The following is a 121,896-nucleotide window of genomic DNA, read 5'->3' on the forward strand; positions in this document are numbered from 1 at the left end:
TACCCACATACCCAATCCAGAAGCATCATTCACTGTGGTAGACACCTGAGCTCCTACGTTTCAAGTCCCAGAGCCCACAACTACTGATCTGAATTGCTGGGTCCACATCAGTTTCCCTGATCTCAGGGGTTTGGGCCTTTATGTTGAGGTGTCTCTAGTAGTCTAATAACTTTGATTAGGCTTATGACTTGTTACTGATGTAACTGCTTGTATACACACTGAGCAGATGATCTTCCCCTTCACTGCCTATTTTCCTTCCTAACAAGAATAAGCTACATAAGGATGACCACTGTTAAACAAGTACTACTTCTCCTACTAGTAGTGTTTCAGCAGCGTCAAGAAGAGCAGAAGAATTAAAGCTAGACACTTTCACATGTCGACCATCATTACTGGTGTTAATGAATCCAAGGGCCCTTTATGTTGGCAAAGGTACTTATGAGCAAATCCCACTCCCACTTGAATATAGCTCTACTTTTTCCTAAGTTGATTCTATGATTTTATCTGCAGGGCTGATGAAAAGCAGCCTGGCTTCTGCACAATACAGACCATGAAAAATCAGAGTAATTCCCACATCAAACCTTCAAGTTAGAGCTAAATTACCAATACTTTCAAATGACATGGGATCAAACATACTCCTTGGCGATTTGTTCCAAAGGCAAATTCCTTTGCTGAGAGTTATAATTTGAATGTTATTGCTAATAACTGGCATCATGTTCCAGCTACCTGACCTCCATTATATTTTCTGTCTGCTAGATTAAGCAATCCTGTAGCAGCTGATCTGTGCATTTTCTCCGTCTATGGCCCAAGATCAAGATGCGTTGGTTTTGTTTTTTTTTTTACTTGGGGGTAAAGAAAGGCAGGTATGTCCATTTATCAGAAGCATTGACAGAGCTTCTTTTTGGCTGCTTTTCCTTCCCTCTGGGTGTTCTTTTGCTTATATCTGGTCAAGTCGCTCATGTATGACTCAGTTTACATTAAACAGTCAGCACGTGGTTTGTTCACATCAGTGGGGTCAACTACAGTGATAAACAATGTTCATTGGTTGTGGCTTCTAGGACTCCTCAGCAAGGAGCCACATAAAGATTTGCTTTTCTATACATATAACAAAAAATTAAGAACATTATCAAATGGTTGTTCACAACAATAAATTCAACAGAAAACAGAAACAGAGGGATTTTGAAGTAGTGTTTACCTGGTGGCCAAAGGAAAGGAGAATGAATCCACTCTTAGAAAGACTTCAGGTCCAGTCTGTTGTGAAGCAATGTAATCAACCAGGGGTTGAACTCCCAAGGTTTGTCAATACAGTCTTCAAACACACACACACACAACCTCAGAGACAAGAGAAGCTGCTGGGTGCCCTACCCTTCAACTGACAGCACTCCAGAACTGCATAACTTTCTGACTCTGCAAAACCAGCCAAATCTGAACTGAACTGTCTGAGCAGGTAGTTCTCTCATCCCTCTGCCATGACTGGGTGGATAAAATTCATCTTCTCAATAGTCTTGCCAGCTAAATCAGCCTTGTACATTCAGCTCAATTAACAGCGCCCAAAAGAGAACGTAAGTCCTCTCCCTTTACAGCCTAGCAGTTACTGTGCTTACTGAAGCATGGAGACTCGCTGCCTCTTGTTGGAGAAGAAGGCACCAGCCACCAGGAGAACAGATATTCAGAGCCATCTCTTTCAGACACTATGCAAAGTGCCACTTGTTGAATAGGAAACATTTCGGTTTAATTTTAAACAGTCTGTGAGCAACACCCAAACTTCACGCTAACCTGTCAATGGTGGGAAGCCTGTAAGGCAACTGAAACCCTTGTCAAATCAAGTTCATGTCACTCTACTCCTCAGCTGGACTTGAACACCATGCAGAACTCAGCAGTTCAGTTGCTAAAAAGTCTGAAGTAAATTTGGAAAAAGTCTGTCAAAAAAACCCTTAACCAACCAAAAATAGAGTTATGACAGCAGAGTAATCTGTTTCAGTGAAATGTTGGCTAAATACTCTTGGAAAGCAAGTGAGTTTCAGCTCCAGGTTAAACTAGCTCACAGAGTGCAACACATCTCCTTAATGCAACCCAAACATCAACTTTCTGCATCTGTCCATCTGAGGGGAATACATCTGCATGCCTGTTGGCATCCACTGCAGCCCAGCCCTTGTCTCCACTCTTTCTCAAGGAGGCAATAACTGAGGTCATCATCTGTCACGTTTCTTTGATCCAACAGCCTTTAAACACTGCCAGGTAGGATAACTGCTTCTAGCCCAGTGGGAGAGAGGCCTCCTCTTCTGGTGACTGCAGTGAGCGGTGCCTCACCAGGGATGGGGAAGGACAGTGTGGCCTCTGAGGCACTGGGTAAGCTGGCAATGGTGCCACAGTGCCAGCAGCAGCTCTGTAGTGTGTGTGTGTGTGTGTGTGTCTGTCTGTCTGTCTGTCTGTCCACCAGCAGAAAGGATGGCAGCTCACTTCACGTAAACTGAAACGAACGCTTCCAGGTAAGTGCTCCGGGTAAATTTTTAGTGTCTTCACTTCTTGTTATTCTGATATATGAAATGCCTCAGGTTTCTGAAACTGAATATAAAACAATCCACTTAATGACCATGGAGAAACAAAATGCTACGGCTACTTAATTTTAGGATGACTCAGTTCTTAATGTCTTCAGCTCTTTATGGCTTTATGACTTCAGAACCTGATTCGTCTGCCTTGGTTTCAAAAGAGGACAAGGTATGCAGTACAAGAAGATGTATTGTGTCTGTTCCCAAAATAAAAGCACAGAGATTTCAAATAAATCTTCATTTAAGAAAGCCATGAGAGAGAATTCCATGATTCTTCAGCCAATGAAAGCAACACAGATAATACAATTAACTGTATGGTCTTGAAAATTACAATCCTGACATGGTCTAAGGAAATGAAACAGAGGCAGTGTTTGCTCTTCAAGCTGAGTGGGCTGACTCCTGCTCCAGCTCGGTTTCTGGGGCCAGCTCCATCCTTGGGAAGCTGTGCTATTCAATCACTTGCATACCAATGGCCAGATGTTTTTCTGGTTCTGCTCCGTCTTCTAGAAAATCTGGAATCAGAATCCTGGCAAATAAATAAACCATCTAACGTGCAAATGCTTTTACAGAGTATTTTGAAAAGAAGAGGGATGAACCTTTACCAACTCTAGGTATTCACATCCCAGATGAGCTAAAGCTTGGAAATAAGGTTGCATTTTTAAGAACATTATTAGCAATACAAAAAATTACTCTCCAACTGACTGTGAGAGCAGCTGCATGTATTTTATCCCTGTTCAGTCCCAGCATCACCTGTTTTTTCAATTATGTGGAATTTATCTTCCCCTTTTTTGGTGGCACATAATTTTACCCTTTCGAATGTATCTTCCTGACACAGCTTTTTTATACATAACCTGTACCAAACAGAATTGAAGACAAGAGGAATAAGTTATGTTTGGCATAGGAACAAAGGATAAATTTGATAACTTTTCCTTGAAATGCAAACAAGAGTAAAATATGGGTAATCTAGTGATGGAAGTTCCTAACTGTTGCACCAGTTCAGGCCCATGGTAGCTGAGCACATACATGTGTCCTGATAAACCAAATTAAATGGAAATTCAGCCATGCCACATGCTGATCGTATTAAGAGCCCTTAAACCTACTACGAGGCAGAAAGCAAGTTTTGAAATCCAAAGCAGCTCAGAGTAAATGAGAGGTAAGTGTTAAAATCTATCAATATGGGTTTATTCACAGAAATCACAGAATTATCAAGGTTGGAAAAGACCTAAAAGATCATCCAGTCCAACCATTCACCTATTACTACTAGCTCCCACTAAACCATGTCCCTCAATACAACGTCCAGTCTTTCCTTGAACACCCCCAGGGTCGGTGACTCCACCACCTCCCTGGGCAGTGCATTCCAGTGCCTGACTACCCTTTCAGAGAAGTAGTGCTTCCTAATGTTCAGCCTGAACCTCCCCTGCCGCAGCTTGATACCATTCCCTCTAGTTCTGTCGCTGTCTACACGGGAGAAGAGGCCGACCCCCAGCTCACTACAACCCCCCTTAAGGAAGCTATAGAGAGCCATAAGGTCTCCTCTGAGCCTCCTCTTCTCCAGGCTGAACAATCCCAGCTCCCTCAGCCGCTCCTCGTAAGGCCTGTGTTCCAGACCCCTCACCAGCTTAGTAGCCCTCCTCTGAACGCGTTCCAGGGCCTCAATGTCTTTCCTGTAGTGAGGGGCCCAAAACTGAACACAGTACTCGAGATGCGGCCTCACAAGTGCTGAGTACAGGGGGACAACCACCTCCCTGTTCCTACTAGTAACACTATTTTTGATGCAAGCCAGGATGCCGTTGGCCCTCTTGGCCACCTGCGCACACTGTCGGCTCATGTTCAGCCGTGCATCAATCAGTACCCCCAGGTCCATTTCCTCCACACAGTCCTCCAGCCACTCCGCCCCAAGCCTATAGCGCTGCCTGGGGTTGTTGTGGCCAAAGTGCAGGACTCGGCATTTGCTCTTGTTGAACCTCATGCCCAGCTCTCCAGCCTGTCCAGATCCCTCTGTAGGGCCTCGCTACCCCCAGGCAGATCCACACTCCCAGCCAATTTAGTGTCATCTGCAAACTTACTGAGGGTGCACTCAATGCCCTCATCTAGGTCATCAATAAAGGTATCAAGTTAATAAAGAAGCTGGGTCCACTGTATTAAAAGGTAAGAAACAACCATAGGAAACAAAACGAAGCATAACATTTCCGGGAGAAAATAAAGTGATGTCTTCACTTCTGCCATTTCAGACCTCCCTAGGAGCAGAAATACTTTTCTGTTAACGGAAAAGTCCTGTAATTAATCTACAGCTAATATTTTCATGTGTTAGATAAAAATGCACATACCCCTCTATTTTCACCCTATTTTCTATGGTCCCTAGCAATTTAGCACTAAAGTCATTGCATGTGGTTATTTCCAACTGTATGACTTCCAGTTCCTGTTATGCTTATGAATAAATGGTGGCTTGAACCTCTACAGTGTAAGATGCAGCTATTCATATATCCCAGCTGTTATGGTATGGTGGTAATAATGCCACCTGCAGCATCTCTGTATACTCTCTAATCTTCCCATCACCCCAGGTGAAGCTTAAGCTTTGCCATCCTTGCCGTCTCTGAGAACAAACTCAGTCAGAGAAAAGAGGCTCAGCAACAGAAAATCTGCTGTGTTTAATTAAATCACAATGAAGTCTCTAATTGTAGCCCAGGGAAGAGTCTTTTAGATAAAGTCATATGTGTGATAGCAAACACTTGAGATCCTAAGGTGGAAATCAGTCACTATTTTTTCAAATTAGCACATCTTCAAATGGGTTTCTACAAATAAGGCAGCAAACATCATTAAAAGCCATTGACCTGCCTTGAGCAAAGTAAAAAAATAAAATCAGAGGTTCTTTTTTCTGCCTGCTCTGATGCAGCTAGGACCATCTCCTGAGGCTTTCTGTAATCCCCTAGTCAAGCTGCAGTAAATTTTCAAGATTTTTTCAGAGCACCTGTTTTTTGCAAGAAGTTTTTTCCTAAATATACTAGCTCAAGTCTACCTCAGTCAGAGATGGCAGGAGCAATCTTGCTATATGCAAGCACTTCCATTCAAGCAAATCTCTGCTAAGACACATACAGGACAGCTCTGCAGCAAGAAAATGTTGCCCTGTTCTCTCTTTATGGTACACCATCCTGATCCTTCCTGTCTCACTTGAGAAAATACCTTGTTCAAAGGTATTTCATGGCTTTTGCCTTCTCTGTCTTATAAAAATAATCGATACCATAAATATTAGTATACTTCAGGTATAGAAAAACCAAAGGGCCTGGTAGTTCTGAGAAAACAGGACCAGGATAAAGAGTTCAGCTACCAGCTTGAAATATCAGGTGCAACTGGGGTATTTTCAGCACAGATTTACCTCATCTTGCTAACAGATCCCATTGTTATGAAGTATCTTTTCTGTGTAAGTGGAACTTATCACTACCAAGAATGATGCAACTTCTGTAAAAACACCAAATAGGAACAGATACTGTACCACAACTAACAACCAAGGTCACTGGTGTGCCACACTTACTCTACATTTGCTGCCCAAATACTGCTTTTCTCGTGTTCGTACATTCTGATTCGAATGCCACAGTAATGACATAGCAGCCTTAGAAATGCTCAACAGGCCAAGTCTGATTTAATTACAATTACAGATTAGGTATCTAATTTCTTGTCTTTCCTTTCACATCCTTTTATTTCAATGTCAAAGAAAATACGTTCCGAGGCATTTATGTTTGTGTATACTATCCTCCTGACGCCACGTCCAGCCTAATAAACTCATTAGCGAGACAAGTTGTACAAATGCTGTCTCTGTGTCTCTTTCATTAAAGCTCATTATTTCCCTTTCTCTCTCACTTGCATTCGGCATTTTCGCTGCTTTGAGCTACTGAAGAAACAGTGAGCTAGACCTGTACACCAGTGCTGATGGCCAGGAGCACCAGCACCCTGCCCACGCATCATTCCAGAATGGAAAAATCAGGTTAACTGATAGTCCAGATGCTCCCTGCAGCCAGCACAGGCCAGGGTGGGGGGAAAAAAATCTGGCACAGGGCTTCTTCAGCAGAACAAAGGCAGAGGGAATAATCTAATAAGTGCAAATGTACGTGCATTTCAAATTTGTAAAATAACTTAAAGAGGAATCTTTTTCATGAGTAGTGAGGGAGTGGAAGAGAAGAAGAGGCAAGGGATGTCTGAGCTTTAATAAGGAAAAAGAAATAAAATCCTGTGAGAGCAGAATGGCGGATGACTGCCTATAATCTCAGTTCCATCCCAAATAAACTTTCATATTTGCTTTGCCATAGACTAGGTTCAGCTTCTGTTCTCACAGAGGGAGAGGTGTTTGTGGATCATGCCTCAGGTCCATTTTTAGCAAAGACAGACCTACCTGTGTAAAAAGCAAAGGTGATGAAGATAAATAATGAAGTTATTTGCCATCCCTGTAGACTAATCACTTAACTGTGATAAAAGGCATTGGTAGGGCATCTACATTGATGAATGCAAAGTCAAAAAACAGACAAAATTATTAAAAGATTAAGAAACTCTCATTTTGGCTGTTCTTTTTCCTGGAAACATTGGAAAATATTGCCCAGAAGGCTGCAGAATCTTCCTTAGAGATCTGCAAGACTCCCTGGGACAAAACCCAAGAAATCCAAGCCAAAATTACTGTTGATCCTGTCATGACCGGGAGGCCCAGCTAAATGATCTTCCAGCCTGAGGGATCCTGTAATGTTTGTGAACTTCCTTTCTACAAGCCTGAATAGCCTTCCAAACCAGAAACACCTACAACTCAGTAGAAAATCAACACTTCATGAGGTGGCGACTATGCCTGTACAATTTGTACTTCCCTCTGACGTACTGGGTGATGCTGTGCCATCTCTGCATCCACTTCTTCACTACCTAGGAAGCACGAGATGCCTTGGTTCAAACTAGCCAAATTACAGGCATCATTCAACACAGTTTAGTTAAAGTGGAATGAAGTTGCATGTTGATTGAAGTTATTTACTTCAGTTAAGTTCAATGTGCTGGTGGGTTATTTTTATAAATTTGCAGTAGGGTGAACCACTCAAACACAAATGGGAATGTATGTATTTGCATACATAAAACCAGTTTAAATAAATAAAAACTTTTCAATAGATCAATAGATAATATATGTGTACAGAAGGTAGTAGCCTGGTTATCTGGGATCGCAACATCCTCTTTTATTTACCTTCTACCAGGCAGGAACTCTATATACAAAAGTACTGATGTCTGAAACTGCAATTACTGTCAATATTTCATTTTCTACAGAGTGTCTATAAATCACAGCAATGACAACCCAGGGTAGACATAGCAAGTCACTGAAGGAATCAACACACTTTAAAAATAATCCCCATTTATTTCAGAAACAGTACATCAAAGAAATACTTCTTCTGTGTATCCACAGACTTCATAAAGAGTTTGATAAGTAATTAGTACTCTGCAACAAACCCACACCACTCATAGGTTTTTAAGTGCTTAGCAAGATAATAGAACATCATTGTTCCTGTATTACAGCTGGAACAGAAAACTCAGATGATTTGTCTTAAGTCTTATAGGAAACCAGCATCAGGGCTGGGAAAAAGGCCTGCAATGTCTGATTCTCAAATGCACTCTTAAGCCACATATGACTTGACCATGACATAAACAAGAACTGAGACAAAAAATGACTTGGTTCTTTCAACTTACATTTTTTCATGGGGACGAGACATGGTCATTATTGCATCAACGCGTGGATTAGTAATACCAGATACCCCAAAGCCACTTGTCAGAAGATGCTCCTTAGTAAGAGCCATATGGGTAGAAAGAGGACAGTAGCATGGAACAAGCTAGACCACAGAGTCCACTAGAAGTACCGAAACTGAACACTTGGCAAAGCAATGTTCCAGAGAAATCCCCAAAATGGTAACAGGCATCTATTTCTAAGATGCAAGAGTTTCTATAGAGATCCCTGCACTAACAAACACTACCCTCTCGCTGTAGCATGGAGATCCCAGCTTCAAGCAGAGTCCAAGGCTGCTTTGCTGCCAGAGAGCCTGGCAGGACCATGGGAAGCAGAGGCTTTTCGAGAGCTGCTGCTCGGGCACCCGTCAGCCCAGGATAGTGGCAGTGCAAGGCCATGAGATCTGCACAGGAACATGTGTCTACACAGGGTCTTCATTTCTGCAATATGGCAGTTCTTAAGATTAGCACCCGACTTCACGTTTTGCATTTCAGCATAACACCACATTGCTGAACACTAGTTAGAAACAACACTTGTTATCCACTCTGTGTGTAGATATACTGTCTCAAGAGGACTGGGATTTCACAGCAGGGTATTTCTATGGGCAGAGATAAACATTAATATTGACCTTTTTTTGACACAGATATCTACTCTAAGGGGCTGCAGAGACTGCCATTTGGGCATGCTCGTACATTGCCTCTGAAGAATAACAGCGGATAATTCTGTCTGAGTCAACCACCACTGATTTCATAGGCATGGCACAGCACCTGAGCACATGCTCCACGGGAGGAAAAGCAACACAAAGATGAGCTGGGAGAAGAGAATGAGGCTACAGACAGTGCAGTATCTAAAGATTTTCTTTCCCTTATATCATCCCATCATATTCTCATTGCAAAGATATTTATTAGTTCCCACAGTCAGGATGTTTGGGACTTCAGGTGAGGCCACACGGCTCATTTGGTGTCACGCTGATCTCTTGTGTTTTCTCCATGAGCTGGGCACTCCCAGTATGCCTGAGGTAGCAGATACAGAGATCTTTGTTTCATACCTTTAAGAAAAAACAAAAACGAAGGAAAAAGGGACAGGCAGACAGATGCATTGGAATGTCTTATGAAAGACACAAACACACTTGATGTAAAACACATTTCTGAAACACTCCATTGGGACAGATGGCGTCAAAGCCTCCAAATGCATGCTTCACTGTCTCAAAGTCACCCTGAAGAACAATTACAGGATTATTGTGGCAAGTTACAAAACAGTTGATCAGAGAGGCATGACTTTTCTTAAATAAAAGGCCAGGAACCTGGCTCTCCAGGGCTCTGAACTTTGTGCAGAACAGACATTTCACCCACTAACATCCTGCAGCAGGTCAAGGCAGAGGAATTGCAGGCACAGTGCTACAACAGCATACAGTACTGACAGCAGGGAAGATGGTGCTGCTACAGTGAGGCATTCGTAATGTGCAGAAAGTATTCATCGGACGAGCGATACACCCACTCCTTCTGTTGTTCTGCCAGGTTTTCTGCCAAGCATTTTAGCAGGATAGGGTCTACTTTGGAGTCAAACTTGTTGGCGAACCAGTGCCCGGAGTTCAGAAGCCATCTTAATTCTGCAGCCCCGTAGATGCAGACACTGCGAAGGTGGGTACCAGTGCAGGGAGGATACAAATGGTCTTCAAGGTAATTCCATTTCACCAGGCGAGTTTTGCTTTGTAGGTCTGTTATGTCCTGGGCTGACCTTGGAACTTCCCCAGGCACTCCAGGAACACGTACAAGAGTGGCCCAGAAATGCTCATCCGGAGAGTACGTATCCCTTGACCACTCAAAAAAGTCTTTTGCAAGAGAGCTTTCCAGAGTATACTGAATAAACGCTCGGCTTAAAATAAAATAGGCACTGCCTACAAATACCTCAATATTATGAGGTGGCGGATTCTTGGAGATGTTGGTTTTGACAGGCATCTGCATGTATTCATAAGGCACTTTCATCAGTTCATAGTGATAGGTAAAACGTTCTCTTTTGCTGCTGCTTGGCTTTATAGTTTCCAGCATGTTTCCTCCACCGAGTTTCTTCAGTTCAGCGACCAACTCAAAATTTGACCTCAGAGGGAAATCTTGGCCACACAAATTAATAACATAAGTCCAGGGAACTGAAGAGTCCATCAAATCAGACAAACAGTTGAAATCTGCTTGCAGCCGTGAAATATGTGCATAGTCCACTGTCTCCAGTTTTGATGCAATGAAAACATTGGGGAAACATTTAGCTAGATTGTTCATAGCAGACTTGAAATTTTTCGCTGCTTTTTGGTCATAATGGATGCAGTAAATATTTTGATGGCTGTATAACGAAAATATGAGCCTTTCTACCATCACTGCGTCTTTGTGAACAACCAAAGAATAGGCAATTGGAAAGCTCTCCTCCTCTGGAGAAACAGGTTTTAGGTGGTATTTCCTAAGTGAACGATACACGTGGCAATCACTTGTCATTGCTATGACATCTTCATCAGCTAAATCAATTATCTCTTTCCTTCTTATCTCTAAACTTTTGCCGATTTCATGGGGATCTTGTTCATATATAGATGAACAATTAACTTCATCCTGGAACTCATTTCTAAGGTACGAATACCTGTTTCTAACATAAGAAGAAGTGCTCAAGAAGTGCTCAACCAAATAAATACCCTTAGAGGGGAAAAAGTGTCTTTCAACATGGAGGAGCTTCAGCAGTGCAATCAGCCACGCGGTAACACATAGGATCAGGATCTTCCTTCGTGAGGGGCATTTGTAGGGACACTTGCGTCTCTTCATTCTGCAGGAAAACAGACATGATTGTGTATCAAATCAGGAACAAAGCATCAGAGGCAATTCCAGCTTCTAACAACGACATGTGCATACCAGTCTGTCTACAGCATAAACACCTCCTTAGCTGGACAGAGCACTGGAAATCTGCAGTTTCTTCTTAATCACCATGTTAATTCAGAGACAGATTTTACCACAATAACAGGCAAGGATTTCATTGCCCTGAATTAGCTGACTGAAGGCAATAAACCAACTCGCATTGCAGATTATTTCCAGCTAAATAAGTATGTTGGAACAAGACTCCTACTGTTCATTTTCCAAACCTTTTTTTTTTTTTTAATTTCTTATGAGTCACAAACTGAAGGATAGCAACATTGGCAGAAACCTGACCATCCTCTAAGGGACTAGGAAGGATTGTTTATTTCCTTGAGTAACTCCAAAGGATTCAATGGGGGCAGCAAGGGGAGACTATTGTGAGTCTGGAAAGAATGTGTGTTTAATGGTAAATATTAGTATTTTTAAAAAATAAAGCACGTTAGAATTCAGTCAGGGCAGCATCACTGTCTCTAACATTGGAGCTGGCACATGAAGATGTCAACGGGAAATTAATTTCTTTCCCATCCTCTCCGAACAGGGTCTGACAAGCCCAAATCCTTTCTGTGTCCAGATTTCTTCTGGAAAATACTGCTAACCTGCCCTGAAGAAAGAAATGGATGAAGACATAGAACTTGCATCCACTGAAAAGAGTATATAATGTAACTTTCCGAAGGCAGGAGGGGTACTGGTGAGCGACAGCACACCTATTCTACTCTCTGCTGTGCAAAACAACCTTGTATGAAGCTGTAAAAACACACGTCTTCTTTCTATGCAGCAGAGTATTTAATAACATTCCGAAGTTACAGCTCAACAGCTTGAGCTATTGCCACAGTAAAAGCTAAATACAATGATCCTCTTTCCATACAGCTTTGCTTCACCAGCTGACTGCAACCAGCATTGTTACTATCCCCAAATTAAAATTAGACTGGAGTCCACATCCAGGTGTAGCACTAAACTTAGCTCTACTTAGCTCAAACTATGCCCTGCTTTGTCTCTAAACTGAACAGCTTCCAATATTTGCTTTTGAAGTAGCTGTTCCAGAATGCTTCGGAGTGAATAAAACCACCAGAAGCAGCTGAGGTGCCTGCAGATTCCACGTATGCATGTAAAATCAAGTACAGAGGTGTGCATGCAGCATTTACAGCAAGACAAAGGGGCATCTTTAGCGTTCTCACCAGTACCAGGTGATGCAAGATGTAGCTTTGGTTAAAATTCAGCCTGTCGAGGCACAGCTGCTTCATTAGTCTGTCCTCCCTGATGCCGTTTCCCTGTGCATCCTTCTCCTTGATATTTCTCTTCCGGGGGCAACAGAAAGGAAAGGAAAATGCCTACTCCTTGTTTCACCTGTTGGTGCCAGGTACAGACTGGGGAATGGGGCAGGGTAAGAGAATACGTACCTACTTTGTAGAAGTCAGAGCTATGCAGCTCTCTGCAGGTTTCACAAACAGCCTCTAGGTACACTAATAAGCAGTGAAAAACAGATCTATGTCCCATGAAGCCAAAAGTCCCACCTTGCCCGTTAGTCAGCAAGGGCGTTCCTTCACTTCTCCAAACTGATCCCAGCTCCGTGTCTAATCCAGGTTCCCTGTCAACTACTTCCTTCCTCTACCTATGTTCCTGGAGAAAAGTTGCTCTCAACAGCCTGAAGCAGACCTGTGTGGTACAGTATCTCTCTGAAGCCCACCCCATGCCTCTGCCCACTGATCTCCCTGGCTACCAAGGAAAACGTTTACCACTCCTGGCTGAACAGGAATTACCTCATCCAGACAGCGAATCTTCCTTTCCTCTCTACCTCCTTGAAAAACGCAAGACAGAGCTTGAACAAAGAAAAAGGGGCAGGGGGTGGAAAGCATGTCCTCCACTGCCCCAAACCCCCTCTATCTATGGTATCCCTGGCCACCAGAATGGTGCCAAACATTCTGTTTCTAGGCAAACAAAAAGAAGCCATCATGCCATGCTTCCTTGCCTGAAACTGTTAATCTACACGTGAAGTAACACTGTAACCTGGTGGGAAGCCCATGCTGGAGCAAGCTCCAGACACAACCTGCAGCCTGTGGAGAGAGGAGCCCATGCTAGAGCTGGTTTGCTGGGCAGACTTGTGACCTGTGGGGGACCAGGCTGGAGCAGTCTGTTCCTGAAGGTCTGCACTCCATGGAAGTCATGCTGGGGCAGTTTGTGAAGAACTGAAGCCCCCATGTGAAGGACTCAGGTTGGAGAAGTTGGTGGAGGACTGTCTCCTGTGGGAGGGATCCCACACTGGAGCATGAGAAAATTGTGAGGACTCCTCCCCTTGAGAAGGAAGGAGTGGCAGAGACAACTCATGATGAACTGACTGAAAACCCCATTCCCTGTCCCCCTGGGCTGCTTGGGGCAAGCAAGGCAAGAAATCAGGAATAAAGGTGAGCCCAAGAAGAACAGAGGGGTGGGGGGAGGTGTTTTAAGATTTAGGTATCATTATCCTACTCTGTTGTGATTGAGTTATAAATTGGATGCATTTTATTCCATGCTGAGTCTGTTTCACCAGTGACATTTATTACTCTATGATCTCTTCCCTGTCCTTATCTTGACCAATAATCCTTTTACCATATATTTTGTCCCCTGTGCTGCTGAGAATGGGAGTGATAGAACAGCTTTGGTGGGTATCTGGCCTCCAGCCAGGATCAGCCTGGTCAGGGCACTTACTGGCTGGGATGCAAAGTACTGAATGCTTCAGAGAAGGTAAATGGGTGTTTTTCTTTATCCTTGGCATCTATAGAGCAAGGGATGTTCCAAGAAAACAGATAATGCAACAAACACAGGGGAAACCCATTCATGCTGTATAAGAAAACACATGTCCTTACACAACATGTAATTATAGCCTGTCATTAAGTATCTTAAAGACCATGACCTTAGCGAGATTCAAGAAGGAATTAAGCAATCAGCTGGCTATTGAGTGTTTCCAGTGTTACCTTCACCAATACATAAATACAGACAGAAAGCTAAATTCCCTGGAACCAACATTGGGCAGTTGCCAGCTGCCAAGACTTCTGACAGGAAGCTTTTAACCAATAAAAATGTTTTGTGTGACCACTGCTCTGTTCTCTGAATCTGCTCTTGTCTACTGCTGGATCAGAAGAGGGATTGCTAGTTGGATCTTTGATGCCAATATTTGTCTCCCACCCAGAAAACGGTCAGTGAAATATACCAGTGTGTTTCACGCCCTTTTTTTGTCATTTATTCCCTGCAAGAAGCTGTTTTAGGCAGCTTTACACATTCAGACACTTAAAATAATTTTCTCTGTAGCTGTGCAATCTGTGCAATGACATAAAAGGAGGAACAAGGTGGTGGGGGGACTTCACATCATCCCAGAAAAGTTCAGACACACATCACAGCCTTCCAGTTGCTGAATGCTGTATTGGCCTTAGTCAGCAAAGCAAACCCACCTGAGAGGATGGGACAAAGGCTGAGACATGCTGCTCTCAAATGAACCTCCTGGTCCTCATCTCCAAAGCACTCTCCAGCCAGACTCAGCTCTCTGTGCCACCTAAGGCAATGATACTGGGGCTGCAGAAAGACCAGAAAATAAATGACACTTCAAATGGACAGTGGAGCTCCACTCCTTCCTCCATGCTTCGGTCCAGTGCACACGCCTCATCTTTCGGGAGGCTGCAGAAAAATTCAGCAGCTCTCCTGGGGCTCTTGCAACACTCCTGAAATCCTACAAAACCCGTGAAACCAGAGGATGAGCTTTCTCCTCTGTGTGCTGGAAGTGCTGAAAGCTATCAACAGAGTTGTGGCCAACTAAAAGGAGTGATGGGAAGGAAGGCCAAGCTGAAGGCAAAAGCATGCTAGACTGTGATGTAAGGATATATGCTGGAGTTAGATCTTGGTTTCTATTGACTTGCAGCAACTGGGGAAGAGAGAGATGACATGGCAGTAAGAACAGAGAGTAACACATATTTGTCTATAGCCACTCACATAGGCACTATAGGTGACACAGCAAAGGTTTGGGGAAGTGAAATACAGTCTAATCACAGGGGAGTATCGATAAAGATCTGTCACCTCAGCAGTCAGTTCCAGCTGCTATCACCCAGATGTGCAGAAGTTTGCCTTTCTGAGAAAAATCGTTGCTCCTGCTTGCAAACTACCTGGTCTTATTCCAGGAGTCTGTAAACACAGATTGGCAGCCAGTGAAGCTCTGGGGTACCCAAAAGGGCGTAATCCCCTGCAGGGGGCACAGCACAAACATGAAATGCAGCGTTTTCACCCCAACACCACCCACAGCCAACCTGCCCAGGTAAGTCACTGAAGCTTGTACTGGAGGCATATGTGAAGTGCATCTGTGAGAGCCAAGGAAGCAAATCGAGCTGTTTCTCTTGGCTTTTACAATACAGATTACTATAACAACATGGAAATGTTGAACAGCTACTGAGATGCTGTGATTTCTTGAAATGTTGAATGCTTGCAAGGTGAAACCAAAGGAAAAGCTAATTAAAGGTAAATAAAAGCCTGATTTTAGGATTCTTTTTGGGGGGGGGGGAGGTAAAACAATTCTAATTCTAGCTCCTCTGACTCATAACACTTCTAAACACCACCAAACACTTAACCCGTGGGCTTCCCTAAACATGTCTTTGGGGCATGTCTGGTCCTTATCTGTTACAAGCAAAGATTGCAGCATGCCACACGTCTGACCAGGTGACTACCAGAAGGAAGGAACACCTGCAGCATCCCACCCACTCCCCTCCCTCTCCTTGGCATCACACTTGTGCTAAACATCCCAGATTTTACCCTCTACATGCTATCCAAGAACAAACACCCACATTTGCATCAGTCTGATTAAAAGACCTGTTATGAATTTGCTACATCAAAGTTTAATCCACAGCAATTCATCAAAAGATTTCCATTGGAGAAATCTGCATTTCCCTTGTCACTAGCACAAATAATGCAAGACTAACATTAATTACACCTCTTCTGATGGACAGCGAAGCTCTAGTGTGCCCTTCTGCAATACTGCAATTTAAATAGCAGTCCCTGAGAAGGGTGTGCTGGTTTTGGCTGGGATAGAGTTAATATTGTTTATAGTAGCTGGTATGGGATTGTTTTCAATTTGTGCTACAACACAAATGATAATAGTGGAACATTTTCCTCACTGCTTTCCTTACACAGAGCCGAGGCCTTTTCTGCTTCTCACACCACCCCACCAGCAAGGAGGCTGAGGGTGCACAAAAAGCTGGGAGGGGACACAGCCAGAATGGCTGACCCAAACTGACCCCAGGGACATTCCATATGATATTATGGTCAGCATATAAAGCTGGGGAAAGAAGAAGGGGGGGGGGGGGGGGGGGGGAGGGGTGATCAGCGTGATGGCATTTGTCTTCCCTAGTGACATTTATGTGTGATGGATCCCTGATGTCCTGGAGATGGCTGAACACCTGCCTGCCCATGGGATGTGGGGAATGAATTACCTGTTTTGCTTTGCTTGTGCACACGACTTTTGCTTTACCTACTGAACTGTCTTTATGTCACCCACAAGTTTTCTCACTTTTACCCTTCTAATTCTCTCCCCCATCCAGCCAGGGAGGTAGTGAGCCAGCATCTGCATGGTGCTTGGCTGCCAGCTGGAGTTAAACCATGACAATCCTTTTTGGTGCCTAGTGTGGTGCAGATAAGGATAGGTTTGATTGGAATGTGCTAGATTGAAATTATGGCTATTACTGCTGTTGAGCTATTAATTGCCAGGCTCCTGTGTCTGCCAAAGGGCTTGCTTGCCTTCCTGTAGAGTCTTGTACTTGTTAGTGTCTGCTTTTTGCTTTTGCTGCTTGTTGTACCTCTGTGCTGCTGATGGTCTTACTGTGCTGTGCCTGGGAACATTTTGATAACCGTGATGGTGAAGCGCCTGGGCTGGCTGATGGCCAGGGCATCACTGCTGTTTCTGTGCTGCTGTCCTGGGCAGGCTGGAACTCCAGTGTGAACTCAAGTGGAAGGAACTCTAACCTGTGGATGAACCCTCATGGGTGCAGGACATTCCAAAGTGTCTGGAGCAGTGGATAAGTCCAAACCAGAGCAGTGACATCTCAAAGTGTCTGTGACCACGGTAATGTCTGTGCCACAACAGGCATGCCTCTGAAGCGACTGTAGTCCAAGGACAAGTCCATGCTGAAGAAAATACACCTCAAAGCATCTGTGGCTGAAAGCAGTTTGGCCCCATCCCCTTGATACACACCCTTTAGATATTTGTAGGTATTGATGAGATCACCTGTCGGACTTCAGACTAAACAGAGGCAGGTCTCAGCCTTTCATCATAAAAGAGATGCTCCAGTCCCCTCATCATCTCCCTAGCCCTTCACTGGACTGTCTCCAATAGTTCCCTGTCTTTTCTGAATGGGATGCAGCCTCTAGGTGTGATCTCACCAGGGCAGGGTAGAGGGGGAGGAGAACCTCCTTTGACCTGCTGGCCATGTTCTTAATGCATCCCAGGACACCATTTGCCTTCTTGGCCATGAAGACTCACTGCTGGTTCATGGAGAACTTCTTGTCTACCAGGACTCCCAAGTCCTCTTCAGTGCTGCTTCCCAGCAGGTCAACCCTTAACCTGTAGCTGTGCCTGGGGTTATTCCTCTTCAGGTGCAGGACCCTACACTTGCCCTTGTTGAATTTCATTAGGTCCCTCTTCACCCAACTCTCCAGCCTGCCCAGGTCTCACTGAATGGCAGCACAGCCTTCTGGTGTCTTGGCCACTCCTCCTAGTCTTGGATCATCAGCAGACTTGCTGACAGTACACTCTGTCCCCTCATCCAGGTCACTGATGAGTATATGGAACAAGACTGGACCCAGCACTGACCCCTGGGGCACACCTCCAGCTGGACTCTGTGCTGCTCCTCACAGCCCTCTGAGCCCTGCCATTCAGCCAGTTCTCAACCCGCTTTGCAGTGGTCTGGCCCAAAGGGACAAGAGGTGAAGATTGTAATTGAAATACCTTAAATTGTTGTAACCTGGAATTTGAGTTGGATGTTAAAGGCATTACTGTAGCAGGAACCACCTGAACTAGTGGAGGACAAGCCTTACAAGAAGCAGTGCAAGTGCAGCAGTGACCTGACCTGAGATGCTTCTCATGCCCAGTAAATCCACAGAACGGACCACCACCTCTTCTCTCCTGAGTGACCACCAGAACAGTTGAAGCCCAAAGTCATGGGCTAAATGAACTCAGTGGACATTTATGGATGCTTTACAGACACTTCACAGGGGTGGTCCATAGACTAATGGAATGACATCTGTCTATCATATCAAAGGATGGGAAAGGGTGTGGTCATTAATGAGGTGGTATTGGATAGTGTGAGACTGGAGTATGACATAAATGGTATGGAATTAGGGGTGGAGAATGTGCTTGCTTTGGCTGGGATAGGGTTTGGTTTTCTTCATGTTAAGATGGTATAAAGAAAAAAGAGTAGGATGTTCAGAGTTATGACATTTGACTTCTCAAGTAACCTAACCATTACACACGATGGAGCCCTGCTTTCCTGGGGATGGCTGAACACCTGCTTGCCCATGGGAAGTGCCAAATGAATTCCTTGTTTTGGTTTGCCCACCTGTGCTTTTGCTTTACCTATTGACCTGCCTTCATCTCACTCACCATCTGGGTAGGGGTGGGGTGAGTAGAGCAGCGTGGGCAAGCGTCTGTGTGCTGCTTGGTTGCTGGATGTGGCTAAACCACAAAAAGGGTTACGGAAGGGTGAGGTGAAACCAGCTAGAAATAGTCCTGCTCTGTAAGTCACGTGAACAACCAAGTGCTTTCATATTTCACCAGCGCGCCTGAAGAACACACGCTCTGCCTCAAGTCAATACACTTCTTTCAAACTCAGAAGAACCATTTCCTATTTTAGGATATTTTATTTAAACTTAACTGAAAAAAGTTCCACAAGAAATAAAATTTTGAACAGGAACAACGTATCAGAGAAGGCAACAACCTGCATTCTGTCTCATTTTGCAGTGTAGCTTTATTATTTCACCAAAGTTAAGCCGGATTAGGGCACCATTTAGCTTCCTCATTTGCATTTCTTACAATAATAATTTAAAAAAGATGTTATCTTCTGTAAAAATCTGTAAAAAGTAGCAGCTTCAGTACTGGCCTCCAAGGCACAGCCTAAGAGGGAGTGATGACCCGCCTGCCTAAAATGTTCTTCTGCAGTTTCACCTGAATACTGTGCAATTTTTGTTGTATTCTGGTGTAAGCACGCTGGCCAAGGCCACTGTGCACTATCGCAGAGGTAGCAAGGTCACTGCAAGTGAAGATTGTGACTTCTGTATATTAAGTAATTTGTGTTATTTGTGGTTCCATAACACTGAACATGTTGTGGAAACAACACAGTGTAAGTTAGATTTAAATTAGCTTTCTGTATGCCTACCCGAATTAAAACAGGACCTGCTGCTGATGTGCTGTCGGAGGTGGAACTAAACAGTCAGATGCTAACTGGCTGAGTCTGCACGTTATGAGATTTCATGGTCCAAACTTCTACTCCAAAGAGCCTTCTGCAAGCACACAAATTGGTTTATTGACAATGATGCTTTTTACGAGGTGTGCATCCACTCCTTCAGAGTAAAAGCAAGTTTAAAGCACTACTCCTATTGAGAAACCATATAACCACGCCACCACACCTTATTTCATAGAATCTTAGATTGGTTTGTGTTGGAAGGGTCACCTAGTCCAGCTCCACTGCCACAGACAGGGACATTCCCACTGGACTGCTTGAGGTTGTCCCACAATATCTAGGAATATTTTATGCCAGGGAGCAGAATTCAAAGTCATTAAATTACGCAGAGTGCTTCTGGATTTGGCCTTGAAGAAAACCATCAAAGAACCTGTTCTGTGTTGTGGTTGCTATTCCATGCCTGTGAGACCCACCTTGCCCAGAGTTTGTCAAGCTAAGCATCTGAGGTCCCTCCACAGGTCCTGAAAACATCTAATAAGGATCTCAAAGGATCATCAGTTTGTCCTAGAGCACGGGCTGTGAGACAGGTGGGATAAGGCATCCCTAGGAAAGTCACTGCCCCAACAAACAGGAGCCAGGACAAGAGCCCAGCTTCTGCACCAGCACCATGAGCTCTGCCAGCTCTGCCTGCAACAGTGCAGCCTTGGTGCACTTCCAATGTGAGGCATTGTGGGGGTAGCAGCACTGCACCCAACCTGGATCCTCTGCCAGTACCGCCCAAGTAACTCCTCTGCCCCAGCCTGAGCTGTCCCAGGGAACCAAGCTCCCTCTCTGTCTGATCCTCCATGGCTTGTACCCACCAGCATACGCTCCCTTTATGTATGTAGAGCGCTGGCTCCCTAAGAGAGCCCAGGTCTTCACTGCTCCTCCTCAAACTATTATTTCAGCTGTTCCCATAAACCCCACATACCCAGAGTGACAGCAGCTTCAGACCGCGCAATTCAGCCATGCTGACGTCACTCTCACGCAGGAGGAGTCTGCCACTCCCTTCACCCTGAGCAGGAACAACTTACCTCTCACTTTTCTCCTGCAAGTGAGAAGTTTCACTTCTCAGACGGCCCTGTGGCAAGGTCTCACCTGCTGTCCACACAGCCAGCTGCCTCTCGCACCACCGGAGTACAAATCAGAAAACACTAAAAATGACTGCCCAGTGGCAAAGGGGAGAGCAGACTGCTCTGGTGCTGAAGCAGCAGCCCCAGCCCCTCCAGAAGCTTCTCTCCCTGTTTGGCAAATGACTCATCTACGGCGGTTGGAAACAGCCTTCTTGGAAATAAAGGGGTTTCCAAAGAGCTGTTCCTTTAAAGTATCGACTCCATTAGTCAAGGTAATTTTTCTTTAACTCAAAAGGCAAAGACCTGCAGGTATTTACATTTTAACACCTATTTTTTTCCTCTTCTCCCCATCTAGCAAAAAGTCCCACGGGGCAAGCTTAGCCATGAAAAACAGTGAAGGTTCAGACAAGCTGCTTTTGGTGGAGACCATTTATAACTAAAAACAACCCAATTAAGAGTTTGCTTTAACCAATCCCAGGAGGGCAAATTTGTCATTGGCCTCATCATAACCTGTGGTCTTCTTCCAACCTTCCCTATGCGCTGCAGAAGTGCTCCTAGTTTGTATGTATGCAGATCATGACAATTTATTAACAGCTTGTCAACCACTTTGAGACTACAAGGAATTTTCCAACTCCCCAGTACTTCCATCCCTTTCCTCATTGTGTCTTTTCTGATATCACTTCTGCTTTGCTGAACACAAGCACTTCAGTGATTAAAGGCAGAAGCTGCTAGGTAAATATACAGAGCTCCCAAGCTCCCTCAAGTATGGAGCTGTCATGAACCACACGGGTCTATCACAAGAAGCCCAGAGCACAGTGGGGCCAAGATGTACCAGAAGCCTCTCCACAGGCAAAAAGATCAAAATCCTGCTCTGATGGTTGGGTTTTGTCTGGGGAGACTGCAGGGCTCTACTCAGAGCAAGCTGGCCCCACGGAGAGGGAAAGGCTATTCAGACCATGCTGAAAGCAATTGGTTCAGCAGCAGGACATCAGACAGGGTTATCTGAGGAAGTTTGTAGCTTGTCTGCCTGTAACAACCAATGCACCACAACTTTCCTGAGGAACACAGAATCACAAGGTTGGAAGAGACCTTTGAAGATCATCAAGTCCAACCATTCCCATCCTACGCTAAACCATATCCCTAAGTTCCTCATCTACCCGTTTTTTGAACACATCCAGGGATGGTGACTCAACCCCCTTCCTGGGCAGCCTGTTCCAGGCCCTGACAACTCTTTCAGTCAAAAATTTTTTCTAATATCCAATCTAAACCTGCCCTGGCACAGCTTCATGCCATTTCCCCTTGTCCTAACTCCTGTCACCTGGCTGAAGAGACCATCGCCCACCTCTCTACAACCTCCCTTCAGGTAGTTGTAGGTGTTGATAAGGTCTCCCCTCAGCCTCCTCTTCTCCAGGCTAAACATCCCCAACTTCCTCAGCCGTTCCTCATATGATTTGACCTCCAGCCCCTTCACCAGCCTGGTTGCCTTTCTCTGCACTTGCTCAAGGACCCCAATGTCTTTTTTATGGTGGGGAGCCCAGAACTGCACACAGTACTCGAGGTGTGGCCTCACCAATGCCGAGTACAGGGGCACAATTACCTCCCTAGACCTACTGGCCACACTGTTTTTGATACAAGCCAGGATGCCATTGGCCTTCTTGGCTGCCCGGGCACACTGCTGGCTCATATTCAGCCTGCAGTCAACCAACACCCCCAGGTCCTTCTCTTCCTGACAGCTCTCCAGCCTGTCTCCCCCGAGCCTGTAGCGCTGCCTGGGGTTGTTATGTCCCATGTGCAGCACTCTACACTTGGCCATGTTAAACTTCATCCTATTGGTCTCAGCCCATCAGTCCAGTCTGTTCAGATCCCTCTGAAGAGCCTCCCTACCCTCAGGCAGATCAACACTTCCTCCCAGTTTGGTGTCATCTGCAAACTTACCGAGGGAGCATTCAATCCCTTCATCGAGGTCATTGATAAAGATGTTGAACAAGACCGGACCCAGGACTGAGCCCTGGGGGATGCCACTTTGTGACCGGCCTCCAGCTGGATTTGTTTCCATTCACCACCACCCTTTGGGCCCGTCCATCCAGCCAGTTTTTAACCCAGTTGAGAGTCCAGCTGTCAAGGCCAGTGGAATACAGGTTTATGTATCAGCCAATGTCCACTGGCTCTCCTGCTCTGCCCTCTCCCTGTCCTTCTTGAAGGACCTGTTCAGTAGGTAAGCCAAAGTCCAAGCTCAACCCCCAACTATGTTGAGCTACAGAAAAACAAAAGCTAAGAGCTCCCTTGACTTGTGGCTCAATTGAATTTATTCTACTTCTACCCATCAGAGAGGGTAGTGGGCTACAGATGCCATAAATGATTTTTGGTGTCACACTGAAATTGGTCAGCTGGTGGGAACCTTCTCTTCGTTGTCCCCCCAGATGGGGAGTGGTTAACCCAGAGTGTGTAACGGCAAGACATGTTGGCTGTGCTCTGTCCCAGGTGGATCTGAAACACATAGCGCTTGCTACTGATGTTGTCACGGGGCAACCAAGTTTTGTGCTTGCCACAGACAAAGAATTAAATTAAAAGATCAAGTCTGAATGCAGGTCTGCAGAAGGAGAAGAAACAGAGAGCGAGGATGGAGGGGGGCAGGAGTGCTCCTACTCCACCATCCTGTTCTCTCTCCCATGCAGAAGCTCTTCTGCACAACCAAGCTCCTTGCTTTTCATTTAGGTTAAAAAAATTAAATAAATAAAAAGGGAATGTGTGTTGAGAAGTCTAGGAGCAGCAGAACGGGTTGTGAAACGATGAAAGAGGGGAGCAGAAAGAGAGACCAGTAAGTGCTTTTATGCAGGCAGCACTAACAACAACAGCAACAAACAGCAGCAAAACAGGTGCTTTCTCTGATGTGCTACCCCCCCATCCCTCAAAGGCATGTGAGGCAAAACCACTGCCTACACCTCTCCTTGGAAACCAGGTCACAGTGTATTTCAGCAACCAGCACCATTACCATATAATAACAGGAACCATGGGAACAATTCCCTCTCCTCCAGGCAAAACCACTTTGGGAAAAGTTCTCCCTGATAAAATATCTCTATTTGCTTAATACACACCTGCTCATGCAGCAATGCAAACTCAGTCGAGTTGTTTGCATGACCAGCTCCACAGAAGGACACAGTTAGTTCCCTCTGATTTTCTCTCTACCCTATACAAATCACTTGATGGGTCCGGGGGAGGGTGGGGGTGGGGGGGGTGCGGAGGCAGAGTGGTCAGTGGCCCTGGGAACATGGGGAAGGAGAAAAATAATCATGTATTTTGCTAAGTGATTTATTATTTTATTTATTTATATTTTTAAAGTAAACTGTCTGAATTGAACTTTTAAGTCTACTTGGTTATTCGATGCTTCTAGCTGGGAAAGTGAATTTATTCACATGCCAGCCTTTATGGCTGCTAGCTGGTTGTTTCCGTCACAAAATTATCTATTGATAGGGATCACAGAGCTCTTGTAGGAATACTTTTTATTGGCATTTACCCAGACCAGTTGATTCTATTGAGTTTTTCTGTTTTTTCCACCCACTTTCCCTGCGCTGGAGCCCCTGGAACATAGCAGCACCTGTTACCCAACCCCTTCGTTCTGGCCTGCCTGCTGTAAGACTGAGATCTCCTCTGCAGCTTCTCATCACATACATAGTGAACACAGGTTTGGCACACATGGCTCCATCCCTGAGCTGCACACGAGGACTCTTGGTTGCACAGGACACGCAGATCTGTGCATCCTGGCACCGCCTGCCGCACTCACGGTGAGCTGCTTCAGCCATACGCCTGCTGCTCAGCCCCAGCTCTGTGCCTGTTCTTTAGAAAGGGCCAGATTTGCTTTTCTAGTTGCTTTGACACCCATAATTGCAGCAAATATACCCAGTGTTAGTCCCCACGTGTCCGTCACAGAGACCCTGTGGCCAAGAGAAGATGCAAGTGGTTTCTGCCGGGTAGCACAAGAAGACAGCAGTGCAAGAAAAAAGTGAACCCACTTCCTCTGCACCCCCAACTAACCTGAACTGCTTTACAGTAACTTTCGGTTCTGGGGGAGGCCTGAGAGGTAAAAACTCAGCAAATCCCCTTGGTTCGTTTCAAGCTATTCTGTCCTGCTGGTCAGAGGTTTTTCAGCCCCACTAAAGCAAGGAAGTGTTTAGAAAATCCAGGGCTACATGACCATGGAAATTTTCAAGCCTGATCACTTATACACTGAGTTATTTAATTTTATGACTTGAAGAGATATAAGTATCCATGTTTGCCAAGGGCTTAACGCACCATAAAGGCAGGGCTCAAGGTAATTTAAAAAAAAAAAAACAAAACCAACCAACAAACACCCCCCCAAAACCCACCACAAACTTCAGTAAATAGAGTTTACTTACTCCAGGTTGGGGGGAAATCTGGAGTTTAACAGCTTTGTTCAGACTCACATGGGAGTTTAAAATAACACTATTACTACTACAGTGGAGAGAGGGTTAACCTTTACACCCAAACTACCACATAACATAAAAATTGATCCCAAAGGTCCAGACCTTGTGTATATTGGCAAGGACTTGCACTGTAAAAGAGGGTGGAAGTTTCCTGTTAGACGTGAGGCAGGAGAAACTGCACCGTGCTGCAGAAAAGCTCCTATTAACAGCCTAAAATATGTCTCCGTTTCCTCCTCACTAAGCCGCCTGCAGACTCTCGTCAGCTCCGATTCCCCGCCTTAAATCACCCCCTTCAAGCCGAGTCCCCCCAAAGCCTTCACTGACAAAGCCACCGCTTGTCACATCAGCAAGACTATTTCAAGGAGAGCTGCCGACCTACCTCCTGGACATCGCTGCGGTCTCTTCCCCTTGCAGAGCTCTTTAGGATGCTCGATCCCTGAAGACTGAAGCGGCTGGCTCGGTGGTTGAACCAAGTCCTGGTGCCTGCTCCATCCTCCCAGTGCCCACGGCCTTCAGCTTCATCCGCGTTTCAAACGCGTGTGAAGTCGGATGTACGGAAGTAGCAGTGACGACATTATTGCTTGCGCAGGTTACAAAAGGAAAGTGTAAAATGTTAGCTGAAAACCAGCAAGCACTGCGGCTTTGTGTGAGAAGCTGTGGAGGCCTTTATCTGTATAGTTAGCATCTTTTTTTTTGTTTACTCACATAGCCTTTCTAAGCGCCAAGAAGGTGGCACAAAAACTCTGTAAAAAGAACAGAGTTCAAAGCGAACTAATTTCCTTCTGCGGCAGGATGAAGAGGCAGAAATGCACCCAGCTCTGATGAACCTCTGTCAAAAGCCTCACTAGGATCAAGATTTGCACAGCGCTTCTGGTACCAAAACTTCAAGTTTTGAATGCCTTGCTTTCTCCACAGATAAAACACCCAAGAAGCCCAAGCCAGAAATTTGGGCTACTGGTATGATTCTACAGTCCTGGTGATACTTCCTGAAATTCCATTTAGACACAACGACCTGCAGTGCAAGTTCACTTACATGTGAGTACCTCATATGTCTACAATGCCTCTTGCAGGGCAAGAAATGTTTTTCTGTGCTGTCTTACCACCAAGACTAATGGCTGAGCAGGTACATCAGCACCTTTCTAGTGCTTGGTTCCCAGCTCTAACCAACAGCTAATGCATTTCCAAAATCCCTACATCGCCCCTTCCTGAAATCTTTCTGCCAAAGTCTGGAAATACTTTGTTTCTGTCCTGTTAGTGGACACGAAGCTTCTTGATACCATACTGTACATTGTGGATACCCACTGGGGTCCTCAGCCATATCTGCCCAGGCTAAGCAGCTGCTAGGCTGGCAAGCTCCGCATGATCAACAATCTCAGGACTTACTTTTTTGTTCTCAACCAGCATTTCAACATTTTCTGTGCTTCCCTGAATCCTATGCATCAGCACTCACCAATTTATTTATATCTAATGATAACACATGGCTTTGACCGTTTGTGCTTTCTTAATTTTACCTTTGGTTAATCTTTCCCAGCTCACCTGGACTAGTTCTCAGAATTTCAGAGATCTAGCCACAGCCATCAAGGCATTTTTAAGATTATCACAGGCAGCCTGTTGACCGACTAGAATAACTTGCACATATTAGGCCAGAAACTAGCATGCATGGTACAGCTTATCATACATGAAATTTATGGAACCCAGTACAGAAGTGATTTTTGGTGTCCTTTCCTGCATCTCCAGTGTAATCCCAGCACATGGATCATGCCAACACAAGTGACCCAAACCTGCATGTATCCCTTACAACTGTTAACTGCTTTTCAAAAAGTTGTAGTACTTATGAATTGCTCTTTCAAATGAATCATGTCAAATAGCAATATCCAGGGCTGTTAGTGATCTTCAAATGCCTTTACAGCTGAGCAGCATACAGAAGAAATACAGAGGAACTGGACCAAACCCCAGCAGTATCAGATACATAAGACAAAAAGCTACAGGTGCACAAATACAGCATCATTTCACTTTCCTTTCTACAACCATCTCAGAAAACCTATATGCATGGAAGGGCAGGCACATCACATCCATAGGCCCCATCCAGCCCAGCATGTTGTCTCCAAGTACCCCAAAGCAGATGCTTGCATGGAGGAGGAAGAGCAGAAGGAGAATGAGTACTCTCCACCATCTTCTCCAAATGCTCTTTCAGTTTCTGTTCCCTTATACAGCTTAGCAGTTTCTAAACCCAGGGCTGAAACTTTTTACTCATGACATTTCAATTTCTTCTACCCAGTCGCTTTTGAACCCACATATGATTTCTGACATCCAGTTAACTCGAGGAGGGAGTGGGACAGAAACACTCTACAGCTGGGTGTAAAACCCCACTTACACTTACTCTTAGTTGTTTATAATCTTGTCACTCAAATATTACAGCTCTTGGTCGGAAACAAAGCAAGCAGCTCTTTCCTGTTTGCCGCCTCCAGTCCAATCACATTATCTACCGTATCTACCCTTCCTTCAGCTGCTTCTCTCCCAGGCTATCACATGCAAAAATATTATTAAGGAAGTTTATTTATTTTAAAAGGTTACTAATTTGCCTAACTCAAAATGAAAAAGTTGGTTTATGGACTAGATCTCTAATATCTCTCATATGAAGAAAGGCTGAGAGAGCTGGCCCTGTTCAGTCTGGAGAAAACTGAGATGGGGTCTGATCAATACTTAGATATATCTAAAGGATGGATGTGAAAACAGAGGAGCCAGACTCTTTTCAGTGGTGCCTAGTGACAGGATAAAGGGCAATGGGCACAAACTGGAACACAGGGACTTCCATCTGAACACGAGGAAAAAACATCTTCACTGTGAGGGTGACAGAGCCCTGGCACAGGCTGCCCAATGAGTTTGTGGAGTGTCCTTCCCTGGAGATACTCAAAACCTGCCTGTCTGCTATCCTATGCAGCCTGCTCTAGGTGATCCTGCTGTACCAGGGAGGTTGGACTAGATGATCTCCAGAGGTCCCTTCTGCCTCCTGCTGCTCTGTGATTCTGTGAATCCATGAACAAGTCAGAGAACGCTCAGTGGAGCAGAACCTCTGGTGGGACACAGCGGACAAGTTCACCTCAGAGGAAGCTCCCCTGAAGGTTTCCTTCCCCAAGCCTTGCTGAGATGCTTAGGAAGACTGTTCACCCCGTAACGAGGGAGATGCTGCTACTGTCTGTCTTCGAGGAAAGAAACTTACCCCCCACCCCCGCGAGACCCCTGTGCGAGGAAACACGAAGTAGCCGAGCAGCAAGGAAAAGGAGCCTCTCTCCGCGCTAAAGTAACGAGCGGGTGCGCTTGGCGAACCAAACCCAGCTACAGACTAACAGTTCACCAGGAGGCAAACTAGAAGAGCCTCCGGCCCACGCCGCTGCAAGCCCCGTTCCTGTTATCAAGCCGCACGTCACGTTGGTGTAACTGTTGCTCAAGAGAAGCCGATGCGGCCGCAACAGCCGGGCACACCTACCGCGGGCCGAGCTGCGGGCAGGTGCGCGCCTGCACCCCGTTAAATGCTGCCTCTGTCCGCTCCCGAGACGTAAAAACCCCGCCGCAATTAACTTTTAAGACGCACAGCGCCTTCTTACCGGAGCTCCCCGGCAGCGCCCGCCGGTACCGTCCCTCATCTGCCTCCTCCGGCCGCCGCCAGCGCCGCGCCCTGCCCAGCCCTCCGCCCCCGCTGCGCGCCCGCGAAGCCACGCAGCTGCCGCCCCTTTCTCCTCCTTCTCCTCCCCAAACTCCGTCGCCGCAGCCGAGGCTCCAAGTTCGCGCCGGCTGCGGAGCCGCCGGGAGCTGCGACAGCCCCAGCGCGCTGCTCCGCGCAAAAAAGTTATGGCCCTGGCCCGCGGAGCGGGCTGGGCGGAGCCGAGCCGAGCGGGGCTCCCCCGCCGCCCCGGGACGTGCCCGCCGGCAGCGCACTCACCGGAGCCAAGCGCGGCCGTCCCGGGCCGGCCGCTGCGGGCAGGACGCGCTCGTCTGCTCGGATGAGCGTGTGTGCGTGTGTGATGCGTGTGCAGGGACATGTGTGCGACACGGCACCCCATGACGTGGACGAAAAAGGAGGGGTCGCCGCCCGCCCCACAACCTGGTGGGGAGGCGGGAGCCGCGGCGAGGTTTCCGGGAGCGGAGCGGGGGCGGCCGCCCCTGCCCGGGAGCCGGCACCTGGGCTCGGGAGGAGCCTGTCAACCCCCCCTCCTCGCCCCGCTCAGACGCGGCGCGGACCTGCTCCCCTGCTGCCCCCGGGAAGGCGGAGCCAGCCGAGGGGGAAGCGCAGGTCTGTGCTGAGGCTTTGCAGACGCGGCGGCCGGGACAGACCCCTCTCGGGAGAGGCGGCAAGGGCGCTTGGGCAGCGCCGCCGGGTCGTGCCGGGCGCGCCTGAGCCGCACCCGGGGACAGGCCCCCGGGCGGCCGCCCCGCCCGCGGGCCGGGGGGCGGCCCGGGCTTCTCCCCTTCCCCTCGGGGCGGCGGCGGCCTGTTCTCCGCTGTTCTGGGGAAGCTCCGGCGAGCCAGAGATCAGTCTGCAGCGTCCCGAGGGCGAGCGGCGGGTGGGGCCGGCGGCGGCTGCTACATAGAGCCCGTAAGCCGCGGTCAGGCTTTAAACCTCTATTACCGGTGAAATAACCCGCTCATGCTCTGGAGCATTGCAGCTTCCCCCACGACTTCCCTGCAAGGCCCGGTGTTTTAAGAGAGGGGCTGAGCCGCTAGCCTCTGCTCGCCGAGGACCTGCGCGCTTGGTGCGCGGGTCCGACGGGGCATTCGGAAGACCCCGGCAGCGCGGAGAGCACGTCCCCGCTCCCGCGGCGCGGACCCCGCAGCCGGGGGTAGCGGTGACAGCTCGGCTGAAGGCTGTAAATGCTTAAGCAACACTGAGCGAGCCACGTGGAACCGTGAGCCGGAGGTCCCCGCGCACACACAAAAGTGGAATCATAAGAGCGCAGCTGCTGGACACTGCACCTGGGAGTTACGCCATTGTGTAACACTGGGGTGAATGGTCAGACGTTCTTCCAGAGGCAAAGCCAAAGCCAAATCCTTAGCAACGACAAACCCACCCAACAAACAACCCCCCCCACGCCACCACAAACCACCTATCTCTGCGTATAAAAAACATACAGAGCTCTTTTGATGCTGTTCCACCTTTGAAACGTTTTGCTCCCTTCCTCTATTATCTTTAAACTTCTTGTCTTGAAACGGCCAGAAACTTTAGTAATTCAAATTCCAGATAATTTTCTACCTTAAGAGTCACTTGACTGCTGGTGATCGGTGAAAGGGCCTGAATCTCATGTGTGCAGTTCTCATTCTCTTGATAATTTATATTATCCAAATTCCTAAGACAAATATTATTCTGCTATCACTTCTGCCTCCCTCTCCCCTTGTATGACCACCAGCCAAACCCCAACGTGTATTTGCGCATTACAATAAACACCTTTCCACAGCTGGCCCTCATTCCCATGTTTCTTACTCTAACTGCTCTTGCTGGCTACAGTTAGTTTTGCCTGGCAAGGTGCAGCCCTATGTGCTCATCCTCTACCTGGAGTGAATTTAGCTCCACCCATACCTTTGCCTGTATTTCTCTCCTCTTTTCCCCATGCCATCCTTGCTCGCACCTTTCCAGAACCTCTGGCCTGGGTCAGAAGATCAGCTTCTCATACTGGTCCCTACTGGCCTTAAAATCATGAATCTTGTGCTGTGTTGTCTCCCTCCCAGCTGCTTATCTTCCTCCTCAGCCTCATTCTTCTGTTTTCTGCCTCACATTCTTCCGCACTGGTATTAATCTTCCAGCTGATTTTTTTTTAACTGTAGCTCAGGAATGAATGAATGAATCGATCAATCAATGAATCAGTCAATCTGTGGAAATACAAATCTGAATTTGTGGCTTTCGTTCATTTCATTCTGCTCTTATTCCCAGCAGGCAGAATGCTGGGGTGGGGTGGTGGTGGGGGGGTGTATTCTCTGCACCTTCCGTCCTTTTTACTTGAGCCTGCACCACACAGAATAAGCGCTAATGTACAGCCTAAGAATGCAGAAGGGGTCTACAAAATAAAAGGACTGAATCATGAAAGGAGCAGGAGGGGCTGGGGGGACTAGCTCCTGCGGTTTGCCGCTGGTGAGCAGAAGCCTTACCGCTCTGCTGCAGTGAGTATCACTTACAGCTGCCTCCCTTTGACCCGTGGTAACAGCTTATATTTTTGTGCAAAAGTACATTTAACAGAAATTTAAGCAGAGAAAGCTACCTCTTAACGGGTCTTTACATTAAGAAAAGGGAAAACAGAGAAAATTCACATCTGCAAGAAGATTTGGGAAGCAGCATCCTACATTTCTAAGTCACAGCGGTTTTCATCTTTATCTCTTTGCCTGGCTTGAACCAATCAGACTTCTTATCGCTGTATCTTAGGTCTGCCTTAGGTCACATAATCACAGTGATTTAACAGACTAAAAAAAAAGTATGACTGTCAAATCGTCCTGGTTTTATGCATTAATTTTATTAGACATCTTGTAATGAAGAAAAATGTCAAACAAATGTGTAAATAATTTAGAACTCATTTTATTAGCCAAAGAAGACTTTCAATTTCCAGTCTAAGTGGAAGCGTAGCATTTGAACGAACATTTCCTTTAAACAAACGTGCCTTCAGGTTTGTTTTGTGGCTACAGCTGTGAGACTGCTCCATTTGCTTTCCGAGCGCAAAGTGACCTTTATGAAATACCTGTCACTCAGTAGCCTTTAACTTCTTTGACTTCCAGGCAGTTGGCACTTCTTTATCCTTGCAGCGCACCAGACTATGATTGCTCATGCATCCTAGGGCACAGCATTAGCTCTCTGCACATCAGACCCCTCTCTCTTCCCTAACCTACCTTCTGTTTCAGACACTAATCAAATCTCTGCAGAACACCTCTTCGGACTGCGAACAGCGAGCTGAGGTTGCTGTGTATTGACAGGAGATATTTCTCATCCCATGCACCGGAGTGAGGAGCAGCAGGTGCTATTATTTCATCCCTTCTTATAATCCAAAGAGCGAAAGAGCAAGAATGCCATTTGAATGCAGATAACGCTCACGGCAGTCAAATGTGTTATAAACACGCTGCTGAGGCAGATTCACACGTTGTAAAATTAAAACAAACAGAAACCCTCCAGAGACAGGGGTGAATATCTGAGATGTTGTTAGATGGAAAATTTCATGTTCCACAAACAGGCTAACTGCATTTCCTGCCATATGCCAGCACATTTTCTGCCTATCAGAAAACATTGGCTGGAACATGAATGGAATTTCCCTGAGCACTTCCAATGGCTAGGGTTCTTTTTTTAACCTCTCCCCACAACTGCCCCCTTCTCAAACGTTTGTATACATCCACACCATGCAAAGAAAAGCTGCTGGTGACTTCCAAAGCTGGCGATCTTGGTTACTACACAGCCGTGTGTAGCTGCTTCTGATGGTACATGCTCAGACAGAGCACTTTCAGGTCTAGGCCTAGGAAGTGACCATTGGTGTTGACACCCAACTGGTTCCGTGCATCCCTGCCAAGCACAGGCTGCCACTGAAGTCAGCAGAATTTCATACAAAATTATCAACCTGGAATACCTGCAAACCCAATGAGAACCAATGTGTAACAATCCTCATCTATCTCCCCATTTCTTAATCTTAACAGTGCCAAATTCACTATTGCCCATTACCCTCACCTGCTACAGAGTACTCCCCTGTTCATCAATCTACCCAATCTTCAGTCTGTTCCAAGTGCTGGGCAAATGATTTATCAAAATGACAGTAACAAAGCAATTAGTTCCAAAAGCTGAAATGTTTACTTTTAACTGACAATGAAGATAAAAGCATATTAGTACTCAAGAAGTCTTTAGAATCCAAAATCTTCACAGCCCTTGTAGAAACTCCAGTGCTTTTCCATTACATGGCACGGTAGAAACTCCTCTTCGCATACTGTTACTGCCTCATGCAATTGAAGGAAATGTGTCAGACTTTCCACTGAGTTGAACTGCACAGAAGAGTCTGTTGAAAATGAATGCAAGCAATTAGAGAAAGTGTATTAATGGAAAGCAATCACTGCCAGTACTATCTAGAGGGGTGTTAACAGCTCACTAGAACCAGGTAAGAGCTATTTATCCCTAGGAATCTGTAATGTGTCCTAGGAACAGGAATGCATCCTGGGAATGTAGCATAAGACCCCAGCCATCGCACTGGTGTCCCCTCATTTGTCTCTGGACTTCCTTGTGCTCAGGGTGAGAAGTCAACCATCACGTCCACTTCCAATTATGTATATAACCAGATAGGACAGGGGTTCTTCAGCACTGCTTGAATTTCACATATTATGTCTAAAAGGTGTAACTGTAGTGTACGTCCCCAAAATTAAGGCATTTCTTTCACAGGGTATGCCCCTCTTACAGTGCAGAAAGTACTACATAAAACAGAAGTGTACACCTGTATACAAGGAATTGTGGGGCTGAAGAATGAGTATTTGCAATATTTAAGTATCTGCTGGACTGAAGATGCTATTGCAATGCATAACCTTGACGCACTTGGGTCAGTGCAGGAGATGAACTTTTAGTTTTCACCCTTAAAATCAGTACCAAAGTAACTCACTAAAGATCCAGCAGTAAGAAATGCTACAAGACATTTTCTCCATAACACCACAAACTCCAAAAGGCAGTTGGAACTACGGTGTTCAGAGTTACTTGTTTTTGCTCATATTTTGACCACCCTTTCTCCCTTTGATACCCTTGCACAAAATACCAGAGCTGTTGAGCTGGCACAACCAGGCTAAGACAGAAACTGCCAGTGCAAGCAGAACTGTCACATGTAGCAGATATTATCAAGAGAGGGATGGCTCTCATAGAAGCAGGGATGGGGTCTGTTGAGTTTCAAAAAAAAACAAACCACCACCAAACAAACTAAAAACAACAACAACAATGTGTTCAGACACTATTCAAATATCTTGAGAAGCAAAACAGGATAGCAAAGTTTGAGTGACACCAGTTGGCCATTTATCTTGCACTTATTTCTGGGCTACCATTTGCAATCCCCAAGAGTTTTTCTTTCTCTGTTACCACAGTTTTCAATGTATGTCACCTACACCAATTCCAAAACGCAAAATAAAGTCACTGAAGTGACAACACCAGGAAGCCCCAATGCTAAAACAACGTATCTTGTATGTGTCAGACCTTTCAACTCCATGTCTCCCTGAAGATTTCCCTGTCATTTCCTGACTTCCAGGAGCTCACTGCCCAAAGCAGCAGCCTGCTACTAGAAGTGAGTGGTCTGTGTTCAGAAATGCAAATACAGAGCCTTGTGTGTGAGGCTGTATGTTGTTCCACACCCATGGCATCCACAACAAAACTTCTAACTTGGATGAGAACAGGATTGCATGCAGTATCTTACAACCTCAGTGCATCCTCAGCGTGCTTCTGCCATGACATGGAACAAAGAGCATGAGCTGGTATCTAAAGTATATCTAGGTATCTTGGACAACAACAAAGATGGGCAGGCTGAATACAACTTCCTCCCAAGAAGTGACACCACATCGCACCTGACACAGTCTTTACTCCCTACAAAGCAGCGGTCTGTCACACCAGAAGATGTCAACTTACACACTCACCTGGATGTGATTTTTCCAAGGGCATAAACAGGACTGCTAGGATGGGAAGTCACAAAAGAGATTTAAGGACACCTTCAGGACAAAATTACCTCAGAAGTAAGTCTGGGAGTTTTTTAAAAATAAACAGGCAGGAACTGAGCTGAAACACTGTCATTAATACTAAGTCTATAATGATGTGACAGTCATGACTTCAAGCTGTTTTGATTTGTTGAAAAAAAAGCTTTTTTGTTCTGAAATGTCAACCCCCATCTTGTACATAAGTATAGGAAATTTATCTGGCAAAGTCTGAGGTTCATTTAACATCCTGTTTTGATACAGTGGCTTTCTACAATGGAATAACTGCACAAGTAGCCAAGGGCAGAGCTACGGATGTCATCTCTCTGGATTTCTGCAAGGCCTTTGACATGGTTCCCCACAACATCCTTCTCTCTAAGTTGAAGAGATATGGATTTGATGGGTGGAGTGTTCAGTGGAAAAGGCATTGGCTGGATGGTGGCATCCAGACGGTGGTGGTCAACGGCACCAAGTCCAGATGGAAGATGGTGACAAGCGGTGTTCCTCAAGAGTCTGTTCTGGGACTGGTACTGTTTAGTAACTTTATTAATGATATTGACAGTGGGATTGAGCTCTCAATCAGCAAGTTTGCTGATGACACCAAGCTCAGCAGTGAGGTTAATGTACCAGAGGAACAGCATGCCATCCTGAGGGACCTGGACAGGCTGGAGAAATGGGCTCAGGGAGACCTCTTGAGGTTTAACAAAGTCAAGTGAAGGGTCCTGCACCTGGGCCAAGACAACTCCGTTATCCATACAGGTTAGGAGATGATGTGCTTGAAAGCAGCCCTGAGGAAAAGGACTTAGGAGTGCTTGTGGATGAGAAGCTGGACATGAGTCACTACTCTGCATCTGCAGCCCAGAAGGCCACTCATATCCTGGGCTGCATCAAAAGAAATGTGGCCAGCAGACACAGAGAGGTGATTCTGCCCCTCTGTTCTGCTCTGGTGAGACCTCACCTGGAATACTGTGTCCAGCTTTGGAGCCCTGTTGAACCTGTTGGATGCACATCCCGAGAAGGCCACAAAAATGATCAGTGGGCTGGAGCACCTCTCCTGTGAAGACAGGCTGAGAGAGTTGGGGTTGTTCAGCTTGGAGAAGAGAAGGCTCGTGGGGGGACCTTATAGCAGCCTTCCAGTGCTTGAAAGGTGCCTATAAGATAGCTGGGGAAGAACTGTTTACAAGGGCATGTAGCAATAGGATGAGGAGTAGTGGTTTTAAAGTAGAAAAGGGGACATTTAGGTTGGGTATTAGGAAAAAATTCTTCACTATGGGGGTGGTCGATCACTGGAACAGGTTGCCCAGAGAGGTAGTGGAGGCCCCATCCCTGGAGATATTCAAGGTCAGGCTTGATGGGGCTCTGAATGACCTGATCTAGTGCAGGTGTCCCTGCTTACTGTAGGGGGTTGGATTCGATGCCCTTTAAAGGTCTCTTCCAACCTAACACATCCTATGACTTTATGATTCTACAATTTGAGACAAAACCACATTCTTTTTTGACTTTGGAAATGCTACTCTCAGCACTTTCATGGCAATATACTAATTTATTTACTAAAAATTGTCTAACTCAGATTTGGAAGTGTAATAAACATATGACCACATAAATCTATTGAAACAACTTTTTCTTCAGCAATTGACAGGGTTTTTTTTCCTTGATTCCTTTGGTTCAAATAATTGTTTTACCTACTAGATTAATATTCTATTGATTAAACATCAACCTTCTACTAGAAATACGACTTTACCTGCGTGAATAATTAAAGTGTCCACTCTACCTAATCTCCACCTATCAGTAATTTTAGGTAACAGCCAACAGCTATCAAAAGCACACTAATTTACACAATCCAAAGCTGTCCTCCACAATTCTGACATCAGTGTTGGATAGCAAAATCTCTATATCCGTAGACAATCTTTTTTTCTCCACAGTTGGGACGGATCAGTATTTGAAAATTTAGTCCTTGTGCTCCCTCCTCCACATTTCAACACAGCTCACGAATGTCCTTCCCATTTTTCTTGTTCAATGTTTTTTCCCTTTTCTCTCTCCTTTTGCTTACTATTATTTTTAATATTTTAATATCCACTTTAACGTTTCCTTTCTTCCCTTTGTTGTCCGTTAACTCTCATCCCCTCACAAAATACTAGCAGTTTACAGGCTATAAGGAGCAGAGGAAGGCTTATATACAGCTATCCAAAACTCATCTTAGTGCCTCAGGTACAGAAGAAAGCTTAGCAGGAGTAAGAAACACAAAGGCAGAGTCTTTCTCTGACATCCCACCCTTGATACCCTGACAGGTGGTCTCAGTTTTCTACTGTCTTCATGAGCTACAAGATACAGTATCATTCAGTAACAATATCAGAATGGGTTTTTTTCCCCATAAATCTGGGGAAGACTCTTGCTACTTTTTCCACCCTGCTTGCCAATAGATTTTTTTGTGTCTGTCAGTATCTACTTTACCCTCATAGTTCTGAAACCGTTCTAACTGTGTTTCAACTTGTACTTCCATATTGTTACAGCTGTAATTACAAGCCCTTTTCTCTGTGGCTCTTAGGACCCTGAAATTCTATGTAAGGAGAATTCCCTTTAGTGATGCAACTATATAAATGTCAGATGAGAACCTCCAGCCGTAGAGATGTTGGTCACCAAAGACTGGCACTTCTCTGTAAAGTCGCTATTCTCTGATCCTTAAAATAGCACCTCAGACGTCAGGTTTTAAAAATGGGTATTCCACCCACATCGTCCTTATTCTTCCCATGCAAGAAAGTGCTAGAACTATCCAGAGATATGGTCAAGCATTTTATAACTGTTTCACTCGTGTGAATTATTTGTAAAAGGAATTTAAGCACTCTTGCACTTTAGGCTATGTATTTGAATCAATTTACAGCTATCACTAAATCCAGTTTCAATACCTCAGTAAAACAGGTAAAGACTATTACCACATCTGAGGGAAAGGCAAACTGTGGCAAAGTCACAGGAGATGTTATTCTTCTGACTCAAATGGATCTGGTTCAGTGCAGCAAGTCTGACAAGGGCTGCAGGTGCATAGCAAAGAGAAGATCTAAGAACAACACACTTGAAGGTGACAGCATTTGATCTAAAGTGCCACAAGGGAGAATTTGGAACAAAATCTGTCTTGAGAGCTTTGAAGTTTCTCAGGCCTGATCCACACTCCTCTCGAGAATGTAAGAAACAGAGAAGACCAACAACAATCCTGGAGTCCCTGTAAACAGTGGTCTGTTCAGAACAAGCAAAGCCTTGGAAATGACAGCCCGTGCCTCAGGCAGACAACGATTTTGGATCCTCTGGCAATTTAGAAAGTGGCCAATGAACTGAGGCACACGAATTCTCTGCATGTTAGTGATAATTTTGAAAATAACCTTTCTTTAAGCTGGTCAAGACCCAGTATCTTGGAAAAAAAGACCTGGTATCTGATAAAATACAGTGCTTTCCTGGTAATGTATTTTAATTTTTTTCACCACCCAAAATGTATTTGCTTTTCTCTCCACAGTTCTAAATTCACTTCATGTGATATAGGTCTCAATTCTTGCTTCCTCCTGTGAATGCTGGAGTCCCAAGGCCCCTGCCTTAACAAATCAATCCATAAAGAACGACATTTTTCTAACCATCAGACTTACTGTTCCGGTCAGACACTTGAAGTTAAGGAGATCATCCCCTAAAAGATACAGGCCAGCAGGGATTTTGGCTAATTGCACTGTGATCCTGTGACTATACTCATTCCATTTTTGAAAGCACTTTTTACTGAAGAATTAATTTATTATGTGATCCTAAATTATGCACGTTGCATTTTTTGCAATGGTAGTTACAGCCCTTTGGAAAAAAATCGAAGGTTATTTATAACATCCTATGAAATAAATAAATCATTTCAGTTTGGAAGCTACCTAATGGACTTATAATGACCAAATACTTCTTACCACAGCTCTAACAGTTCCAGATGAACTTAGAGCACCTTCTGATAGTCCCTTAGCCTACAGCTCTTTCTGCCACATACCAGATGTGACTTACCACAGATGATCTGCAGGTTCAGTTCACCATTTGCCTACAACTAGAATTTGTATAGCAATAATGTGGAACTTAATTTATACTTTCACAGTTCATTATTCTAGTCTGTTGCTTCTAGATAAAATGCTAAATTTCAGAAAGTAACATTTCTTCCTCCACTCAATAAAGAACGGTATTCCTCAGAAATTCATTCTGTCTTTTTGTCCTCCAGTGAGACTGGCAAAAGAAATGTCATAAAGCAGAAAAAAGGATTAGGTACTGAAAATCATTCCTCCTTGTAAAGTATTTCGTAACAGTGGCCTTTCTTGTTACACATTCTATCTGCATAGAAAAAAGACTTGCAGGTGTGATTAAAGATCAAAGATTCATTGCCTTCTATTCTAAAGCATCGGTTTCAAGCTTTATGCTGAAATCTCTTTAATTATTTTATGTTTCATGTGGCATAAAGTATTGTTCCCACCACACAGACCTGTAGAAATGATGCTTTTTTTGAGAGATCCAGTTGATAGTAAGTATTTCTGTCTGAAAAATGTACAATATTAAGAATGCTTTATAGCTTTCTTGCAGGTGTTGCCTAGATAAGTGATATAAATACAATATATTACTCCCCATTAAAACTTTTGCCTACATCATAATCTTATATAGTCTTTTATCTCGTCTCCTAGATACAATGGGTACAGACCTGTTAGCCAGCAACAAATACTGTATATGATATGATACATTTGGAATCACTATTCTTCAGGGTCCTTGGATTGTTTTATTAGGATATTGTTAAATTTTTCATTTAGCAATGAGGAGAACTCAAAACCTCCAATCCATTACAGAAATCCATCAATGCTACAATAACTTTTCAGGGAATCAAGAGAACAGTTTAAATCTCAGGGGCTCTTATCTTCCTTGGTATAGCTGCAGAATGTGTTTTTCCTCAAAAGGTGAGAAAGGTATGGTTGACATATATACAAAAAACAACCAGAAAACATATATACAGCCTCTCACAGAAGATTTTATATTCAAGATTGAATTTTTAAGAAAATAAAGTACAATAAAATCAGTATTTAAAAAATAAAATGTAAGGGCTGATTCAATTTTTCTCACACAAATATTTTTACGTAGTTGTCCAGATGGCCTCTCAGTTTCTTGATTAAGTCAACCAATCTATGTAGATATAAAATTACCAAGTTCAAGTTCAATAACAGCAAAAGCATACACAAGTACTTTTAATAAAAGGCACTAAGATTGCTTTAAAAATATTCATGTCAGACTTTTTGTCTGTATGACTAGCATGTTCTCACTATGCATTTCTTTCTTTTTGAACTTACTATTTTTTCGTTATTATTGTGTACTTGATTATATAATTATGTGCTTGTATTTTCACTTGTAAGGAAAATGCATGGTTCCCTAAAATTATTTCTAACGATTTTCAAAAATTTGAATGTCATGTGCCAAGATAGTTGATAAGAAACAGTTCCAGTGCTGACCTTGAGTAATTAAAACCAGAACACTTTAAAATTCTTGCAGTTTATAGCACACTGAGATGCAAATGGAAAGAAACCGAAGACAAAGTATAAATCAAGTTTCAGCTCAGGTCAGAACAGCTATTTGGTAGAAAAACCAATAGCTCATGTTTTCCATGTACTGGCAAAATCTACAGGAGCTGTGACTCATTCAGTGGGTTTTATGTACAGCCTCAGAAAAACTTCTGGAGACTTCTCCTAGGCTACTATCATGTGGCCATTTAAGGACTGAATTGTTTTGTTTAGGAGCTTCCTCCCAACTTTGTCAAAAGTCACTCCTGAAATAAAGTAACATAGAAGTGTGATATAATCTGAACACTCACCCAGGTGAGAACATCAGGTAGTGTCCTAAATGCTTTCATTTGACATTACCCGAATGCAGTGTCAAAAATCTCTGTCTTCTCTGTTTGAAGCGAAGCAGTTGCTGAAGCTACTGCCCCTTGAAGCTTGCTTTTTGTCACACTGACTTTCATTTATCACTTTCAGAAGTAAGATAAGAAAAGATAGATGTATTCTAAGAAGATTATCTACAAGCGTTGTTTGTTCATCTTCTTTCGGTCTCCATGCAAACACCAAAGTGGATGAAAATGTTACAGTGCAGCTGATGAATCAGGAAGATAGTTTAGTTGTAAGAAAAATTTCTTTTACAAGTTGTTTCACAAAGTAAGTTGGCCAGAAAGCCAGTATTTAAAAGCCCTTGAATAGGAGACAGTTTACTTACTTTAAGTAGGCTTCTTAAGGAAACAAGGTTTCTGTATGTAACAAAAAGAGGGGATGGTTAGGAATTCTACCTAGCAAGATTCCAACTGGGTAACACTGGGGAAAAAATCCACCCACCATGCACATGGTTAAGCACACAAGTATGCTGTACAGAGATGTTGTGGAAAGTCAATCCTTGTAGATAATTCATAATTTTCCTGGACAAAGCACTAAGCAACCTTATCTAACTTGGAAGCTAGACCTACTTTGAACTGAGGGCTGGACTAAGGACCTCCAGAGGTTTCACCTAACCTACATTAGTCTACAGTTTTGTGTAATCACAATGTCACCTAGTTACTTTTGAAGTGATTTGCCAGTTTCAGAAAGACCTTACTGACAGATAAGAAATACAACCACTAAAATTAGAACTGGTTTCCAGGCACATAGTGCTTGAGAGCTCCAGCTGCACCTTTTTTTTTTTTTTTTAAAAACACTTCCAAGTACTTCAGAATCAAACTCCTTTAAGTCATGCCATTTTGTTAAAAAAATGAGTAAAATTAACCTTGGGGTTCTCAGTTTATATCTTGACTTTACTATAACTAAGCAACATTCACAATCTTTCCCAGCTTTCCTCCAAAAACATGAAGAATAGTAGAGCTTTTTAGTGAAAGTAGTTTCTGACATCATTGCCTAGGCCTAAGTAGAACCTGGGGCTCTGAACTGGAGAATATATTGCAAGCTTTCACGAATGAGTAACATGGCTTTGCACTCTAATTACTTGGAGCGTATTGCAGCAAAAATATACTACATGGGATAGATTTGTTGTCTGGACTAATACCAAAATAATATCTTTAACCAGTTCAAAGATGCATGTGAGATCCCTCTTCTGATGAGTTTACAATTTAAAGTCTAATGGAAGATTCTTGCAAACATGCACACAAAATCTTTACTAGTAAGCCCAATTTTACACCTATCTAGGAGGTATTGAAATAATTAATAGCTTGGTTTCCTTCTACTGGAGCAATTCATTTGGGTTTAAATATTCTCCTGGCAACTCAGCAGTTTCTGCATCACAACTTTACATATGACAAGAAGGTATGACTGACTAGCAAGAAACTGAAATTAATTACTCTTCTATAATTTTCCCAGTCTAGTGAAACCCAGAAAGTAAACTAGTTAAAAGCCAATTTATATAACTGAGCTTTACATTCAGATTTACTGTGAAGTAAAGCAGCAATGGCATTGTGTACCTGACTGGTTCTTTGGAAATAAATGTATAGGGAAAAAAAAAAAAGCAGCCAATCCATCTACGGGCTATGTGGCTTCTCATGGCATTTAAAAGACTGAACAAAATATTCACTCTGGGACATTTCTTTATAAAGGAATTACCTTCTTATGTTCTGATTTTCTTAGTTTGCTTTTAAAAAATATTGTTGGTCAGACTATGAAATCTCAAAAACTTCTCAGAACAGGAAAAAAGGTTTGGGTTCTCTAAGCTAGAGATGTGGAAACTGTGCTGCTGGTTAAATCTTTTAAGGGTTATACTGCATGTCAAGCAGTTTCTTCCTTCAATTAACAGAGTAATTGTAGTAGATATTAAAAAAATTAACATATGGAACATTTAAAGCTTATTACTTTTTATTATATTATGAATTTTTAATAATCCCCACTATCTTTTAGCAGTTATCTTTGCTAAAAAAATGGCCCTACACTCTTGCTCTAGTAATTTCCTCACAGGTTTGAGCACTCAGGTAATAGGGTGCTAAGGATCATACATGCTACAGAACCATTATCTTGTTAAACAAAGTATAACTAGTAACTGTATTTCAGAAAACACAGATGTGGCTGCTCATGTGGTCAGCAGAGAAACATAACTTTCATGCGCCATAACCTGTGTCACTTTTCAATTCATATGAAGAGGCAGTTCAACCTGGGCTTTTTGATAAATAAATGTGAATACAAGATACAGCATGATCTATTTTTCAGACCGTAAGAGCCTAAGACCACCTCCCTCCAAACAGTCTGCCCTGGCATTTAAGATACTAAGTTTATTTGCTTTTGTATTAAAATAAAAAAAGGTAAAATAGTGGGATAACAGAGCATCTTCTGCAAACCATTCTCAGCTCCAGGGTTTATTTATTCCTTTGCATTGCAGCCACAGTAGCTGCAGACTTGGGAAAGCATAAAGAATTGCTTCATAGTGTGGATACGCTTTCAGTTTACAAAGGCTGACACTGATTTGGCACTGCACCTCTAGTTTGCCTTTTACTGTCTCCCACAGCAGACCCGGCTTAGCATTGTTGCCCACTTCGGTGTGAAGTGTTACCTGAGGTTAGGCACTCTGGGGGTTTGAGCTGACCACCCTTACTTTGTGTGCTCTGGTCAATCAGGGTCATTGCTCTGCAGTATAAATCAGAGGTGGTAGAGGCAAAAATACTAGGTCAAGGTGCTGTAAGCACTGCTCAAGTTGTATGAATAATATGGATAGGGTTTAATGTGCAATCAGAATACAAATGTTATGCTGAAAACACAAAGTTACAAGCTCATTTAACTCCACAAAGACCAGAGCATCTTCAGGAATATTTCCATTTTTCCCTTTAAATTAGATTATGGAAGGTTATTCAGCAATGCTTTTGTATATTTTGTCAGAAAATATTTGTCTATGCTGTTACTTTGTAGTACATCAAAACAGCAAAACATTTATTTCTGTTTGGGAAACAGGAGAGTGACACACACTGAGCTCTGAAAAACTTATTGGGACAATCCAACCTATCAGCAGAGCAGTCGTTTTTCCCCAGCACTCTTTCCTTTCCCCACACAAATCAATTCAATGCCAGCTAGCTTCTTTTTCTGTTTGTATCTCTTGCACCCACCATTAGATTTTTTTAAGGAAGTGAAAAAAAAATATCTTACTCTTAAATTTCCTGGTAACAGCTGCTTCTCCTTCTGCACATAGCGAAGTTTTCACAGCTTCTGTCTGTGGCAAGGATGGGGTTTTTGGATGTACACTGCTCAGGTCAAAGTTCCCCAGAGGCTGCATAATGGAGACAGTGCCAGGACTGTGATGGTGTTGGTTCAGGTTACTGGGGGCCCTCGCTGAGAGCATAAAAAGATCAAAACAAGTTCATTCTAAATCCAAACACTATTGTTTCATGCAGGTGGATTAATGGTTTAATGCATTGATCACTTAACATTTCTTAATTTTCTTAAGGGTGAATACTGCAATTTTCACTTAGAAAATTCACACCAGCCTTAAACCAGCAGACAGACTTTCTTCTGTTCCTTTACTAAGCCAGCTGTGGCTGCTGTAAGATGATTCAAGCATTCTCTTTTTTAGAATATATGTCTTCCTTGCCAAAATTACATTAGATGTCATGCAAATTTAACTTGAAAAGTAGCCTACTAAATATATGTGTGTTTCACGGCTTGTCTGGAGAACAACAAAATCATATGGTATCATGTATGATCACAGCTAAACTATTCTCATTTGCTTTCATGTAACCTTGTTGAGCTCAGTTGCTCATTTTATGCTAGCTACCTGAAGTAACACTAATATATACGTCTGACACAGCTCCCATGGTTCAGCCATTAAGAAATCATCTGGATTCCTTTGAAAACACCTATTCCATGCATCTTTTGGGTCTTCTTTCATGAACTAAAAGTGATCAAGAATTGTTCTAGTCTTTACAGGTGGCTAGTGGCTATTAAAAATAGTAAGGGATTGCCAGAGTACAAGAATTGCACCGGTCATGCTGTTTTCCAATGACCATCTTCCTGAAATAAAAATCTGCCAAATGAATGAACAAACCCTGCTTACTGGTAACAACTGGATTTGCTATTATTTTAAACCACTTTGCTGGAATTTCAATGTGAAATATCTAACACCAGCATCTGCTCTGCAACTGACATCTGCTCTTCAGCTGACATCTGCTTCTGAATCCTTGTTATTCTTGGTCATTTTTAGCAAACATTATGTCATCATTACATGTATCAGAAAGCACAGAGGAATAAATTCCCAGCTATATAATCATTGTTTCTTCCGCTTGCCTGTACACAGATAGTCTGAAAGCACTGTTTATTTTCTAAATGTTTAATTCTCACTCAAGCTTGAATATGGTAATTTCTGCGTTTCATTAGCACAATCCTAGAAGAAACTGAAGGCTTAAAGATTCAAAGAAGGGGAATAAAGGGAAATTTAATTAGGATTTTGATAGATAATTAAAAAATTGCAATCTTTATTGCTCCTGTAAATATGTGCATTTGTCTGGAACTGCTTTACTTCATGGACTCTTCACCTTTTTTTGCATTAACATTCCTCAGACACCTAAAAATCTGCTGCTATTCAAACCTTGAAGCACCTTCATCTCAAACTAGGTGAAAAACTGAGACATTTCTTATACTGGCTGCCACAGAACAGCAATTCCTAACACCTTTACCTGTCTTGCCTAGCAACCTTAAGTTGGTTGAGGTTCTTAGGACATGCTTCCTAAACTGGGCTCTATACAAAGTTCAGCGTTAGCGGCTTCTTTCTGTTAAAAGATGGCTAGATACAGCTGTTTTCTTAACATTATCTATAGTTTTCTTTCCACTTCTGGATCCTCTTCATACAGTAGCTCAATGAATACTGACGTAAGATATGACAAGCTGGAAGGAGTGGGGGGGAGGGGTATTAAAAATAATATAATTCTCAAAAAACAGACAAATTATCAGGCACAATCTTCTTTTTAATGATGCTCTGGGATGCATAGAAAAAATTTGATTCTTTAAAGTAGGATAAACTTTTACTGTAAAATACACATAGGCTGTAAGTTTATTAGAAAGATAAAAGAGTGTAAGTTTATTAGAAAGATAAAAGAGTGCCTGTCCCCAAGCAGGTGGCACTGAATAGCTCACATCTACACCAGCAAATTTTTGTGTGCTTTCAAGCAGGCTGGCTGGAGGCAAAGTGCCTGTTAGGAATAGCTGTTGTAACAACCTGCTCCTGAACTGGGCCTGGAAAACATTTGGGAACTGCTCAATGCCTCCAACTGTTGCCACAATACAACAGCACAAGTCAATCCTCTTCTGGAATGATTTGATTTCTTACTATATCTCTGGCCATACGGTATCTGAAACAGAACTAAAACTGAGATAACTTTGGCTCCCCCCCTCCCTCAGTTCCTCTCCTGAGGCTAAGGTTAGACACTACCATGATCTTAAATTACATGTGACAAAAACCTTTAAATACTGTTTCCCAGTTTACCCTAGGCTATTAGTGAAAAAGTGTGGGGGAAACCCACTTACTGACCTTCAGGTTGATTTTTGTTTGTCAAGAGTATTATTTGAATAAATGGATTTTAGAAGTTACAATGTTTATTAAATTTTTTCCATGAGACGAATAATGTACAAGGACCAGTGAAATGTCCAAAAGCCTTTTAAAAAGTTAGGAGGCTAAATCCATTTTTAAGTCACTTACACCTGTTCTAAACTTAAGTTACTGAAGCAGTGCAAGGTAAACTCATCATCTGGGCGTTCTAAGCCCGAAGCAAATACCAGTAGAACATGGTAGTCTGAGTATCAAATCAGGCATTTTAAATTATTATTTTAAAAGTACTTTTAGTAGGCTAAGAACAGACCAACCCTAGCACCACAGTTGACATGAGCTGCAGTGTTTCACGAAATAAACAGTACCAATCACAAAAGCCCAAAAGCTTTTTGGATTCCAAGCATAACTGGCTGTCAAAGGTACTCGGGTTTCCCTGGGAACACTTTACTCATCAAACTGAGGCTGAAGTTCTAAAGTCTGCCGGGCAGTTCTGAAAACATTGTTCACTGTCATTTTGTCATATAAATGCACTCTGTTTTTTATGATGGTTTATTTTTAGAGAAGAAAATATCCCCCCCAGTTATTACCGTTCCTTGGGCATATTGGGACTTCCACCAACACAGATTATTTAACACAATTTTTAAAACGAACATGCAATTAAAACTTATACTAGCGCATCTGAGTTTTCAACAGAATAAAAAAGTATTAAAAACTTCACTATATATATATTAGCATAAAATGTTACATAATTTTTTTCACATAGCAACCAAGTCATCAGTAATTATTTTCTTTACACAACCAATTTATAGAAGAAATGTACTTCTGTTCTTTAGAGATCATGAACAAGTTCTGACACAATTTATTTTTCAAGTCCAAGATCTGTGATTAGCTGAAGAAAACCCAGAAAGCAATAAGAGAATTTTGGAAATTAAGCTTTTTAGAAATAACTTTCTGCTGCTTTCAGTCACGGTGAAGATTAGATTTTAAATGGTACATACCCAAAGGCTCTGTTTCTTGTGATAGCAATTCTTGGTCACTAGAAACGGCCTGTTCTTCAACAACAAATTTTGACAACTGTGTTCCAAGATAGGTAACCTGTACAAGCAAATCTAAATAGCTAACTGGTCATTTTAATTAGTGGCTTTTCCTGGCAAACGTTTTCTTATAAAACTGAGTTTATATATTTAATGGTCTTATCTGCCTGCAAATCAAGCAAAAATTCTGCTAATTTTAATTCTAAACTAATACATAATACAACCCATCTACAAAGCCATCTAAACTGCAAGTATTTTTGCAACATTTCTCCTTGACAACCTGAAATTTCAGTAAACTTGCTCCTTTTTATTCCAACTACCTTTTAGCCTGTTCATCTTTAAAACTACTCTTTCAAAGCACTGATAGCTTACAGAGTGGGCTTTCTATATTCTCTCAAAACTCATGACTAGTTCATCACTTTACAGATACACTTAATGTAGCACCTTCTTTGCTGCTTATTCATTAAGAGTAAGACTTTTTAAAATCTAGGCTTGTACTATCTTTTTTTACGTTAAGAACAGTGAGGACATCCAGATAAGTGAAATTTGTTATTGTCGTGTATTATTGCTATCTTTATGAGCAAAATCAGGTTTACCTTATTCCACACATATTTCCATGTCACAGAAATATCATTTCCTAGTAGGTCTTTAACCCAGTGAACTGGACTCTGAAGTAATTGTCTCTTACTAGTTCTGATCATGCCATTGTGTAGGAGTGTGGCTTTATGACTAAATTCCTAAAAAAGAAAAATTAAGATGTTTTCAACCCATAAATTAACAAGACTGAATTAGTATCCTTAAAACATTAATAAAGATGCTATAGAAGAATATAGTTGGGGGGTGTGTCAGCTGTTTTTGTCTTAAAAAAAAAAGTTAATTTAATGCCAGTAACATAAATGGTGGTATGTAAAATGAAAGGATTTAGTTCACCAGAATAGGACGGTTTGGCTGCACAAACACCACTGTCAGAAGCCAAACTGCCCTAAGTGTGTTTATTCAGAACTGTATTTACATCTTCGCTCCTCTCAGACATAAGAAGGCTGTGAACTTTTCATCCTTCCACTTAGCTGTTCTGAGGTTTAGAGGACTATTACACACCCTTTGAAGAGAAAAAGCATATGCATATACCTATGGCAGAGAGAGAGACTTGCAACTTACATGGCATGATGTTACAAAACACAAGACCACACAAAACAGCCACTCCCATCAGAAAAGCATTCCTGAGCAGATTCATAGCTACGGAAGAAAGGAGTCTCTTCCACATTAACTACACCTGGTGAGTTGGCTAAAAAGGCCCATTCAGGTTTCAATCAGTATGCTCCCCTGGAAATTAACTAGCCTGCAGCTGGGAATTCATTCAATAGCTTCAACATTTGCTAGATATCAAGCCAGTCCCTTGGCAGCTGCCTTGCTCATCTCACATGCTTTTTTTAAAAAAGTGTTTTGGTTTTTTTTTTCTAAACATAGTTCATACCAGACTGTAAACTATAGAACCAGCTGGCATGTAAGCAAGTAATTTTGCATATATACTTGTCTATCACAGCACTGTGAAATCCTTCATGTCACATTTCTTTGAGAGACTTGGTAGTTGCTTTCAAGAATCCTATTAAGTCATAAAAACTTTAATGTTCTCATGTTCCTTCCAATAGAAAATCTGGTACTACACAATGTCGACCAACCGACCGCACTGTGGGTCTAGGAACAGGAAATGTTATCAAACTGGCAAAGTTAAAATAGATTTTACATACGCGATATTCTACGTGTTAAAATTATGGGTTGACACAAAACATCATCCATATAATTTTTCTTTAAAACTCATAAAAGAGTGTCTGTAACCAATGAATAAAAATTTTCAATACTGAGTCCTGAAGATGCAGGTTAAACCACAAGAACTGACATTTCCCCATGTTTGGGTTTTTTTTTCATTATAACTCAATACTATTGTATCTCAACAATTACCTGCAGTTTGAATTCTAAAACATCTTCTCCTGGTTTAATCCTTCCCAACTCAAGTAGATCTATCAGCTGAAGCTTCTTCCTATTCCTTCTTCCAAACCTTACTTTTTTTGGTTCAAAATCCTGATCACTATAGCTCTGGGAAGATTTCTCCCAGAGGTTTACTGAATAATTGGTATTTGAGGTATGATTTGTAAGCACTGAGCTGGCAATAAATGAGTTCCCATTACTCTGAAAGATCATTTGCTGCTGAGTATTAGGGAAGTTATTTGTAGATGTTGACAAAGTTACTTGCTGCTGCTGGAAAGCTGATTTCTTATGCAAGTATCTGTGTAGATCCTCCTCTGTAAGAACCTGCTGGCAGCTGCTGCCTTGCTGACAGACATCGTTACTGGCACCAGTGCTTCGGGGTTCTACAATATTTAAAGCGTTGGTCACTGAAGTGGGATTTAAAGAGTTGTTTCCTTGTTCTGCAATTGCTACACAATCGATGCTTTTCTGCAGTGAGCACCTGGTTTTAGTGGTGGAAACAGAAGGTTCTGAAGGCCACGTCACCATTTCCACTGCATTTGTTGGCTCTGATGTGCTGTTGAAGGGATATTGTCTTACGCAGTTTTTGGATGCTAAAGCATGATCAGAAGCCTCTTTGCTTCTAATTGCTTCTTTATTTGCTCCTGTCTCATTGAAGCAGATGTGTGGATGTTGGCTGCATTCCTGAGCTGAAAATCTATTTTCTAAAGAGAGATGTGCTTCTACTCTGCTTCCATTAGGCATGTTGGCACCAAGGCCCTTACTAAATGTAACTACATCAGGACACATGATTTCATCAGCAGTTAAACTTTGTCTTTTATCATTTCCATGGGAAATAATGAAGTTTGAGATTTGCCTCTCTGAACATGGTGCACTGAACATTTGTTTTGTTTTCCTGTAATTTTGTATTTTCTGGACTAATTCTTCCTGGTTTCTGGTGACAGTCAACAGATTCTTTTGCCTAGAAGCAAGGCTGGCTAATTCTTTCCTCAGTGCTCCTTTTTTAAAAGACTCCATGGAAGCCCTACAGAAAATAAAAATAGTAGTAATAGGCATGCTGGAGTTACAGGAAACACAAAATAAAAACAGTTTAATAGATGTAACCCACCAGTAACAGGAATGTTTGAAAAGACTCTGCCAATGTCTAAAATTTAACAGTATTTTTATCATGTATGAAGTTCATAGTTCAAATACCAGGCTTATGCACACCAACCCACAGAATCCCATAAAGAATAGGATGCAATGCATCCTATTCAGTAATAGCCTTGTCCTCTGATACCACCCTTAATCCGTGGAACCAAGACTGTGTCTGTACTACCACTTGCTGCTCTTCTATCACCACACATCACAATGCTGCATTGAACTCAGGCCTTTGAGGCTGTAATTTGGAGCTTTTTAAAATGAACTCTTGAGCTCAGGATGAGCTACTGAAGGATGGAATTAGCAGAATTTTTTTGCAGTGTACACACAAAAAAAAATAATTGTGAAGCCACTACTGTACTAACACACATGGAAAAGAAAAGAGGACAGAGCAGTTTAGTATATTGTGTGTTAGTTTGGGACTGTCTCTCTCTTCACCAGACTCTGCTCCCTAGCTGAGCTGGTCTTCCTGTGAGACTCTACCTCCTTCCTGCTAGAATGGAATTCCTTATTTTCCCCACTTCCTTCTGCACAAGAGACACCAGCCCAACATAATACTCTTTTCTCCTATTTCCTTCTCACAGGACAAATTACTGCATTACCACTCTGGCACAATGCTGGAAAGACAGAGGAATAGGAAGGTGTGTGGAAAGGAATAGCAGCATGGTTTGCTTTAAAGTCCATCCACAGCAGAGATTCCATGCAAGTAACACCATCCTAGTCATGGAAGAGAGTCTGTTGAGGGGATCAGGACAGAGGTACCCCAAGACTAGTTGGTGCAAAACAAGGACAGCCAAACCACAGTACGACAGTAACAGTGTCTGTACTTCAATACTGTCTGCTATCACAAATGTTTAGAATCTATAATACAGCCAACATGTCAGCATACAGTTGATTACTGGTATGAGTAAACCTTGACAACTGCAGACTCCCTACACAGGCCAATGAGGTTCCACACACTTTTTTAGCAGTGTTTCTTCCAGGGATGTTTGTTGCTTTATTGCTATACAGGTACAGAAGCAGCTGCCACTGAAGAAGCAGTTTGACTAAAATGGCAAAGTAACTTACAGCCACTAACAAATGTGATTGGGGGGTTTTTCGCCCATTTTTCTTAGATAAGAGATACATCTTAATATCTTCAATGGAACAGATAGAAATGGAAAAGTGTTAGTAGTATCCCTCTGTGGAACATCTAGCTGAAAGATGGAAAATGTGATGCCTTCTGATCTTCTGTACATTTATGTATCATGTGACAAAAGCTTATACTGATTAGTTTAAAATAAAATGTTCACCATGTACATAATAAAACAGAAATTTAATGTAATTTGGCACATTAAAAAAAATGGATAGCTTTTGTATTAGCTGCAGGGTATCTGCAATACACAGAAATATCTACCACTTCATTCTGGAACAACATTTCAGTCTCAATATTAGAAGGCAGGGAAGTTTGTGTAAATACTAATTTTATTGTTCTTGTTTCTTAATTCAGTTTGTTCACAAGGATGATTTAAAACCCTAACTTCTCTTCACGTTAAACCCTCTCTTTCTTTATTACCTATGTAATCTACATATCTTACATTTTATACCTGGCAAAATGGTCTGTGACAGAAATATTTCAGTCTCTTTGCTCAACCAGCCCATATGATTTGCCATGGAACTACCTGAAAGCTGTAAAATGTTGCTTTTACATGTCCAAACAGATACTGCTCACACAACCAATACGTAGAATTCCTCGTCAGAAGGCCTAGAAGCCATCCATTGCTGCACTGTTAGCTAGCATTCACTACATGACCAGCATTCAGTTAGTCGCTCTTAGAAGAAAGTAGAAAGAGGCCTTGTGAAAGCTGGCAGCAGGAATTTGACAACCTGCACAATCCACACTGTCACACTGAGGTGATCTTGCTGTCTGTTGGTTGAACACTCTGGATCTAGGGGTGCTAATAAAACACAACTGGGGCTGAGACACTAGAAGTAGTGTCTGAGTTACTACTGCTTCCTTCATGATGCTAGAAAAGTAATCTAATTGCTCAGTGTCTCCATTTCCTAACTTCTGCTTCAGTAATTTTTCCACACCTTTTGTAGGTTGATTACCTAATTTCAATTGCTCACTAATGTACACAATAACTGATTAGTATGCATTAGCTAAACCCTGATGTTATTCCTTGATGTAAACTCTTACTGCAGGTAACTGAAGCCAATATGGATCGTGCTCCCACATAATCCAAATGAAAACCACATATATTTACTTTTATGCTACTGTATGCTAACCTAACAGCCTGTATCACTACTGCTTTAAAGAATAGCATTCTGTAAACACAGCCCTTGTATTCTACTTACCTGTATTTTTTAGCAAGGGTATCCCTTTCCGTTCTCTGTTTTGCAAGTATTTCGTTCAATGTACCTTGGAGCTCAGACAGCCTTTGGATATACACATCTGTCCAATATTTTGATATAATCAAAATCATGATGGCAATAAGCAGTAAAATATAATTATAGTAATAACATTTTAGTGTAGCAAATACACAGCCAAACTATGGAAATATTGTTAAAGCAGTACCTTATACTGTCATGCATACTGATAGCACTCCACACTAGAGTATTTCTAAAGAAATTCTTCATAAAAAAAAAAATTAGCTTAAAAGCAAATAGCCACAGTACTGAAAAATTTGAAGTGCAATTGCCTTGTCTAGAAAATTAGTAAGAAAGCAAAATAATGAAGTCCTATGAATAATAAGTACTGAAACGTTTAAAATTTTTTGTGTTGCAAGTGCTATATAACATGACAATTATATGTGGTGCTACCTGCAGAAGTTATACAAACTTAAGAAGGCAGCTAAAATCCTTACGTTTGAAGTATTATAAAATAGTAGGCTTTTCCTATTAAAAATTCTTTATCTTAACCCGTGATTTGTTTGGTTTTTTTACCATTTGCACTGGAAAGGGGGGAATGAGCAAATGGCTGTGTGGTTATTTTACCTGCCTGCTGAGTTAAACTACAACACCTATCTCTCTTAGTCATATAAGATAAAGGAGAGCTCAGAAGTCATGATCAGAGGATACCACTGGGATAACAGGCTAAACATGTAATCTAATTCCTGAAATTCTAAAACAGGAAACACAAGCTTTTCATAATAATGAAAAATGGGAAATTACAGGATTAAAAAAGGAATTAATAATTTTTTTTCCCAAAGCCTGTAGTACAGTATCTACCAGACTTTAATAATTTATTAAAATAGAAAAATATGAAAATATTGCTCTTATTAAGGCAGCTTGATAGGGAATTTGAATTTTCAGTAGTTTGTACTGCATGCAAATAACCTGAAGATTTTATTCTGTTTCAAGTTCATCAATGTATTTCTTGTTCAGTCTTGTGCCACTTCACAGGTAATTACTATGGGTTAGTTTCAGAGGCACTAGATTATTAATACTTTTGTTGGCAGCGGTAACAGATCCCCATTTTAATTTCTCTCATAGCCCTAAACATGAAAAGTCTGATAGTTTTGCTGTTTATGAAATTGCTGTTTATGAAATTGCACCAATCTCTGCTTATAGGCTTTTGCCTATCGTATCATCTACCTGTTTGTCAAATGCTTTTTTAAGAAAGCATGTACATGGGGGTTGGACCCGATGATCTCTCGAGGTCCCTTTCAAACCCCTATGATTCTGTGATTTATTTAACAGTTAATATAAAAAACCCTGGAAGCTATTATTGTACATAATTCCCTATTTCACATTTAAAGGGACAAATTGACCATTTTAAATATCATTTCAAAGCTCCACTTTATATTCAGGAAAGTAAATTTTAAAAAAGCAACCCCCTTCTCTGTCAGGAAGCAAAACTGTTCCATGGGCGTGAGCTGCTCCAAAATAAACTGCCCTGCCATCATGGCAAGGGCAGCTGGGGAAAAAGACTTTTGTCAAAGGCATTTCTTCAGCAATCTTTGCCACTTCAACTGCCATGGCACAGGAACAACTGACACAAACTGCTACACAGCACTGGCACTGCGATCTCTTCAGAAGTCAGTGTCACTTAGTAGGCTCTTGAGATTAATCTGAACTGAGATTTGATAGCCTGTGACAAATTACACCTCTCGGCACCAGCATTTCTGGAACTGCCCATCATCCACATTGTCTGCCCTAAAGATTTCTCTTTTTCCCTCATAAATTATTTTAGGCTCCTGAAAGTCCAGATGCACGACAATGAAAATGCTGTATCTGTTAATGTTACATACAGATATAGCTGCTCTTCTTGACCATGAAGGGGGTCATGTGCTTGTAACTGAGTAATGTTGCCAACAGTGTGGATTCTTAACTAATGATGCCTTTTTACACAATCAGGTTGTCTTGAAACACATGTCTCCAAGCATGCTTCCCTGTTTTGTCATCACATTCATGCCTATGTAAACTGGAAGTACTTCAGGAAGTGAGCTGACTTGGGAGCTGTTATTAAAATCTTACTCTCTAAAGTTGTATTTTCCAGAGGAGATATTAAAATATATTACATACGATACTATTTTAAAAATTATTATATTAGCAAAGATATTACCTGCATCTTTGGGAGTTCTCAATTCAAGTAGAAATAGCTCTTCTTGCTCCTCTTCTGCATCTTGTATGGCGGCAACGGACTCCTGCTAACAGAAATTACAGGAAGTAGAGCCAAATGCTCCAAAACATCGGCTGTGATGCACGGCCTGCAGGGTAAGTGTTGGTAGACTCATCATTCCAGGCAGGGAATTATTGCGTAAAGGCAACAGAGGTATCTTGCCAAGTGTATGCTCTAAAAGGGACAGTCACAGCCTGGTTTTACCACGGCATTCAAACTAATGCATGTTCAGAGTCCCACCTCTAAGTGCACTTCAGGGATTAGACAGGGAATTTCACCATGAGACCATCACCTGGACAATGTAGCTACAGTCTACTGAAACCAGCAAGAGCTCTCTTCACATGCATCTTGTGCAAAATTCTTCCTAGCTTTTTAAACTTAAGATTAAACAATTTACAAATACCTTCATTATGATGAAGAAAAATCATTACTCTCAAAAAGCCATTTTAGAAATGTGATGAACAGAGTTGGGATTCCAAACCTTTCTTCTATTCATACAGGCAGTAAGAAATGTATGTATTGACTACTGTTTGCTCAATAAATATAAGTGCCCAGGAATCGTGAACAAAGACAAGTGACAATGTACAGACTTATACAGGGTAAATCACAGCTTATACACTGCAAGCCTCTTCATGCTGCTGGTTTTTTTACATACATTCCAGTTCTTTAAATTATATTTTAATCTCAATCAGTCAGTAAAAGACACTATACAGTACTATAATATGAAGCAGTTTAATAAAACTTTTATTAACTACACTTACCACACTGTATTTCTCATGTGGCTCCAATGCTACATCATCATTTTCATAGCAGCTGTGACAACAACGCTTTGGTCTTTTAGACCTAGAAGGACAGTTCATCTCTCCAAAATTAAGGAAAAAGTAAGTAGAATGTAAAATGAATTTGCAGGAGCCTAATAGGTTAGCTTAGCTAATACAGGTTACAAAGATGCAATGGTAGATTACGTAATTTTAAAATACCTTGTATATGCAAAGGAAATAAAATTTAGATGGGATAATTAAATAAATGTTACAGCCACCACTTTCAAAAACATAAGGTTCCTGTGAAAGGAAAGAACCAAATATGTACTTACACCTCTCCAAGTGTAGCATCCTGCACCCAGGGAAGGAATAACCCCAGGTACCAGTACAGGTTAGGGGACGACCTGCTGGAAAACAGTGCTGAAGAGAAGGACCTGGGAGTCCTGATGGACAACAAGCTCTTCATGAGCCAGTAGTGTGCGCTTGTGGCCAAGACGGCCAGTGGAGTCCTGCGGTGCACTAAGAAGAGCATCGCCTGCAGGCTGACTGGGGTTCTCCTCCCTGCTCTATCCTGCCCTGATGAGGTCATATAGTCATAGAGTGCTGCATCCAGTTGTGGGGTTTCCAGTTTAAGAAAGACAGGGAACTATTGGAGAGAGCCCAGTGGAAGGTTACAGAGATGATGTGGGGACTGGGGCATCTCTCTTATGAGAAAGGTTGAGAGACCTGGGTCTCTTTAGTTTGGAGAAGAGAAGAATGAGATGAACACTTACAAAAATCAAAACAAATGGGGCCAAAATTCTCAGGGGTGCCCAGTGACAGGACAAAGGGCAATGGGCACAAACTGGAATACAGGAAGTTCTACCCAAACCTGAGGAAAAACTTGTTCACAGTGAGGGTGACAGAGCACTGGCACAGGCTGCCCAGTGAGTCTCTGGAGTCTCCTTCTCTGGAGATATTCCAGACCTCCCTGGATGCTGCCTTGTGCCACCTGCTCTAGCAGGGATGTGATCCTGCTCTAGCAGGGATGTTGGACTAGATAATCTCCAGAAGTCCCTTCCAACCCCTACCATTCTGTGATTCTGTGATTTTCTGAAAATAAGTAAATAAATACATAATGTTCAGTAGTTGATAAAAATATCAGTGCCAGCCAAAATGCAAGTCTGCCAATGAGCAGCATTCTAATGCAGAGATATTCCTTAGGAGTACAGGGTAACCCTATGATTTACGTCATGTTTACATACCTGTAACTTCAGTAGTCTTAACAGGAAGTACAGAGACTGTAGCACTGTAAGACTTCAGCAGTTCTTTCATTTCATCATCACAAGCTTTATCCATAGCACTTTCCCCTGAAGCATCCATCTCACAGGGGTTTGCTCCATGCTGTAGTAGAATCCTGGCTACCTATTATAAATTATTATTATTATTTGTACTGTGATAATTCTTGTTGTGGATTCAGAACACAACAAGATGTGTTGTATCTATCAAAACCCAGAAATGATAAAGATACAAATAAATACTCAAACCTCTTACACTTGCAATCCAAATTAAACAAATAAGTTTAATTGGCTGTTATCAACAGACTTGTCTCTTATGCTTCTTACTTTTCCATTAAAATATACAAATAATTCACAAACTCACAACTACACCTATCATCTTTACGGTATTGTTATAGAGGGCAATTGCAAAACTTCATTTATCTAAATTAAAAGGAACTGGTCAATTATATTAAGACCAAAGTACAGAAAAGAAATGGACTTTTTTCTTTCCAATATTTAATAGTGGTTTTAGTTACGTGCACTGATGATTTTTTTTCCTACTTCTTAATCACTTGCAAGACTGATTAATTGGACATTGTGGAAGTGAGATTAGAGGCATCAGTGGAATCAACTATGCACTAAAATGCAGATCATATGAAAGCCTTGACAAGGTCAGAGTTTGTATGGTAAAGAATTGTCATATACATGACCTCTCATCTTTAGCATTTCTTCTTTTTTATATTGGGAAGTATCAGAATCATAGAATCTTAGAATGGTTTGGGTTGGAAAGGACCTAAAAAGAACACTCTCTAGAAGTTCAGAATCTTCTCCCTCACAATGCTGAATATCAGCTTATATGTTTTCAAGACCTCTACTGGCACCAGGCCTGTGAAATTATCCCTGTCATTTTATCTTTGCTGACATAAAAAGATAAACCAGCTCTCTGGATACGAATCTAAGTTTGAGCCAAACTGGCACCACCTTTTTATGCTCAGTTCCCTGGAACTCACTGTGCCAAAACAACATTTATTTGTGTGCAGTTCTGGGCCCCACATTTTAAGAAGGTTGTTAAGATCCTTCCTTGATTGTGCCCTGAGGAAGGGAACAAGGCTGGTGAAAGGGCTGGCAGGCATGTCCTATGAGGAGTGGATGAGGACTCTCAGGCAAGCTCCTTGCTCTCTTTACAGCTTTCTAAGGAGGGAGATGCTGAGCTCTTCTCCCTGGGATCCAGTGATAGGCCACATGGAAATGGTTCTAAGCTGCAGCAGGGAAGGTTTAGGCTGGACATTAGGAAGCATTTCTTTGCCAAGAGGGCGGCAAAACACTGGAACAGGCTTCCTGGAGAGGTGCTCAATGTCCCAAGCCTATCCATGTTCTTTAAGAGGCATTTGGACAATGCCCTTAATAACATGCTTTCAATTTCTGGTCAGCCCTGAAGCGGTCAGGCAGTTGGGCTAGATGATCCTTGTAGGTCCCTTCCAACTGTAGTAAGTCTATCCTTAAGAACCATAGAATGGCTTGGGTTGGAAGGGACCTGTTAATGAAAAACAAGGTTGATTTTTAAACAATAGGCCTAGGGTGTTTTTCTTCCCAAAAAGCAAGTTCCTACAATGAGGCCTGTTCTTACAAAGGAACAAGATGCCCATAGATGTTGTGGATGCCCCATCACTGGAAGTGTTCAAAGTCAGGCTGGACGAAGTTTTGGGCAAGCTGATGTAGTGAAAGGTGTCCCTGCCCATAGCAGGGACAGTGGACTGGATGATAAAATTGAGAATGTTGTATTTAAGTTCTATTTCTATACAGCCTAATAATGGGAGGGCACCATGGGAAGCTTCTGAATTTTTCTGATTTGTCCAATGAACTGAATTAGTTGACTAACAATTTAAATTGTCACTACTGAAAAATCTCATTCTCTAATTTTGATCATTCTAAAGACTCATTTATTTCCTAAATGCAACTACACACTAAAGTTGTACTAGTAATGTCAACATTCCCTATTTAAAGCAGGATTTTGCTTTGCTGATGCTTTGTTGGAAATCTCAGGTAAAAGAAAAACGTACCTCCAGATAGTTGCCACAAACAGCATCATGTATTGGCAAAATACCATCCATACTTCTGCTGTTAACATCAGCACCAGCCTTCAGTAATTCTAAAACCACTTCAGTAAATCCCTTATTAGAAGCTTCATGAATTGCCGTCCAACCTAATAAAAGCAAGATGACACATAATACATCTGATTTGGAAAGATCCACACAGATCACTAATTAGACATTATATATATTTTGCTGTGTTTCCTGTACTATAAGCAACAGACTACTCTCTTTAAGATAAATCTTAGACAAACAAGCATCCGGAAATGCTAAGGTAAATTATTTCCTGTGTAATTAGTTTACTTTAGAGAAAAATGTATCCCATATTAAGCAGAAAAATATTGTTTACTTTTTTACTACAGCACTAGAAAGACTCTAAAACCACAGAAGCATAATATTAATAATCTGATTGGCAATCCCAGTGGTATTTTATAATATCAAGTCTGCCAGTAATGCAGAATAGAATATCATTCATTCTGGGACTATTAAGAAAAAAAAAGCCTTATACATTTAGGCAGAAAAAAATATCTTGCTGTCGATTTTTTCCTAGTTTCCTAAGGAAATATGAGTTGTGTGAATGTGCTTCATGTGTATATATTCACAGGCATAAGCATTAGTTCTTTGCCAAGCTTCGACATTCACTTTCTGTACATATCTCTGAAAATGTGCTCTTCAGCAGAGGAGCAAGACCTAATTAATGCCCTTGCTGACAAAGTGGCTACCTTAGCTCCATGCTGAGCCATAAAGTCCAGGAATTCACTGGTTGTGCTTGCACTTGTTGAATCATGTCTTTTATTCCTTACAGTTGTACCAAAAATCAAGAATCCATAATTATATTAAAATGGCACAAGTTATATAAAACATACATGCCATAAATACATATTATAAATATATACATTTATATATTATACATATATTATAAATTTGATTAAAATATCATAAAGAGACTAATTTTCAAACCTGCATAGTCCTGTTCATTGACACAAATTCCAGATGACAATAAAGTTTTCACCAAAGACAAATCTCCTCTCCTAGCAGCCATATGCAGCTGAGTTTCTCCTTTTGCATTTCTCCTAACTGTCATCTTTTTCCCAGATCTTGTAGTAAAGGTATCATGTAAAGTTACAGCTTTTTTTCTTGTAGACAGGGAGGATTCTAAACACATATTGGATGTTCATTAGGAACCACAAAATCTGTTTCATTATAAACAAAAAATCAAGCTCCAAAACTCATATGAATTAACATAAATGTGCACAATGCTATTGACTTAATTATTCAATGACATTAACTGATTACATCAAAAGGTTAGAAGGTACTGCATAACAGCTCAATTAACAAACAGACCCAGTGCAGAAGCATTCATAGACAGCTTGACAATGGTACAATGAGTTACAGACCAACAGTATAAAACTTCAACCTTTTTCGCTGATCTCCACCCAATTAATTGTACCCTTGGTAAGTCATCTGTAGGTAGGGAGTATGTTTCTTTTCTCCTTTGCCTCCTTTCAAGCTACGAGGCAGGCCTGCTAAATATTTAAAGTGCACGCATAAGGCTATTTAAGGAGATATATAAAGACTTGACTGTCACCTCTTTTCAGTTCCTAACTCTGTGTCAGGAAAGAGCAGTTATTTTTACAGCTGTGATGTGAAAAAGTCCCGTAGACTGATTACAAATCTTTGATTAATGTCTAGTGACATAACTGAACTGCCTTTTAATTAAACCTGTCAGGATTGGACACATAATCGTAAATAAACTCAATTTCCTCTTTCTCTTATTGGTTCACAAAGCAAGCAACAAACACTTAACATTTTACCAGGCGATCATCAGACAGGCCCTAATTCTGAGGCTTCAGGTAACAGATGTATCAATTTGTAAGAGACACAAAGCAAAAAAGCAGATTTAAAAAGTACTGATTCTGCGTACAGAGTAAGGACAACCCCCCATCCCCCCAAACTGCTAACAGACAGGGTGCATGTATCTTCCAAAGTGCTACCATGCATATTAGCTTTTTTTTAAACTCCTATTCCTGCTATTACATTACTGTGCTGTGTTCTTTTACCGTTCACCGTGTTCTTTTCTGATTTACTGAAAATCTGTAATTTTCAAAAAAAACTGAAAGCGTAATACGCATTTTGTAACTCTTATCCACGGGTTTTTTTAAATTATTCCTATGAACAACTAGTTGCTGCATCCGAAGCATTTCCTCTACTCATCATGCAAGCCGTCGTCTCAAATATTTTCAGTTATCAGTATCCACTGCTATCAAATATCTTCCATCACTTGACAACTACCTTTCTGCATGCTGCTCATGCCTCCTGGAAAATCTGCTTTTCCAAGGTTTCCTTTAAGGTAAACTACAGAGCTCGTCATCCAAGACAGTTTGGAAGAACATGAAAGAAATAGTGCAACTATATCAAAGACAGATAAATACTGGGGATATGTCCATAGGAATTTTAAACTAGCTTGTTCAGGCACTGCTGCAGCCAGACTACAGTAGTATGGAGCTCACTGCAGGCTATTCTAACCTGTCAAAAAGCGTTCAGGCAGACGTCTTTGCACTGGGGGTGCTTGGCCCACACCATATTGGCAAACATAAGAGCTAAAGAGTTTCTTTTTTAAATGAACACTGAGATTCTAGAGCACAAATACGGGTCACATTATTGAAATACTCCTCTAATTTGAGACCTACTTTATTGTAAGATAATGTATCACATTTTGTCTGAAAGCTTCTGGGTCTGAACTCCCAAAGCAATCATCCACTTTCTGGTTTTTCCTTTTCTTCCCATTTGATTCACAGGAGAATGTCCTAGGGACTCTTTAGAGATGTAGGAGAAAACAAAGGCACACAACAGCCCATTAAGCTAATGACCCTTAGCAATACTGGCTGTAAGTGAACAGAAATAATTGCAAAGTTTTCCAGTGAAGTTGTCATGCACAACAGTTTCTTCACAGTTGTTACAAAACTTTTGCAAAAACATAATGGGACATTGATAAGTGAATCACATTTTCTGTGGAATGCACTGCCAGGTAGGTCATGAGCAGGAAACATCAGGAACTGGCAAATACAAAACCCAGCCAGCACACTTAAAAAGATAAAATGGAGAGATTACAGTAACCAGCAATGAGACTAGATGAGGCTGACATACCTCAGCAACATCAAAGATACTATCTTTCAAAAGACACTTGAATACTTCAACATTGGTCTATGAGAGATTCTTTCCATAGATTGAACTGTAAGAAGAGAAACAAGCTGTTTGTACCTTCCTTCTGTATAAGCAGAAGGGGAATGTTGAGAGCCTAGTAAGTGACTGACTGTAAATGAAAGTGACAATGAATCATTTAGGAAGAAAAGATTTTTCTTCAAGAATAGAATAACACAAGGAACACCACTGGCACATGGGAACCACGACATGAGATACAAAAGCCAGTTAATGAATGTGCTTCTATGAGACAACACAGAGACCTGAAACCCTGCAAGTCAGAAAACATCCTATCTTTCACTTTTTCCTGCTGCAATCTGAATGCCATTGTCCTGGTCTCCAAAAGTATTAATGCCTTCAACTCTATGATGGGCTATACTTTCTCACATCACCTTTCAAACAGCAACATTCTCATCCCCATCACTAGGAGGGGAGGAAATAATTAAATTTTAGCTGAAGAAAGTATTACCTGAAGAATCTCTTTTTGGGGAAAGAAGTTATTGTGAAATGCTGTTCCAGAGGAGACCAAAATCTAAGACATATATTGGAAGAAAGTTCTTTAAAAATCATAATTGTATATATAGGAGGCAAAAAATCCAAAAATGTATTCTTGCATATAGACTTAATTATAGAGCATATACAAACTAAAAAATGAACAACTGTGAGGAAAAAGAATTGCTATTATGTTTAATGTTTATTCTTCCAATAATTAGCAGTGGACAATGACACGTATCAGATATGCCATGGATTTTCTTTTCTAGTATCAAGTAAGAAAGGTGGAACAGGAGGAATCAATTTGGAGTTAGGAAATCTAAGTTCTGATACTGCCAAATACTGGCAAACAGTAACAATAAGCACCTATTCCTTTCCTTCTCCATTCTCCTTACAAAAGAGAAGATGAGCTTGCATCCCAGAAAGTCGAGAGAGCAGAAACTTATGATGCCACCACCTGAGATGGGTAGAGGAATCAGCATTCTGTATAGCTGAAGGAAGAAGAGGACAAGAAGATGTGAATAGCAAAAAGAAAAGAATCAACAGGGGCATCAAACGTTTTCCTCAATGTTTTTTGTCACATATGTAACAGGACATTGCAGAGATTGGCTGATGACTCCTTAATTCAACTTTGAAGACTAGTGAGAATCCAAAGTCCCCAAAGAGAAGCAGGGTACTAAGCAAACAAAAAGAGGTAACCAACTGAGCATGTTGATAGTAAGTGTGCAGATGTATTTGTCCATATTGTATTTGCATGTATGGGTGGGTGTGTATATTTGTTGTATATAATATTTTACATATACACACTCTTACATATGTTGGTTTTAAAAGGAATTAATGGATATAAGAGCACAAACCCCACTGATTTCTGAACTATGTAAGATATACTTAATGTTAGTATTCATTTGCATCCCAGTCAAAAGCAAAGTCTGACGAATAGACCCCAGCAACACATAACCGCAGTCGAAGCTAGGACGTATTTCACAACATATACCACATTCAAGATGAAAAGCTGCACAGATTCAAAAACTAACCTGTCTTAGTAATCGAATTTGAGAGCAACAGTAAATGACAAAGTAAAAAAATAGGAAGCGAATGGTAGCAAACATAAATAAGGACTTGTAAAAAACTGCTGTGGAAAATAAAAGAATACAAAGACATAGTCACAGACAGCTAAGATCCTAAGAAGGCAGTATTTCAAAATCTATGAAAACCAGAAAAAAGAATTCCCAAACTCTTAACTACTAGAGAGAAATGACAGAATTGTCAAAGACAATCAGAAAAGACAAATACTCAATATCAAGGCAAAGCTACACAAGAAATCCTTACAATCTAATGACACAGTTATTTTCAACACAAGTTAAGGAGAATGCCAAATGGTATGAAGATAAACATTTTTCAATCAGTGGTCCGCCAGAGATATTACATTTAAAATTTTAATGAGGAAGGAACTGGAAGGTTTGGTTTTGGTAAGTCTTGAATCCTATGGTTCTCTGGTTTCAGAAGGAACTGAACTACACAAGATGACTGCCACCTTTAAAAAAAAAAAAAACCAAACCCAAAACAGTAAGTGACAAATACTTGGGGGTTATGATAAGCAATCTGTTGGACCAAGGTTCTATTAAGATTGTAAGGGGACAGGATGAGCACAAGTCTTAGACATGGGATGAAAATGCTGAACAGAAAGCTGTATGTGTAGGCAGAAGAGAATATAGGATGCTAGATCCTTACACTTACATAAGGAAGTTTGTTTTTACACTACATCTGAAACCTAATGCACCAGTACAATAAGAGCCTATGCTGATTTGTGCCTGATGAGGATATAATCTATAAAATATAAGTGGATATATGCACATATGAATATACAGCCAGCCAGGTTTTCTTCTTTGACTAGATAGCTGAGGACTAATTTAGTATTATTTTAAACTACTATTTATGTAACATAGTTAACAAAGGACCAATGCAATGTTATTTTAAGGTCTTGGTTACAATTCTGAATCTGCTCAACTACAATGCTAAAAGACTGAGGAATATAACATAAACAAAACAGAGTATGTATGTGCATTCGATAAAAAGGGGTACAGAAGTTCTTGAAATATTTCAAGTATTTGGAATTCACATGGGTATTTGCTCAACGTGCTATATGTATTTCCCCAAACTTTTCCTCATGTATTACAAAAAGCTTTCTTCATGTATGTCTGGAAAAAAATTTACTGTTTTTATACAATATCATTAACTTTTCACCTGATGTCTTGGATGTTTGCTGTTTTGATGCTTGACTGAATTGTGACTGATTAGATGAAAGCTTTGTTTTGCCGCTGCTGGAACACATGGCTACGTCTTGCCTTGTCTCCTGGGGGTCCAATCTTAGTCTCTTGGCTTGGACTTCTTTTGTTTCAGTAAACTCTGAAAGCACGTTGGCCTTTGCATTTTCTTCTCCGTTTTTTTCAGTGCCTTCTGTTCCACTTACTCCAGCAGACATTCCTTCAGCTGGTATGAAAAAAAAAGGGTGTACTTGTTCTAATTATTGTAATGACCACCACAGTCACATTTTGGTAAATACAGTGCAGACGTGGGTATAAAACAGTCCCCACGAAATTACTAACTAGTTAATCTGGCACAGTGGACTGCACCACTATACATTCCAGGTATCTGCTATTTATAGCAAAATACATTCTCTGGAGACTACCAGCTGGTGGTTTTTAACAAAATACACAGAATGCTTACAAAAACTCATAAAATTATTTTCAAACAAAACATGGCACCTGTTTTCTGGGAGATTTCTTTCTGTATCTTTTCCACAATCTGAAATGAATAAATAGAGTTGCTGTCTGCATTAACACCACAATGCAAATCTGCTTTTAAGTTGGTCTCCTGAAGATCCTCTCTTTCGGAGCTCATTTGAAGCGTGTCCTCTTCGTGGAGCTGTAAAGCTACAGGCTCAACACCTGAACTACTAGTGTTTTCAGTTTCTATATGGCAACCTTCAACACTTTCTTCTGCATTAAGCAGGAACCTCCCTCCTTTCTCTAGTTGCTGAGCCTTTTTTTCAATGGTGCTTAGTACACCACTAGTAGCATTATAAGGATTTGCAGAAACACTTTCTCCATTAGTAGTTGCTACAAGCTCATGTGATATCAGTGTTTCTGCATTTGCTTGAAGTGTCTGTTCAGTGCAGCTGGTTCCTTCTTGAGATATATTAGAACAGTTCTGGACCTCTTTTACAGTAGTTGGTTGCGATATGTCCATGCTATCTGAATCCATAAAATTTGCACATCCTGTTTCTGACTCATCCGTCTATAAAAAAATTTGTTCAAACAAACGGAAAAAGGGTTTTAAACTTAGAACCAATCCATAGATTTTATTTCCATAAACATCAGATGTAACTTGATTTGTCAGGTTCTGCAAAGACATAATTCATTCTGAATGTATTCTCATATCAGTATTTAGATTCCTGTCACTCAAACTACTACTGTTAATCTGTCTGAGATTATGTTGATCACTGTCACAACTCTTGACTTCCTGTTGTAACTGTAAAAAAGATACATTGTGAGAGGAAGTCAAAGTAAGTAAGTATTGACTGACAATCAAGTTCTGTTAAATCTGTAGTCCGAGAATGCAAGTAAAGACACTCCAGAAAACACTGATGTGGGGCAAGGCAAACTGCTGATCTCCTTCCCTGTTACAACAGAATTTGCTGAGTTTCTACCAGTCCACCAGTTCTGTCCTTTTCTTCTGTAAATTGATCTTGTTGAATTCATGCTCCTGTGGCGATTCTGCCTGACTTCACTCAGTTTTCCTACAACATTAACTGGGATGTAGCACTTCTGATCAGAAACAACAACAGTATGGCCCATTTCATCAGGTCCAGCACCAGGGTAACAGTTTTCTAGAACTCAACTGTTCCTTGGTTTTGTAAGTGCACCTAAACAAGAGGTCCACCTAATATTACACATTATTTCTGAACAGTTTTACTCTTTGCTATAGCTTCTGCTGTACAAATAGTAATTGATTTGTCTTTTTTGAATTTTTTCTCCATTCAGTATTCTGCCTTCAGAATTCTGAAGAACTTTGATTTTTTCTATATTTTACCAGTTTTTTTCTGCTTTGCTCATTTTTAGAAAAACTTCCTTTGAAATTTTAGTATTATCATGTTGAACTGTCCCATCTGCATTTAACTATATCTACAAAACAGGCCATATTCTTAATTTCAAAATTCTGGTAAGTTGTTTTATTATATACTAGAAGAAGACTGTGCTATTATAAGATCACTTGGTTTCCTCTGCCTGCACAGCTTTCTAAGACAGTAGGAGAAAGAAATTAAGAAGTAAGTAAGTGTATAATTAAGAAGAAATATGTGTATAAAAGTGTAAAACATAATGGGCGAAATCCAAGAATAAATATTACTGAAGTGCTTTATACTTTTATTATTATTTAGTTCTGAAAATTGAACTGGTTTCAAACTAATGCTCTGCCTTTAAAGAACTGAAACTGCATTTCTTCTGCAGTTATATGCCAAAGTTACAGTTTCACATTTCTGGCAAACCTATCTGCAGTGTTTCTACGTTACAAAGAAAGGGAAGTAACACAGCAAAATCACACAGAATTAACCCAGGGCAATTTCATAACAAAACTGCTCCAAAAGCAAATCACTAATTAGCATTAACCTGTTAGTTACTTTGCATCTGGACCTAGAATCAGAACACAAACACTGTAACAAATCAGACAACTACTGAAATCATCAGTTGCATAGCCACAGTAATAGGTTTTCCCAATTAAATGTTTAACTTGTATCTCCTTCCACTTGGAGAATGTCCTTCATCAATCAACTGATGCTTTAAAGTGCAATCTAAGACTATCCACCATAAAAGCTGTTATACTACAACATTTCTAAGGACACTGTAGACAGTACTGCGAGTAACAAGGACAGTTATCACAAACACTTGAGGAAGTAAGAATAAAATATGTGTTAACACTACATTCCATGGTGCAGGTATTATCAGTTACCATTGTTCAAAAGGGAGAGTATGAGGAGGTGAGTGCAGCTTTTAATGCCAAAAGCTGCTGGGCTATAGGCAAACAATGACCCAAACGACTGATCATGGTGTCTTGTCTTCATGTGAGTCACCAGCTCCTGTATCTTACTGAGGTCTCACAGCGTAACTGTGCAATTCTAATACAGCGTCTCCCTAACTCCTTCCCATCAAAACCCAGCCCAAGACATAGCTGTCCTACTGCCACAAGACAGGCAACAAGTTGCAGTTTCAGTCAAGTTTCTGCAAGGACAAAGAGGCACTGATCAACTGTGCTTGTAAATCACCTCTGCAGCAGATGTATGAGGCAGCTGATGCTGGTTGCCTCTGCCTTGCATCCTGATGAGAATGCAGCTTATCCCAAGTACCAGTAAGGGTCAGCAACTGCTTGCCAAAGAATTGGTGTAACACCGAGTTTCACTCTGTTTTGGTCCCTGCTGGGTACGGAGCAGCTAGTACGTTACCGGCTGCTTTTGAAATACATTGCAGAAACTTTAGTTTACTGAAGAGTGTCAGCAATCCCTTAACAGTTCAGCATCAAAATTACATCAGGATTCTTTGTAAAGATGTACCTGGTGCAAGTTTGTATCCTCTACACTTTGAATATTTAACATATTATTTGAATGATCTTCACCTGAAACAAAAATGAAAGACAGAAAGCACCTAAATTTAAGAGACCATAATCCTTTACATATATGCCATCTCAGGTCAACAGTTTTGTCAGTTATAGTACTTACCAAATTTAGCTATCCCATAAGGGTTTTATTAGAATCTAAAGCATAGTAATATATAAAATATGTATTAAAATCTCGGACTCTGATCTTTGTTGCAGATGACATCTTGCACAAACCAGGACAGGTAAAAGTAAAGTATGACATTATGTTTCCAAATTATTTTGAAGATTAGTGACCTGAGCAAATCTTTGTGAAACTTAGAGGAGTTACTACATTTCCCTAACATCTAACAGGACTCCCTGATCCCCACGGGACTTTTCTGAAGCCAGTGATGGTGGGATAATAGCCCAGATTACATCTTTCCCTGTATAGCATATATGGACAGGGAAAGGGATGGAGCAGCTAGAGCCAAGTCACTGGTGTAAAAACAGGCAGGGATATCCCCCAGCACCAATGCAGGGCCTTCCTATAGTTTGCTTTAGCTTTTCAGCTACCTTCTGTGCTAACAAAAGCATAAAATGAATATAGCACATACCATGATCTTACCCTAGATATTAAAATATTTTCTTAATCCATGCCACTCCATTCATTTACTTTTGGCAAAAACCTAGACTAGCCACACCATACTGGAAAATATCTGACCCATCACCCTTTGTTATTTCTGCACTGCAACACAAACTCCATCCCCATCCCTAAGATTCACTCAAGAACACAAACTGGAACCATCTTTAACAGGCATTTCACAGTGTGGCAACTTTTACCACTTCAAGGGAATCTAACCACACTCCAGTCCTGAGACTCGTCCCACCAAGTTTCAGTAGTGGCAACTAAGTCATAGGTTTCTAACTGCATGTTGGCTTCCAACTCCTCCTGTTTGCTGCCCATGCTGTGTGCATTGGTATAGATGCAATTAAGCTGTGCTGTTGGACATGTTGCGTTTTGTGAGGGACACACCTTCCTTCCTTTGAGATATTTCTCCAGTGTTTCCCTGTTGGCTCCCACTACCTCAGAAGACCCAGCTCATTTCTTTAAGACTTCAAGAGTGTGCCAGTGTACCCAGCATATGCTTATCACAGAGCAACAGGCTGAGGGCCCTCTCTGGTACTCTGTCCCTCTAACCTTTGTGTGTCATCCCACAGCTTGTCACAGGCAAGTTTGAGATTATCCCCCTTTCCCCTTCAAGCCTAGTTTAAAGCTCTGTCAGTGAGATCCACTAACTCGTGAGCAAAGATCCTCTTTCCCCTTTGAGGAAGGTGAATCCCATCTGACATTGGCTGGCCAGGGACAATGTAGACCATCCCATTAACAAAAACCCTAAGACTGTGGCAGTGAAACCAGTCACAGAGCCATGTATGACTAGGTCCATCTGCTTCCAATGTCTCTGCCCACAACTGGAAGGAGAGAGGAAAAAATTACCAGTGCATCATATTTCCTTACCAACTGTCCTAAGGCCCCAAAGACTCTTTGGATTGCCCCTGCACCATGCATTCCAGCTTCATTGCCACCCACATGGGAGAGAAATGATGGATACTAGTCCAAGGGCTGGGTGCTTCTTCCAAACATAAAACATGTCACAGCCCACACTGGCCCACTGATGTCCAGTAGTCCTAATTCTAACTCTAATCAAGGCTTATCTTGTGGTATTTCTTTGTACCTGAGCAAACAGCCTCTTCTGAACCTCCTTCTCAATTTAATTCCTAAGACTGTACAAGATCCACCTCTCAACATGGTTCATCTACCTGGCCCTCACAAAATCACTGGTTATTACATACAGTAATACTACCATAGTGCCAACACGAATATTAGCAGTTAAGAATAAGCAGTTAAGTCTTGGCAACCCCTAAGATCTAGATCAAATTCAAGATCCTCTGTTTTTTATCTTGTGGATCAAAGTTCAGCCTCTATGCCAGTTTAGGACAGAATTTTATCCATAGCTCTAAGTCATACCTCAATCATCAGTGAGTCCAGCCAGGGACTCATATTTAGATAGGCACCAAATGTGCTTCAAACCTTCATTTAAAATGTAAAGATAGCTCCAGCCCACAAAAAAGCTGGACATCATTATCTTTTATACTTTGTCAATGTACAGTAACTGTGCTGGAGTACTCACTGGTACTCAGGCATCAGACAGTGAAGCAAGCCCATGGAATTACTAGCAATGATTAACGAACTATAATGCAACAGATGCTCCAAATTTCTTCATGTAATGGTGATCATGTCACGATAATCCTCTCTTACCTGATACTGAACTTCTTCTGGCTAGAGGCACATAGCGTTTAAGCAGTTTCTTCATAGACTGGTCAGAAGCTGCATCTAATGCACATATCTCCATTTTATTTTTCAGTAAAGGATCAGCTCCATACCAAAGTAACAACTCTGCCACCTAGAAAAGTAAGTTTTTCAGATTTTTTCTTTTCCAACTGTATTTTCCATACTCCTTCCTAATACAATCTTCTTTCTCATGAGAAACTAACACAAAATCTAAGGTATATGGCAAATAATCCCACTCTATTCTAGTTAATTTACCCCAAGCATTCCCATAGATGCCTCATTATCCTACAAGTGTTATTATTTTCACTTTTAGAATTCCAATTATTAAACTGATAGTGATACCAGTTAATAATTCCAGTTAACTGCCACTATTAAACCACTAGTGTGGTTTTACTTATACCTCTGCCTTTCTCTCTTCAGCATCTGTTGTCATTTCAGCTTGAGTCACATCCTTCACCCATGTGTTTAAAGTCCCTCATTATTTCTAACCAGACTGCTACTGATAAAATTGCAAGTGAAATTTTCTCAATTCATACATTCTTCTAACAACACAGCAAATAAAATAAGGTTTAATCCACAGCAGAAACCCTCTTGAGCTTCACAAATTGTCACAAATCTATGGATTTCTTTCCCAATGGGTAATGCTTCTTCCTTAATGAGATCTTTAGCTACATAACACACTTGCATGGTCTCCCCCTTAACTTTAGTATTAGAAAGTCTTTCATATAGTTACTATTTCTCTGAAATATGAAATTAATTTTGCCATATTTCAGGTGCAGAAAGGGATAAAGCAATCAAAAGGTGTGCTCCAAATCTACAATAGCAAATTCATACAGAGAAGCTGTGTAAACACAGTGCCACTACATAGTACCATTCCTTGTAGATATACCAACTCAAATGTTGAATAATGTTGCTGTGCCCCAAGTGACCTAGCTGAGATCAGTAGTCTCACAGTATCATCCAAGTTCCTGACCAGTGAGTATTATTTGCAGACATGCAGAGTCCTTCATACATAACCACAGACATGGTGCCCTAGGTACTTTCACTGAACTCACAAATATTTCATGAACCCACAAGAATCTGTGACCTACAATCTGAAAACCAACCTTGGGGCTTTCAAGTCTCAGAGAAAATTATTAACCAGAAGTCCATCCTTCCTCTTCGCTTATCTCAGTTGTAAAACAGAATGAGAGCAAAGGTGTAGGGAAAAAACATTAAATCCCACACCAAAAAAACCAAACCAAAACTAAACTTGGTAATCAATAAATATTAGGCAGCATATATGCACTTCTAGAGAAAGAAATAGCAAGCAGGTAAAGAAACACGCAGAACTCTGTAGCTACAAGGATCTGGGCCACTCTAGGAATATGCACAAAGATGTGCCAGACTGAAAGAGGATCCACAGCTCAGACACAGTCTTACGAAACCACAGCATTTGGCAACAAAACTTTTAACTGATTCTCATTGACTATTCAGCTGCCTTTCTATTTAAGATCATACAAAATATACAGCCATATCTTTATAAGTCTGCATGCTATGGGCTAATACACAAAACACGTTTGCTAAAAAAAGAAAAAAAAAAATCATTAAAACTCCAGAATACTGTTTGGGTTACAAATTACTCTGTCGGGTCATTTTTAAGTAAGTGACACAAATAGTATTAAACAGTAGCAATCTACTCCTCAGTACTTCAGGCATTATTAGAAAAAAACAATTTATTTCTGGTTTTGGACAAATTTTAGAAACCATGGAATTGTCTGAACTGAAATTGGGCATAACAGACTTGCAAGCTCCTCAATCTACCCCTAATCTGAAAAGATCAGCCATGTGTGAAAAGACTGTGTGACCCTCTGGACCCATCAACAATAATTTCTATTTCTAAATCATAATTTGTGTTCAATTTTGAATATACCTCATAATTGCCTTCTCTAACTGCATCTTGCAGTGGTGTTGTTTGTTCATATCCTCTGGCATTAACATCAGCTCCTGCTTTCAAAAGTTCATTTGCTATCCTATACAAACCTTCCACACTTGCTATATGTAGTGCAGTCCAGCCTACAAAAAAAAAGGAAAAGCCTGTATTTCACATTTAGGTAAAATAGTTTATTAACTTTTATATCAGTTTTAGGTTGTCTATTTGATACATATCTCAGGGAATATACTGTAAAAACTGATGTATTTTACAGTAAGTCTTATGAAGAAATGTTTCCGAAAAAGTCACCAGGGCTGGGAAATTTCACTCTTTTGTCAAAATTTGCAATTACTGAAGAAAAAGGTGTTGCTGTAACAATATTAGTGTTAGATATGATAGTTCTGTTATGAAAGAAAAGAATAAAACTTAGTCCACCCACATCTTAGCAACTACTCCCCAAGTTATGCTGTTTTGAGAACAGGATGATTTTTCGCGGCACTTTAATTTACATATCCGTGCTGAAGAGGCTAATAAAGAAGAGACAAAATAGAGACCTGTAGTCTTTGCTGCCAAACAAAGACCTTTTTAAGACTATCCAAGAACGGTTCAAGTTTCCAAAGAAAGACGTGAGAGAATCTTACTGAAATTCCATATCCATTCCCAGCTATACAGAATAAGGCAAGATAGAAGCTTCATGGCAATTCAGGACAATTCTACTTCACGAAGGAGGTGTTGAGGAAAACCAGAGCATGGCATATTAAACCTTTGAGCTGGGCTTAGGGTAGCCTTGCATCAGATGCTTAAACCTGCATTGTGTGCCACTTTTTTGTAATGTAAGAGAAGTGAAAGACAGGGGACGTTCCAAATCCTACCTTCCAGCTCTCAAAGCAGCATGTCCTCCAAAATACCACTTTAACTGACAGCCCTACTTTTTCAACCATCTCCCATTGTCTCAGCCTAGTTCATGTACTAAATATGTGAATTAATATCTGAATTAGTCTTATTAAGACTGTTCTGCTCCTATTAAGCAAAATTATATTAATTTAATTGGAAAGAGAAACTCTTGAGTCTCTCTTATACACCACCAAACCAGAATGCTGTATATTTTTTCAGTTATGTTTATTATGTGCACAAGATGTCGCATCAGTTTGACAAAGTATTTTGTGTTATTATGCTTTGTTTCTGGATTGAAACCGGACTAAGTTTTAACTACATTGCCTAATGTTGACATTCAAGATGAATGATATTTAACAGTATCATCTGTAAAATATTTTACTTGCATTTTATAAAGCCTATTTCATTAAGAAACTCTAGTAACTCTGCATTCTAGACCAAAAGCTTGAAATCTTTGAAGAGGAGGATACAAAAAGGTTCATTTGGGGAAAGGACCTAATTCTCCCTCAGTAAAAAGTATCCTCTATCTGATATACTAATAAGCTCCTCAAAAAATTAAGCCCCCAACATGTTCAATTGATAATCATTCCAGTTTAGCAATATGATTCTTCAAGGTCAGTGTGAATGCTCCAGACCAAGGAGAAACACAACTGTTTTCGAGACACCATGAATCAAGACAAACTGAGAGCACAGCCAGTATCTTTACCATGCTGTCTGTATCCCACACACTGGTGTTCAGGAAATAAAAATGAGGCAAAAAAAAACCAACAAAAAGAACCCAAGAACTCTGTAAGCCTCTAAAGCAGAGTACTATAGCACAGGACTAAGATATGGATGATAGCTGGTGGAGGGCTTTAAAGGAAAAGGCACAGAGGCAGAATGTAACAATGATTCCCAAAGAGAGGGGATGGAAGTGCATGTCAAAATGGCACACATCCAGCAACAGTTATTCTTTCTGATTACACCTCCTCACTAGAAAGGAAAGAAGGGCCAGGTCAGCCTCTTCAACTGAAACACATTTGTGCAGTTGGACTCCTTTCTCATAAAAAAATAGCAGCCAAAGACTAAGAAATGAAGAAACAGTGGTCTGGCAAAATATGCAATGGCAGAAAAAGGAGGCAGCTGTGAGGCCAAAAACTGGAACCAGTGCCCTTTACCACACTTCTCACAGAGGCTGCGGGTGAACCCAAACTATCAATGTTTCTCTATTGTCAGCAAGTGGCTTTGAAACCCACTAACAAAGTATTCTCTTTTCTACCTCTAGCACAAGTTAACAAACATTATGAGGCACTCTTAGCTTCAGTGCCAGAATCCTATGCTGTAGAAGTCTGAAATTTCCTGCTAACCCTTTCAATCGATCAATCAATCAATATGTTCCAGAAGATGGATAATTTCAGCCTTAATTTTTGTCTGTTGCATGGCTGCATTATGCAATAGCCTTTAACTGCAGAACTTGGTTCCCACAGAACAGTTGTGAAATCCTAGCCACTCAACTGGAAGGAAACACTCTAAGAATTCATACAGTTTTCTACCAAATGAGCCAGCTGTCTATGAAACCATTTTTTATTAAATCATTTTTTAATGGAAGTTTATCAGAGCCTAACGGATGAGACAAGACAGCGAACTGCAAAATAAATAAGTCTTATATTTGAAGCAATCAATTGATACTTCAGGGTGTGGCAATGTCATTGACACAGAGTATCACACATAAAGCTGAAAAACAGGAATTGCCTCAAGTTCCCAGCTTCTTTTTTCTTTTATTTTGGATGAAATAAAAATGCAAAATACCAAGTACTGACAACTTTACAAAATCAAAGCAGCACTAAATTATGAAGCTACAACTTCCTTTAAGGTGGAAGAAGCAAAATTACCAAGTTAAACCAATAAAAACTTAATAATGTACTGACCAGTCCTAAACCTTGTCCACTGCACGAACTCATAATATGCCCTCTCATTAGTTAGAGATTGATAGTTGTTTTGTAAATAATATTTTAAGACAACTGAAACTTACCAGCATAATCCTTAGCATTTACATTTCCACCTGCTTTTATTATGTCACGTACAAGGTCTACATCTTCACAAGCAACAGCTCTATGCAGTAAGGTCTCACCATAAAGATTCCTCCTGTTAATTCTTGAAAGTGAAATGGGGTGAACAGAATTTGCAGAATTCCTAACCAAGGCTTCTTGTTCTGAAAAATAATGTAAAAGCTCTGATGAACTAAAAAATAACATCTTTCCTCTCTTATTTTGGATTCACTTTGCATTACAGATAGTAAATAAATTTTCTGGAGAAAAAAAAGCTCATTCAATCTAAGAGAAACAAATATCTCAAAAAACACATTACCAATTCAATACCACTACTATACAATAAAAGATACCATTGTGAATTCCATAACAAAACTATAACTGAAATTCAACACACAGAAATATAATTTTGTGAAAGTCTGTTACATTTAGACTTCTTCCTTTTTAATGACACTTTTGCAAAGTTCACTGTTTCCTACTGGATGATAAAACTGTTATTCTAGGTTACAGTTCTTTACAAGATAAGCATTTCAGTAGCTAATCATTCAGTCATTTCTCTTTTCTTAAAAGTCAAACTCATCAGCACTTTTTTGGTGCTCATTTATGTTTTAAAACCTCCACTTCATGTACAGGAGCATTTACACTAGTGTAGTAATTGAGATAGGCTTCCTCAGCTTATCCCCATTACTCCACAACCAGTTTGGCCATTTTTGCAATGAAAGTGAACAGCAGCTTACAAAATTTATCAGCTGATTAAATTATTGTAGATGCACGAATAAATCCAGACTGAGTGGTCTCAACTAAAATAACCTGCAAACTTTTTAAAACCCCAATCTTAAATGTGCTAGAATGAGCAGTGAAGTGAGGAAATTCTGTATTCTCCCACACACTTCCTCTGCAATGCAAAGAATTTCTCTGCATGTAAATTCAGGACAAAAAATATCAATCTTTCTCTCTGACAAAGCACAGGAAAATACTTCAAAAGGCACTCCATGTCTGTGCTAGTGAAGGGCCTGATATTTAAAACCGCCAGGATAAGGACACCAGGTATTCAAAACAAAACAAACAACACTAGTTTGTACTGGTCAATTCTTGGGGATGGCACTGCCCCCAAAATGAAGTTGCACACACAACACTAGATTACAGAAAGATATATAAATGGGTATCAGGATCTACATTTTCACTCTGCATAAAAACATTTTTTCTTTTTCTTCTGCTTTTTGAAATTCACCTTAAATTTTTGTATATAATATTGTGATAAAAACTGCATCTTGTCAAAAATCTCATAATTCTTAAGGAGTTAATGCTAACAAGACTACTGTTAGATTGCTAATATGTCAGTTTAAGAAAGTGAGGGAAATTATCAGTAATTTTTGTAATTAAAATGAATGTTTATACCACCTATAAAAATAAATCCATCAGACAGTATATTGGAAAAATTGTATTTGATTCAGTATAGCTGTTCATTTAAAAAAAATAGTAAGTATGATAAACCTCAGAGAATATCTTACTTAGTTTGTTTTCAATTCTCTTGCTCCTTCTCTTACATTTACTCTCCTCATCTGGAGTTACTTCTTGGCATATATTTGTTTCTAGATCCTGCTTCTCTTTAGAAGTAGATTTCTCAGTTTCACTGACCAGAAATTTGCTTAGAATGAATAAAAATATTATGTTCTCTACATAAATAACTTAGTGGAGTTAAAGAATATGAATATATTTAATTTTAAAAGGAACTTCTGTAATGGCATGCAAATATACTGGCTAGCTCAGGTAGTACTGAATAAAGAGTAAATCAAGAAACAAACTAACTTTGACACCTTTAAATAAAAGGTAAAACCTTTACCCTTTGATCATTTAAGGTCATTCCCATGAGGAATGAATAGTCTGTATGCACTGTATTTGTTACATTCATTTAAAAAAATAATTTAAGAATATTATGCATTATTTTGTCATACTCAAAATCCTCAGCTTTGTTTCCACTTGTACAGCCAGTATGAGACATCCTCTGCTGAGTGTCTTCTATTATTTGGCAATGGCTGGAAACATGATCTCTGCACTTTCCTGGGGAGGTTTCTCTTAACTGCATTGCATTCCTCAATGATGTTTGAGCTGTTTCTTCACATGTTGCAGCCTCCACTGAATGTGAGGTTCCCTCACCAGTTTGCTTTTCACTAGGCATGGCATCCCAGTGATCTGAAATTACTTCTTTCTCTCTCTGCTGATGACCCAGAGGCTGTGATAAAAAGATATAATACAAGCAACTGATAAGCATGTAGTTAAAACAAGGGCTGTATATGTAAGAATTCCAAGACCACTGTCCTATAAACATATGTGTGCTCACAGTGCACTGACTAAATGAAATTCTACAGATATGAGACAGAGGCTGCAATCGGAGTGGCACTCCACGAGCAGCATGCCACACCATGTACAAGTGGCAGAATTAGCCAAGGGAATTAGGATACTCAGAATCACAATTTAAATTAAAAAATTAAGCTGACTGACAGCGAACAGAAGTTGTTACTATTTTAAAGGGTTTTGGTTGGACTTAACAGTTTCATTTCAGTTTTGTATGGACATGAGCTTCTGTCCTAAAAAACTGAAGTGGTGTTTAAGATGTCTTAAGCTACCCCATCTTATTTCACTCTTGCACAGGCCCAGAAATGTGCATAATATCAAGAACCTTGTTTTACTTGTGGTTCAGAAACACCCAGCTGAGAAGTTATTTCTAAACACATACCATCCCAGAGATACTGCCACCACAGATGAGACTCACTCCACTTCACTTACCTTCAGCTTTCTCAAGGCCAGGCAGCTAAATTACACTAGGCATCCTCATTAACCCTGTCATCAGTAGAGAGGAAGAACTATTTTCAGAGATGATAATGATTCACCTTGTCCTGAGCTGTGCAAGGGGAACCTAAGTGATTGGTGTATACCAGAGAACTATCTCTAACAGTAAGGGTGAGAAATTCCACCTTTAAAGATATGTCCTTACATGGCAGTTAATTTGACTTGAGTTTATTCACTGTTTTAGTCAAGTGAATGTAACTCAAGTTGCTGAAACCTGAATACTCGTTAGCTTATTACACACTTGAGTAATGCTGAAAGCTCTTAAGACACACCCTCAGCACACATGGAAGCAAATTCTTTCACAGTGATGTGGGAGAACTTGTTAGTCCTATTTTGGGAATTAGATGGGAATGGAAGCATCGCTGATTAATTTTTTTAATTGACATATTCAGCAGAGAGGCTACTGAAGAGGTGAACTGCATTTTTGGAAGTGTTCAAGAGTTTCCAAAATTATCAGTGCAGTACTTTCCTTGGCATCATATTTGCTATGGCAAGAGGGTTAGAGAAGAAGAAAGCATTTCAAATAGAAAAAAAAGTCACTTGCTTTATAAGGGACCATATATGAAAATAAGTGAGCTATTCCGCACCCTGAATGCATCTCCAGAACAGTACAGGCTCTCCTTTTTGGATACCTGTTTCACTACAAGAAGGATGAAAAAGACCAAGGTGAACAATATGCTGTTAGAATGCAACAGTTACTAAAAAATTATCTGGAATTTTTTCCTCATTGAATTTCCTTCCTACTTTGTCACTTCAAGAACAGCAGACGGAGGCACAAAAATAGCCAAAATCAATTATTAATTGACAAGAGGTTATAGATGCCCTCTCCCCATAGGACCCTGCTTCGCAATAATAACTGCAACGTTGAGTAAATCTATATATTAAGTTTCACAAAGCTCTACCAGTGTTGCTTTCCCTTCATGTTCTTCTCCTTATGTTTGCATTTGTGCTGTTGAAACCAAACCACCTATTCCAGATCAACTTCACAGCACAAGACGTAACATTGTGGAGAGAACAGCCTGGGGTAGGAGCAGAAAAAAGAATGAAGTATGTATCCATACATACTGCCTTCTTCAGGGGAGGATACCAACATAACATCATGCCTCATTTTTTTCTGCTAAATTTCCCATAGGCAGAACTAAACAAAATAAATGCACTTGTAAATATGCAAGCAAAAAAATCCCTGTAATTAATCTTTCTAGTCTACAGGAAAGACATGGCTGTAATTTCTTTTGTAGAACTTGCAAAGCATTTGTATGCTACAGCAGTGAGAACCATGACAGCGGAAAGCAGCATAGTATAGTCTGGAGGAAAAGGAGAACAGGATGGTGTAGGAATCTAGAGCTGGAACTAGCTGGTATATGCCAGTGTGCTACCATGAAAGAAAAGAATAGTGTTTTGAAACTTTAATTGGAGAGAACATGTGACATAGAAGATGGGGAGAGGGACCAGGAATTTCTGAAACTCCCATGCCCCTTCTAGAGTTTCACTTCCCTCTCTGAAGTAACTTGACTAGGATTTCCCACCCCAGCAAGCTCAGCTATTTTCATAATATGAATATATCAAAACAGAAAAACACTACTGGATTTCTAAATAAAAAACAATTGAAATGTATTAAATGTGTAAATTATCAATGCCAGTTTGTTCTATACCAAGATTCCAAATAATCTGGCTATTCTGTAAAATATTTTAAGATAAACATAGATTTAAAAATATTAATTAAACTGTGTATATACTTGCTCATTTGTTGTCCTCTGCAAGTTAGATCCTACTAAGGCTTTTATTTCTTTCATCTGAACTTCAGAAAGTTGAGGCTCCGTCATGTTTGTTATTTGTGTACAGTCATCACCCAACTGGGGAATACTGGGTTCTGAATTTAACTGCTCTCCCTTGGTGTTAAGCTGTCTCTCATCTGGCACTACAGGAGTGACAGGTTGTACTACAGATCCTGACAAGGCATTCAGAGCCGTCACAAGCTGTACTGGTAGGGCATCACCGCACTCATCTGCTGATGGATCAATGTAAAAGGCATGACCCTGACACTCATCAGGCAATGGGTTTATCATCTTAAGACTCTCAGAACCACTGAGGGATCTCAACAGACCACTGACTTCAAATTCACCAGTCTCTATGCTCTGTTCACTGAATGCTTCCATGAAAATCTTCCCTGGGGATGTGAGTGAAAGATCTGTATCATTGTTCAGGGAATGTTCTTTTAGGCTGTTATAAGTGTCAATGACAGTCATGCAGGTTCTCTGGCAATCTTCTACAACATGGGGAAATACTTCTTGTGATGTCTGTTCCTCTGGACCCACTGTTATATCTTCCAGATGGTCATCCACACAGAGGCTTGTTTGTGGAGAGAGATCTTCATTACTTAATTTCTGTGAAATCTAACATTAAAAAAAAATTGTTTACAAAAAGGCATGGAACAATGCTTTCTAAAAAGCACATATTAATGCTCACTTTCGAAGTCATCCATATATATATACACACATACATTTTATTTGCAATTTTTGCATAAACTACAAGGCTCAAAGCCTTCCTTAAGATCTCATACAATTTCTTAACAAAGGGTAGACTCAATTCTCATTTTCAAAAGTAGAGAACTTCAGCTGTTTGCTTCCCCAGCAGCAAAAATCCAGAGTAAGAGGGGGCTCAATCTGTTATAAAGTCAAAGACATTATGTCATTGCTAATGACATAAGGGTGTTAGAGAGCTTTAAGGCATAACAAATTTCTGTAACACAGAAATAATCAAAGGGAACATATTCACAATAATATAAAAAATGTAGTTAGTAAATGAGTGCTGTTAATGTGTTTATGTGGATCCCCCATAAGTACTCATGACTCACAAGCTTCAGATAAAATCCTCAGGAGTATGTGTTGGAGAGTCCATGTTTGAGTTTCCACACTGAGTACAGCACCAAAAAAAGTAACTGTTCTTGGAAAATTAACACTCTTACTGCTTTTCTAATCACTCTGAGACCTTGCAGCAGATGCACCCATTTTTATGCTACTTGATAGCTTTTAATTTTTTTTCCTATCTCTGTTTCATATGCTTCTGCAGGAGAAAATCAGATGCCTCAGCAGACATAAAATGTATTTTATTTATCTAACTTTTGTTAATAGTAGTGCTGTTGCTTAGTAATACAGAAACTTAAGAAAATCTTTTTTTTAGACTCTTGCTGCCAGCAAGTGGCAATACTGGGCAGTGCAAGAATCTTGTAACCACTGGTAACATATTTTTGGTAAAGCTTACACACGATAAAACAGAAAGGGCAGACAGCATTGACTCATGTTCAGTTTGTAAGCCACCATAAATCCCTGACTGTGAAAAAATAATGCTCAGTCTTCTCTTTCTGATCTAGCACCTGTGCAACTGTTTCTTTACTTTGCTGTATTGAATTACAGTTTCTCCTTGGACCATTTCTCTAATTTTTGCAGTCTTTTAACAATTAGGAAGAAAAACCCACATTGGCATAACTTTCTGTGGCTGAGTAACTGTGGTATAAACAGTGCGTATGTATATTACAAATTTCCCAAGAAAAAGGCTTGGGGCATTTGTTGAAGGGCAGGTGAAACTTCTATTTATGGAGAAGGATGAGGCACGCATAAATGACTCATCTTGCAGGATTCTAAAAACCCAAATGTCAACTGGAAGCCAACACTTAAATGTGACTGGTGTTCTCAAAATCCCCATCCAACTGAAAATGCTTGAATTTCTTGAGCATTCATATCTGTTGGCAAAATCCTATGGGACTTGCTCTATTAATCTGCATAAAATTAAAATAGTCAAATCTTTCACTCCCTTAAACCTATCCTCAGCTGCCACTTATCCATAAACACACTTGAAGCCCCAGTGCCTAAGTTCCTTGTAATATCAGCTTCTGTTCAAAAGGAATGGAGGAACTACTAAATGAACAAGGCTGAGCCAGCTGGAAACTGAACCAAAACAGGGAATTCTCTCCACTGTATACCCCAGTCTGGTAAATATGGTCTGAATACAGGTAAGTTTCACACAGAGGAGGTGCAAGATTCCCCCTTAATAGCTCAGCAGTAAAATACCAACATATTGGTAAATGGAGGCTCAAGTCCATCATCCATCAGAAGAGCTATGCTTCAAGCCATTCATTTAAAAAGGAGTTCCTATGCAAGTATGCCAAAGAGATAGGTTTTTCCCTTTTGGCATAAGGCAGTTAATTCTTTTTAATGTTTGAATGCCAACTATCTCACGGCATCTGTGAATCTCTCCGAGTATGAGCACTCTACTTGATTTAAATCCCACTATCCTCATGTCTCAATCATTTCCAGTACAAACCCAAATCAATGGGCTCCTTACCCTAGGCTCCTTACCTTTCTACCTTCTAGAATCAGCCCAGAATCATTCATCTCCTCATCTCACCCAGTAAGCACATACTAGGTAAAGCTGAGCATGACCACAGGCATCTCCAGCCTCAGCTAACTCAGAACCTTACACCAGAGGAAGCAGGTGGACATGGAAGTCAAGCAGAGGACTCATCTAAAAAAAGCTAACTTACTTGACCATGCATATAAAAACTGTGTGTTACCAAACTCACTGAACCAAAAGGCAGCAAGCAAGCCAGGCTTAGCTAAGCCTCAGACGTGTGGACCACAGGAGCTGCCATGTTCCAGCAGGTGGCAGTGCATTCACATCACCTCGGTGAGTCCCCACACCGTAAGGCTTTTTTGTTTGTTTTTTTTTTTTTTTTTTTGCTGTGTTTGAGAACAATTAAAAATTTATTGAGAAATTGGTAAATAGTTGGTGTCACAGACTGTGTGGCTTGTAAATGTTACAACATAAAACTGGAATGACTAATACTGAAGCAATAATAAGGGTGGAGTGGAAAAGTTAGGTGGACTCCTGTATCTGCTAGGTCTAAGTTTAACAACAGCAGAGAAGTTCAGCCCTTCAATACATACACGTAAGAAAATCACTATGAAAGAGTTAAGGCTTCAGAAGAATCAACATTACCAATCTTTGTGAAAACACTAGGCTGAAGATTACTGCAATATACTGGGACTTAAAGGATGCAGAGAGAATCACAGAACAGTTGAGGTTTGAAGAGATCTCTTGAGATCACCCAGTCCAATCTTGCTGCTCAGGCAGTGTCAGCTCCAGCAGGATGCTTCAGGACCATGTCCAGTCAGGTTCTGAGTATCTCCACAGTTGGAGAATGCACAACCTCACTGAGCAACCTGTTTCAGTGTCTGATTACCCTCCCAGTTAAAAAGTGAAGTTTTATGTTCACATGGGATTTCTTTGGTTTTAATTTGTGTCCATTCTTGTCCTATCAATGGGCACTACTGAGAATTCTGGACCACTCTTCATTCATTACTGTCAGGTGCTCATTCATATTGGTAAGATGCCCCCAGCCTTCTCTCCTCCAGGTTGAACAGTCCCGGACCTCTCAGTCTGTCCTGATACGAATGATAATAGAATCACAGAATAGTTTTGTTTGGAAGGAACCTTTAAAGGTTATCTCATCAACCCCCCCTGGCATGGCCAGGGACATCTCCAACCAGACCAGGTTTCCAGGAATGAGGCATCTGTAACATCAGGTTTCCAGGAATGGGGCCTCTATAACATCTCTGGACAAACTGTCCCAGTCTTTCCCACTGTAAAAAATGTCTTCTTTGTATCTAGTTTAAATCTACAATCTTTTAGTTTGAATCCAGTACCCCCTGTCCTATTACAACACACCCTACTAAAAAGTCTGTCCCTGTATTTCCTGTAAGTCCTCTTCAGGTACTGGAAGGCTGCTATATGGTGTCCCCACAATTTTCTCTTCTCCAGGCTGAACACCAATTCTCTCAGCTTCTCCTCAGAGAAGAGGTACTCAAACCTGCCAGTTTTTTTTTGAAGCTCTCCCCTGGACCCACTCCAACAGCTCCATGTCCTTCTTATGCTGGGGACACCAGAGCTGGATGAAGTACTCCAGGTGGGGTCTCACCAAAGCAGAGTAGAGGAGTAGAATCTCTTTTCTTGACTGCTGGTCATGCTTCTTTTGAGGCACCCCAGGATATGGCTGGCTTTGTGGCTGCGAAAGCACATTGTCAACACATGTCCAGCTTCTCATCCATCAGTACCTCCAAGTTTTTCTTCTCAGGGCTGCTCACTATCCCTTCATCCTCCAGCCAGTACTGAGGGTTGCCCTGACCCACATGCAGGACCTTACACTTGGTCTTACTGAACCTCATGAGCCCACTTCTGATGCTTATCCAGGTCCTTCTAGATGGCATCCTGTCCCTCAGGTGTGTCAACTACGTAACTCAGATTGGCGACATCTGCAAACTCGATTCCATTATGTCACTGATGAAGATATTAAGGAATACTCATCCTAATATGGACCCCTAAGGGACACCACATCTCACTGATCTCCACCTGGACAGCGAGCCACTGATCACTACCCCCCCCTGAGATGCAACCATCCAACTACTTCCTCTCCACCAAACAGTCCCTCCATCAAATCTGTATCTCGACAATTTAGAGAAGGGTGTTGTGGAAGACTGTGCCAAAGGCCTTGCAGAACCATATGCACCAGTCCTTTAATCACCTTTGTGGCTCTGAGATGGACTTTCCAGTGTGTCTGTATCTTTCTTGTACCAAGAACCAAGAACTGGACACAGTACTCCAGAAGTGGCCTTACCAGCTCTGAGTAGAGGATCGCTTCCCTTGACTTGCTGGCAATATGCTTACCAAATGCAGCCCAGGATATTGTTCAATTTCTTTGCCACAGGTGTATTGCTGGAAAATGGCCAGCTTATTGTGCACCAGGATCACCAGGTTTTTCTCTGCAGAGCCACCTTCCAGATAGTTGGTGCCCAGCATCTATTGATGTTGGAGGTTATTACTCCCCAGATGCAGGACTTTCCCCTTTGTTGAACTAAGTGAGATTCCTCTCTGTCCAGGTGTCTCTGAATTTCAACACCACTATCAGGGGCAGCACTGTTAACAGACTAACCACAACAGAAATCAGAGTTACTATGTCATCAAAAGCAAGAAAACCCATCAAGATTCATTTCATGGTGACAGTACTTCTACTCAGTGATTATGTTAATTAATTAGTTTCTCTGGTATTTTCAGGAATAAATACAAACATGCCCAGTGATCCACTACTGGTTGCCAAGGCATCTGTCCTGACCTTTCCTGAAATCAGTACACAGAACCTTGTTTCCATTTGTTTCTCTCACAAGAGGTCTTCCTGCAGCAGTCAGATCTTGCCAGTGCCAACATCACTAATATGCAATAAATACAATTTACTGCAGTATTCCTGAATGGCATTGGGACTGGAACTGTTTAACACCTTTGTCAGTGACATGGACCATGGGATCGAGTGCACCCTCTGCAGGTTTGCCAATGACATCAAGCTGTGTGGTGCGACCGCGGGCTGGAGGGAAGGGATGCCATCCAGAGGGACCCTGATATGCTTGAGAGGTGGGCCTATGCGAACTACATGAAGTTCAACAAGGCCAAGTGCAAGGTCATGCACATGGATTGGTGCAATCCCAGGATTGCAGGTGTGAGTCCTCCAGGACTTGATGGTGTGGGTTGATGAGAAGGTCAACATGACCCAGCAATGCATGCCTGCAGCCTAGAAAGCCAACTGTATCCTGGGCTGCATCAAAGGAAGCATGACCAGCAGGTCAATAGAAGTGATTCTGCACCTCTACTTTGTTCTCATTACACTTGAGAATACTGTGTTCTACTCTCAGGTTCCAACTACAGTAGTGTAACTTCCCATTCTCTTGAGTTGCTCTGTCCTTTGTTCAATTCCTCCCCACTTTTGTGGCCCACATGCCTAGGCAGCAGACCAGAATGTTGAGGCACACCCCGTAATGTGCCTGGTTCCTGCTTTGCTTGGCAAGAGTAGCAACCTCTGCAATGGTACCTCTGTACTTGGGTCATGACACTCTTGCTCCCTCATTGTTTCGAACGACAGTCGATCACCTTCTGACAGTCTGGTACACCTGTACCTGGGTTGAAGCCCAAAGGAGTTGAGCTGATGCCAGAAAAGTTCTGAGTCTCTGCAACTGGTGAAAGTACCAGAATATTTCACCAGCTGAACTGTGCTAAAGTGGAAAAGTACCTGACAAAAGTCCACTATCACGAATCCTATAGTGATTCTAAGTGAGACCATTTGAGCTCTCCTGGACCACATCAGGCTGTGACCGGCATCTCCCCTGAACTGAGATGCCTCCCAGGCACAAACTCCATGAGGACCATGTACCAATGGAAGGCCAAGTTGAAGTCTGCTTCCTCCAGTCTCAACTGTTGCCCACTAAGGAATGCCAATGCAATGTATTTACTCCAAACTCGAAGGAAAATATTAGTTGTAAGCTAACTTCCTTTACCCATTTGCCCATTTATGTGTTTACATACATACATTTGTCTTCATGAATGTGGGTGACATGCATCACTGGACCAAAATATTTCTGTGTGTAAATGCATGTTTAATGCTTTTATATACATCTAAAAACCTTAAGATAACTTATAGTAAGATAGTGTGAATCTTGTCATCTGCAAATCTCTAATTAAGTTGCTGTTTTGATGATAATATATCTTTAAATTAATCAATCACTAAATAATGCTGAAATTCAACCTTTCCTTTAATTCATCCTTTTAACAAATTTTGAATTGACAAAATTATTACCACTGCAAATACATACATCTGTGATTAACGTAAGAAGGACATGGACCTGGTGGCGCAATACGGGCCGAGGGAGTTGGGCTTGTTTAGCCTGGAGAAGGATCTGGAGTTACCTTACAGCAGCCTTCTAGTACCTAAAGGGAGCCTACAGGAAAGCTGGAGAAGGACTGCCCATCAGGGCATGTAGCGATAGGACAAGGGGTAATGCCTTTCAGTGGAAGGAGGGTAGATTTAGATTAGAAATGAAGAAGACTTTTTTTATGATGGTCTTGAGACACTGATCCAGGTTGCCCAGAGAAGCCCTGGCTGTGGACGTGTTCAAGGCCAGGCCGGATGGGGCTCTGGGCAACCTTGTCTAGTGGAGGGTTTGAAACCTCCCGGCAGGGATTTGGAACAAGATGGTCTTTAAAGTCCTTTCCAATCCAAACCATTCTATGATTAACCCTGTCTTACTCCAGGCTCCTAAAATAACCTTTCTGGATATAATCCCAATGCACTGAATCTGCCTGTTCTCCAGAGGCTATTAATCACATACAGCCTTTGTTTCACGGCATTTTGATTTTGTTCTATGTAAGTAATTTTGTACAATGAGAATGTTTGACTTAGCATCAGTTATATATTGGTAGCTTTACATTTTTCTAAGAGGAGTAGCCTAGGGAATTTATTTTTTTTTCCATTCTCCTGAGATAATGTACACTACAACGTATAATCAATTGTATTTGCTGCAAGACATGAGCAATTTGCCAAACTCATTTCAAATTTTAGCCAGTACTGGTTCTTTCCAACATTAGCCTTAATCAGTCTCCCTGAAAAAAAGAAAGTAAAAATAATTTACACAATTTCTATCTTTTTATTTATCAATACAGAAGTATGGGACTAGATGAAACACTCATAATGCTATGGTCTCTGCATTAAGGAGATTATTTCTGCAGATAAGTACACTGTAAATTGGTTAAATTGCTCCAAACCAGAATGTCACTGAAGAAATACTGGAACTGCTATCCTGCTGTAAGTTAATGTTATGTTTTCTAAGGAGCTGCAGATGGCAGCAAGCCTTACATGTACCCATGTACTCATGTTTCCATAGGACCCATGCAACTGATGTCACTAGTGCTGCAGAAATCCTCAAAACTGTCCATGACATTGGAACAGGCTATTTCTTTTTGCTGTAGAAACAGCAACAGAGCAAATTCTGATGGCAGCTTCTTTGTCCAACATACACAGAACTGAAAGCAATGATCAGGGATGATCCAAGACTAGAAATCAAAAAGCACAAAGAGGGCATTGTGCTTCAGAGGGGCAAGAGAAGGAAGTAACAATGCAGAGGTAGCAGAGCAGACCTAAGTAACACCACAGATGCAGATGACAGTATACAGACAAACGATGCAGTGGCAAAGGCCAAGAATCCCTTCATTGCTGCCAGCAATTCTCTGCTAACTGGAGAGAAATCTGCTCAAGTCCACCACTGCTCCTTGGACTTAACTGACTGTAAAATCAAAACTGAAGAACCAGAGGAGAAAAGGGGTGAGTTGAAGATGAAAGGAATCAAAGGAAAACCTGACCAGTGAACGTTTATGTCAGTGGCTGCAGATCCTTGCATGAAATATTTCTGGGTTGGATGGTTCACATAAATATATTGTCAAATTTTTGCTACTGCATTTTCTGGAAGCTGTCAGGGAATTCCTTCTTTCCTCCAAGGTCTTCCTTCTCTTATGTGCAAAAGCAGTACTTGCAAGCAGATTATTACTAATCAGTGTTATTTGTAAGCTACACTCATTCATACTGAATTAAGCTTATCTAAATTAGTGTTGGTACAGTCCCCACCCTTTCACTTGCCTTCAGCTGTGCATTTCCACACCCTCACTTGCACTGCATTGGCATTTATCTAATCTCCTGGGGTTCTGAATTGAAGAAATAACCTGGCTGAAAACTAAACCAACTGAAAAAGATTGAACAGCATCTGACAGTTGCTCCCCAAAACTTGATTCATGCTGTACATCAAACAAGTGCGAGTGCTGTCCCGAAGGAAGCAGCAGAAACACAAGGCAAAGAAAACGGGCAATACCTATCACACCCAAGTAGACATGCTTACTGCAGTGTTGTCATCCCCAATTCAGCATTGCAGAGAAAGTAGCTGAAAAGGTAGTCACAAGTTACTCCCTCACTTTTACTGCATCAGTAGCAAAACCTGCCACTTACGAGCAGCTTTACGATTACCAAAGACATGTACTTGAAGACTGGTACCACCTATTTTTTGCCACATGTAAGTCATTACTCCCGAACTTTCTCCTTAAAGACATTCCTAATGCCTTTTCCATAACTTCCATTGGTAAAAAACGTGTTTTTAGCTACCAAAAGGCATCATGACTTTGGTTTAAGTAACAACCCTTACAGATTTTGTGTCATGGTGATGTCTTTCCTGCTTAATTGTTACTGTCATGCTTCTAAAGCAGACTTAGTAACTTCAGTTCCTACCCAAAAAGGAGAAAACACATTTTTGCTTTCACCTAATGTGCTCGGTGTCAGTTTAAACAGCTATGTGCCTGCCTTTTATAATGAAAGAAGCAGATATTTTCCAGTACAATATTGTCTAATGCTACTTAAAATAAATTATATTTTATATACATTTAGCTATAAAAATACACTAACCTTTTCTTCCGAATCTTTCTGAAATCCATCCAATCTGATATCTAAATAGAGAAAACAAATATTTCAGTTGTACTTGCCACTCACTATAGTTCTCATAATCTCTAATAAAATGGCCCCACTTCCTGATTAAAGTTGAAGCTTCAAATCTCAGAAATTACTATTGTCATGTTCCTCCAGTGGAGCTGACGGCAAGGCTTCTAGTTAGGCTCTGTCAGTCACCACATTATATTCCAGGGCTGTATTACTGCACTGTGATTCAGGGGCCTGTATTGCCAAAGACCATCAGCAGATGGTATTGCCGTGCGTTTCACAGGATGAGACCTATGCCCTCCCCACTGTAATTACAACACAATTTGACAACCGATTTAAAACAATTCAGTAATTTACTGCCTCTGAAAAGGGCTGGTCCCAACCCCCCTTGCTCCCATCGCCATGTTTTGACATTCATGTGACTCCCTGGGAATTTCCTAATCAGAAATATCGTGAATGGTTTTCTCCTGCGTTAGCACAAATTAGCTCAGACAGGGAGAAAGCAAAGCACATGGGGCAGGCCTGCACTGCTGGGATCACAGAGGAAGGGAGGTACAGCTGCAGCAGCTGCAGGTGATAGGCAGATCTGGAGAACAACCAGTAGCATTTCTGTTTCTCCTTTCTTACAGATGCCTCTGACTCTTGGATACATTAGTAAGAAGCATGTAGGATCCCTCAATGACTACTACATCCATGCTTACCTTATGCATCCATATGTCACTGAAGTACCATATAGCCTGTAATTTTTTTCTGAAAATCCCACACCAATGACATAATTTGAAGCTGGAAATACACCACTGTCTTGAGAAAACAGTTACTTCTTCAAACAAGACAGGATACTTACAAAATCATAACCTGTAGTTCAAGACAACTACAAAAAGTAACTCACCATTGTAAAGGCCACATATACCCAGATTCTAAACAAACCTATATCGATATTCATCTTTACCTTCTGAAATTATTTTGCCACAGCTAGAGTAACTTCCATTTTTGTATAAAATACAGCATACCTACAGAACTGTTTTGCTGTTCCTCTATGGCAGCATTTGGTGACAAACCATGCTTAGAACTATTTTCAGTAAGTGATGGACACTTCAGCCAACCCCTAGAAAAATACAATTACATGATCTTATTCAGAAAAAATTATCAACTGCTCATTTTAAGAACATTTCTATAGTACTTTGAGTACTACAGCTGTGTACTTACAATCCTTTGTGGAAACAACTGCAGTTACTTTAGAGGCATACTTCTCTTCACAAGGACACACAGTAACTAAGATTTCCAGATTTCCTAAGTGGAGCTAGCTATGGCTTGTACATTCCTTCTCTAAGTGAAAAAATGGAAACTTCTGATTCGTATTACTTCTTTCTATATTTCTATTATTGATTTATTTTCTACTGAAATGTTTACATAATATCTAGGAACAGAAGGTCCAATATAATTTACTACAAAGTTTCATCTGTCTAATGGTTTTCACTGAGTAATTTACTGTCATAAAATAACATACAAATGGAGGTGTAAGGAATTATTTTATTACAGGATGCATGACTGGAATTCCTGTGTGATGTATTATACTCACTGCAGCAGAGACTGAGACTGGTCAGATAGATACGCCCCTTGAGAATGCTGAATGAAAAAAATTAAGAAGTTAGTAAACAAAGTACTTCGTTATTTGTTTTCTCAGTTTTACTGCATGCTTATCTTTGTTCTATGAGGAACACAGGAAGCACACCCAACTGTGTCTGTGTGTGTGTGCACACGCGTGCATGACATCATGAACAGTGTGTAAATGCAGGGGCAGCAGCTCCTCCTTTAACAAGGCCTGCCTGATCAAGCCATGGAATAGGGTGTTAATAGATAAAGGAAAGAACTTGTCAGACAGAACCGGAACCCTACAAAAGCAGTCTGTACAACTACTGCATCTTTGGTGGAAGTAAAGTCTTACAATGTCTTACATGGTGAAGTCAAACATAGATCTGCATATCCCACACCTCCCACAACCCATGTGAAGTACAAAGCCAAGACTCAAATAGCTGGAACACATATTACATTTCCTGAAAAAACTGACAGGTACTCAGGGCCTCACAGCCCTCACATCACATTGCCTCAAGATACTGCATTCATGTAAGATCATTTCTGAGGACACAGTAGAAGGAAAGCTTCTATATAAGCACATCCCATGTTGGCTCTCAAGAGGGGTGGAAGAACGACACTGGTCCCATCTGCAAACGCAAGTACCAAGGATGACAGGCCAATACTGCTAAGGCATTCAATAAAGATTTAAATTTTATATTGTCCCCATGCTGGGTCTGAGCAAGCTGCCAGTGGCATGCTATACAGATCTCACAAAAAAACTAACAGTGAGAGTTACCCAAATTATTTGGTGTAAAGTACTAGGCTTTTTTGCTTTTCTGTCTTTTCCTTTTGAAGACAGGGATTTGTCATTCGACTTGGAAGAATCCCTTACTGGGAGTGAAGCCCAGCTACTCTGGTGGAAGTCATGAAGCCAAAGACAGGTTTGGCTGCAGGTACTCAGATCAGCTCCCAGAGGAAAAAGCAAAAGACTGAATGGGCAGTTCCCTGATTCCCTCTGTCCTTAGAAAATTGTGACAAACTTCAATGCAGGTAACCCTGCAACATGCAAGCATAAAAATAAACTTACAGAGAAAATCCTTTGAAATAACAGTATATTGTTTTACACTGTTCACCGTTTCCTGCACTGTCAGCCGACTCATATTCATTTGCAATTCTGTAATGCTCTGTAAAATCACTCACTTAACTGGAATGAACATCTTTCAGTATTTTTTTTGTCATCTAGGAAGCTGTTTCTTTTCAAAAACCTTCTCTGAGCAGAGTAAGGATACACAGTATTGTTTGTACCAGTGAATCCACAGTGCTAAAGACAGCTTAATAGTCACGGGGTGAACATTCTCAGTTGAAGAGCAGACACCTGTGTTTTTAACTGGTTCGTGAGCATGTGTCCTGGTTTCAGCTGAGGCAGTTGATTTTCTTCACAGCAGCTGGCACGGTGCTGTGGTTTGGATTTAGAATGACAATAATGTTGATAACACACTGATGTTTTAATTGTTGCAAACCAATAAAGGACTTTTCAGCTTCTCATATGCCCTGTCAATGAGAATGGGGGAGAGCACCCAAGAATCTAGGAGGGTACACAGCCAGAACAGCTGACCCCAACTGACCAAAGGGATATTCAATACCACGTTATATTCTATATATAACTCGGGAGTGGGCCAGGAGGCAGGGCAGCTCAGGGTCTTGCAAAGCACTGACCTCAGGTGTGAGAAATCATGCTGTTCATCACTTGTATTGTATTATCATCATCATCACCTTTGTTTATTTTGTTCTATTAAATTGCCTTTATCTCCACCTATGAGGTTTTTTTCCCTTTTCCATCTTCAATTCTCTCCCCTTGTACCACTGGGAGGATAGAGAGAGTGAAGGGCTGTGTGGGTGCTTTAGCTGCTTGCCAGTTAAACCACAGCATGTCATATGCAGGTGGAAAGGTGATTGCTCAACTAAACAGTTTATGGGCTAGCCACCAATTGTGGCAAATGTATTAAAAGGTTGGCTAATTAGTAGATTAGGGAATGCAGAATTATCTATAGAATAGAACTATTACCCTGTCATCATGCAAGCAAACATTTTATTTTGCATTAAGATTATTATCTCTTTCATTTTTAAAGAAACAATTGTCCAATCATTGGATCACAGCTAATCTCATGAGTAAACAAGGGTGTATTCTGGCATGGTTAACCTAGATTGTTATCTTTCAGCTCCTGAAGGAACATACTAAAAAGTCTGTGCGCCACAACTTCGTATTCATCATGGGCTTGTTTCTCAAATTTGAGATATTCTACTCTCATGAAATGCACGACTTTAACACATTTCTGAAAACAATGTGTTGCACACATGAAAATAAATTTAATTTCAGCTGCAAGCCACCATGCTCTTTTGCACATAAAGAATGGGAGGCCCAGTGAGTTTAATAACAATAGTTACATGCGCACTGCATGTCATGTGTACATACCAATTCTATACCTAGTGGATTTATCTGTTCTATCTTCTGACTATATGTGTGATCATAAAATTTCTGAACAAAGCAGATTTCTGGAGAAGGAGATCCTAAGGAAAAAAAGCAAACAAAACCAGCAGAAAATGGGAGCAATTAAAGTTTTGATTGCCTTATTTTTTACATAACTTTCTGTAACTCCATAAATTTCTAGGTAACTCAGTTGACTGAGGTGTATCACAAAATCACTGTGTGATAGGGGTTGGAAGGGACCTCTGGAGATCATCTAGCCCAACCCCCTGCCAGAGAAGGATCACCTAGAGCAGGCTGTACAAGACAGCATCCAGGCGGGTTCTGCTTGTCTCCAGAGACGAGACTCTGCAACCTCTCTGGGCAGCCTGTCCCAGTGCTCTGTTACCCCCACAGTAAAGAAGTTCCACCTTATGTTTAGGTGGAACTTGCTATATTCAAGCTTATGCCCACTGCCTCTTGTCCTGTCACTGGGGACCACTGAAAAGTGTCTGGCCCCATCCTCCTGACACCCAGCCCACAAGTATTGGTAAGTATTGATAAGATCTCCCCTCAGTTTTCTCTTCTCTAGGCTCAAGAGTCCCAAATCCCTCAGCCTCTCATCGTAAGAGACATGTTCTAGTCACCTCATCATCTTCATAGATGCTTTTTGTACCTATACGTAGTCTCTGCCTAACCACCGAGTTTAGTTCTTGCCACCATGAATAGCAGTACCTTCTGTTGTCAAAAGAAGGAGAAAGTCTATAGCCAATATTATGTGGCAACAAAAAGGCTTCATTTAGTAGCTTTGCAAGACAACTATGAAAACCCCCACTTACAAATGTGTCAAAGCTTCCAATATGTAAGATATGTAACAGACTTTGGTGGTTAAACAGGCTACCTAACTAGATTTTGAAACTACATTGTAGGAGAGGTCAGAAATTAACAAAACCAGCTGGGAAGGGAAAATTTATTTCACTTAGTGTTCTGGAACCGCCCCTGAGTTTGTATTGAAGATTAACTCTTATTTTTTAAGCTAACAACTATAATTTTGGTAAGCTGCCTGATTCACTTAACTAGAAGCATTTGTAATCCTATGTGGAATACTTTCTTTAATGATCATGCAAGTGAACTGATATCTGGGGGGGGGGAAAAAATCCCTTAAGGTTGAACCCTTAGCCATTAAAACTAAAATGTTGATACTGACATTAATAAAATACTCAGGAAATTACTCTTAAGGTTATGTATCTCATTGTCAAATTTCTACTATACAACTATGCAAATACATGAATAATGAAATACCAATTTATTGAATATAAACTTTCTCTGACAGAATGCTGAAAATACCATAATCCATTATGTTTAGACAAAAAACCCACCCACCCATTCCTCAGACAAATCCCCACTCTACAAACTGAACAACTACATAAACATGCCTTAAACCATGTGTGTAGAATGTTGCCAGGTTTTAATTCCACTGGATAACCACAGCTAAGTTCAAAATGGAATGCTTCACCTTTTCTCAGACAAAACTATTGAGCAACTATGAAATGTTCAGCATCAAGATATCACAGACATAGGAAATGGTTCTGCCTGTTTCAGTGGGCTGTAGATAATATTTATAGTAGGTTGATAAAAAAACAATAGTCCATCCAGATCTTAAAACTGGCAAAAAGACAAAAAAAAATCTGGAAGAACACTAAGAACATCTTGTGTCATTAAAAAATAGGCAGTCGCTGTAATGCTGGTATAAAACATACAGGATGCCAAGGAGGTACCAGTAAAACTATTATGAAACTACAACATGATTGTGCACACAACCTGCTCTGAGTTGTTAGGAAAGATTTCAAGGCTTTAAATTAGCGTGCATGCACTTATGTTTAAAGTAATTTAATATTACACTTTTCATAATGCTCTTAAATATCCCTACACAAATTTTTTGTGTTAAAGAGGATGGGGATATTAATATTAAAGTTTTTTTTTTAAAAAAAAATCCACAATACACAACTATCACTACATACAAATATTATGTGTATAGATTCCATTTCTACTACTATCATGTGTTCAGACTCCATTTATTTTATCCTCCTCAAACACAATACACATAGCTAAATAAAAAATATATCCCTATAGTTCAAACACTTCCAAATTAACAAATTCACAGGATGGTAGGGCTTGGAAGAGACCTCTGGAGATCATCTAGTCCAACCTCCCTGCTACAGCAGGATCACCTAGAGCAGGTTGCACAGGATCACATCCAGGCAGATCCTGAATATCTCCGTAGAAAAAAACTCTGCATCTCTGGGCAGCCTGTGCCAGTGCTCTGTAAAGTAGTTTCTCCTCGTGTTCAAATGGAACTTCCTGTGTTCCAGTCTGTACCCATGGCTCCTTGTCCTATCACTGGGCACCCCTGAAAAGAGTTTGGCCCCATTTAACTTGACATCCACCCTTTAGATATTTATAAGCGTTTATCAGATCTCCTCTCATTCTTCTCCACACCAAACAGACCCAACTCTCTCTGCCTTTTCCTCACACAAGAGATGCTCCAGTCCCCTCATCATCCCTCTAGCCTTCCACTGGGCTCTCTCCAGTAGTTCCCTGTCTTTCCTGAACTGGTGAGCCCAGAACTGCACACAGCACTCTACATGTGGCCTCACCAGAGCGGAGTAGAGGGAGAGGAGAACCTCCATTGACCTGCTGGCCACATTCTTCTTAATACACGCCAGGCCACCATTGGCCTTCTTGGCCATGAGGGCACACTGCTTCCTCATGCAGAGCTTATTGTCCATCAGGACTCTCAGGTCCTTCCCTTCAGCACTGTTTTCCAGCAGATCAACCCTTAACCAGTACTGGTGCTTGGGGTTATTCTTCCCCAGGTATAGGACCCTACACTTGCCCTTGTTGGATTTCATTTGCTTTCTCTCCACCCAATTCTCCAGACTGTCCAGGTCTCACTGAACTGCATGCATAGCCTTCTGCTGTGTCTGCCGCTCTTCCCAGTTTTGCAATATCACCAAATTTACTTGGCCTTCTCAGCTATAGTACATAGGGAGAATGGTAAAATTAATAGAAACCCCATTTTTCACATACCAAAAATGTGCTGAACATTCTTCCAGAACTATTGATACAATAAGACAGAGCATACAGTTCTGAAGAATGAACCTCACACAACACTTCAGTTTAAATAATATGGACTCAGGCAACATCCACAGCAACAGTTCATAAACACAGACTGAAAAAAGCATTTGTCTTACCTTCATTAATACTTATTTCAGTTGCTAAAGCAATGTCCAAATTAGAAAAAGGCAGGCTTGGGAAAAAAAAAAAGATATAAAGAACGTTAAACAGTTGTATGTTTTACTTATTGACCCTATAAACTCAAAACACAGTTGAGGGCAGACAAGGGCATCACTGTCAGGACATTGGTGGGCTAGTACAATCCTCATGCAAACACCAACAGTAAAAGACCCCTGAAATGTACAGCTGATAGTCTGCACTGAAAACGTTAGGTAGGGAGGTCTGAAAGGAGACATTGCTGCGGAAACATTCACACACCATTCATGGTGTCACATGTGCAAACACACACTTGTTCTTGAGTACACATCTTCCTTCGGGTTCAATGCTACGTTTCCTGCAGCACAGTCTCAAGCATCACATTTTGTAAAGCAATTCATTTAACTGAAAGATGCAACAGCAGAATCAGCCCAGGCTGGGAGCATACAAAGAAAGGGACCTGGAACCTTTGCTCCCAGGGCAATTATACCCTTGGGATCCATACACCTGCCTTGCACGTGCCCTTCACGTGCTGTCCACGTGTCCCTCAGTCTACTTTCGGTCTGAGGGCTTCTAACATCCAGTGGGAATCTTTTTCTGTGTCCAGGCAGGCTGGCTCTTCTCTTATTGATCTGCAGTTTCTGACAAATGTTGGAGCCTCCCCATCTTCTGGTTTACCCACCATCCTTGCTGGCTGAACACAGAAAATTGAAGACTGCCAGGCTTGAGAAAAACACTGCCAAGACATCACTGTGATGTTGAACTAACCATACTAAAAGACTAAATGCAGCACTGTACTGGCTGCTAGGAAAATCCTTGAGAAAAAAAACCTCTGTTGTGGCCTAAAGGCTTCAGCAAATCTGGCTGCTACTGCTAAGTCAAGCTAAGCAGACAACACAAATCTCACCCTATTTCAATCCTAAGTAATTTATTCTAAATAAAACTTATGTATGCTAGACAAGTAGTATCCCTCAACAGGAGTTACATCACTGCTATACATATTTCCAAGAAATACCGGGCCACAAAGCTGGTACAAAGTGCAGCTGTTCGTTAGTTTCAATTCTTTGCCACATCCTAAAAGACACACAAGACACCGACACGACAATGATTGTCAAGGTTGGAAAAATAATATTTAATAGTGCTTTCCCTATTTTCTCGGAGCTGGGTTTTGGCATGTTTTCATTTCCACTGACCACACTGTTAAATCAGGAGGGCCTGGAGCCACCAACTCGGACCCGCAAGGTGTATGTAAAATAAACGTGGCCTTTGGCAGCCCTGACAGCTCCTGAGGCGAAAGACACAAACTCGGCCTGGCCACGGGGGGCGGAGGAAGAAATAAAGAAACCAAAAAATACACATTTATGAAATAATCGAGAAAAGCCGCTTTGCACTCCTGTATATAGGATGCAAAAGGGGATTGTTCTTGTGTATGCCCGGTGTCCTGAGATGAGCCCCGCAGACGGCAGACGGGAGAGAGCTGCCCGCCTATCCTGAGGGGGGCCCGGGAGCGGCCCCCTCAGCCCGCCGCACAGGCACGCGCAATGCCGCCTCACCACCTCATCGTAAGGAGCTGCTTTTCGTCCACATCGCTGTCAGTCACGGAGCACTCCACGATGGTCTCGTCGCTATCGCTGTTCCTGCCGGAGTCCGACTCCTCCATGGTGCCGCCGGCTCGCTCCCCTCTCCCTGGCGCCTCCGCCGCCACCGCCATGCGCCCCTCCCCGCAGCATCCCGCGCGCCTCTCTTCACCGGAGGCGGCCATCTTGTGGAGGTCTGCGCCCAGCGGCGCTCCCTTCCCCCTCGGGTAGCACCGGCCGGCGGGTCGAGGATTGGGAGAGGCAGGGCGGGGCAGCGGAGCAGACCCTCAACAAGCGCAGCCCGTCAAGCGAGGACTGAGATTGGCGTGGCCGGTAGTACAAGTCCATTAAAAGCAGGTGTCCATTGCCGTTGCAATGGGTCTCTCGCAGCACAGCCAGGCTTGCGATGCCACCCCCACACCTCGGACAGGAGCTTGTACCCTCTTTGCCAGCTTGAGCTCCTTGTTCTGGCCTGTTGTGCACATCATACCACAGAGATAGAAAGTGCTTAACATACCCAAACTTACCCGAATCTCATAGAAAATCACTCCCTCTTCCTAATATGTGTACTTCAGTGGCTGTGTTTAGGCAGGTAACTTACCTGCTGTCCTAAGCACAATGAATGGTTCATGTATTCAAGGTAACCAAACTACTTGTAGCCAGTATTTTCACAGTATTTCCTGTCATGCTCTTGTACATGACCCGATGATCGCCTGCTAATCATGGCAACGTTTTCCTCAGGCAGACCTGTTCTGCCTCAGTTTTGCCTTCTGGCCCTGCAGTGGGACATTGCAAGAGGCACAGATACGAAAACTTCATGGCAGAAAGTGTGATATTGTACCCACACAGAGTGTAAACTCTTAAATCATTGCAGAGACTCCTGGTCCCAGTGAAATTGGTGATAAAATCAACATCTTTAGTACTTGCCAAATTGTATTTATCACCCACTTCTGTGGAAAAAATGAGTGGAAAACAGCAAGATACTAAAGGTAATTTTAAATTATGTATCAATTATTACATAATTGCTGCAGCTGTAATAAGTGCTACTTTGCTTTTCACTTAGTCATATCCGCATGCAATTACAGCAATTGCTGTGCATACGAGTAAATGATTCAAAAAATCTCACTGGTAGTATTTTAACTCTTTTCAGGTAATAAAGGTGGAAAGAACACGAGTGTTCAGAAAGAAGCTGGCAGGCAAGATGATCTACACTATAGTAGATGAGTCGTCAGAAGGGTCACACAGAAGATGAGAATGAAAAGTATTTAGAAGGGGGAAAAAAGAAGGGCTGGCATGAATGATTTCATCACAACAGCAGCTTTGGGTGGAGTTCCTAGTAAACCTTTTCTTCAGCATATCCTTTTTTAAGAATCACATGAATGCTTCACGGCACAGCACCATGTGAAGCTGCTGAAAATGTTTCTCAGCAAAATGCCATCTGTATGGAGCAGGTTTTGAAAAGCCAGAGCGTAGAACATCTATGACAAAATCCTTGCAGACTCTAATTGTTTGGTGGGGTTTTTTTGTTGGGTTTTTTTTTCATTTGAAGAGGTTAGCCTGCAGACTCGAAAAGCAAAGCAGCTCTGCAAAACTGGCACAAGGTATGGCAACCAAGAGTCATGTGTCACACCTGCCTCTGTCCCCTAAGACAGTAAGAAGACCTCTGCGCTTCATGAGGAAAAAACAGTATTTCCTCTTTGGCTGAATGCCACGAAGAGAAACACGTCCCTTTTCCTCTCCGTGTTGGAGGCACCGCTGCTATCCACAAGCAGGAGCGCCGTGAACTATTACGCCGTTCCTTAACGCCTTGGTAAAGCGCGCCCAGGTAGCAGCGGGGTCAGCATCAGCGGGAGCCGCAGAAGAACCACGACTCTCTACGAGCAGCAGCAGAGGCGCGGCGCGCCACCCGGCCGCCTCGCCCGGAAGGAGCAGGCACAGCCTGCCGGCGCGAGGAGAAGCACCGCGAGGCCGGCCAGGGGCGCGGCAGCCTCGTCAGTCGATCAGCGTATGTAAATAAGCAGCGTCCTGCCGCCCAATCAGGAAATACGGAGAAGGGAGCGCGATGGCCCATTGGCGGGCAGCCCATGGCGAGATGGCGTGTTCCCCGCTCCTGATCGAGACTCGAGCTGTACGGCGTTCGCCGGGTGGTTGCCCCGGCGACGCGGCTAGTGACGCAACGGGCGGTGGGCGTGCCGGACCCTCGCCATTGGCTGCGCGATCGGGCGATGGCGGCTGTTGGCGTGTCGTGCCCCGGGTGTCCTTGCTCGGAGCGGAGCGGCCGGTTCAGACTGCAGCGCGTCGGGGAAGAGGGTGTTTCCTGTGAGCGGCGGTGCAGCGCCGGGGCGGTGAGCGGGGGCCGGTGGGGCAGGGGAGGGCAAGGCAGGGCAGGAGGGCCGCGTTTCGGTCAGGCGCGGTGCGGGCAGCCCGCCGTTGCGACACGGGTCCTCCAGGGACGGCCTGAGGTTCCGGGCCCCGAGCTCCTCAGAGACTCTGATATCTTCAGATAACGGGGGCGCGGAGGACGGTGCCTGCCCCTAGGCAGCGAAGGCCAGCGGGCAGCAGAGGTCAGAGCCGCTGTCCCGGTGCGCTCTTGACGTGGCCCCGCGGGGTGGGCCGCGCAAGTCCACCCGCCGCACCTGCTGCCCGCGGCGCTTGGCGGGCCGGGCCTCGCTGCCGTTGCGGAGAACTCGCCGGCGCCGGCCGGCAGCGCAGGGAGCTTCCGCGGCTGCAGGGAAAGACTCGGGCTTGGCTTCCCACTGCTAGCGTGCTGCGGGGCGGCCCGTCCTGGGTCAGGCTGGAGAGCTGTGCCACCCCGTCGTCGGGCTTTGAGGGGCTACAGCGATGGGCCAGCGTGAGGCTGGCTTCTCTCTCTAAAGTCACAAAACGCTGGACAGGGTCTGTGCTCTGTGTCATACGCTTTTCAGGTGAGCTCTGCACCGGTCTTCGCTCGGCTACTTTTGCCCCTCGGTTCCTTTACAAGCCTGTAGCAATTGCTGAGTCAGCCAGCAAGAGATGTGAGATTCGTGCTGATTTAATAGGTGGTGCAGATGGTTGTGCTGAGGTTAGTGAGAGCTGTATGACAAGCCTTACCCATTTGAGCAAATAGCCATACAGTTACGTGGCAGATGAATGCCAAGCATTACAGTCGCTCTGGTTTGCTTTGTACATGCAGGTTAAGTGTCTGAGGGGGTTGCAGTTGTGTATTGTTTTGATTTTTCAGATTGGATTTCTGTTCTTTATAGTCTTCTGGAAATTTTTTATTGAAACCAAAGGCAAGCAGGAAATGGATAGAATTAATAAAGCATCCCTTTTGAAACACCATTTTGAAATTCAACAGAGTTATACTAATGATAAGCTTCAGCTTTATATTTTCATGGTACATTTTGCTAACTTAAAGCTCTGAGTCAACGCAGCTATATATTTACAACAATTGATCACATGCACTGGCATACCTTTTTTAATGACAGTAATGCAGAAGCAGTGTCTGAAATTTTCATCAGTAATTTTGAGAAAAGCTAACTGCACAGCAAAAAAACCCCTGCACTTCAGGCAGGTTAAATAAACACCAAGGCTTGAAAGGAACCTTTGAGGTTGGGCATTACCACCGCTCAGGTAACCCCAAGATCAGCAGTGAGGCATCCTGTATTTTGTAGCAGCAGTTAATTATAAAACACTGTCTAATAATCGATGTTACAGATAATTATTTTTATAGTCAAATTAATACATTTGCATGGATCAATTTAATTTACACATAGTAGTTTTGCTTAGAATCCTGAAAAGTAGTATCTGAAGATGTATTGTGAAATCTAGCACTGCTAACAGTTTGTAGTTGCCTGGATAATAATTCCAACTGTCAGTGTTTAGGAGTTATAATAGTAGTTTTAGGACTGGTAGGAGTCTACAGAGTCATGTGCTAAATACCAATTCTGATTTCCCTGAAATCATTGTGGTATTCAAAAGTATTCATATTTCCATAGGGTATTGCTGTTTTGTTGTTTCAAAAGCTTTGGCACAAAGTTATTTCTCTGTCTGTGTCCTATATTAGTTTTTCTAATTGAAATCTACCTTCTATGCTGCTGAGGAAAAACTGTACTAGTACTTTGGAACAGTTTTGCAAGAACATAAATTTACAAAATAGTAAGTAGATTTTATTACACAGGTAGAAACAAGATGATATTTAAAAGGAGTGGGTTTTCCTCTGTGGTGTTTCTGTCTGGTTTGCTTGGGTTTTTTTAAAGCTGTCAGGAGATTAAATAATTTGCTCACAAGGAAGGCAGTTCCCTCAACAATTTACCCTGTTTGGTTCCATGAGCCGTGAAAATCCTGCCACACCTTCACTGTGGAAGGATATCCCATGACTGAGGTGGGCATTAGTAGGAAATCATGGTGATTGTGGTATCTTCAGGACTGCTAAGCACATAGATTTGTCTTGTTACTTTCTCTATTGAGTGACAGTTTCATTTTTTAGTATCCAAGGGGAAGAAATACTACTTGAAAGACTGTTTTACCAAAAGCCTGCAGGCTGGATTGTTACTCTTAAAGGCAAAATGTGAAGGGACTTTTTGTCCACGTGGAGGTAACAGTGTGTGGAACCCTCAGTTGTCCATTGACATTTTTACAGTGCTAGCTTTGTACATAAAACCACTGAATTTAGATCGCCCCTATTAGCCAAGCTATTATTTAAGCATCTTTTGAACTCCATGATACAGTTAAGTCATTCACATTCATCCCACAGCTTTATAAAAGCTGCTGGTTTTACACACTGAGAAAGTCAAAGCCTCAGTGCTAATGTACTGAGGAGATAACTTTATGATATTTTGTTTCTGTGCTGTAAAAATAAGCAAACATCCTTGATGCACTTGCCTAAAGGTATAACTCAGAGCAAATAGACTACAGTGTGGCGTTTGGAACTGAAGGAGGTACAGAATGTCCACGTTCTCAGTTATGTGAAAGAGAGGTGTGAGAGTTTCTATCAAATGTTTGTGATCTGTTGAAAGCAAAGGGGATGATGAAATGCATCAGTAACCTGGGAATTACTTACCGGTACAAGAGAACTGTCACAGAATACTGCATGTGACAAGGGCTCACGCTTGAGATGAGGAAGAGCTGCTTTTGAATAACTGAAGAATATTGAGCAGAAAGTAGAGAAGATACAGAGGAAGATAACATTGCAACTACTGCTGTTGAAATTGAACATTATAAAAAATGATTAGTTGATCATTTATGTAGTTAAAATAAAGTTAATATTTTTGATAGGAAGAGTGAGTAGAAACAAGTAACAGAATTCAGTGAGTGCTTACATAGGTGGTAAAAGGAAAAAATTAGGAGTCAAAGTGGTACCAAATTATGAAACAGGAAGTTACTAAGAGGTATTGTGAGAGTGGTAGAGACTTACTAGTAAGACCTTGAAAGAAACAAGAGAAATGTGTATTAATGCAAAAAAGATTGAGGAGGCATGCAGAGATCATACTATATTTCAGAAGGTTAGACAGAAATGTGTTTTACACAGAAAGCTGAAAGGTGAAGAGTAGTTTCCTTACTCCTTGCCACTTAACTGGTTTGTTGGTTTTGTTTTGATTTTTATTTTCTGAGGGTGACTTGCAGGAATTTAAAAAGCTCTGACTTTTATCCCTGAATCTCATAGTTGCTTATACGAAGTTTTCTTATGTTGCAGGTTTGCTACGTGTAAAAAAAAAAAAAAAAAAGTCTTGAAAATGTTGTCCAGGCTTTTTCGAATGCATGGCCTTTTTGTAGCCTCACATCCATGGGAAGTCATTGTGGGAACAGTGACTCTCACCATCTGTATGATGTCCATGAAGATGTTCACTGGGAACGATAAGATTTGTGGCTGGAATTACGAGTGCCCCAAACTTGAGGAAGTAAGGATTTACATTCGTGTTATAGTAGCTGCTCATCAGTAGACTTAGGTTTTCTGTAGAATAAGATCAACCTGTGATGTATTAGGAGGAAAGTAGGTTTGCAAAAACTTCTTTATTGCTTTCTTTTCTCGTTGTGGATGTTAAAGATTTATGCATGCACTGATGTGCTACAGAAGTTTTTCATTAAATCTGACTCAGTTGCACAGTTATCCAGTGAACAAGGATTTTATACTAATGCTGTTGGAAATATTTAGCGTTTTGTAGGACAGACTAGCAGTGATATTTTATTTGAAACTTTTAAGTACAGCTTCACAATGGATATATTTTTAAATTACTGAAACTTAATAAGTTAATACTTAATGTAAAAGCTGACTAAATTGTTTTATGTTTCAAACAGGATGTTCTGAGCAGTGACATCATCATCCTGACAATCACACGCTGTATAGCAATCCTTTATATATATTTCCAGTTCCAGAACCTAAGGCAGCTTGGGTCAAAATACATTTTAGGTACTGTATCTGGTTTTTCTCTTTGTTATAAGCATTTTAACTGTCGGGGATTTTTTATATGAATTGCTAGTTAATATTAGCATTTTAATACATTGGAACAGAGTTCATTTAATTATTTGCTAGATAGCAGAATAAATATTCTGCATAGATCAAAGTGCATTTTTTTTAAGAAAGATTGTGCAGGATTACATAAACACTGGAAATGTAATTCTTTGAATATTTTTTTATTGCATGGAATACTTAAAAATTTAGAGCTTTTAAAACCAGTTTTCATTTTTATTGAATTAAAAGATGCATGACTTATTTCTTAGACTTGATTTTAATGCAGAACAAATTTTAGATTTAACCATCTATATAAAAACAGAATCTACTTTAGTCTGTATCTCAACTGCTGTTAATGCACTTTGAGAGATGGGAATTGTCATTTATTTGTAACAGGTGTGATCTAAAGGTATGGTTTTTTTCCTTTTATTTTTAAGGTATTGCTGGACTCTTCACAATCTTCTCAAGTTTTGTTTTTAGTACAGTGGTAATTCACTTCCTGGATAAAGAACTGACAGGTTTAAAGTAAGTAATGAAATGTTATTCTGGATTTCTTGTGTGATATTCCCCTTCTCTTTCCCGCCCTGTACAATAAAACTTGCATTTTAACATACACGCCTCTCTTTCAGTGAAGCTTTACCATTCTTCCTGCTGCTGATAGATCTGTCAAGAGCAAGTGCATTGGCCAAATTTGCACTCAGCTCCAACTCACAGGTCAGGGGGATGGGGTTTTTTGTTTCTTTTGGTTTTGTGGGGTTTTTTTTTTGCAATGGAGCTTTTCAGTTTAATGATACAAAACAAACATAACCCATGGCATTAGAGTTTGAACTAGATGACATTTAAAGGCCCTTCCAACCCAAATGTATACAGTATTGGTGATACATAAAAATGATCAGATTTTATTTGCATTCTGTATTCTCTTGTCTTCAATCCAGATCACTGTTCAAGTATCAAGCTGTAAAATCAGTGGGCATAATCTTACACGAGCTAAATTAATTGTATGTATGAGTGCTTTATAGGGTCAGAACTTTAAATTGGCAATGCTCCTAGCTCTATTAAGGAAACCAGAGTTCCTAGACCAAAGTCTTCCCTAGAATAGTTACTGGTAGATAACAGATAATTTCTAGGGTTCAGTAGCAATATATAAAGAATATATAAAGAACCATTAATGCTACAGAGTTAATACTGTTTATAGCATATTTCTAGGCAAAAATCTTAGGAGACCAAACATAGCATACTTGTAGATAGAAACATTGATACTCTGTGAAAGTAACAGCACAAGGGGAGGATCCATAAGACATCTTTCTGGTCAAGCATTGTAATATTTTTTCCTAAAAAGTAAAGACTGTCAACATATTAACGTATAGGAAATAAAGCAGTATATTTGCTGATAATAATTCGTTTTCACTGTATGTTTTATAAGACATTATTTCCATAATACTACCCAATTTCCTAGTCATGTACTAAGTATGTTATTTGTACTTACTTCATTTGATTTTTGTCTTGATGGTAATATGTAGAAATTTTTCTTTTTAGGATGAAGTAAGAGAAAATATTTCACGTGGAATGGCAATTTTGGGTCCTACATTTACACTGGATGCACTTGTTGAGTGTCTTGTCATTGGTGTTGGTACTATGTCAGGTGAGAAATACAGTCTAGGGGTCTAAGTCTTTCTGGTTAAAAATGACTGGAATATGTTTCAAATAATGGGTGTTAACCCATAGGAGTGGAGTGACTTTATTTAGCTTTTCTGGTTAGCCTGTATTACTAGTTTTCTGGATATATGAATAATATGTACATATTGAATATGAACATGTACATATATTGTACATATTTAGTGTATTGTTTTTTATATATATCAAAAATACGTACATGTCCTTCTCTCTAAACTGGAGATAAACAGATTTGATGAGTGGACTGTTCAGTGGATAAGGAATTGTTTGGATGGTCACATCCAGAGAGTAGTCATCAATGGCTCAATGTCCAGATGGTGAGATGTGATAAGTGGTGTCCCTCAGGGGTCTGTACTGGGACTGGTATTATTTGGTATCTTTATCCGTGACATTGATGATGAGGTTGAGAGCACCCTCAGCAAGACTGCAGATGACACCAAGCTGAGTGGTGCAGTTGGCACTCTGGAAGGATGTGGATGTCATCCAGAGGGACCTGGAGAGGTGGGTCCATGTGAACCTCATGAGGTTCAACAGGAACAAGTGCAAGGTCCTGGACCTGGGTCAGGGCAATCCTCATCATGAGTACAGGCAGGGAGATGATATGGTAGAGAGCAGCCCTGCAGAGAATGACTTAGGGGTGCTGGTGGATGAGAAGCTCGATATGAGCTGACAACATGTGCTCGCAGCCCAGAAGGCCAACCATGTCCTGGGCTGCATCTAAAGGAGCGTGGCCAGCGGGTCAAGGGAGCAGATTCTGCCCCTCTACTCCGCTCTTGTGAGACCCCACCTTGAGTACTGTGTCCAGTTCTGGAGTCCCCAACATAAGGACTACTGGAATGAGTCCAGATGAGAGTCATGAAGGTGATCAGAGGGATGGAGCACCTCTCCCATGAAGACAGGCTGAGGGAGTTGAGGTTGTTCTGCCTGGAGAAGAGAAGGCTCCAAGATCTCACAGCAGCCTGCTGGTACCTGAAGGGGGCCTACAAGAAAGCTGGGGAGAGACTTTTTAGAAGGGTGTGTAGTGATAGGACAGGCTGCAGGTGGAATCTCTGCTCCACTGTTAACCTCCATGGGCTGGAAGGGGATAGCCTGCCTCACCGTGGTCTTCTCCATGGGCTGCAGGGGAATCTCTGCTCTAGCACCCAGAATGCCTCCTCCTCCTCTTTCAGCAAACTGGTGTCTGCAAAGTTGTTCCTCTCACATCTCACTCCTCTCTCCCAGCTGCTGTTGTGCCCTTTTGTAAAGGGCAGGTTTTTTACTCCATTTTAAAGGTGTTATCCCAGAGGTGCTACTACTGTGGCAGCTCTTTCAGACCCAAGGGAAGTTTCTGGCAGCTTCTCAGAGAACCCACCCCTGCAGCTTCCCTGCTACTAAAGCCTTGCTACACAAACTTCGTGTGTCCTATCACTCTCTTATCATTCCTGTTAACATCTTAAAAGTAGTTGCTAAAATTTTCTACTGGGCATTCTTGAAAATAAATTCTACTCTCAGTACAGGCACACCTATTTCATATTCTTGCAAAACCTGAGCATTTCTAAAAAAATACTCCAGGCATTCCATAGTAAGGACTGAAATGTGGGTTTGTCTCCATGTTTGGTTTTGCATGTTGGGTTTTGTGTTTCAATTTGTTTGGGGTTTTTTTTTAACTATCTTGCATACCTTAAAGACACCTTTCAAAGCACTTGCATTTCAAACTGATCTGGACCTTTTCAGGGTACTGTGCATTAGTAATCTGTTTTCATTTTTGCATCTGGGAAGGAAACTGATTTCAGTGTAGCATATAGTTGATTTTTAAACTTTTAAAAATTATTTATACTGTTAGCTCTTCCTTCTTTGGTAAGGCAGTGACATGGCTAATTGACTTTCTCTGAATAACAGGCCTATGAAAGTGTAGGTGGACTATGTACTGCTTCTTATTGTCCAAATTCTTAATTGGCTGTCTTTCAATGTATAATGTCAGCTAATTGTTCTTTGTTTAGATAAATGAGGCATTTCAAGCTTTCAGTGTGAAGTGTTAAAATATTGGTGAACTGTTATTACTGTAATTTATTTAGAATTAGATTTAATTTTTTCTGTAAATGCATAAATACGTACTGTGCTTATAATAAACTAATACACAATGGCTGCAGCTTAACATGCTGTTTCTTCATTACTCTAGCCAGTTGATCCTTCAATCTGCAGTGTTTGTTGGTTTAATGGCCTCTTTCTCACTTCTGCAACACTTCTTCAAGTATATAGAAAGTCTATTGCATATTTAAAGTTTTAAAAAATCTCTTTTTTTTGTGTAGGTGTACGGCAACTTGAAATCATGTGCTGCTTTGGCTGTATGTCCGTTCTTGCCAACTACTTTGTCTTCATGACCTTTTTTCCAGCTTGCGTGTCCTTGGTATTGGAGGTAAGACCAATTTCAAGACAACATCAAGTATAGTATTCAGAGCCTGTGCTTCTTACAGGCTATGTATTTCATCAGTGTTACATGCACCACATTTGACTTCCTCTCAGAGTGAACAGAGGGAGTGTGCAAATAAATTTATGGTGGCTCAGCTGATAAGAGTAACTTGTTAATGGCACTATAAATGAGTGTGACGGGAAGACACTGGAATGCAGGGTTTTAAAAATAAAAATAAGAATTATTTATTATTGAACCATGTGCATTCAATACATCACTACTGCAGGTTTCATGGATACAATGGAGAAATGCACTACTGCTGTTTAGAAGTATGACTACGCTTACCACAACCACAAGGGAGTCACAGAATTCACTACTGCCAACACAACAGTCACAGAATTCAGTTTTATTGCCTGCAACCGAGTCATGTCACTCACTGACAGTCAGAATTCAGTACTACCGCCCACAGTCAAGTCACATCACTCACTGTTACCGGCCACAGGCAATTCACAAGGTTCAGTATTACAACCACAGCAGATTCACAGAACACACTATCACAAGCACACTAAATACTACATGTGTGTTAGTTAATTACCTGAGACTACAAACTTAAAGCACAGCAAATATTCACTTACCCATCTCTCTGGTAAGGGTTCTCAGTATGTTACCTCAGCCAGCATCCTGGCCAAGGGGTAAGAGTCTCCTCACACAGTTGGAAAAGTGTCTCCCCCATCTCCAACTGAATCCAGGGGTTTTTTATTTAATTTTTTGTCTGATGTATGTGTCACTGGGCAGAACTGTGTCCTAGTGGACAAAGCCACCTTCCATGTTTGTCATTAGCAGTGATCCCCCTTTATCTTATGCCCTATCTGTTGCATATCTTTGCATTGTAGACCCTCCTGCTGGCCTTTCTCTTACAGCTGAATAATGGCTTGATTGGGATTCAGGGCATATTGTTTGTTGAAAGAATTCCACGGCTCAACCCAGGTTTCAATTCACCATTTAGTCTCATTTTGCAGGACAGCTCCTGTCTGAGCTATCTACACAGCTCCCCATGGACTGTCTCTGCTGAGATGGGGCCTCAAAGCAATTCAAGACTGAGTCTCATTAAAACTCCACACGAGTCGCCTGATGGTCTAGACACTGCCAAAACCTGTCTTTGGAACTCTGAGCCAGATGATCCTTACAATGAGTCACACTCAATAGTATGAGTTTCAATCTAAAGCAGAGGGGACAATTTATATTGTAAATTATTAGCACTCCAGTGTTATTCACTAGTTAAATTTCAACATAGGCTAAAGAGTAGACTGTCAGCTGAACTTTTTTTGCTGGTAATTTCTTAATAATCAACTAAAAATACAATGTTGAATCTCACTTGTTGGTTCTTCCAAATTGCTAAATAGGACCTATTTTAAAATTTTGTTACTTTTGCAGCTTTCAAGAGAGAGTCGTGAAGGACGCCCTATATGGCAGCTTAGCCATTTTGCTCGTGTTCTGGAAGAAGAAGAAAATAAACCAAATCCTGTAACACAGAGGGTCAAAATGATTATGGTTTGTGGCTCTTTTTCACCTGTGTTTACACAGTCAGTAAGGTGTCCTGCTCCACTGAATAAAGATTTTATTTTCTATAGATATGTACTGTGCATCCCTTAGTGTAGTTTACCATAGTAATTTTTTAATACCATTCTCTGTAACTATACCTAAAGTCTTCCTGCATATGCATTTCTGTGACAGACTCTCAGGGCTTTTTCGTGTGTGCTAATTCCTTTCCTCTTACTCTACAGCACCCTCTGCTTCCTTTGTCTATTAGGCAAGGAAGGTTGTTAGGGGACAGGCTCAAAGCTATGAGTGTTACAATAGGCCAAAAAAGCGTGTTGATGAGAGGTGTTGAAAATCAGCTTGAGATTTTTGAGGCATGGGAAACAAGCACAAAAAGCCAAACAAACAAAAAACTGTCAGTGTTTAATGTCAGTAGATTAGATACCAAGTTATCATTGAAAATCTAATTTTTGCTGTGTTGTTTTGTGTTTTTAATACAGTCCCTGGGTTTGGTTCTTGTTCACGCCCACAGTCGTTGGATAGCAGAACCAGCTGCTCAGAATAGTACTGTGGAGAATTCAGTGGGATTGGATGAGAATGCACCAAAGAGGATTGAACCTAATGTTTCGTTGTGGCAGTTCTACCTTTCTCGGTAGGTGGCTTCCCAGAGGTGTGCTTCCTCGATCAGGGTGTGTTCTCCAGTCCTGCCAGGCTATGGGCCTACGGCACAACATTATCAAACTTGTGGATATGACCAGTGTGGGACTGCTTGGAACCAGAGGTGATGTTCCATTAGAAGTATTTCAGTGTTAAACCTTTTGTCAAATCTCCTTGAAGTAATCAGGAAACATGATCAAGAGCCAGCTGTCCTGTGTGCAGCAAAATGCCACTTTTGCCTCCTAGCACTGACACCTTTCAGGGTACACTGGAAAAAAAATGCGCTGACTGCACTAATCAAAGAGCTTCTGACCACTCATACTCACGTGCCAAAAGTGCACAAGTCCCGTCACTACTGCTTTTTTGTCCAGCTCAACTGAATTAGCAGAACTTTTAGTTTGATTTTTACTTCTGAACACTGAGAACTGATTGGTTTCCCCCCTCCCTCAGCAGGGGAGGTTGCACCATAGTAGTCATTGGTAAAGGGTGATAATTGAAACTTCATGTTTTATCATTGGCAGGTAGGTTTTAAATCAATTTGGTGTAGCTGTTAGTGAATATTTTAGAGTTCTTTCTCTTCCTGGGAGTGCTCTTTGGTCTCAGGTTTAGTAAATATTTAATGATCTCTGATAATTCTTATTAATAAAACAAAGAAGAATTTCTCTACCCTAACCTGTTGTGCTTGAATGTCCTGGTAGAAAATGTCTTTGAATAGAATTTTTGCAGCAGCATAAATTATGATGAAACTGTCACCCTTTCAAAGGTGATGTCAGAATGATGTTCTAGACAACAAATTGTCTGTACCGTGTGTTTATTTTGTCTATTTTAGAATGACCAGTATGGATATTGAACAAGTAATCACTCTTGGACTAGCCCTTTTCCTTGCTGTCAAGTACATTTTCTTTGAGCAAGCTGAGACTGAATCTACACTCTCGCTGAAGAATCCTATAACATCTCCAGTGATGGTCCAGAAAAAGGTCCCTGAGAATTGTTGCAGGAAACAATCTGGATTTCTGAAAAACAATCAGAAATCTAACACAGTAGAAGAAGCTTTAGTTCCCAAAGGTGGAAATGGTAATTTTTAGCATTTTAAAGTCTAAACCTATTTAGTGAAATCTATGTTGGTGTATTGTATTTGGCATCAAAACTCTTTCTTGTAAACCAGTTCATTTCAATTGTCTTTATGCAGCCGAAGTCATCAAACCTGTATTAGCTGAGTCATCAGCCAAGGCTACATTTGTAGTTGGCAGTTGCAACTCCGTGGAAACTTCATTTCCTAATGGAAGAGTGGAAGAAATTGAGTTCCCTAAAGAACCACGTTCTGTTGAGGAATGTGTTCGTATACTTGGAAATGCAGAGGTATGGAAAAATAACATTTCGGTTTTTAACCTCTGCTGCCAAATCTGATTTAAGAATACTTACAGTTCACTTCCACCTTTTTAATTATCCTATTGATTGTGATGTCGTTCTTCTAAAAATTGTATGGCTTTAATAACTTCGAGGATGGGGGGGGAGCGGGGGGGAAGGGGTGGGAAGCAGCTTTGTCATTCATGACATTCCAAGTCACTGAGGCTTCATCATGCACACTTGTTAGTGTCTTGAGTGAAAAGGTTTTCGATCATATCCCAACTTAGTCTAAAACCTGACATTGGCATTTGATTCCTTTATATGTACTCTGATAATGTCAAAGTTGTTGCCTTTTTCTATTTGGAAACATTTAAAAGGTCTTCACCAAGAGAATCTGTACTTCCCCTCTTTACATTTCCAGAAAGGAGCGAGATTCCTTACCGATGCTGAGGTTATCAGCTTAGTTAATGCTAAGCATATTCCTGCATACAAACTGGAAACGTTAATGGAAACTCAGGAGCGAGGTGTGTCCATTCGCAGGCAGATGCTGTCTGAGAAACTCCCTGAACCTTCATCTTTGCAGTATCTTCCTTATAGGAATTACAATTATTCTTTGGTAAGTAAAAGGCTGACAAGCAAAAATCACTGTAAAACCACTTCCCAAATGCACAAAATACATGCTTAAAGTATCCTATATGAATTAACAGAGTTTGGTCAAAACTGATGTAGAAGAAAAAAAAAATTAAAAATACTTCCTACCTAAGTTTGCAGCTGCCTTATGTCAGAAATGCAGAATTCTGCTAATAACAAGCCTGAGTTCAGCTGAACAGTATTACCTTGAGCTTAAGTTAAATCATTTAACAGTGCCAAGTTTTTAAATAGCATTTAAGGCTTAATAAAATTTAATGTGTCTTGTAAATAATAGACTTGAACAATATTAGCTGTCAATAGCTGTAGCTGTTAATTTTCTGAGGCTGGAATTGGTTGCTTTATAGGTAGCAATGAATCCTTTGTGAAGATAGCCTGTTGTAGTTGTAGGCATAGTATATAGCATGTTGTACCATACTACTGTGGTGTAACCTTAATGGTACCCTTGTATTGTTTTTGTAAGGTTATGGGAGCTTGCTGTGAAAATGTGATTGGATATATGCCTATTCCTGTAGGCGTAGCAGGACCACTATTTTTGGATAACAAAGAGTTTCAGGTGCCGATGGCAACAACAGAAGGATGTCTTGTAGCAAGCACAAACAGAGGGTGTAGAGCAATATGGGTAAGTATTGTTTGACTGTCTTGAAAAAACTTCCTGTGTTGTTAAGCACATTTAGGATAATACAAGGTGTGTTTTTGACTTCCTAAAAACTAAAATTCACTTTCAGTCTCTTGCTTAATTTCCCTTCTGCTCTGATTTCAGCTTGGTGGAGGAGCAAGTAGCCGCATTCTGGCAGATGGGATGACTCGAGGCCCTGTTGTAAGGATGCCCACTGCTTGCCAGGCTGCAGAAGTAAAAGCTTGGCTTGAAAGCCCTGAAGGCTTTAAGATAATGAAGGAAGCTTTTGACAGCACAAGTAGGTTAGTACAATGGCTATTTCAGCCTTATTTCCTGACATAACACTTTTATAGATGCTAGAAAGCTCCTAATTAGCTATTTTTTTGTGTGTGTATATACTGAAATACAGGAAATTACATATCCATTTTTGCTACCCCATGTAGCGTGAATCTATGAGAACAAAAGTCACTCTGGCTGTGTACCAAGGGTAGCAATAATCACTCTCCAGTGATAAGTGATAAACAGCATATCTTGGCAACAAAGACATCTGCATTGTAGTCAGTACATTATTTATTTAGTCTAAGGGTTTAAACATAAAAGCTTATTTGGGATTTTAATAGTCACTATGCAAAAAATAATTTACACTTTGGAACCTACTCTTTCAGGTTATATTTCTAATGTTAATAATTTGTGAGGTTTCAGAGAACACAGGATAAACTAATGCTAGGACTGAAGTGCTAAAAAATGTAAAACAGTATCAAGTTTCTTTCAAGTTCTAGAGTTTGTTTCTTTCTAAGACTTACCTGCTTTCATTAGGAAGATTCAGGGAGAGATTTCTGAACCAATTTTGTTTCTTAGCAATTTTAAAAGTATGAACCAAGGATATAAGTATATTTTAGCCAGAATAAACTCATCCTGCTGTTTAAATGCAGCATTTCCTGGGTTTTGTTTGACTTGTGGAGCTCGTGCTGTGTGTTGCTGTTGAAGATAGCATAGGCCAGGAAGTCCAGGGGCAGATAACATAAAAAGGTGGTGAGCACTTGCTGTGATGAACATTTTAAAGGTACTTTTTGCAAAGAACTTTGTGCATGGTAGCTGGAGGTTTTTCCCTGCACTCAGGGAGGAGGAAGACAGTATAGTTAACAATCTACAATGATTTGCTGTCACTTTGCTGCTTAAAACTAGTTGAATCTTTTCCTTTGAGGATTGTCAGTAATAGTTGAATTTTCTTGCAGGTTTGCCCGCTTACAAAAACTTCTCATCAGTTTGGCTGGTCGTAACCTTTATATCCGTTTTCAGTCTGGAACAGGGGATGCAATGGGAATGAATATGATTTCAAAAGTAAGCACCGGTCCCCTTAAGTGTAATTTATTTATTTTAAAAAGAAACAAAGCCCACCAGTGTGTGGCTATCTGACACATGAAGACAGAAATATAAAACACTGTGCTGTTTGTGCGGCTATAAAATAAGAAAGGTGTTTGGCTTTGTCAAGTGTTTGACAAGAGCAGGATGAGAACGATGGAAGAAAAAAAAGTAGGTCTGGTTTTTTTTGTTGGGTTGGGTTTTTTTTTTGTTTTAAGTATTTAAAGAAAGTGTTCTTGATAATACGGATGATAAGCTGGTTGCTCTGTTTCTCTGAGCCAAAGACTTCTATCTAGCAGTAATTAATCTGTGACTGTGTCAAGCACTTCTTTGTACATAAAGCAGCAGAAGTGGGGTGAACGGCTGCAGAAGGCTGTTCCCTCGGTTCGCTTGGTTTTGGTTTTATGTGAATGTGTAAGATACCTGAGGCAGGACCCATGGATGGAGGTGATGGCTTGTGCTGGTGGAGGTTAATACTGATTGACTATTCTACATGAAATTTAAAATCTGTCAGAATTCTATATAAGATTTAAATCTATCAGAACCATTACATAAATAGGTCTGGTCATAGAAAGGTGGTAAATACAGCAGACCTTCTATCTGATTTCCTAGTGTGGAGAAGCTCTTTCCGCTACATTAATTTCATGCCTGTTTGCATGGGTTGGTTGTATCTTCAGTACAGTAACCGTATGCCCATCCACCTACAATGTATCCAGAGGGTCCACTGGGGAAGAACCTACTATTCCCCATAACAATAGTGATATTCCCAAACCAATAGTGATAGCTGGATTGTTCTGTTGCGTTTGTTTTTCCCTGTTTTGGGTTCCTTTCTGAAATTGCGCTCTTGTCTTCACATGTAACTGATGGTCTGATTAGACTTAAGCTAATCTTGCTGTTCACTGTCCTTGAGTAGCTTGCTTTGCAACCATTATAGATATATATATATGTGTGTTTCCCTTCTAACAGGGTACGGAAAAAGCACTGGCAAGGCTGAATGAAGAGTTTCCTGATCTCCAGATTATAGCTATTAGTGGTAACTATTGTACAGACAAAAAACCTGCTGCAATAAACTGGATAGAAGGAAGAGGGAAGTCTGTTGTGTGTGAAGCAGTCATTCCAGCCAAGGTTGTTAGAGAAGTAAGTGCTTTCTTGTACTTGTGTGTAAAAATGCACATATTTTGCTTAACTGATACCTGTCTTACATCATGAATATCAACTGCAGGTTGTTTCCAGGTGAGGATAATTCCTACACATATTTTCAGATGAGCTGTAGGATAAGCCCTTTTTCCTGAGGCAGTGTATATATATTTTTTTTTCCTTTTGTTGTCAATTCTGACATAATGTGCATATATTTTATGATGCATATCTAGTTGAAGGCGTAGGAATTTAACTTTTTACCTTTGAAAAATTATATCAGTTTGACAGATTTTTTGCACACGGGGTTTTGCCTGTCATTAAATCCATCCATTCTGATGATTTCACCCATCTGATACCTCCTGCTCTAACTTGGTCTTCTCTTGAAAGCTTATATGCCCCCTACTGCCATGAAAACAGATAATCAGGTGCTTGATTTAATTCCAGAGCTGCTGTAGCCTGTCGAAGAGTAACCTTTGTATTATAACTGGTGCCAGCCCCAGCCCCTGGAAAACTTGTCCTCTCTCGTAACAGCTGTTTTGGACTGTCTTCCACCTGAGCTCAGGAGACTGGCTGGCAGTCTCAAACCAAATCCATTGCCTGTTAGCTGGTTGCCAGTTCTGGCAATGGGACACAACACTCATGGAGTGGTTTACTACACCATTCTCAGCAGAACCTTCCATCAATTTGCTCAAGACTGCCTGAATTGTCACTTTCATATTTGATGGGTTTTGGGGGATTTTTTTGGTTTCTACCAGTGGTAGTCTGGTCCCTTTTTTTCTGAAAATATGTAAACTTCTAGCACTAGCATTCCAGGCACAATTCCTCCATACAGCTACACCTAATATGAGAACTACCTCCTTGTTCTTGCTTCCATTGATGATGCCCTGGTTTTGTACTCTGAAATACTTAAAGACTTTTCACTCACCAGATTTTATAGGGGACGCAGCCCTTCTGCCTTCCCACCTATTGTTATTTTCAGACCTCTGTGAGGAATGAGTAAAATGACTATCCTAGCATGTCTTTGCACAGTCTTACCGCTAAATCTTTCTCAGTTCTAAAATTTCTAAAAATCTGGACACAGTACTCAGAATGTGTTTATAGACCGGATTTATACGCTGACATAGGTCTTTAAGGTTTGCTCCTGGCAGTTTCCTGATTTTCAGATTGTCTGCATTTTTACAGCTGATGGGTGTTAATATCTGTAATAGCCCTGGGATGTCATTCCAGAGTAGTAGTGGGTAGCTAATCCTTTGGTAATGGGCACGGATTGTTTTTAGGTAAATTTTGAGATGTTTTTCCTCAATCCCATCATCACTACATTTGCTTACGGTGAACTCTAGTACTTAAAGCTTAACGTTTTTGCCAGTGTTGTAGACTCTGTGCAGGTCTCTGTCATCAGTTGCTGTTCCTGCTACACTGAAATAAAGTACGCTCAGAGCACCATCTTCTGTCTCTTATCCCAAATTAGGTGTGAATCTTGTATCTGGAGGTTTCAAAATACAGTCGGTATGGTATAAACATGCCACTTAATTTGATATTACTGTGCATAGTGTTCATTTACCAAAGTAGCACAGTGGTTTGTTTGAACTCTTCAGATAAGATCTGTGTTCTTACAGAGAAAAAAGCTGGAGAGGGTTTAGTGTCCAAAGCAACATGGGGGGAATGTTGCTATCACATCAAAGTGAATTAATGGGATATTTCTGCCAAGTTGACCTTCACTCTGAAGATAAATGAGAATTTGAAACAGAGGAGGTAGCTGGTCTGTACATGTCCAAGCTCGTTGCGTTGTTACCTGGACACTGCAGTGAGCATTTGAAGGGGCCCCTTTTGCACAAAAGGAGTAGCTGTCTGGGGTGATGATTGCGTCAGGCTCCATAGGGAAACAAACGTGGGGCGAGGGCTTATTAGCCGTAAAGTGAGTATGGCTATTCCTCCCTAAGGAATGGCATAGTAAAAGTGTAACCACTTTGTCTAGGTATTGAAGACAACTACAGAAGACATTGTTGAAGTCAACATAAACAAAAACTTGGTGGGTTCCGCGATGGCTGGTAGCATAGGCGGCTACAACGCGCATGCGGCAAACATTGTGACAGCTATCTACATTGCCTGTGGTCAGGTAGGCTTGTTTCACACCCGTTCAGGCTTTATTTAATTCAGTAACTCTTAACCAAACGTTTGTCTGAGTATTTTGGTTTTGCCTTGTTTCTTCTTCCTGATGGGAAGGACGCAGCGCAGAACGTGGGCAGCTCTAATTGCATTACTCTGATGGAGCGAACTGGTTGCACCAATGAAGACCTGTACGTCAGCTGCACAATGCCTTCCATAGAAATAGGGACCGTTGGCGGAGGCACCAACTTGCTCCCACAGCAGGCCTGCTTGCAGGTATAAATCAGAAAGCTTAAAACAACTTCTTAAATCAAACCTTACTTCCATGATGTGTGTTTTGTGTCTGAATAGTGGTGTGGGAATGGGGCCTCTCGAAACTTTGTGGATTTGGCATGGAAATTTTAGAATTATCTACTGAATTGTTTCCATGTGTCTAGTTTCTAAATCTTAAGATGTTTCATATTAAAGAGAGTTAGTTGATGGGGATATAATATTTGGAAAGATAGGATATAATTTGTTACTCTAACACCGAATTTAACATAAACTTACTTAGATTTCATATCATTTATTTTTCTCTCCAGATGTTAGGGGTTCAAGGTGCAAGCCAAGATAACCCTGGTGAAAATGCTCGCCAGCTTGCTAAAATCGTGTGTGCTACCGTGATGGCAGGGGAATTATCACTCATGGCAGCTCTTGCAGCTGGGCATCTAGTCAAAAGCCACATGATCCACAACAGGTAAGAAATGGGACAGTTCTGGTCTTTCTCTGCTGTTTTGCCCTTTGCTCAAGTACACAAGTTTCACAGAATCACAGAATTGTAGGGGTAGGAAGGGACCTCAAGAGACTGTCGAGTCCAACCCCCTTCCACCAACCTCTGGGTTCAGTAACAACTAGGTGAACATTTGCAACATGTAACAGCAGTATAGCTTTTTGACTGCTTAATGTAGTTATCTTTTTATTAGGTCAAAAATAAATCTACAAGATCTTCAAGGAACCTGCACTAAGAAGATGGCTTGAATACTAAAATGGCTTTGAAATGAAGAATTGTTCTAGCAGCTGACCAGGTGCATGGGGGTGGGGGGTGGGAAAATATCTGTGAAGTGTAGAATGAAAATCACCTTCAACTCAGTGTAAACCAAGAGATCAATGGACTTCTGTGAGACTACTTAGACCTTTGACCACCTTCAGTGATAGAGATGACTTCATGAAAGAAGTCCTCTCAGATGCCTTGAACACGGCTTTGGAATTCTTACCCTTGTACATCATTTTCTAAAGGGTCAGTCTTACGTTTTTACAGGATGAAAATATTTTGACTCTTAAACTCCTGGTAACTACCACGTTGAAAAGTGATATATAGTACTTTCTACACTTAAAAGAAAAACAGAACCAAAACATATATATATATGTGTATATACATATGTACACAATTGGTCTAAACTTGGCTTGAATGCACTGGTCCTTGACATCTTTAGTTTCTGGTTAAGCAAGCATGTATTTCAAAGCGATAGCAAGACTAATCACTTTCCATGAGATCCCAGTTTTAATTTTGTTCACATGTAAAATGTAGGGTTTAGACTATAAAACAACTTTATTGCATCTTATTAGCTTTATAGAACTTATATATAGTACTTAATTTGCTGCTACTTCAGCTAAGTGGCATTCAATATTTTAACTCCATGATTTAGGTGGTTCCTTTATAGAAAACTTGTGAACTGTTAAATATAATCTGTACTGAAGTAGGGAAAAAACAGTGTCTTCAGCTGTTTTGTTGTCTTGTTCAGGCAGAAAAAGTGGGGTTTGAAACTAGTAACTCCAAAAACAGTTACATGTCAGACAGCTGAGTAATTTAAGCAAGTGCTGTCTCTCGAACTCTTTAGGTAGGAGTGCATTCAAACAACAGGTGTCAAGAACAGATGTTTACAGTTCTTTCAAAAGATGTCGCTTAAGGTACAGTGTGTTTGTATATTCTTAATTGTTATATTAATTTAAGTGTTTTGATGCTTGTTCCCCAGGGATAGGTGTGTATCCACTGCTTAAGATGGGATAAAATGAAGACAGAAAATCACACTGTCCTTTAACACTAGGGTTTTTTACATTTTGAAAGGAATTAAACTTTTTTTTTTTGTGGGAGTATTTATTTGAAGAAGAAAATCTTTGCTTTTCTCAATGAAAAGTACTAATTAAGGGGATTCTGTGAAATAACATGTTCTTGGAACGCGCAGTTTTTTTGTATTAAAATACTGTACTTGGACCAGTGAATCAGTCTCAGGTGTTCTTAATGTAATACAAAATACCCAGGTGTATTCCGCTTTGCTTCACCTTTGGGAATGTTGCTAAATGCATGGCCCTGCCTAAGTAATCATAGGAGGAGGACTTTGTGTGCCTGATGATGGGTTGATTTTTGTTTGGTTGTGGGTTTTTTTGGGGGGATTTTTGGGGGGAAGAATTAGTGGATTGGACTGGGAAAGGAGTGCAACAGCATTCCTGAAGGGGTGACTGGCGGCGGCAGTCTTCTAATGTGAAAATATGATCTATATCATGATGGGTTGTTTTGTAGTACATCATAACGTTAATTTCATTGTAACAAGCTCATAAAGCAAGCATGAAGACATACTACATGCTAAATATGTTACGATAGCATGTAAATATCATGAATGTTTATCTTCCTGCAGTATTGTTGCTAATAGCTACCACTTTATTTAAGGACAGTTGGAACTACTTTTGTTTCTATGTTCATCCGGTGATCTTATTTAAAGTGACACTGTTCTGGCAATAAATGGTGGTTCAGTGTTTATTCTGGTGCATTTAACCGACATTCTGTCTTGCAGAATTAACATTTTGTATTACTACTAAATTGTGTACATTTTGGTACAGAACTACTTTTTCAGTTTCAGTAAAACAATGGAAAATGTATTGGCCTAATTGTGCTACTTTAAACTTAATTGATGACTTAGTGACGTGCCTTGGTAGGCAACACAGAGCAGGAGGGCTAAGGAAAATAGGACCGGGCACAGTGCTGAGCACCAAGGGGCTTCCCCAGGTACACCAGAACCTCTCGACCTCACGTGGGGAGACCCGTGTTCCTTTGTTCCCCTCGAACCTGAGGTTTGCCCGTGTGGGAGGCAGAATTCACCGCAGCACCAGCGGCGCCTCCTGCTGGGGCCTGTTGGGACATTTCTTCTGCTGTGCTC

The 121,896-nt window shown here is 41.2% G+C and overlaps 3 protein-coding genes across 3 annotated transcripts; 1 reads left to right on the forward strand and 2 right to left on the reverse strand.

The window, feature by feature from the left end:
• Positions 1 to 9,722: 9,722 nt before the first annotated feature.
• On the reverse strand, positions 9,723 to 11,084 carry GCNT4 (glucosaminyl (N-acetyl) transferase 4; the record flags this gene model as incomplete). The annotated part of the gene is made up of 1 exon (XM_084277943.1): positions 9,723 to 11,084. The coding sequence occupies one exon, from the start codon at positions 11,082 to 11,084 to the stop codon at positions 9,723 to 9,725; it is 1,362 nt and encodes a 453-aa protein (XP_084134069.1).
• A 21,839-nt stretch (positions 11,085 to 32,923) lies between these two features.
• Positions 32,924 to 98,982, reverse strand: ANKRD31 (ankyrin repeat domain 31; the record flags this gene model as incomplete). Its single annotated transcript, XM_084278494.1, has 24 exons — positions 32,924 to 33,142; positions 43,940 to 44,122; positions 47,330 to 47,426; positions 47,962 to 48,102; positions 49,325 to 50,375; positions 52,829 to 52,925; positions 55,038 to 55,119; positions 55,856 to 55,937; positions 57,096 to 57,259; positions 59,175 to 59,317; positions 60,165 to 60,359; positions 65,142 to 65,387; positions 65,663 to 66,194; positions 68,503 to 68,564; positions 70,843 to 70,987; positions 72,788 to 72,930; positions 75,693 to 75,872; positions 77,866 to 77,941; positions 80,295 to 80,951; positions 89,879 to 89,919; positions 93,684 to 93,816; positions 93,957 to 94,051; positions 97,202 to 97,257; positions 98,774 to 98,982. The coding sequence occupies 24 exons, from the start codon at positions 98,980 to 98,982 to the stop codon at positions 32,991 to 32,993; spliced, it is 4,962 nt and encodes a 1,653-aa protein (XP_084134620.1). The 3' UTR covers positions 32,924 to 32,990.
• Positions 98,983 to 100,980: 1,998 nt separating this feature from the next.
• HMGCR (3-hydroxy-3-methylglutaryl-CoA reductase) lies at positions 100,981 to 121,499 on the forward strand. Its single transcript, XM_084278233.1, has 21 exons — positions 100,981 to 101,142; positions 104,472 to 104,676; positions 105,074 to 105,185; positions 105,665 to 105,752; positions 105,857 to 105,941; positions 106,764 to 106,869; positions 109,190 to 109,296; positions 110,725 to 110,841; positions 111,330 to 111,481; positions 112,316 to 112,560; positions 112,676 to 112,845; positions 113,255 to 113,449; positions 113,945 to 114,103; positions 114,245 to 114,402; positions 115,336 to 115,441; positions 116,429 to 116,599; positions 118,575 to 118,715; positions 118,823 to 118,981; positions 119,287 to 119,441; positions 119,668 to 119,769; positions 120,718 to 121,499. The coding sequence occupies exons 2-20, from the start codon at positions 104,512 to 104,514 to the stop codon at positions 119,720 to 119,722; spliced, it is 2,646 nt and encodes an 881-aa protein (XP_084134359.1). The 5' UTR covers positions 100,981 to 101,142; positions 104,472 to 104,511; the 3' UTR covers positions 119,723 to 119,769; positions 120,718 to 121,499.
• The last annotated feature ends 397 nt before the right edge of the window (positions 121,500 to 121,896 follow it).

Source organism: Gallinula chloropus (genome assembly GCF_964237585.1).
Source record: "Gallinula chloropus genome assembly, chromosome: Z".
Taxonomy (NCBI): Eukaryota; Metazoa; Chordata; class Aves; order Gruiformes; family Rallidae; genus Gallinula; species Gallinula chloropus.

Bases quoted from the DNA above. Each gene is read 5' to 3' on its own strand.
- HMGCR (XM_084278233.1), top strand. From the start codon at position 104,512: ATGTTGTCCAGGCTTTTTCGAATGCATGGCCTTTTTGTAGCCTCACAT. The intron at 112,561-112,675 runs GTAATTTTTAGC...GTCTTTATGCAG, and splicing joins AGTTCCCAAAGGTGGAAATG to CCGAAGTCATCAAACCTGTA. The intron at 116,600-118,574 runs GTAAGTGCTTTC...CACTTTGTCTAG, and splicing joins CAGCCAAGGTTGTTAGAGAA to GTATTGAAGACAACTACAGA.